At 35.0% G+C, this 144179-nt stretch overlaps 1 protein-coding gene across 6 annotated transcripts; it reads right to left on the bottom strand.

Annotated features, from left to right (window-relative positions):
- Positions 1–34426: 34426 nt before the first annotated feature.
- LOC149553056 (uncharacterized) lies at positions 34427–81051 on the bottom strand. Of its 6 annotated transcripts, none has more exons than XM_089788555.1 (3): positions 80890–81034; positions 79667–80408; positions 34427–34466 (listed from the first exon to the last, which is right to left on the bottom strand). In XM_089788555.1, the coding sequence occupies exons 1-3, from the start codon at positions 80932–80934 to the stop codon at positions 34447–34449; spliced, it is 807 nt and encodes a 268-aa protein (XP_089644681.1). In that variant the 5' UTR covers positions 80935–81034; the 3' UTR covers positions 34427–34446. The 6 variants fall into 6 exon arrangements, with proteins under 6 accessions (XP_089644681.1, XP_089644678.1, XP_089644679.1 ...); XM_089788552.1 differs by lacking the exon at positions 34427–34466 and adding an exon at positions 72235–73177 and having other exon boundaries at positions 80890–81051; XM_089788553.1 differs by lacking the exon at positions 34427–34466 and adding an exon at positions 72236–73169.
- Positions 81052–144179: the final 63128 nt, after the last annotated feature.

Below are 144179 nucleotides of genomic sequence, written 5' to 3'. Positions count from 1 at the left end.
TGGCCAAGAATCCTAGGCAAGATTCCTTTAATCAAAGGATTTCCACCATGGAAATTCTTGTCAGAGAAATTTCAACCCAGCTCTTGGATCTTCACCTTAGGATGCAATTTGAAGTTGTTTTAAGAGGAAGATGGGGGAAGAGGTATGTTAAACAATGAAGTGAAGTGGGAAATGCTTTTTTAAACAAGTTGAGTTGTATCCATAGTGGTGAAAATTCCTCTAATCAGAGGAATCCCGCCCACATATTTCCTCTAATTATCTAGTTTCCACCCTCTTTATAGTGGTCCAAATAGGATCAAAGATAATGATTAAGGTTGTGAAGAGGAAATTTGTCAAGTATGAAAAGAGAAGGCAAGTTTTTTGAGTCACAATATGAAGGAAGTGAAACCCATAGTGGCAGAATTCCTCTGATTTGAGGAATTTCAACCCCCAAATTCCACAATCAGAATTTCCACTAGCCCATGTGATGGTTGAAATTGGTTCTAATGAGCAAATAGAGGGTTGCACAGAGCCAATTAGGGAAAAATTTGTAAAGTATTGTCGAAGAGCAATTTTTTTTGGAGTTGTAATGAACGGGATGAGATTCATGTTTGCGAAATTCCTCTTATTTGAGGAATCTAGCCATCCAATTCTCTAGATCCCCGCCCTCTATGTAATGCCCAAAAATGGATGAGTTGAATTGAAAGGTGGTAAGCGTGAATAAAATGAAGAACAAATTGTAAAATCATGGCAAAGGTGAGTTTCTTTTGGGACTGGTAGCATCAGCAAAGTGAAGTCTATGTTGGCAGAATTCCTCCGATTTGAAGAATTTTGGCTCATAATTCCTCTAAGAATGAAATTTCCACCTCATAATTTCCCTAAAATCAAAAATTAACTTTTTTGCTAATTGATTGAATACAAGGGAAATTTGAGGGGTAAAAGGGTGATTGAGGTCCTCAATTAAGAAAAAGTTTAATCATGAAGGTAGATTATCTCTTGGCGCATATTCCACTAAAGGGGGCAATTCAATTTTTTTTTCTCCTTCAAGGTCAGTCTGTAGAAACCTAAAAGACAGTTAGATGATTAAATTTTATTGATAAGGCTAGGTCGGCCTTGCAATGGAGGTTGCACCCTTTCATTGCTCATTTAAGGGATGTGCTTCCAAGTCATTTAATATCAACATAAAGGCAGTTTAGCTCTGCACTGGAGCAACGAACTATAATCTTAATCAGGCAACGAATTAGCTCTTCAATTGACAACTATTCCCACCTTGGCTGGCAGAAGGTTTATTCTTGATTGGGTTGTGAATTACTCTAAGGTGTTGAGGCAGCTCGAGGTGAACAGATCAACATTTGAAAGTTAGTAGTAAGGACAAAATCTGGGCATGATGTATTGGAAAATGTAATGACCCCCAAGAATTAGCGTAAACAATTGTTTCAGAAAAATTAATGAAATGATGAGGACTCTTTATTCTAAATTTTAAAAGAATCAAATAATTCATCTTTAATAATTGGCAATTATTAGTCAATATAATTGACAATTATTATAAATAAAATAATTACAATGTATATTATTATAACAACTTATTATAAAACAAACATATATAATAATTCTCATCCATAATAATGAAATGAATTAAAAGGAAAGCAATAACTCCTGAAAATTCATGATATTTATAACATACAAAACAATAGAAAGGGCATCGAAAGGAAGGAGTGGAAGTAGGATCTTGAAGCGGCAAAGGCATTTCCAGTTATGGGAGAGTCTCCTAAGCACACACAGAGGTAGTCGATACCCTCTTAGCAGCAACGTGGACACTCAGGTTGCCAAGAGTGATAAGCAAACAAATGACTATACAAATGGGTATACACCTTGTCGAGTAGAGCAACAATCAAAAATTAATAAAAATCTTATAGAGAAAATACAAAGGCAATATACGCACGCTCATCCAGACATCTACCCGTGAGGGCAAAGACGCCCTTTAGTGAGAAGAGAGGGTAAGTTCGTTGGAAGTTGAGTTGGCATACACCTTCACTTAACTAGGAAAGAATCTTTCAGAAGTCATCCAAGGGACAACAGTGATTTACGACAATAGGGGAATAGAGGACCATTGCAATGTTTAATCCTGTAAAACCATTGATCCAAATCACACAAACAGAATAGATAGTTAACAGGATGCATCTCCTGTAGTGATTAAAACATCTTTAAAGTCCATTGTAGCAGTAGACACCAAAGAACAATAGGAAGAAATAAAGGTATATCCAATTTGGGTGCTCAGTAACTCAATAAAGGACCACCAGATCAAATTGCAAATAAAGGACACTCTATTGAACATCATAATTTATGTTGAGTTTTATAAGATCATTTTCTGCAAATGTAGTAACACTTTCATTGTTATCGATGTGTTCCAAATGTGTTCCAAATGCAGCTCCCAATCTCTTACAAATATAAAATGAGACATGTCTCTATGATTCAACAATATTAGTTTATATAAATTGACAATATAACATATATATATATATATATATATATATATATCTATCAACATTGTATCATACGATTAAATCAATCCGATTGTAGCTATAATCTTAACGCTCCCTCTTAGCTAGGGAGTATTTGTTATGGAACACATTATGCTCTCAAGCATATGGAGATATATCATCTCAATATCATATTCCTAGAATAACATATTTTAAGGATATCAACATAAATCCATCAACACACATATATATTGACATATATGGAATTGACTTCAATTCACTATAAGGCTAAATTTCTCAACACTCCCTCTTTAGCAAAAAGAATTGAAGCAATTTTAATACAAGACTTGAACACCACTTAAAGTGTGGTCTATAACGGATTTAAGTTATGGTGTTTGGCAAGATCCAACCCGAAGAACCATAACAATTGATTTTCATGGTGTCTGGCAAAATTCAGCCCAAAGAACCTTGATGAGTTGATTATTAAGGTGTCCGACAAAATCCGGCTTGAAGAACCATGATAAGTTGGTTATCAAGGTGTCTGGGAAAATCCAGCCCGAAGAACCATGATAACACTTGCTCCAACACATTTTGGTGTTAGGAGATAGATCAACTATTGATAAAGTCATCACCTTACAATAGTTACCTTCTGGTTATTACATTTGTTATCATGACTTCCAACACTCTAGGACAACAACTTAATGAAGTTTGTCATGATAACATGTCTACCATTTATAAGATCGTCACCTTACAATGGTTACCATCTATTTATATATGTCAATGAAAAATCATCACCTTTCATTACATATCATATGTGAAATAGTAACCACCATGAACCAGGTCACAGGGCAGTACAAAGGCTTTCACCTCAATCCTATCTCATAGAGAAGAATACATTACAATAAGTTTTACTTAGAACTTCTCCTTATAGAGAAGATATCATTTACAAGAATTGCACCTCAAAATTCTCCCTCTGAACATCGAACCTGGGAAGTCAGGTCCTCTAGTTACTTCCTCAGAAGCTCTCTTCACCTAAGTATGCCTGTCGAACTCACTCTGAATCTGATATCAATCTTTTGACTTCCTAGTGATAAGTCAATACTTCCTCATGATGCACACAAGAGTAGGCCCATCAAAATCATGTAGTCACACATGTATTTTTAAACTCCCTCTGAATATAAATCTTCCTACATTGCCTTTGAAGAAGTGCTAGACTCCCTCTTAATGTAGAAGGATACTCAAAATCTCAATCATCAAAGATATTCGCTTCAAGAACCTCACTTTATCCTGCCTGATCATTAGATGACTAGTCACAACTTCTTTGGAACTATTGTTACAAGATTGATTTTTGCACAATATGTCTAATGTACCATTATTCTTTTCCTGCAAAATCATCTTCAGATACAAAGAAAAAGATCAAGGAAAATAACTCATATAGTACATATAGAAATACACATAAAGAGAGACTATAAAGAGTAGAGAAATGTAATACTTAGAATGATAAATACTTATCTTGTACATCAACATCCTTGATTTTAATTGCTCCAATGAAGGTCCATATGCATCAAATCAAAATATGCCTTCAATGGGAATGAAACAATGGTTAAGGTAATTATTCACCCCCCTACAATCTAAAATTCCCAAATACTTCATTTTTTATAGAGTTTCCAGTATTTCAGGGATAGATCATCCAAAGAAGTTAATGTTTTCTTCATAAGTCTTTATCCCTTCTAGTAAAACACGGGACAAAGATTCATAGGGGTATGGCAAGGACTTTCCCTTTACTAGTCCCTCTTTTATGTCCTCCTTAAGACACTAAGACTTAGTAGGATGGTGTCACGACACTGCTAAACATCTCTATTAGTGACACTAATAATGCTCGTATAATGATTGTGTTGGGTGTTACATTGTTCCATACTAAGTTATACCATTGTTTTGCATATCATTTTTCAAAATTCACTTGAATTAGTGCTAAGAATTAGGAATACACAAAATTGGCAAGAGATAGTTTTAATGGAATGACTTCACCTAATGCTTCTTCCCCTAATTTCCCTTGCGTTTGAGATGTGTGTAGACAATGTGTGAGTGGGTGTCTTTCAAATTTTCAACACCGAGTGTAGTACTTGTGTCGCTATTTTCATATGAAATCAAGTCATTTGTGATTATTAATTCTATACCTGTCATTATATTCAACTCAAAAATCTTTATTTTCATCCTATTAGTTGCCCACGACATCAACTCTAGCTCTCAGTTTGATCAAGATTCATTAGATTTTCAAACTTCAACATTTTCTTACATCGGTTCAGTGTGGTCACTTTCTTGTTTGCTAAGCTCATTGCAAATTCATTTATGATGTGACAATCTGTTGTTGTGATTATTATTTTTCAAGGTCCCAACAAACTCACAACTTCTCATGCTTCATGGACTATCTCTAAGCACTAGATTGATTCACTTCCTTCCATGCAACTTTAAAAGTTTTGATTGATACTATCCTTAGTGAATCACTAGTTTCATTTTCTCCAAGACACTTCTAGATTCTCCTCTCCCATAATACCATAACAAATACCTATGAAGATAATATTCCAACTATATATATGGGTATCATTGCAATGTATTTAGGATCGTTGTAATGCACTGCAATTTTGACTACTGACAATACTGACATCTGTACTACCATATTCTATTCGAAATCATTTTAATATCCAGACTTCTTTTCATTCCACAATATGCATATGTTCATTGTCACTATCTCAACTATTAAATTCTAGGTACCAAGTGCTAATCATTATGCCCAATCCTCTTTGCTAGCCCCGATTCATTTCTTCTGGTTCATGGAAGACACTTATGTCAATTTGACCACCACAAATTTCGGTGCACTCCATATTTCTTCTCCTCAGGATGCACTCTTATTATTATTTTCGATCACCTATTTTTTAATTATAATGTTTTGTTATGTATTGATGATTAAAGTTAATTGTCATTTGTTGTTATAATGAAGTAGCTCGATTACCAGGGCAACTCATATGGAGACAGTTACTGTAAACACCGGTCGATATACAATTAGTCTGACTAAGAGAAATATTTATCGTTGAATGCACGCGTATTTAGTATGAACAAGGAGGGTGCTAGTAAGAGTAGTGGAGTGCGACTTTGTATCGGCATCCACATTTGCTCGAGATCTTTTCAAAACATTTTTTGTACCACTACATCATTCATGGGGTGCAAACTCGTTGAAGCATTTCCCTTGAATCAAATTGGGTTCTCTTAATAGGATTCAACTTCTTATATGCATATCAATTGGTTGCATTACCTTTTCTTTAATGTTTTCTTTTGAATAATCCAGGTGCTCTCATTGTATGCAATTTCAGACTATTTTGGGCTATATAAGTTGGCAAAAATTGTTTGAAGTGTATTCTAACGTTCTTAGATCGTGGGCAAGGGAGATAATGGAAAAGTATGATATGGATTTGTACCTACGAATTACCATGGCCCAAAAATAATGCATTTGGTGTGAGCAAGGAAGACAACTACCTATGATGCATTAGAGATTTCAATTTCTTCTACGTGCATGTCTTCCATGCATTTCAGAGTGGGAATTCTTGGTAAGAACTTGTCTTTTCTTTGAATGTTGTGACATCTTGTCAAACTACATCTTAGTTGGGCTATCAATGATTTAGTTTTGTTCTATACAAATAATGATGGTGGTTTGGAAAATTGAGAAACATCTATACAACACTGCTCCATAACCATTTTATTTCATTCCTTCAACCTATATTAATTCTTCGAAAGCCAAATTTCCCACAATACTCAGTATATATAACTGCAACTCTGTAATAATAATATATATCAATGCTTCCACAACAATATGGAATTTCCACCAAAAAGTCATTCTAAGATTCAATGGAATATATTGTTGGTGCTTATTTGATGAAAATATTCCAATTCTATATTATACAAATATATGTTGTTTTCATGCTCGTCCCCTAAATCCATTTAATGTATGTTGTCTTGAATCACTGTTGTTTTATATTAACAGGCCTTTCTCATCTCTCAAAATGCAAATGCTTAGTGTTTGTTCCTCCCTAAGTCACGAAATCCATGCCTAGTCCATTGATAGACTTTTTATTGTGATTTCAGTTGTCCATCCTCTGACTGTCTCTTCTCTTTTCTTTTTTTCAAGTTCCATGTCTTTTCCTTTATCTTACGTTTACAACCTTGCTCTGATACCATGATGAGTTTTATAAAATCATTTTTTGTAAATGTAGTAACACTGCCATTGTTATTGATGTGTTCCAAATGCAGATCCTAATCTCTTATAAATATAAGAGTATACATGTCTCTTCATGAGACATGTCTCTATGATTAAACAATATTAGTTAATATATATTGACAATATAAATCACAATATAACATATGTATTATATATAATATATATGTATAATATATTTATAATATTTATATATATATGATATATTATATCAACATTGTATCTTACAATTAAATCAATCCAACTGTAGCTATAATCTTAACAATTTCTACCTTAGAGTTAAGGCAGACAGTTAGTATATACTAAAATGATTGATCATATGCATATGTAAGGATGAACATATCCAAGTGATAGTTCATAAGGCTTAGGTTGAGAGAAGTCTCTCCTAAGAAGGATGGATGTATCTACCAAACATCCATAAGGCTTATTGAGAGGAAGTCTTGTGAGAAGACGTCACTTAGTGGAGAGCTGTTCTAGAATAGGAGCCACAGGAAGCACTCCCCCAAGAGCTAAGTGACAGATCACAACCTCTCCTCAAGAAGGAAAACTGATTAAGAAATAGAGTTTGTATTTATTCCAATAGGCATATGTAATGCTTTATTATAATTATTGGATAACTAACACATTTGCAGGATTTGTAGCTAGGAGATAGCAGAATTTTTCCAGCCTAGTGACAAGGAGCATTACAGAAAATCTGTTTTTTTTCCAGATTTCTATAAGAATTTATTAACCTCTTTAGATTTTGTGTCGACTATCATATGAACTTTCAGATTTTTTGCATTTTCATGAGCTTATTACACCACCTCTTGTTTGCAGAAAAATAGTTCAAGGAGATGTCAAGCAAGACAAGAAGCTTGAGACATTAAGGCTTCAAGTTGATGATTCAAGCTCAAGTTCGAAAGCTCAAATGAGAGGAGGATTCGAATCAAATTGTCCAAGACAAATTAGAAGGAAAAGATCAAGTTCACAAGTTGAAGATGTTAATTCAAAGGCCGTGAAGAAGATTTCCAAATGATGTAAGAAATTCAAGGGATCAAGCAGGTGGGAGGCATGAGTTGTCACATCTAATCCTCTGGAGGTTGATAGTTTCAGAAGAGTTAATCAAAGTTAGAAGGGTTGAGTGTCAATATATTCTCCATCCAAGTTACTTTCTAACAATCGAACAAGAAATATTTCCAGTTATAAAAAATACACTTCAGAAGCCAAGACTCCAAGCACATGATTAAGTAACTTTACAGGATAAGGATGATGAGGTGGCACTGAGCTGTCCTCTCCAATCAGAAATTTCCAGATTAAAGCTCAGCCAATCAAATCATGCCAAGGGTCTAATCATCTCATTAGCTATCTAAATTATTGTAATTTTCTTATTGGTCTATGAACTGATGCCTTCATGTAATTGGTTGTAAACTTGGCAATCCTAGTAGGGTTTGTGGGGATTAATTTTGGCCCTTGATCTTCAATCTATCTTGGCCCTTCATTGTAATTGAACATCTATAAAAGGCCAAGGCCATCTCATTTGTAAGGAGTGAGAAAGTTAGATTCATTAGATCAACTTGGAGATAGTAGAGAACTAGGAGATTAAAATGGGCTAGCTAAGGGAGAGACTTGATCAAATTGTTGCTAAGATGCTATCAAAGTAATGGATCATTGTTGGTTCTTCATGATGAATTACATAATTTTTCTTTTAAGTGTTGCATGGTTCCCTCAATCTTTCACTTGGAGTAGATTCATTTTGCATGTTGAAGTAGTTAGTTGGATGAAAGTAGTTGTGGATGTTGACTTGATTGACTCAACAAATCCAAGCCACTAGCCTCTTTCTGCTTGTAAGTGTGCCTTGTGTGGTTAGCCGACAAAAGCACTTAACTTCGATTGACATTTAATCTTTAGTTTGCATCCATTTGACAGCATTGAAGAGGAGATATTAGTTTGAAAACCATTTGAGTGTTCCTTAGAAGCTTGCACTAGGTGGCTGAAATCGTTGATTAAGCTACATCCAGAAGACTCCAATTCATCCATGTTTCCTTACATTCACAATTATAAATAAGTTTAAGTGGCAAATTTGAAGCTAAATCATTAGATATGCAAACAGTTGATATCCATTTAATGAAATAGCATAAGTCCCCTAAGTGAATAGACTGAGTGAGTATCCACAGTTTAAGAAACCTTAAAGTTATTTCATGATCTTACATTGCATGCTTAGCATGAGATGACCTTATATCAAGAGAGGACTGAGTGTTTGATGTCTCTCCCCAAAACATTGGGTATTTGATTTGGGCATGATGTAGTGGAACAAAACTCAAATCAACAGGTTTCTCAAGTTAAGTTTGTTTGTGCCAGCTTGTTTAGACTTGATTGCATGTATACAAGGTGCTGGAACATTGCTAAATGCCATATGATGTTCTTTGGTGGTTCCATGATGTTTCCAGACCATTCCAATAATCTTTGGTGATTGAATTAGATATTTGGGTGGATAAGTGGTTTCCCAGCTGACCTGGTTTGATTGCAGCATTGATTTTTGGTTTGCACCAACTTGGAGAAGACTTTCAATAAGTTTGGGATCGTGTTTATCCCTTGGCTTGGTCCACTTGCACTTTCCTTCCCACACTGGTGTTTGTGGCCAATCTGTGTGGTCATTGCACGTTTCATGTTCATACGTTTCATCATGGCCAACTTGGACAAGTTTGATTGACCTTGCAGAGGATATAAATGAAAGATCAAACCAAATGGAATAGTGTGCAAGTTGTGGAAGTGGGTTTAGGTGTATAGCATGTGAGGAAAATGCCTAATGATTAATTGAAGCACTGAGTTGAAGGTATCTGCATTCAAAAGTGCCTGAAGTTTTCCAGAAGCAGTGTGTTGAAGGTGGTTGATGGTCAATTTGAATTGCAGTAGACATTCATTTGTTTTTCACATCATTTTGAGGCCATACCCTCCTTTTCTAAATGTTATCATAATCAGGGAGTAGTGAACTCTATCTGGCATAGCCATAAAAGCATCATTTCAAAGAGCAGTCGCGTCATTGGGTTACAGCCCAAAAACAAGTTGTGTAAATTGTTCTATATTTTGAGATTTCTCACTGCGGTTTCACCCTCATGGGGTTTTCAACATAAATCTGCTCTTCACTTATGCAATTGTGAAGAATGCATTGTTCTTTCATTGTTATATTATTGCTGATGCATGAAGTAAATGGTTTAACACGAGGAGCAGTAAAAGGTTTAAGGTTTTATTACACAATTGATTCACCCAGGCCCCTCCAGTCTTGTGTGTTCAACACTATGTGCCATGTGCAAGTTGTCTTTGAGGATGCAAAGGGTAGAATCCACAACATGTACCTTTGAGCTGCCTAGTATGAATGTCTAGAGAGATGATGACAATAGACCATACACAGCTTCATAATGAGTCATCTTGGATGTTGTCTCTGTTGAAATTTGAACCAGAAATATTACAAGCTTAAAAATAAACAAAACCAAGGATGTTTATCCTGGGAAAAGCCTTCCTTGCTAAGGGAAACAACCCAGCCCACCAAACTCACTTTATTTGAATTGTTTTAAGAACAATTACAATACTCTGTAATCTTTAATGCCTTTCACATAAATGATTGAATGGAGATTAGAAAGATCTCATAGATCAGATATATAAAGACTCTAATGGAGCTCTACTGTTCATACTCCCAATACAAAGATAAAAGACTGACGTTCTTGAAAAAACATGATACAGAGACAATAATAAACAAACTGATTGAACACGATCAATGTCAGATAAACATGATACAGCAATAATAGTCTGCACAAGACAATCAAATGTCTGATAAACACAATACAGTAACTATAATAATAATAATCTGCACAATATGATCAATGCCTGATCGAATAAAGTCTCTTCTTCACAGCATGTGTATACAAAAGCATCTTCAATAAACTCTTCTACCCTTCACAATAAAGATTCAAGCCCACACAGGAAAAAACTCGATAATCAACAGGAACTGCAGAAAGACTTTTCGAAGAATGTTGGAAGAATAACGATTACACAAGAAGGTTAACCAATGAGACATCGCCGACTTTTATGAACCGAACATCATAATATTGAAGCTTCGAATAATAATAAAGCAGACTGCAAATATGAAACATCAAAAATGGCTCTGCCCACACTTCCACGTTCGCATATAAGCTCAAAGCACAAAACATAGGAGTCCAGTCACCATCAGAATACGCGAGTGGCAAGTCTGAGTCAGCATAGTGCTTAAAAGTGGTAGAGATAATATACACTGATAGATGTGAGAAACACCATACACTGACACTAAATAATATATGCTGAATAATACGAGAAACATGGAGCTGGAGATAATGGAGCTTGCTTTGAACAGAGAACACAATCAACCAGAAGAAGAATGATAATGGTATTCCCTGAACTGAACAGAAATCAGAGAACTAATGAGGTACAAACAAAACTTGTAATAGAAGAACTAATAACCAGCTGCATTAGGAGAAACCAAACTTGCAGAACTGAGATAGGAGAAGACTTGTCTCGCAGCTACATCAGATTTCAACAGTCTCCATGCTTTTATGGAAAAAAATGGTTCGGTCATTGATTTGTGGGTGACATGTAGGTTGGATAATTAATTGCCAGTAGTGAAAAATTAGATCACAATCATTGACAATGGAAGCAGCCAGGCAGGTATGCCATAGAGAGATTTTGTCAATGAAAATCTAGGCAACAATGGAAGCAGAATAGGGATGAGCTAAAGCATTAAAATGGGAATATTTGAGGCGATCTACCACCACTAGAATGACTAAGTTCCCTACAAATAGTGAAAGTCCTTCAGTTAAAGCCATGCAAATATGTGTGCACACTTGGACAGGAATAGACACTAGTGGCAGCTGGCTGGGGTGGCAACAATTTTAGCTTTATTATGTTGATAGATCTCACACTCTGCCACAAAATACTTTAAGTCATTTTTAATACCTCTCCCCCCCCCCCCCCAACGAAAAAAAAGTAGAACAAACTCTTTGATACATTTTCAGGAGCCCAAAAAATAGACCACTGGATAGGGCGCCATGAAATTCTACCAGATATTTCTGTCCCAAAGCCAATTGAAAGGGCAACACCGAACAACCTTTCTATAAGTGACGTTAGATTTCCACAATCCATTATATTGATCATTTTTTGTTTATGGCTTCAATTGTGTGAGAGTTCTTTGCACCAATGTTTCAAATCACACTTTGTGATCTATCATCAATATGAAAGAGTGCATAACGAGAAAGAGAATGGTGTTTGAATGAGATAAGTCGACACCTACTAGATGAGGTGTTGAATGCAACTATCTTGTTGTTACATCCCAATTTTTGCCTACTTTTAAAATTGCTTGTATAGTCATTGTGTTTCACGTGAAGTTAGTTGATAGTTAAAATAAGTTATGATCATGTGAAATGGTAAGATGGTTAATCGTTAGGATTTCATGTGAAGATGACATGTTTGTTATTCATTATGATGTTGTTATATTGTTATTTGGAACTATTGGAAAGATGGTTACTTGCTCATAAGAAGTGAAATGGTACTTAGCTGTTATGATGTTTTATGATCAATAACTTGTTATAGCGAATCATGATTATTTGAGGAATATGATATTATCATGGAGAAATTCTTCTTGCAAGAGCACGTGGAAGGGGGTAAGCATTGCCAAGAAAGGAATGAGGCAAGGACACCACTTCACCTATGAGTTGACAAGTATGAAATCCAACCACCAAGGCTAAGGCGTAAAACGGCTAGGCAAGCAAGAGTATATTAAGAACTACCATGAGCTACCCGGTTAATAAATATGCATCACTAAGAAAAATCACTAAACATTTAATTTAAACATATTACCTTGTGAAATTGATGATCTCAAAGCTTCATGTGATATTTGTCATGCCTTAGTACAATAGTACCACATCATCTATGTATACTTGTATACATATATATACACATGTATGTATATATGCGTCCACATAATATAAGACGTATATGTTAAATACGTTGTTAATACAACACGTATATATTGTTGACTCTAAAGGCAATCTAGTATTGTCAATTATTGCAAAATACTTAGTTATTTACAAGGTAGAGGTATTCGGTCAACGCTTCGACTGAGTGATTCTATACAAGGCAAGTTATGTAAAGGAGAAGTATATAAATAATCGGTTGTTGCCGAACAATAGTTGCTACCAAGCAATCCAAGTGTCGTTGAGTACTCTAGTGGTTGTCAAGTTGTTCAGGAGGCAACATAAGCCGAATGATACAGAGACCGAGCAAAACAGTTGAAGCCGAGTATAGTTAAGGCTAAGGGACAGCATGAAGAATTATTATGCACCAAGCATCAAGAAGGTATTAGTACCTATTGGTTCCCAACACTGCAGATTGGAAATCCAAGAGCTTGCCACTTCTTTGATAGGATTTCGCAATTAGTTCTGGCCGACAAACGAGAATCACCTTGATTACCCTATACTTCAGGCTCTGCTACATCTAGGTGGGTGGACCTTCTCTTTGAACCTGATCACTTGGTTCAAAGCTTTTCTAAAGCAAATTTAAGCTTTGGAGAGTTCTTTGGTTGGCAAAGTCCTTGAACTCAATTAAAATGAAACTGAATGTCGAGCGCTCAAATTGGATGAATTGTTATAAGGTTTTTAACAATGGATTTGAGGTTTGTAAGGAGGTTATAGATTTTCTGAATTCAAATATAAATCCAATACTTCAATGATAAAAAGGCCAGTGCTTTACCTTATCCGGGCAACAAAGTCAACTACAATGAAGATTATAAAGTACAACTTTATAATGTTCTATACACAAACTATAAATAGTTTAATAATGAAGACGCAACGGATCAAATATATATACGCAATTCCAAACTAGTCTAGATTGCACTTTAACTCTTTAGGTCGAGGAGACAGACTGGACACAGATTCAGAAACAATTAAATATTTCACAATATCTGCGATGATCGAGTTTAAAATGCCATAGATGACCTCGTCTACTTATCTAACATAAATTGTTTATAGAATTTTTTTAAAAGATTATACAAGACGAATCAAGTGTAGTTTAAATCTCCATGATTTTAATAAGAATACACAAAGGGCCTTTTATTTTATTATTAAAATTAAATAATTGAATTCATATTACAAAGCCATGTTGTAAGCAACTTATCCCTCCGTACAAGTGAAAGTGAAATACTTTTTCTTGTGAATGTCTTTTTTCGAATATATCCTGTTTACAAATAGCATACCCCTTATTTATATAATATAAGGGTAATGTGACCTTTCAAATGAAAAGTCTTTTCTTTTTGTTAATAATTTACATATTTTAATCAAAATGTTAACAAATAACATGAATTGCAACTTTTGAGGATAAAAACTTATTGGCTTTGCTAGCCAAGTACTATAGCAATTTAATAATTATTATTATATCCATTTTGGCAATGATGATATAAGGTATCGAATGGAATTTAGAAAATAGTTAACCCGGCTAAATATTGGACATTATGTATATGAACAAAAATCGTTTCAAATTTGCCCTTGTGTTCACGCTAAACTGGTGGATTTCTCAGGCTTTTCTGTGACTTTTGTCTTGTCTATGATATGTGATCTTTATTTAAGATAAAGACTACTGACTGTATGATCTGGAAGTCTTAAATCACTATTTCTAGAGGGAATTTTTATATCACCATCCTGCAGTAAAAGCCTTGTCCCTTTGTCATCCACGTACACCAAACTCTTGATTGTTTTTGGTTTTATATTTGTATCCATGGCTTGATAGGCTTATTTTCCTTCCAACGAACACACAAACATCTGAGATTGGCACAACAAAATACTTTAATATTTTTGGGTCTCCTTCGGCGATTTTTGTTTCTTTGTAGTTTGGTATTCAAACCTTGCATATTTGTTATATCGATGTAAGCTCACACAATAGATTGTGATATTCTTCACCTATGAATGCACAGGTACATTCTTTCATCATTGTTTTTTCTCATGTATAAGTCAGACTTCAAGACTCTCAACAACATTTCCTTAATTGCTGCTATCTCTGACCTGTTGGAATATGCTTTTACCAGAGTGGCAATTCAATATCTCTGCATACATACTAAACTCCATTGTGGCGCAGTGACATGGACCATTATGTTGTCTATTCTAATCTAGCATCTTTTCATTTATTGCCGTAAAAGCTTGGACCAAGCTAAGCATCCATGAAATGACATTGTGTTGAAATGTTTAGCCATCTGCTCAATTGGGGCATCTATGTTATTGTACTTGAGCATTTTATCCAACAATTTGACCAACAATCCCTGTGCATCTGCATTCTCCAAACATATCTACTGGAGTGATCACGTCTGCGAGCTAACATTATTTGATGAATGTTCATAAACTTATGTTAAAGCTTTCATTGTGGTGCTGATAGGTAGGATTTGGGAAAAAGTCATAAATATCTTTATATCTGATAGTTGCATGTGCATGAAAATTTTCTTCATATTTTTCATTTAGAACAATCCACATATACCCTGTGACAATAGGATACGACCCCTCCTTAGTACTGTTGGAATATTAATTGCAGTTGACGTTTGCCCCTAGAGCCAAACGCCCACCTACCATCCCTAACGACCTGCACAACAGACAGAAAACATGAATGTGGTAGATGAGTTTTTTGAAATTCTGAAAAGAGGGGGAAATTTTTTTGGCAAAGACAAAAAGCAATGTTCTGTTCCATTCGACCAGTAGAAGCAGTTGAAGTTGAAGAGATTAGAAGTTGCAGAGAGAAGAGAAGTGATCAGAAAATCCAGTCATCAGAGTGTAGAGACAGAAGGAAGTTCATTTCGTGCCTGCAAATGCACATGTTTCTTCTCTGGTCATTCTGTAAGTTTATTGTTTGTTGAGTTCGTCCTGTTGAAGCAGTGATTGCTTCAGGCATTATTGTATGCAGCCATTAGAGCTACAAGTTTAAAGTTTTTGAAGTTTGAAGTTTTAAAGTTTTAGGGTTATTTTAGGGTTTTCTAGTTGAAGCCGAATGCTCCGAGATTTTGTAATGGTTTAATCAAAGTTGAATAGAAAACAAAGAGGCATACTAGAATACATTGTTCTTCTTCTATTTATTGCATTTGAGAAGTTTGTTTGGAAGTTTCAAGTTTTGGTTCTCTGGTTTTAATGGTGGAAAAGTTCACGTTATAGTTATGTCACTCGGTATTGTCTTTGGTAGAATTCATTTTCTGCAGTGGCTACCGAGTTCACTCAGTACCTTCTTCTACCGAGCTCCACCCTCCAGTGGCTACCGAGTTCACTCGGCATCCACACTACCGAGCTCACTCGGCATCCATTGTTGCCGAGTTGTTTTTCCATCTACCGAGCTCACTCGGTACACTCCTGCCACTCGGTTTATTAAGGTGCCAAGTAAATCTGGCACTCGGCAATAGTTTTTGCCGAGCATTATTTAGGGTTGTGAAATTGATTTTTAGGGCTGGTAATATTGTGAATTTATTGGTAATATATTCCTTCACAAGTATATCTGGTCAATTTTTTCAAATCACTCGAAATCAGACCTCCAGAATGATTAATGCTGCCTATATGATGGTGAATTCTCTGTTTGCTGCTCAGTTACTTTTGTTTTTCAATTGATTCAAGATGTTTAAATTGATGTATTCCTTATATGTTGTTATGCTTACTGCTCTTTATCTAACTGCATTCAATAGAAGAGAAAATTAATTGTATTGACTAATGATCTCAACAAGGATTGAATTCTATTGCTGATACAATGTCAATGCTTCTTATTTACTGATCAATAAGACTTAATTACATAGTCATGTGACCAGTAGGACAAAGATATGATATATGCTTCTGGGTCTTTGTTGTAAAGTTTCCAGAATTGCCAATCTTGCAAAATAACCATTCCTTTAGTGCATATGCTTACTGCTGTTATTCAATCCTGTTTAAGCTTAACTTTCTCCATAGCCTCAACATATTGTTCAACTAATTTTCCAACTCTCTCCCCAAGATCAATGGTTATCTTGTGCATCTTAGTATTCAGAGCAATGGATCCTAACCCACAGGTTGTGCAATAAAACTTGTGGAACAATGAAGTTATCCAAGTCTTCTAGCAATTCATTATTTTGTTTTGCTTTGCAGATTTGCTTATGTAAAAAGTGTGTCTGATACCTCAAGCCTATTTGTTGGCAAATAATATTATTAAGTCTCTAAGATTATTTCAAATGGAAGCCCTTATTTTGTTAAAAATATGGTTCCATCAGTGCCAAGTAACACAGTTTTGTATAAATGTTTGGAATGGCACAAACATTGATGCAAACCGTTTTTATCAAGCTGGAAGCGTGTTTTTATGATCGAGGAGTTAATCAAGGAGTCAATTATGCGTATAATTGAGAATCATCAATCCCTATGAAAGGTGATTAACCAATCAGAAAATTAGAAGGATTGAACAGCAAAAAGGATGAATCTGGATCGTTGATTATGATCTAGAAACTTCATCAACCAGCTATTTAAGGAGGGTTTTTAGACCTAATCTTGATGGATGCGAGTCAAAAGTTTGGATGCAAAGCTGAAGGTGAATTCAGCAGAGTTAAGGATTGGTAAGGCACCCGAGCAGTGCAGACAGCAGCTATTGAAAATCCATCACAGAGAAGTGATATCAAATTATAAAGAGGAGATTTGTCATCAGCATTCAAAGCACATACTGAAAGATCAAGGTACTGATACATTTTAATAGGTGTCTCAGGGTGAATCTCTTAACAAAGTGGTCCTAATAAGCCTATGTAAATCTCCTAACAGAGTGCTCACTTAATTGTGTAGTTAAAATCCTTTAATCAAGGCAGACTGAATAAGTTTTGTAAGCTCTTAACAAGGGAAACCCCTCATAGGGTAGACCATTAGAAGTGATCAAACTTTGTAGTCCTAACAAGCACACTTTATTGTTGTAGTTGTGAAGATTTTGTGGGTGTCATCCCCACCGCAGTTTTACCTTCACCTTGGAGGGTTTCTGCATTACCAAATCTTTGTGTTATGTGTTAATCTATTGCTTATATGTTTTATTCATGCTAGTAGATACTAGATCTGATATTACACTGCAACGAATGTTTAATTTGATATAAAATTAAGTTGAGATAAGGGTTTATGGTGAAAATATCAAATATGGTTTATGTTTGGAGTTGTTATAAGTTTTATAGATCCTGATTCACCCCCCCCCCCCCCCTCAGCATCTTACTTTCTCTATTAGATTTCCAACAATTGGTATCAAAGCCTAGTTCTCTAAGCAAAAGTCTAACCACCTGAGAGTCAAAGATCTTGGAGATGGAAGCCTACAAGTTGGGAAAGGTTATTGAGAATCAAAAGATTGATTTGTAGCTTGCATTTGAGCAAGTCAAGGCTGCAAAGGAGGAATTGAAGAAATCCCTAAAGAGAAGGAAGGAGATGGCAAAATTCAACAAAATAACACCTAATACAAGGAAGAAAGCATTGCGGATTTTTGTGATGAAGGTAGATCCAGTAAAATTGATGCAACAATAGCAAATCTATTGGAAAAAGAACAACATTTTGAATGAAGAAGTAAGAGCACTAAAAAGAGAACATGAAATACAGTCAGTGAGGCTATGTGAAGTGACTGAACAAAAGAAAAAAGCTAAAGAAGACAAGGTAATGGCTAAAGAAGACAAAATGCAAATGGTTACAAGTCTTAATGAAAGAATCAATGAGGTACAGAGGCTGACTCACAATCAATTTGACATGGACAATCAGTTATTAAGTGTCGATCATAAGATTGCTAGGAAGGTGGAAGAGATTGTAAATCTGAGATCTGAGAACAATCAACTAACAATTGAATTGAGAACTCAGAAAGAAATCATGGAAAGAATGAATAGATCTGGAGAAGCTATGAGACAACTTGATAAATAGCTAAGAGCACAAAGAAGACCTCATGACACTACTGGACTAGGTTATACCAAGTTCACATCATCTACCAAGCAAGGAGAGTCATTAAAGCATGGAGAACAAAGGAAAGCTAAAACAAAAAGCCTACATGCTATCACTGTGGAAAACTAGGTCATACAGCAAATATTTGCAAGAGCAAAACTAGTAAGTCAAATCCTAAACCTAAATTCAATGGTAATTGTTTCAATTGTAACAAGCATGGACATCAAGCACATGAATGTAGATCAAAGACCAATAAGACACAAGATACATCTAGATTTGAAGGATATTGTCACACATGTCAAAAATATGGATATAAGGTACAAGATTGCAGATCTAAAGCAAAGAATAGTTGGACACCTAAAGGTCAAGGCAAAGCACCTAGGCAAGGTAATACCATAAATTGGGATTACAATACTCAGGTCAAATATCAATTCTATGAAAAGTATGGACACATTGAAACAAATTGTGCAAGGATACATCTTAGAGGAAGATCAGGAAACTAGAGAAATTTTGGACGAATATGTTTTAATTATCAAAAAGTCGTTCACCTAAGTAGATACTGCATGAACCGAGCACCAGTATCAAACAATGAAGAAACCAACAGAAAAGGCAAAGGTCAATACTAAAGAAGTGAGAACTCAGATGAATCAAACCTAGAAAAAGAAAATTAAAGGAGAAAATAGTTTAAATGGTGAAGTTGTGATCACCCAATCCAATGGATTAGGTGATTCCCCCACCTCAAACTAAGTAAAGAGGTATGTATGGAATTGAATTTGAAATTGCGAGATCATACATCAGTTCCTAAGATTGCTTGGATAAAGGTCCAAATCAACATGATGGTAGATGCATAAGGATAGTTATGAGATTTGGAATTGGTAATGTATTTTGGTGTGGAGCTGAAAATTTGGTAATGATCGAGCGTCAATTTTATAGTCCTAAAGACACTGAGCCAAAATGTCAGTTATGACCAAGCTGAGGCATTGACCGAGTAAATGGAGTTTGGAAGTGTGCTTGCCAAGTTTTACAGAGATGGCTGAGACAGTTGTAACTCACACACTGTGTATGGAGCATTGACAAGGCCCTAAATTTGAATTTCCAAGCTATATAGCAAGATTTATGAGTCATTTTGTGCACACAACATTTGAGTTTTTTGAAAGCATATTGAGTTAAAGAATCTGAGAGCATTTGAGCAAGGAATGTGAAGATTTGGTGCGTGTCGTCGACTATTGAAGTGAATCGTGAGCAGATTGTAAAGGCCAAGGTCTGCAGAATTTGCGAGCGAACCCTAAGTTTGAAGAAAAGGCATCAAGCGCATCAACTAGTGAGAAGAAGATGGAACTAAAGGTAGGTAAAGCTCAATTAGTTAAGAATGAAGCTTGTCCCCCAGCCAAATTTAAAGATTATCTTGAAATAGCGATGAAGGGTGATTCTTCAGGTGCCCTATTATCTATTCCACCAAGGGTAATCATGATTCACGATGTGAGATCATGTTACATGTGCAAGATTGGAGAAGTTGGAGACTGAGTTGAGGATGGCGTATGATAAGCTATGTGAGAATGGACAATTGAAGGAAGAACACAAGATTGTTGTCAAGAAAGGGTTAACAAATGCCCTAAACTTTCCAAGGAATTTCAAGGTTGAATAGATCAAAGTCATTTTGAGCCGTGTGCATGACATGAAGCTCTGGCTGGAAGATGGACTAGTTAGGATAACAAAGTAGATCATCCATCATGTCACAGGTTACCCTGTTTCTGATAGGGTAAAGACCATTCATTGCCAAGGACAAGATGCGATCAAGGCGAATTTGGAAAGTATAAGGAAAGTGTAATGTCCCCATTTTTAAAAATAGAATTTAATATTTAATCATAAAATATCTTTAAAAAAAATATACATAATAAATTATAACATAATAATGATGAAAGATATAAAATAGTAATAAATAGATATAATAATATAATGTACTAAATCAATATTATCATTATAATCCAAATTATATAATGATAATATTACTATGATAAATATTATAAAATATACTATAAAAAATGTGTTTATCTGAAATGTACTAATTATTATATATAAACATCTAATACAAAATATTAATTATAATAATATATTAAATGAAAGTGATATGTTAATCAAAAGCAAACTAACTTTTAAGATAAATAATTATAACAAAAATAATATTCAATTATTAGAACTATTAAATGAATATCAAATATATGCATAGATTCAGTTCTATATTCTTCTATATATATTTAATAATATAACTATTATATAGATGAATTGATATGTAATTATCTAAATTATACATTAAACATAATAATAATATAAATGAATAAATGAACAAAAATATCAAATGTAAGTAATAACTTAATTTGGTAATTAAAAGTCACAACTCAAAAAGGGCATGACCATTCGATCATATATATATATATATATATATATATATATATATATATATATGGGGTAATTCAGGAGCATATTTAGTTGATATAGATAGAGGATGAATGCAGAAGGAGGGAACATGGTAATAAGTGAAGAGCATATTAAAAATATGAAGGGACTTAAAATACCGAGAAACAAACTCACGCATATACAAGGAGACGACCATTCTCTAGGCTTAGAAGCAAGCAACAAAGAACCCATGCAACACAAGCAGATATAAATAATAATAAAACAAAGGAGAAAAGTGTATGACTTTGGAGGATAAGAAAGTAGATGGAGATTCACTCAACTTAGAAGGAACACATATAATTCAGTAACAGTGATATTACACAGCATATCAAAAATGGAGGTGGATTCAGTGCTATTACAAGGAAAACTTCCAACTCAGAAAATAGAGATAATTGCAGTCAGCAAGCAAGACGTACAAGGTAACACATTTTACAATCAACATAAAGGAACTCAATAGGCATCAAACATCAATCTCCAGTATGGAATGGAGAGATCAGATTTACCAAGTACCTCTAAGAAAGTAAATAGAACCTGACTTCAATAAGCAGACAATGACATTATGAATAATATGCAAATGGAGATAACTGATGCGATAATAATAAAATCACTCCCCAAAATATTATTGCCACCTCCAAGCATTTACTTCTACTGTATAAAGTTTAAACTTATATTCTGACTTATAATTGAACCTGATACAAATCACTCTATAATCAGTATATATATTTTGATCAAGGATTCGATATGCTAATATAGTGGATAGAAATGACATAAAGGCCCATTTCAGGATTATTCTTTGTTCATCTTCTTAGCAACGATGGGTTATTTTCCTGAGAGGCTCGAATAAAGACAAATAAATGGAAAAGGGTTTAGATAACAAGGAAACAAATGGAGTGATACAGGTTGAATGGAGCAAGGAGAACATACAGTCAGAAATCTACGGCAAAATACAATCTAAGAACTGGCACAACCAACATCACATAAATGGAATCACAGACTACATACAAGTGAGGTGCCTGAACTAGCGAGCAACTATCTGAGTCTTCACCTAAGCCCAAGTTATTTCAACAGCAGCAGATGAGAGGAATTAACAAAGTGAACAAATTAAAAGAGACTAATGTTTTATTTAATACACGAGAGATTTAATACTTTATATATGTCTTATAGATGCAGAAAACATGTGCACTAGAATTGATATGATACAACATATTCATATTATTAAAAGCATTAAGCGACAAGTCTCGGGCAGAAACATACAATTCATACGTGGAGGTTATAAAATGATGTGATCGACAATTAGTAATTTTGATCCAACCAAAAAGATCACAGCATTGATATATAGAACTTTATGAAGACTACAATTTGTAAATGCAAAGATGGACGAGGTTCATATCACTTAAGAGATTCCATACATCCAATCAGCAAACTGATCAAGATCATTCATTGAGGTTGTTCAACCATTAGGCATCAAAACATATTAGCAATCAGAGACTCTTTTAATTATCAAAGGGAAAATGGTATATCACAAATATATCTACAAGATCATATAAAGACCTTTGGGTAGAATTCGAAGAAAATTACAAACAGAAGTTGAAGGCAAACTCTATAGCAGACTTGTGAGAGAAACTATAAAGGATTTGAATATAGAGAACACCTGTATAAATGTATCAAACATTTATTCATTATAGGAGCTTTATTGTAAGATGATTCATGAGAATAATATAATCAGTTTTACAAAGATTTGATTTCAAGGATCACAATAGTTCGAAGAAAAGAGTGATAACCGGTGCGGAGTGCAGTCATATATACACTAGAGTGAGTTACTGCATTATTGAAAACTGTTATAGATTTATAGTGTGAGGCTATTCCAGAAGGGGACATTATAGAAAGCGAAGAACAATCTATGTAAGTTTGGATCCTTAATCGTTTGTATTTTCTTCTATGTACAGAATTCATTTCCTACTGTTGGCAATGTTGTTTGGGATAGGAGACCTGTAACCCAACAAATAACTGAGTTTGTTAGTCAGTTGGGCAAAAATTTTGAGACTATCATGGATAGCTACTTTGAAGAGTCCAAGAGAAAGATGAAGAATATGTCTAGGATACCACAATCCCTAGTAGCATTCTATGATGATGTATGTTTCTTGGTAGACACTGATTTTACCTATGCACAAGCAGTTTTACCTAGGGTTGCATGGTTGAGACCTCTACCTTATGTGGTTAATATTGATGAAGTAATTGCAGTCATTACTGCTTTGCTGGCCGAGGAAATAGACAAGGATGCCAAGCCATTCGGCAGATATGAGACAGCCAAACAAAAGATCATTGCACAACTTAATGCTCCAAAGATGGAAAAGAAAAGAAAGACTATGATTGAAAGCCTGGAAAAGACATTAGGAGTAGTGAAGGAAAAGCCACTGATGATTACAGAAGGCAAAGGTGAAGATGTGAGTAATGATGAAGATGAAGACAATGAAGAAAATGAAGCAGAGGGCAAAGGCAAAGAGTTAATGATTATCGAGCCACAGGCAAAGAGGGGCAAACAAATCGTTATTGTTGAGCCAAAGGTGAAGAAGGACTTGAAGAAAATTGTCACCAAGCCCACACCTACACCACCAAGGCTTACAAGACAAGGAACAAGGGAAACTACTACTGCAGTTGCCGAGCCTCAAAAGAAAGGTGTTGTAAAGATAATCAAGCTTGCTCAAATCAAGAGCTCAACAAAGAGAAAGACTATCACTGAGGAAACCAAGCCGAGAAAACATGAAAAGAAACCAAGGAGAAAGCTCATTGTGCAGAAGGATGATGAGGAGGATGAAGCATAGAAGACCGAGTCAAATGACTTAAGTCAATTTAGAGTGGCTACACACAAAAGGCCCTAAAACATTGATGAGGTATGTGAGAATCTTAGGAGTACTGCAGGATTATCTGTTTTCATTATATTAAATATAATAAATTGAGTAATGAAGATAAGAATAAAGTAGAAGAGGCAGTAATTGATATGATGGTGAATTTTAAATACACACCTATAAAGTTAGGCCAGATGATTCCTGATGAATTGTATAAAAAGATTGATGGACGGTGGAAGTTTGCATTAACCACTAAAAGATAAAAGTCAAATTTTCTTAGCTTTAAGAGATTATACTAATTGGTTTGTACCTAAGAGGAGAGCATTCTTGATTCTAAAGAATAAAATAGAAAATGTTGTTGAGGAAAGCAAAATAATGTGGAAGAAGATTTATGGTCTAATGCCTGATGATGAACAGCGGGATGAGATAGGTAAAGATTAACAGGAACATGAAGAACTTGATAACAGTGAAGATTTTGATGATAGGCAAGATAGCCTTGTTGATACATTCAACAATTTGCTACATCTAAGTGGAGGGCAGACTGAAACTGTGGAAATCAATGATGAACCTCAAATGAGCCTAGATAGAACGGTCACAGATGGGTCGAGGAAGGAGAGTGAAGACCCTGTAGACCAAGTCTGTGTAGTTGCCAGCTCATGCAAAGTTAATGGACCCTAACCCTGTGTTAGTGCAAGTAAAGGATTACCCAAAGATTAACACACAAGTGGCTACTCAACTGATTGAACTTTCATCTATTCTTGTTGCTACATTAAGTCCAGTTGATAGCCAAGGTAATGTACAAGTTGGTGATGCCGAGCAATAGAGTGTCTGTCAATACAGGAGTAATCACACAAGTGCCTACTCAGACAAATAAAGCCACTGAGGGCAAAGATGGAAATGAGAAAGAAGATAAGAGTCACGATGATCAAGCAGATCAGTTTGCTACAGGTGTAAGACCAAGTGCCTTAGGACTTAAGATTGAGGGAAGTAAGAGGCAGGTAAGCCGACTTCATTAGGTGAGCTCCAAACAATTGTTATCAAAGATAAGTCAAATATAGAGAAAGATAAAGAAGAGAAGAAAACAAGAGATGAATCCAAGCAAGATGAGGTGACTGTTGAGTCACAGAAATTGAATCTGGGAGTTCAAACTCAAGGTTTGCAACTGACTGTGCCGAGCTCCAGCACACCAAAATCCAAGAGCAAGAAATTAAAGAAGGTGAAACATTCACCTCAAGCCATAAGAGGTAAACCTATCATGCTAGATGAAGAAATGGTTATTCCTGATTGGGATAAATCTAACTTGAGTGAGGAGCAGATGATAGTATTAAGTGAACTATTTGCAAAGAAGGCTAAGTAAGCCGAGCTAAGAAGAGAATATCAAAAGAGGCAAGTGTTGTATGATATCAAAGACATTTTTCTTGATACAGTTAGTGTTGATGATTTGGATGAAAATGCTTCAATTATTGAGCAAGAGTTCAAATTTGTGGAAAAAGTCAATGATCCTGATATTGATATCCAAGAGAAATTGATGCAAAGAGAAGAGAGGAAGTATGACAACGGAGTGATGGAAAAAGTATCCAGTGAGATAGTGATTAAGCAAGTTGAGCTTTCCACTCTTGTCATTGAGCTAGAACAGTTAACCACAAATGCAAATGCATTGTTTGCAAAGTTGTGTGATGATATTCCCTCTTATTAGAAGTATTAGGGATAGAATGGATAAGATAGATGCAGATTTACAGAAAGATAGCAAAGAGTTGAGCATGGATCCCAACTCCAGCTCAATTTACTATTCACAGATCAAATTCTTACAAGGGAAGCAGTCAGGACTTTTACAAGCAGAGTGCCATATAAGAAATGAGGTGAATGAAATTCAAGCAAGGTTGCTAACTCATATGGAAGTCATGCAAAGGCACATACAAACTGCTAAGGATCTTGTGAAGGACCCGCACTTATCCATTGCAAACAATATGGTGAATCTAGCAGCCAAGATTGAAATAGAAAAACAAGTACTACATACTTTGAAGGCCAACTGGAACAACACAATGTCAATCATTATCAGAGTGCACCAACCATTTCTAAAGGCATTTGGAATCCTCCTAGAACCCCAATTGAAAATCCGTTCGAAGTGACAAAAACAAGGGGTAAATGAGGATGTGCATGATCAAGCAATCGTGTGTATAGAAATTTTTTCTGATCATGTATGTATGTTATTATATTTTGATTTGAAACTTTAATATATATTTTTGGAGTAATAAGGAGTTATTTTGATGCTCAAAATATGAGACATACACAGTTTTGAAAAAGATTTTGAAAATGCAAGAATAACAGTATATATGTATAGACCAAGCTATAGGTATAGATTATTATCCAAAGGGGGAGTACTTATTTTGAAGTTTTGGAATGTCAAGTTTTGATCATGAAAAAGTGTTTTTGCCACTAATGCCAAAGGGGGAGATTGTTGACCCTAAAGGCAATCTAGTATTAACAGTTAGTGCAAAACACTTAGTCATTTACAAGGCAAAGTTATTCGGTCAACACTGTTATTAAGAATTAGTATGCGTGGAGCATCAGGAAGGTATTAGTGTCAAGTAACATAGTTTTGTATAAATGCTTGGAATGGCACAAACATTGATGTAAACCGTTTTTATCGAGTTGGAAGCGTGTTCTATGATCAAGGAGTTAATCAAGGAGTCAATTACACGTATAATTGAGAATCATCAATCCCTATGAAAGGTGATTAACCAATCAGAAAATTAAGACTAAGCGGCAAAAAAGATGAATCTGGATCGTTGATTATGATCTTGAAGCTTCATCAAACAACTATTTAAGGAGGGTTTTTAGACCTAATTCTGATAGTTGCAAGTTAGAAGTTTGGATGCGACGCTGAAGGTGAATTCAGTAGAGTTATGTGTTAAGGAGTAGTAAGGCGACCAAGCAGTGCAGAGAGTGGTCATTGAAGATCTATCGCAAAGAGGTGATATCAGATTGTAAAGAGATTTGTCATCAGCATTCAAAGTGCATACGAAAAGATCAAGGTACTAATACATTTTAACAGGTGTCTCAGGGTGAATCTCTTAACAAAGTGGTCCTAACGGACCCGTGTAAATCCCCTAACAAAGCGCTCACTTAATTGTGTAGTTAAAATATTTTAATCAAGGTAGATTGAATAAGTCTTGTAAGCTCTTAACAGGACAAACCCCTCACACAGTAGATCTTCAAAAGTGATCAAACTTTGTAGCCCTAACAGGTACACTTTATTGCTGCAATAGTGATAATTTTGTGTGTCATCCTCACCGTAGTTTAACGTTCACCTTGGAGGATTTCTGCATTATCAAATCTTTGTGTTATGTGTTGACCTATTGCTTATATGTTTTATTCATGCAAGTAGATACTAGATCTTATATTAGATTGCAGTATATGTTTGATTTGATATAAGGTTAAGTTGAGATAAGGGTTTATTGTGAAAATATCAAATTTGGTTTATGTTTCGAGATGTTAAAAAATTTATAGATCCTAATTCACCCCGCCACCCCCCCTCTCAGCATCTTACTTTCCCTATTAGATTTCCAACAATATATATGTGTGTACATACGTACACAAATATAGGTAGGTGGCGAACGACACTATTATGCTAAGGTATTAAGCATGAGTTGATATTTCTTGGCAATAGTTTATCTTTCACCTTGAGCGGTCACATTTTTATATGTTCTCATCGGCCTTTTATTATTTTGTTGTGGGTGGTCATATTATTAATAATATTTTAATTGCCATTTTGAACCGATGGCCAAGAATCTTGTAACTCTTGTGAATGTGTATGGATCCCTGATAGAGACCAGTAGTATTGTATCTTCAAACAATAATAATAATTCTGATCTGTTATAGAAGTCTGAATATATTTCAGACTAATAAATTTGCTAACTTCAAATTTATTCTGAACAACTATGAATGTAATTGCAGATTGAATATGTGCTTGTCGCTGCTGAGAAAGGCACATTACCGTTTTAATTGATGACCTTATCTCAGCCAGCGATCAATACACACACACACAGTTCATGTCCCCATAGGAACATGACTCTAGGGTCATGCCCCTACGTGGACTATGACACATTGTTTCCTTTCATTAAATTGTCGTCAGTTCATTAATATATAACAAGCCCAATAGTTATCAAGGAATTTTGAAAGTCTTTTAATGATTATTATTATATATTATATATGCATATGTGTGTGTGTGTGTGTGTGTGTGTGTGTAGATGTGTGTGTATATTTATATATATAAATTTCTGAGATAAGATTAAGTATATGAATGACTTCAGAAATACATAACAGTGATTATGTATGTATATATATATGGATGTATGTATGTATGTGTATATATATATATATATATATATATATATATATATATATATATATATATATATATATATAATGAGATAGTCACAAATTCATATACTAAGCATAATGTATACCTCACTTCTACTGAAGCTACACTTTAACACTCCCTCTTAGCGAGGGAGAAGTGAGACACAAAAGTTTCTCATATTCTCTTGATATGTGCACTAGTATTATCTTCAATGATACCTATCAGGAGAATAGGTTATCTGATTTTCGATACTTAGAATCAGTGATTTGGAGTAGTCCATTAGATAACCGAAATCACAGTGTCATGAACTCTATCATGACAAGTATTATGATCTCCGGCACTTAGGGACAACAACTTAATGAAGTTTGATCATAATACGTCCGTTATCATGACTTCCGGTTATCCAAAACAACAACATAATCTTGTCATATAACGAGTCTAACACTTGTAAGATTATCACCTTACAATGGTTACCTTCTGTTTATACATGTCAATGAAAAATTGTCACCTTTCATTACATATCAGATGCAACTATAAGATAGTAGCATTTTAATCAAGAAAGAATATACATAAATATTTCAAAAGCTGAAACCTGATTTCAGTGTTTACAATCATAATTTAATCATACCAAATTTACCTCTGAAATATTCCAATTTGGGCTTGCAAAGAGGTTTAGTGAGTACATCAGTTGTTTGTTGATTTGTACTTATGTATTCTCGCTTGAGAACATCTCGATCTACCATATCTCTAATATAATGACAAGGTATTTCAATATGCTTAGATCGATTGTGAAAAACAAGATTCACTGATACCTTGATGCAACTTTGATTATCACAGTGGATGACTGTAGGCTTCAAGGGTTTCCCAAACAATCCAGCTAGCAATTTTCTTAACCATACTACTTCTCTGGCTCCCATGGTAGAGGCTATGTATTATGCCTAAGTAGAACTTAAAGCAACTGATGATTGTTTTCTGCTAAACCAAGAGATCATTGTTGAATCAAGACTGAAACAACATCTTGTAGTACTCTTACGATTAGTAGCACTGCCTACCCAATCAGAATCTAAATATCCATGAAGGTTAATCTCAACTTGATCATATTTGAGGCCCATACCAATTGTATCGCATAAGTATCGTAAAATGTGCTTGGTTGCCATGAGATGGATCTTCTTCGATTCACACATGAATTGACTAAGGTATTGATTGCATAACAAATATTAGGACGAGTGTTCACCAAGTACATCAGTAATCCGATAATTTGTTGGTAGTAAGTGGGACCATTGGATTCTGATTCAAATCTGTCATTCTTCAATTTATGTAGATTTACTTCCATATGAGTAGTTAAGATTTTGCAGTCCATCATCCCAAACTTAGTTAGAATGTCAATAGTATATTTTCCTTGATTTAGAAAGATGTAGTTCTTCTTTTGCCATACTTCTAGGCCTACAAAATAATGCAAAAGCCCTAGATCTTTCATGTCAAATTATGTTGTCAAATCCTGTTTGCATTTGTCAGATCCTTCATTTGTCTATAAGATGTAGTAAATCAACATACAGTACAAGAATAATCATATCACCATCAACTATTTTGAAATATATATTAGGATCAGCTTCATTTTTGGAATAGCTTAATTTTGAAAGGTTAATCCTTTCATACCATGCCCTGTGAGCTTGTTTAAGACCATATAGTTGTTTCTTTAGTTTACATACATAAGAATTTGTGTCATGGGTGATAAACCCTTCTGGTTATTCGATGTATAGTTCTTCAATTATACCGTTTACAATGCAGTTTTAACATCCAATTGATGTGTCTTCCACCCTTTGGATGCTGCAATGGCTATGATGGTTTTGACAGAAGTGTTACGAGCGACTAGAGCAAAAGTTTCTTCATAATCTATTCTTTTTTTTTGTGAAAATCCGCGAGCTACAAATCTGGCTTTGTATTTTTCAATATTACCATCTGGTGCATGCTTGATTTTGAATAACCATTTAGAAGAGACAACTGATTTATCTTTGGTTCTAGGTAAAACATCCCATATATCATTTTTTAGTATGGATTGATATTCTTCAATTATTGCATCTTTCAAGACTAACATGATAATGCTTCTTCAATATTTGCATTTTTTGTTTTGATGAGTTCAGAAATTTGTGCTACACAACATGAATGGTCCCTTGTTCTCTTGTTTTCTCTTACTACTTCATCAAGTTCTATTTGACTTTCTTCCATCATTTTTCTTGCCCAAAGTGGTCTCTTTTTATTGTTAGGGTTTTCAGTATTTTTTGTATTAGGACTTGGAGGTGCAAGACTTCCAGTATCAATCTTCCTCTCATTCTCTACTGGAGGATTCTCATCTAATTCAATAGTTGGTTCTGAGTATGATTCATCAATGTTCTTGGAGAGGTTAAAAGCAATGTCTTCTTCAAACTTTACATCTCTACTGAATTCAATAGTTCTTTGTCCAAAGACACAAATCTTGTAACCTTTCGTTGATTAACTGTATCCAACAAATATGCCCTTCTTTCCTGATGGTTCTAGTTTAGTTCTCTTTTCTTTAGGATTGTGAATATATACAGGGCACCCAAATATTCTTAGATGACTTAAGTTTGGTTTGTTGCTAGTAAATACCTCTTCAGGAGTTGTATTTTACAATATTGAATGAGGACATCTATTTTGGATGTAAACCGCAATGTTAGAAGCTTCAGCCCAGAAGGAGGTGTGAAGGTTTTGATCATACATCATAGCTTTGGCAGATTCAATAATAGATCTATTTTTTCTTTCTACGACACCATTTTGTTGGGGATTATATGGTATAGAAAACTCCCTCTTAATCCCTACAGAGATGCAAAAATCTTTAAAGTTTTCTGAAATGTATTCTCCCCCATTGTCTAATCTTAGGATTTTGATTTTCTTTCCACTTTGGTTTTCAACTAGTGCTTTAAATTCTTTGAATTTGGATGACACTTTGGTTGATTCTTTAAGGAAGTAAATCCAAGTTTTCCTAGAAAAGTCATCTATAAAAATTACATAGTATAGACATTCGCTTAGGGAAGGTACAAACATTGGACCACATAAGTCAGCATGAATGAGTTCTAGCACAGATTTGGATTTGTGTTCACTTTTGGGAAAGGACCCTTTTATGTTTTTACCTAAGGCACATCCTTTGCAAATACCAGAATGATAGGTTTTAAAATAGGTAACCCGGTTACTATTTTTTCTATGGATGATAAGGCACGAAAATGAAGGTGACCAAATCTTCTATGCCACATTTCATTAGTATTTGAGATTTCATGATTTAGGGCTAGATTTTGATGGTTACAAAATTTATACAAACTTCCATCTCTAAATCTGATGGATATAGCATTCTTAATGTTGGAGTTCTTTGGTCAGGATAGTACTTTATCCTCTTGGAATGTGATTTGATACCCTTGGTCTGCAAGGCCGGAGATGGAGACCAAATTTCTTTCTATACTAGGTACAAACAAAACATTCTTTAGTTGAAGAGTGATACCTGTTTTCAGTTGGATTGAACATGATCCAATACCTTTTACCGGATGTGTAAAATTATCCCCAATAGTCACTTCTTTAGAGTAGTATCCTTCAAAGCTTTCGAATTTGTCTCTAAAACTTGTGATATGACGAGATGCTCCACCGTCTATTATCCATGTATTTTTGCTGGAGTTGAGTTCATTTGAGAGGGCTAAATAAAATGCTAAGTTTCATCCTTTTCATTTTTTACTTCTGCTAGGCTGCTTGAATTTTTTTTCATTCCGAACAGACTTTATGAGTGTGACCAGATTTTTCACATTTGAAGCATTGTACTTTTGACTAATCTCCTTTCTTGTATGTTTTGTTAAATTTCTTTCTTTTTTTCTTGAATTGTCCTTTCTTTCCCTTATTGTTGGTATTTTCTTGAAGCGCTTGAATATCTCCCTTGTGATTTAAACCGATGCCTCCTGTAATTAATCTAGATTCTTCTTTACATTTATTTTTGAGTTGCTCAAATTTTGGAAGTTCAGGTCTAAAGCTTAATCCATGAATAAAAGATTCCCAAGATAAGGGTAATCCTTTTAGGGCTATGATACAAAGTTCTTTATCATCCACTTGATTTCCGATAGTCGCAAGTTGATCTTTGAACTCTGAAATTCTTAAGAAATAGGATGTAATAGATTCTCCGTTGTTCATTTTAATGAATAGTAGTTGTTTTAACATGAGCAGCCTACTGGTATTATTAATTTCAAATGTATTTTTGATGGTGGAGAACATCTCATATGTTGTTTGGTGACTTGTTATTGAAGGAAGTATGTGATCTTTGACAGAGTCTATGATGATTTTCATGGCTTTACTATAATGTCTTTTCCATGTTTTTCTATCTGGATCATTCTCAAGAATGGACTTGTTTTCCTCTATTTATCCTTCTAATCCCATTTTTCGAAGTACGATCATTATTCAAATCTTCCATGATGAAAAGTTGGAGGCCCCTTCAAGTTTGTCTTCTAGTCTTACGTGATTCACCATAGTTTCAGATTGAAGATATCAAGATGGTTTAATAGATTTAAATCTATATAGGACTGACTGAAATTCTCTACCAGTGTGGCTCTGATACCATGTGAATGTGTATGGATCCCTGATAGAAACCAGTAGTATTGTATCTTCAAACAATAATAATAATTCTGATCTGTTTTAGAAGTCTGAATATATTTCAGAGTGTAATAAATTTGCTAGCTTCAAATTTATTCTGAACAACTATGAATGTAACTGCAGATTGAATATGTGTTTGTCACTGCTGAGAAAGGCACATTACTGTTTTGATTGATGACCTTATCTCAGCCAGCGATTTATATATATATATAAGGGAGTTCATGTCCCCGTAGGGACATGACTCTACATGGCCACGTAGGGTCATGTCCCTATGTGGACTATGACACATTGTTTCCTTTCATTAAACTGTCGTCAGTTCATTAATATGTAACAAGCCCAATAGTTATCAAGGAATTTCAAAAGTCTTTTAATGATTATTATTATATATTATATATGCATGTGTGTGTGTGTGTGTGTGTGTGTGTGTGTAAATTTCTGAGATAAGATTAAGTATATGAATGACTTCAGAAATATATAACTGATTATATATACGTGTGTGTGTGTGTGTGTATAATAATGAATCACAAATTCATATACTAAGCATAATGTGTACTTCACTTCTACTAAAGCTACACTTTAACAACTCTTGCCACCTTTGCATCTTGCTCGTGACTGACCCAAGAAGTTTACGTTTTGTGCGATAGCTCTTTGAGCGACTAAAATATTTTCTCTTCTTGGCAAAGAAGGTTACTAACTCATTTCGATCTCTTCTTCATCTCTCAATATATACCTGCGACTTCATACACTTCTCTACAGGCATTTGCATTCAGCGCATTTATTTTTCTATGCATAGTTGATCATTTGTAGTTAAAGCCTTTTGGAGTTGGGCATTCCGTGCATTACCAAGTGCAGCTCATATCATGCAAGCCGACCAATAATCAGGTCATGTTGTTACCTCTATTTACATGTAAATATATTTTGCAAATAATATCATGAGACATGACAGAAGCCATTTGAAGATCTCCAAATGCTATTGTATTGATTTTGAATGAAACAATGTTCGTTCCTTATGTTTTGTATGAATGAGCTGAACTGTATTGTCACTCTTCTAAGGAAAGTTCTTTCTGAAATATAACCAACAAGGGTGCAACTTATACAGGAGTATTTGCAATATACTTCTTGTGACATTGTAGATCAAGAACTGTAAATGACTAAACCTTCTATACCAATGTGTAATGGCAAGCCAAAATAGCTGATTACTTAGATAACTAAAGGAAACTATCTTTATGTTGTCAGCACCAGAATAGCAGAATTTACTGGCTGTTATAAGAATGCTTAAACATCTTTCAGATATCTTTTGAAATGCCAACACCAAAATGGCAGAAGAATTAGCCATGCATATTATGATTTTAATTTAGAATTTTCTTTATTAAGCCAAAGCCAATTAGGCAGATTTATTGGTTGTGATTACAATCATTTATGCATCCACTCGATGAATCATCTAGGAAGACCAGCATGGTCGAGATGAAGGGTGTGAGGAAGAAAATTATTGAACAAAGGATACCCCTGCATGATAAAAAGAAGGAATCATCAGTAACTCAAACTAGAAAATAAGTTGTTAAAAGAAACCATGTCAGCTCATGATAGTCCTTAATGTAGTCTTGTTGTCAAGTCGAGCGATGGGTGATCAGGTACACAATGCCCTTGCAAATCCTTGGCCAAGCTAGGTTAGTGGCTTGCTTGCTGATGTGATCACTAGAGGTCAGAGTGCTGGCAGTTGGCAGATAGGTGTATGGAAGGTATCCTAAGCCTAGCTGGCTGATTAGCCAACACTCTAACAACAAGATGGTCAATGGCTGGACAGTGGTGCCCCAAGCCTAATTCCCAAGGTAGGGAGGGCCTTTCTCAGTAGAGATTGTGTGGGGATACTTAAGGGTCCACTATTGGGAGGTTAAGCCCAATGGCAATGCTTCTCCTCTCCTCCAATAGCCAATGCTTGTACAACTCAAGGTCAAAGTCATTTGCAATCATCTGTAAATCGGGTCCATTACTTTATATTTATGTCTTATAATTTTCAATTAAGAATTATGGTTAGATAAGATGATTATCTTCATTTTATATAGATTAAAGCAATTAGTTCAGTTAATCATTTACTGGTTTATGTTATTAGAAGGAAAAAAGAGATAAATGTATAAGTAGTTATAACTGTTTTTCATGTTACATTGAAAAAGAATGTTATTTTTAGATATTTTCAGTTTATTTAATAAGTATGAAATTTTAGCATGTTACACCTGTGCCATTCCAAGCACGCGCCACTAAGCCAAGTAGGTATGGGTAATGAGTAAACACTCAGCAGAATTATCTTATTCAAGGTTGCATGGGGATGGGGGTACTTAGGGTATCGGTACGAGTACGACTATTTTCCAAAATAGGGGAAAGGGGTACTTGGGTACGTCAAACTTGTTTTTTAATATTATTTAATACTTATAGAAAATCTGAAATTATCAGTCATGACAATGGTTTTCCAAAACAAGAACAGTGATAAAGTTTGCAAAGGTAATGTATTGTTTCAGATTTAGATTTGCAATATGTTTGTACTAATAATATTTGATAAATGTTTAGATGCATAACAGAGAAGGAAGACTTTAAACATGAACAAGAAGATCGTAATTCATATAACAATGCCATATTGCAAATGATAAACTTCTGACTGGAACAGTGATTAAGTTTACTGTTACTCAGTATTGTATCAGCAGTTTCAAATTGATTACGTATTGAATTAAGCTTGATAAACAACAAGCTGACATGCAAACAAAAATCACAAATCTTAATTAAGGTCCTTAGCTATGATGCTCTCCATTGAGTAGCCAATGCTTGGGGTAAATGTACCCGGTACTTGGGTATGTGGGTACGCATACCAGGGGTGTGGGTTCGCGTACCCATGTAACCTAGATCTTATTGTCTTGGCCTTTTCTATAGGTAATCTCATAGTTATAACCCAAAAACCTAGTGACCCAATTTTGAAGCTGAAGAGAAGAGGCTCATAGGTCTAGAAATGCTCGAGCCTATGATGGTCATTTTCTATGCAAAAGTGTCTTCCCATAAGATGTGGATGTCATTTGTGGACTGCATGAAAATGGCATGAATTTCCTTCTCATAGTGGAATAAATGAGATTTTTGCCAATTAGGGCTTTACTCGTGAAAATGAGGGGTTGCCCCTCTTGCATCAGAAAAATACCCAATCCATACCCTAAGGCATCACTTTCAAGGACAGTTTTTGGATGACCAAAGCATAGCATCAACTTGAGTCATGCATGTAGCTTGCTTTAGTATCAAAAGGCTTCTTTAGTAGTTAAGTTTACTGTTACTTAGTATTGTATCATCAGTTTCAAATTGATTACGTATTGAATTAAGCTTGATAAACAACAAGCTGACATGCAAACAAAAAATGAAACAAAAATCACAAATCTTAATTAAGGTCCTTAGCTATGATGCTTTCCATCGAGTAGCCAGTGCTTGGGGTACATGTATCCGGTACTTGGGTATGTGGGTACGCATACCAAGGGTGTGGGTTCGCGTACCCATGTAACCTAGATCTTATTGTCTTGGCCTTTTCTATAGGTAATCTCATAGTTATAACCCAAAAACTTAGTGACTCAATTTTGAAGCTAAAGAGAAGAGGCTTATAGGTCCAAAAATGCTCGAGCCTATGATGGTCATTTTCTATGCAAAAGTGTCTTCCCGAAAGATGTGGATGTCATTTGTGGACTGCATGAAAATGGCATGAATTTCCTTCTCATAGTGGAATAAATGAGATTTTTGCCAATTAGGGCTTTACTCATGAAAGTGAGGGGTTGCCCCTCTTGCATCAAAAAAATACCCAATCCATGCCCTAAGGCATCACTTTCAAGGACAAAGTTTCTAGATGAGCAAAGCATAGCAACGACTTGAGCCATGCATATAGCTTGCTTTAGTATCGAAAGGCTTCTTCAGTAGTTAAGTTTACTGTTACTCAGTATTGTATCATTAGTTTCAAATTGATTATGTATTGAATTAAGCTTGATAAACAACAAGCTGACATGCAAACAAAAAATGAAACAAAAATCACAAATCTTAATTAAGGTCCTTAGCTATGATGCTCTCCATTGAGTAGCCAATGCTTGGGGTATATGTACCCGGTACTTAGGTATGTGGGTACGCATACCAGGGGTGTGGGTTCGTGTACCCATGTAACCTAGATCTTATTGTCTTGGCCTTTTCTATAGGTAATCTCATAGTTATAACCCAAAAACTTAGTGGCCCAATTTTGAAGCTGAAGAGAAGAGGCTCATAGGTCCAAAAATGCTCGAGCCTATGATGGTCATTTTCTATGCAAAAGTGTCTTCCCATAAGAGGTGGATGTCATTTGTGGACTGCATGAAAATGGCATGAATTTCCTTCTCATAGTGGAATAAATGAGATTTTTGCCAATTAGGGCTTTACTCATGAAAGTGAGGGGTTGCCCCTCTTGCATCAGAAAAATACCCAATCCATACCCTAAGACATCACTTTCAAGGACAGTTTTTGGATGAGCAAAGCATAGCAACGACTTGAGTCATGAATGTAGCTTGCTTTAGCATCGAAAGGCTTCTTCTGTCATGTCCCCTTTTCAAATAATTAAAAATAATAATCTTTGCTAAGGCAGGCAGGCTCAAAAAGGTGAAGTTTCGGCAAAAGGGGCTAATCTTTGGAAACCAATGGACTAATAAATGAAAATTATTATTAAAATATTTTTTATTAACCCCTCTTGGTCGTGAGCGAGGTTTATGCCCTCTTTTAAAAGGATTTGGAGGCATTTTGGGCTCATTCCAGAACTTGATTTTTGCTCATTGCTTTGTTGTTCTTCAGAAGCTGCCAAACCTATAGAAAAGGAGACCTAAGGACAGGAGTTTGCAAGTTTCCAGGAAGGCCAAGGATGGGAGTTTAAAGCCATTCCATGTGCAAGCTCATGCAGAGTTTGCCCTTGTGCTGAACAATACAAATTTGTGGGTTTTCGGGTGTGTTTTTTGTAAGAGTTTGGTGTTTCCGGTTGAGTATTTCATATCAGTTTGGGTTGTTGCTATATTTCAGACATTTAGATGTTAAAATAGAGCTGAATATATGTATTTGGTCGTGGTTATACTTCTGTGATAGATTATTAGTGTTTTTGTGGTGTTTCCGGGTTATTTTGTGTTATTTTCGGGAGCCCGATGAGCATTGTTTTTTTCTTCCGTTTGGGAGTTGTTGTGTAAATGCTATACAGATCTAGAAATGTCATTGTGTAGGCCATTATGCTGGTGAAATTTCTGTAAGAATGTCTACTTTCAGATTTATTAATAATATGTGAAGCTGTGAAGTTTTTGGCACTATTTCGAGCATACCCGATTTGGGTTTTATTGAGAAATTGGTGGATCTTTGAAATATTGGTTGTTTGATTTTAAAAACCTGATTAGAGGCTTTAAATATCATATAAATTAGAAAAGAGACATTTTAGTGGTATCAAAGTTATGATCTTGCCAGCTTGAGGGTTTGTAGAAGTTTGCATGCAACTAAGTGAAAGAGAAAAGAGATATTCACAGCGAGAAAAGAATAAAGAAACTTTGATCAAACCTCTAGTTAAAAGTAAAAGTACAAAATCTAAGGAAGGAAAAAGTATGGCTGACCCAGATGAGATGGCAAAGAAATTCTTCCAAGACATCCAGAATACTCAAAAGCAAACAGTGGATAGTTTGGCAGAAACTAGAGAGGCTTTGCAAATATTGACAAAAAAACTGCAAGGAGTTGCATCTACTAATGAGAAAGGGAGCACTTTAGAGGAGCCAAGAAATCTGAAACCCACACCCTCTAAATCAACAAAAACTATTTTCCTGCTTGCAGATGAGCCACCAGTACCAAATTCAGCCCTTAATCCCATGGAAGAGGTTACAGGTAACTTGATTGCATTAAGAGCTACTTACAATGGCTTAGATGATGACTTTCACAATTCGGTTCCTTTTAGAAAATATGTGGATATGATGAACACTTTGATGCCTAAGAAAGAGTATAGGAGGGAGCATGACATAAGTGGAAGAGAGCTCAAAAATAAAATAAGCAAGTTTACAGCACCTACTTTTTATGTAACAAATAAAATTTCAGCTAGAGCATGGCTACAAAAATTACAGACCTTCTTCACACTTAACCCCATGAAAGAGAGTGATGCTATTCAATTTGCAAGTCTACACTTGGAAGATGTAGCCTATGATTGGTGGTATCATGAAATGACTACTCAAGGTCATGATCAGGTAACTACATTTGATGATTTCAGTCAAAGAGTGATAGATAGATTTGACCTCAAGGATGATGAAGAGTATTGTAAAGAATTGTCGAAGTTGAAAAAAACCAAATTAGTTAATAAGTATATAGAAGAGTTTCAAAAAGTGGCTGTTATGGTACTTGATATGAGTGAAAAGAGGGTTGTTTATCTTTTTCTTGATGATTTGGAAGATTCTGTTAAGGGTTTGGTTAAGGCTTTCTCACCCTCAACTTTACAGGAAGCTATCAAAAGAAGTTTGCAACTTGAAACTTGCGTGCCTATGAAACCAGTCACTAATCAAAAACTCCCAAATCTTTGGCAACATAAGGGGAATTTTCAGAAAAAGACTTTTCCAACACTACCACCAAAAGATGTGATAAATGTGGCAAAAAAGAAGGTAGATGAAAAGACTAGGAGTGAATTACGAAGGAAAAAGCTTTGTTTCACTTGTAGAGAACCATGGGTTCCAGGACACAGATGTTTGGGGAAAGGTCAAGTGCACTATATTAAAGTTGCTTCAGAATCCGATTCAGATGAGCATGAGGAATTTCATGACACTAAGGAGGAGGAAGAAGAAGAGAAAGAAAAAGAAATCAGCAAGGATGGCACTTTAGCAGCATTATCAGGAGTCCCAAGATACCATCCCTTTCGAATTCGAGGGGTACTAGCAGGGCAAAGGTTGACAGTTCTTCTTGATAGTGGGGCAACTCACAATTTTATTGATGAGGGATTTGTCATGAAAAGAGGGCTTAAAGAAAAAGATTTTGAGGGATTCAATGTTACTGTAGTTGATGGATTCACTATGCCTTGCACACGGGTGGTGAAACAACTCAAGATGACCTTAGGAGATTATGAGTTATGTGATGACTTCTATGTTGTTGGCATTAGAGAGACAGATCTTGTATTGGGTGTTCAATGGTTGCACTCTATTGGAAGCTATTACATGAACTATCAAACTATAGAGTTTAAATTTCATTCCAATGGGAAAGAAGTCTTATTGAGAGGCTTATCGAATGGAGCACCTAAGGTGGTCTCTACAAAGAGGATGGAGAGGACTTTTCGAAGAGGACAAGTAGCATGGGCAGCAAGAGTCATAATCCATCCAACAAGCTCTCCAAAGAATCAAAGTAATTTCCATTTTGAAATTCAAAATATTCTTGATAAGCATAGTATAGTTTTCAATGACTTGCCTCCAGGATTACCACCAGATAGAGGTTTTGAGCATGTTAAAGAGTTAGAACAGGGTGCCAAACCAGTTATAACAACCCCATACCGCCATCCAAGAGGTTATAAAGAATAAATTGAAAAAACTATTAAGGAACTCTTGGACATGGGATTCATAAGGCCTAGCTCTAGTCCATTTGCATCATCTGTGGTACTTGTCAAGAAAAAGGATGCTACAATGAGAATGTGTATAGACTACAGGGCTCTAAACAAGAAGACCATAAAAAATAGGTATCCCATACCACGCATAGATGAACTCATTGATGAGTTACATGGTGTTGTATACTTCTCAAAAATTGACTTAAGATCAACCATCAAATCCGAATGAGGAGTGAAGATGTGGAAAAGACTGCTTTCAAATGTCACTATGGGCACTTTGAATTTCTTGTTATGCCATTTGGCCTCACTAATGCACCCGCAACATTCCGATCTTGTATGAATAAGGTATTCAGCCAGCATCTTCGAAAATTTGTTTTGGTATTTTTTAATGATATCTTGATTTACAGTAAAACATGGGAAGAGCATCTAAAGCACAGACACTGTTTTGGGAATCTTGGAGCAGCAATCCTTCTATGCTAAGCTATCTAAATGTGAGTTTGGTTTGACAGAGATCCTATATTTGGGACATATTATAAGTTCTAAAGGAGTACAAGTTGATCAACAAAAAATCCAGGCAATTTTGGATTGGCCTCCACCCACTAATCTTACACAGTTGAGAGGTTTCTTCAGGTTGTGTAGCTACTATAGGAGATTTGCCAAGGGATTTTCTCAGCTTGCTGCCCCCTTGACTGATTTGACAAAGAAAGGAGCTTTTGTTTGGACAGAAGAGGCAAAAAAAACATTTGATAAACTTAAGGAGGTAATGAGTTCATGCCCTGTGCTTGCAATTCCAGATTACTCTTTACCTTTTCTTGTTGACTGTGATGCTTTTGGAAAAGGTATAGGGGCTGTCCTAACTCAAAGGGGACATCCAATAGCATTTGAGAGTAGAAAATTAAATCAATCAGAGAAAGGTTACTCCATCTATGATAAGGAAATGTTGGCAATCATGCATGCACTTCATAAGTTTAGACAATATTCCGTATGTGGGAGATTCATTGTAAAGACAGACCATAATAGCCTCAGGTTCTTCTTAAACCAAAGGGATTTGAGTGATCGTCAACAAAAATGGGTAAGCAAATTGCAAGCTTATGATTTTGATATTGAATACATGAAAGGAAAGTATAATGTGGTTGCTGATGCTCTCTCAAGAAAGCCCACTTTCTGTTCCTTAACATCTATCTCTGCTGATTGGAAAGTCTCCATAATTTCAGAGTATGCTAAAGATTCCTTTGCCACCAAGATTTTGGATGAGTTAGTGGATGATAACAGGTACAAGGTTGTTGATGAATTGATTTATTACAAGAACGGGATCTTCTTAGTGCCAGGATCAAAAACTAAGGAGAGGATATTGAGGGCCTTTCATGACACACCTTTGGCTGGTCATCAAGGATACTTCAAGACATACAGGAAAATTCAAGAGCGGTTTTCATGGAAGGGTATGAAGGAGGATGTCCTTAAACACATTAAAGAATGTATGGTATGCCAACAAAGCAAGAGTGAGCAAAATTTTCCTGCAGGGTGGTTGCAGCCACTTCCTATTCCTGAACAAAAATGGGAAAGTATTTCCATGGACTTCATCGCTGGGTTGCCCAAGGTTCAAGGTAAGGATTGCATATATGTTGTGGTAGATAGACTAACTAAGTATGCACATTTCTTTCCTATCACATCTTATTTCAAGGCATCACAAATGGCTGAATTGTTCTTCAAGGAAATTTTTAGATTACATGGCTTGCCTAGAAACATTGTCAGTGACTGGGACAGTAGATTCCTTAGCTCTTTTTGGAAGGAGCTCTTTCATTTGGTAGGAACTGAACTCACTCCCAGTACTAGCTATCACCCTCAAACAGATGGACAAACAAAGATAGTTAATAAATGGATAGAGGGATATTTGAAGAACTATGTTTCAAATCAACAACATGCTTGGGTGAAATGGTTGCACCTAGGGGAGTATTGTTACAATACATCTTATCACATGTCTATTGGTATGCCTCATTTTCGTGCTCTTTATGGTTATGATGCCCTTTCCTTTGTTGATCTAGTACTTTCGGATAGCAGAGTACCTACAGCAAGTGATTTCGTCAAGCAAAGCCAAGACATAATAAAGTCCCTCAAGGATAATCTACAACATGCACAGAACCAACAGAAGTTGTATGCTGATAGGAAAAAGACTGAAAGATCTTTTGAGGTGAGAGATTTGGTATTTGTTAGGTTGCGGCCATATAAGCAAAGCACCTTGAAGAGGAGTGGGGCAGAGAAGCTCAAGCCAAGGTTCTATGGGCCTTATAAGATCATCAAGAAAGTAGGAGAGGTAGCTTATGAATTGGAGCTCCCACCAAACAGCAAAATACATAATGTTTTCCATGTATCTTGCTTGAAGAAGGTTCTAGGCCAGCAAATCATAGTATCTACAGAATTACCACCTCTTGATGATGAAGGGAAATTAGTTTTGATACCAAAAGAGATTTTGGATACAAGAGAGAAAAGATTGAGAAATAGGAGCATCATAGAGCATTTGGTCAAATGGAAAGGATTACCATTGAAGGATGCAACTTGGGAATGAGCACATATTCTTGAGCATTCCAACCTTCATTGCTTGAGGACAAGCAATATTTGGGAGGGGAGGACTTGTCATGTCCCATTTTCAAATAATTAAAAAGAATAATCTTTGCTAAAGCAGGCAAGCTCAAAAAGGTAAAGTTTCGGCAAAAGGGGCTAATCTTTGAAAACCAATGGACTAATAAATGAAAATTATTATTAAAATATGTTTTATTAACCCCTCTTGGTCATGACTTAGGGTTATGCCCTCTTTTAAAGGGATTTGGAGGCATTTTGGGCTCATTCCAGAACTTCATTTTTGCTCATTGCTTTGTTGTTCTTTAGAAGCTGCCAAACCTGTGGAGAAGGAGACCCAAGGACGGGAGTTTGCAAGTTTCCAGGAAGGCTAAAGACGGGAGTTTAAAGCCATTCCATGTGCAAGCTCATGCAGAGTTTGCCCTTGTGCTGAACAGTACAAATTTGTGGATTTTCGGGTGTGTTTTTTTGTAAGAGTTCAGTGTTTCAGGTTGAGTATTTCATATCAATTTAGGTTGCTGCTATATTTCAGACATTTAGATGTTAAAATAGAGCTGAATATACGTATTTGGTCGTGGTTATACTTCTGTGATAGATTATTAGTGTTTTTGTGATGTTTCCAGGCTATTTTGTGTTATTTTCGAGAGCTCGATGAGCATTGTTTTTGTACTCCATTTGGGAGCTGTGTAAATGCTATACAGATCTGAAAATGTCATTTTGTAGGCCATTATGCTGGTGAAATTTCTGTAAAAATGTCCACTTTCAAATTTATTAATAATATGTGAAGCTGTGAAGTTTTTGGCACTATTTCGGGCATACCCGATTTGGATTTTATTGAGAAATTGGTGGATCTTTGAAATATTGGTTGTTTGATTTTAAAAACCTAATTAGAGGCTTTAAATATCATATAAAATTAGAAAGGGGACATTTTATCTTCAGTAGTAGGGGGCCAATGGAATGAATCTTTCTTCAGCCTGGCTAACAAGGAGGCAGCAATTTTTTAATGATCCTTAAATACTTTGTGGCAATATCCTATGAGATCAGGAAATCCATGAAGAGTATTTAAGTTTGTGTGTTTTGGCCAGTTCATGGTTTCATAAAGTGTCATCCAAAACATTGATGCAAAAAAGTAACGCACAACCGATTCCAGAAAAACAGAATATGATACGATTCATGGTTTCAATCTTTTGGCATCCACCTTAGCTCCTTCATAAATGACATGCTCAAGGTACTGAATCACAGTCTTACCAAAGGAATATTTAGAGTTTGTGGCATGTGATTGGTTAAAAAACAGAGATTTAAGGGCATGATCCAAGAGCAATAGATGATTTTTCAAGGTTTGATTGTAAACAAGGATATCATCAAAGAAGTCTAGATTGAATTGCCAAAGGAATGAGTAGAAAAACTTATTCAACATGATCTAAAATGTGAGCAGCGCATCGGTGAGGTCAAATGGTAAGCCGATAAATTTGTAAAGTCCGTGGATGGAATTTTCCGGAATGTCCTCTTCTTTGATGCTAATATGATGATAGCTAGAACATAAATTCAGCTTGGAAAAAAAAAACAAGCCCTGTGGAGTTCATGTTAGAGCTCATCAACCAACAATCGATTCTTAAATGTGATTTTGTTTAGCTGTATAAAATTGATGCAGAGGCATCAAGAGCCATCATTTTTTGTGCGCCAATAGGTCTGGGGAGGAGTAAGGACTGATGCAGGCAAATAACCCCTTGCTGCTGGAGTTCCTGATTAATTTCATGATCTCAATTGTTAGCAAAAATATGGACCGATATAGGAGGATATTAAGATCGGGTAGATGCTAAATTGCATGATCTTCAAGGCAAAATGGCAGTAAACCAGTTGGTTGGAAACTACAGGTGCATGGCAAAAAAAAAAGTTCCTATAGATCCTTGGGTAGGTTGGACACAAAAGACTCCTTGTGCTGAAAACCAAAAAGTTGGAGCAGTAATCACTTGAGACCTCTTTTTGAGTAGCTTTTATTTGTGATGAGAGTTAATAAAACTAATAAAGCCAGGTGTTAGTCCTCATAACATGTACTGTTGGTCATTATCAATGAATTCCATCCAGAGTTTTTAAAAGTCCCACAAGACAGGACCAAAGTGCGGGGCCATTGTGTTTCCAAAACAATCTCACAGCCTTCCATGGGAAGGGAAAGCATGCAAGACTTGAGAGAGCACTCCGTAGTGGAGATGCAAACTTTCGACACCTACCCTTACACGATAAGATTCCACCATTTGCAAAGATTGTTTCAAAGCTAGAAGGGTGGATAAAACAGTTTCCTTTTCTGGCTAATCTGAGGTCAATAAAGTTGAGTGTTGTCAAAATAAATCAGAATTAGGAGAGAATGTTTCTTACAAACCCTTTGACCTCCATGTTCTAGGAAGTGGAGATTCCATCCAATGCATGCACAGAGATTTTAGGAGAATCATCAATAGTTTGAATCCTCAACCAAAGGCTTTTCTCTTCCTAGGCTTCTTTGGCATCTTTTCATTCATCTGCCTTAGATGCAGATCCAACATCAAGCAAATACAAGCAAATACAGCTTTTGTGCAACACAATGATGGCTGGAGGCTAAATCACAAGGTTCGAATTTGAATTCAGGTTCGTCGATCATAAAATTTCAATGAAATTAGGTAAGGGTAAAAAATCGGGAAATAAATTCGACTTATATATATATATATATATAATGTATTTTTAAATATTAGTAATATAATCACAAAATTGTCAAAATAGTTTTAACACTGCTAAACAATTTAACTAAATAACTCAATATAAGTTTAAAATAAAATACTATTATATTAAATAACAATATTATATTAGATATCATAAACTTCGGAAGAAGTTTGGAAAGAGTAAAAATTCACTGAAATCCGAATCTCATGGATGAAATTCGACGAATCCTGTGACTTAGGCTTGAGGTAAGTTTTAATGACAATTGTAACACAACCCGTCTTGACAAGCTTGTATTTCTACTTTCATGATGCAGTGTCCCCTTTCTGAAATAGGATTTAATATTAAATAATAATAATAGAATTACACAAATAAATAAACAATGACGTGACACAATATAATATGATTACAAATTAATTCAGTTTAACGAATGGTTAAGAGGCATACAGTGAAGAGTTGTGACTACCTGAACATAAGATGTAGAAGGGAGGAGAGTACATTTGAGAGTAGCTGAGGAGGAGGGAAGAAAGAGGGTAGCATAGTAATTACAGAAGATAAAATATAAGGAAGTGACTCTGTCAAAGGCAGCAATGATGAAGGGTTGTGACTCTTTCAAAGAGTTTTAATTATGAAAGGTTGGGACTCTCTTAAAGGTTATAAATGATGAAGAGTTGTGACTCTCTCAAAAGGTGGTAAATGAAAAGTTGTGACTCCCTCAAACGGCAGAAAGGTAAGGTGGTGACTCAAGCCCTATGAAAGGTGGTGACCCTTTCACCAATGAAGTATAAAAGAGATCATTCCAATCGTCAAGGGTGACTTATGAATCTTCACTCATGAGTCCATCAAAACAAATCCTTCATTCATTCATCAATCATTATTCTCTCAAGAAATCAAACAAACAATCAGTCAGCAAGATCAAACAAACAATTATCAAATCCACATCAATCATCACTTCATCTTGGGACCAAGAAAACAAACAATTCAGTAACCAAATCAGCAATCATTCAATCATCAAATCAACAGCCATTCAATCATCATTCACTAATGTACTACAAGATCAATCAAGGAAAAATCTGATATAAGGAAATCAATCTAAGAGAGTATTCTGGCATAAGGGAATCAGATTCAAATATACCATAGCCTATGGCAGAAATTCTGATTTAAGACTGGTATGCATGGAAGGGTATAATTATGCTTGTTGTATTCAATGCTATGAAGTTTGGGTGAAATGGCTATGCATTTATTATGCTTGATATATGTGATAATTTGGATGATATGATTATGCATTTATTGTGCTGACATATATGATATGAGTTGGAGGAAATAAGATAAGGGGTTGTGGTTTACCAGCTCCCTTGAACTAAGTACGACAACCCCAAGGGGGAATTGGTCCATACTTGGACATTCCTGCCTCTTGTGGGCCAAGAAGCAATTCGGTTGACCAAGGGGGAAATTGGTCCATAGTTAGATATTCCTGCTGCTTGTGGGATACCCCAAGGGTAAAAATTGGTCCACAGTTGGATATTCATACTGCTTGTGGGATACCCCAAGGGTAAAAATTGGTCCACAGTTGGATATTCATACTGCTTGTGGGATACCCCCAGGGTAAAAATTGGTCCATAGTTGGATATTCCTACTGCTTGTGGGATAAGGGCAAGTTGCCATAAAGTGAAAGTTACATTCTCTTGGATATTCCTACTGCTTGTGGGATAAGGGCAAGTTGCCATAATGTGAAAGTTACATTCTCTTTGACTTAGTTGGACTAAGTACACCACCTTAAGAAATGGAAATGGTCCATAGTTGGAGATTCCTGCCTCTTGTGGGCTGAGAGGCGATTTGGTTGACCCAAGGGGTGAATTGGTCTGTAGTTGGATATTCCTGCCGCTTGTGTGATGTGGGAAAGTTTTCCAGAATATGATTGTGACGTGCTCTCAGGCTTATTTAGGCTAGGCAGTTACTAACGCCCTCTTGAAGATCCTACCAAGATTACTTTGTGATTGGTTATGGAATAGTCATCATACTTATCTTAAGAAATCCTTATGCTCTAGCTAATGTATATGCACATTATTTTCTGAAATCATTGATGGCTAACAAAGTAAATTTTGGCACTTTATTATTGGAATCATTGTTTGTGTTTCTAGGTGAAACTCCTAATTGGGAACATTACACATGAGGCACTTGGCAAGAGTAGAAAGCAGGTTAGGAGAAGCAATGCTAAGCTATGGCCTTATCTTTTGCAAGTTTTTCCAAACTTGTAACCGCTATCATATCCTTGGGTTTGAAGATTTTGACCTCAATTCAAATTCCTCCTTGAGGCCACTTCTAAAAGAGTTAAAGAAGAAGTATTCTGCAAGCCTTCAATTCCGTTGGTAAGTTTCTTAAATTCAATTTGGTAATAGCACACAAAACAAAGTTGTCACAATTTGGTTAAAGCTCTTGTAAAATCTATGTAGACAATACAGCCAAAGTGAACCAAAAAAGCTCTATGATTCAGTCCAACTAGACTTGGGATTGGCTTTCCTAAACCATTCTTACCATTAGGATGGTTCTTATTTCCAGGTTGAATGACGCACTAGGGACAATGTCCCACCAAGGAGTATTGTGGAAGTACAATATTCTCAAACCAGCAAGGTATATACTATCAAAAATGGGTAAATCAAAATTTTAACCCCTAGGCATTTTGATGGAATGAAAGCTAGGCTTGGAATTATCAAAGCAGTCATGGGATAATTCAAGACTGGTCAGGCAACTGAAAAATTCCAATATCTAGGTTTGTTCATCACTGAGGGAGAAATGTGAGACTCAAATTCTTCCAATTTAACAATTTATGATTTACTGTAGCATCAATGTCCTTGGAGCAAGAGTTCATTGGGGGGAGGGCAAAGTGGATGAAAAATGTTTGCTGAATTATATACCAAACAATCAGCTTGAAGAGAGGACTGTAATAGGACAACCAATCAGATGGAGGATTTTCAAAAATACCCACTTTTTTAAATTTTAGATCCTTATGGACTGGAAATGTGGTCAATTTTTGTAATTTGTAGCCTAGTGGAGAGTTGTAAGTTGTGAACCATGTGTTTGATTGACTATAATGGTGTAGATTCTGTTTATGATTTTCTAGCTGCGAGTTCATTTGCCTATGATGATATGCTGTGAGCTTCTTTGGAATTCATCTGAAATGATGGACTGTGATTTTCATTGTCTGGTTTGTTCGTTTATCTGGTTGCTCTTCCTGGTTCCTGTTTCTCTACCTAGTTTGAGAACTACTTCTTTTGCAGATGTGATACTATTCCTCTTTTATTGGTTCTGCTAAATATTTGGTTGGGCTCAAGCTAGTGAAGTTTCGTATTGCCGTTGAGTGAGTATTATATTGAATTCGAGCGTTGAGTTAATTATCATGGTTGTCCCATGTTTTTATTGTGACCAGCTGCCTCTATTGTGTTCTGACAGTATCCTTTCACCATGGTTGGACAGCTTTGAAGAGAATCACATTTAATGTGGCTCGCCACCGTGCATGTAATGATTATCATGTTGCCGATATATATCTGCTGATGATTTGTAGCTTCGGTTGGACAAGTCCAATCGATGAAATTAAAAACTTGAGTAAACTACTGCTATTTATCCTTTCCTTATTATTCTTATGTGAAATATTAATATATATTTAAAAGATAATCAATATATATATATAATCTAATAGATATATAATAATAAACACTTATTGTTTATTGCAGATTATTGAACTACAAAATCGATAATGTTAATCAACTGTATGAAGTCGATACAATACAAATGAACATGAGTATTGAACCCAATACTATATAAGTATATATGAATCAAGTCACTGTGATTCCTTGCTGGCACTGTCAGTACCGATGGCGATTGGGATTAATTAATTATCATATCAGAAATCATAATACATGTTATGAATTGTGGGCACCAATTGGTGAGGGAACATGCCTCGTGTAGAGAATGTCCCTACGTGAACCATGTTCAAGTAGAGACATGTCTCTACGAGAGTCATGTCCCCATAGGAATGGTATATATATTGATCATAATTGCATCTAGGAAAATACAGAAATTGATAAGTATTATTACAAGTTATATGCAGAGATTAATATATATCATCCCCTACTTACAAACAGCAATATCATACTTACTGATTGGCAGCCTTGTTCTTATATACAGTTCTGCAAAAGAACAATCACATTAGTTCGAAAGAAGAAATAAACTTAAAATTTCTGTATCTCTAATCTGATCGCTATTTTTTAACATGGTATCAGAGCTGGGATAAAGAAAAGATAGGGACACAAAAATTGAAAAAGAAATCTAATCAAGATTTAAAAGATTCATATAAGCAAAAATGGTGAGTGGAACTAGATTTGAAGATAGACTTGGGGGAGCCTCTTATTTCATCTCCTGGAAACTCAGAGTAGTGATGGCACTAAGGGCCCGTTTGGTTGCAAGCATAGGAATGGAGAATAGGAATGCAATATTGGGAATAGGAATGGCTATTCCAATAACAGCTATTTTTTGGAATGGGTATAAGCTCATTTTAGAGACAAAATGAGAATATGTATTCTTATTCCCTATTCCAATTGACGAACCAAACGGAAAATAGAGAACGTATTCCAAATTTTCTATTCCTATTCCAACAACCAAACGGGCCCTAAGAGAATAGGAATTAAACTCTTTTGTGGAGAAACCTATACCTATACCAAATGATGATAATTAGAAACTTCTATGGACAAAGAACAGCAATAAGGCCATGAAGATTCTAGTGGATGCAGTAAAGGACCATATAGTTCTAGTTATATCAAAATTAGATACTGCATATGAAATGTTTACAATTTTAAAGAACATGTATGAGATAAATAATACTAGAGAGACCTTGCCCTGAAACAACAACTGCATCATGTCAAGATGAACATATGTGAAACTATGATATATCATACTTCATGAGAATAACAGAGTTAAGGGACCGACTATCCACCATTGGTCATATAATTGACAACAAGGAATTAACAATGCTAGCCCTCAACGGACTCCCTACATCTTGGGACCAAACTTTCAGAATTCGGTCGATTAAAGACTGACTATATTCAGGGAGTCAAGACTAATCCCCAAAGGGGCAGGTTAAACAATTCCAATGTAGAGATACAAGTATTGAACACAAATTCTCACAAGAAAGGGAAGAAAGGAAACTTCAAACGAAAGAAAGGGAAGGACATCAATAGTAAACAATCATTCAAAAGGACATGTCTAAAGTACAATGTTATAGATATGATAAACATAGACACCTTGTTGTGAAATACCTGGATAGACTCAAACACCAAGCCTCAATAGCAGGAGTGGCCAAGGATAAGGATACAAAAAGAATGGTATTCTTTTCAGCTTTATCAAGTAAAATATCCACCAGTAGGAATACTTGGGTCATTGACAATGGAGCATCTTGACATATAACAGGATTAAGAGAAGAACTGGATAGTCTAGAAGAAAACTCAGATGAAGAAGTGATCACTGGAGATAATTCTACCTACCATGTGAAAGGTATTGGGACCTGTACAACTCAACTAAAATCTAGAGTTTCTATTCAACTGACAAGAGTAATGTCTGTACCAAGTATCAAACGAAATCTGATCTCCATCTCAGCCCTTGAAGACAAAGGATATTGGATCACCTTTCTGGATGGGAAAGTTCTAACATGGCCTAAGAAGTCAAACATAAAAAAGGCATACACCATAGGGACTCGAGATGTTTGCTTATACAAACTTTGCACTACTCAATCTCAAGCCTAGTCCATGATGTCTCTACTACAAATAAAATATGGAATAGAAGGTTATGACATCTTCATTTTCGTGCTCTACCTTCTATAGAGAAACTTGTTACAGGTTTGCCTGAATTAAATCAAGATCATAAAAGAATATGCAGGGTTGTGCTCTAAGTAAGAACACTAAGGGAACTTTTCATAGAAGTGAGAGTAAACCAAATAATGTACTTGAATGTATCCATACGGATTTATGTGGACCAAGGTCAGTAACCTCCTTGGGGAGATTCCTGTACTATGTTATTTTTTGTTGATGACTACTCAAAGAAAACTTCAATTTATTTCTTGAAACTTAAAGAATCTAATGAAGTTCTATCAAGATTTGAAGAATTGAAGGCCTTAGTTGAAAACATGTCAAGGAAAAGAATCAAAACCCTCGGATTAGATAATGGGGGGGAATATATCTTTGAAAAGTTTTAAAGAATTTTGTAATACAGTTGGGATTAAGAGGGAGTACATTGTTCCTTACAACCCACAACGTAATAGGGTAGCCAAAAGAAAAAAAAATGGAACCATAGTATAAGCAGCTAGAGCTATGATGCATGATCAAAACCTACACACCTCATTTTTGGCCGAAGCTTCTAGCACCACTATTTAAATACAGATTAGGTGTCCTCACTCTCTTCTAGACAACATAACCCCTAAAGAAGAATGTGCTAGAACTAAACTTGAAATAAGCCACTTTAGGATATTTAGATGTCCTGCCTATATCCACATTCCTAAAGAGAACAGGTCCAAACTAGAACTGTCAGGGAAGAAGGGGATATTTATCGGATATAGTGAATCATCTAAAGCCTACAAAATATACATTCCTAGTCATAAATTTATTGAGCTTAGCAGAGCTGTAACTTGCAAAGAAGACATTGCATTCGAAAGATCCAAAGACATCAATGAAACAAATGAGTCTCCTCAAAGTATGGAAGAGGATCTTGGTCCTGTGCTTCAAAGGGAGATACTTGTAGAAAATAATGAACCCATAAACTTTACTCCTAAACTAGTGATACTATTGTTACTTTAAAAAGGCCTCTCTAGGCAAGTAGAATAATTGAAGAGGTAAAAAACTATGCAACTCCAAGGGGTACCTTTAGAGAAAGCAAGAAACCAAGAGGTTACTCAAACTATGTTGCCCTCATGAGTGAACTTATGAAGTCTTAACCTTTTAATGTTGAGGAAGCACTACAACATCAAGTTTGGAAGGATGCCATGATCGAAGAATATCAATCTATTCCTAAGAATGATGTCTAGGACATTGTGCCTAGACCTAAAGGCAAGTCAATTGTCTCATCCAAATTGTAACATACGAATTTTCTAACCAATTTAAAACTGTATTCAACTAACAACTAATCCCTTTCATATGACAATGACTTCCTTTAACTAATTATAACTAGAAAGGAGTAAGTGCTATCTAATTAAATAATGAATGCGAAGGAAATAAACAATACCATTTAAATCAACCCAACATGTTCAACTGAAAAATAAAGTAACAACTACCATTTTAAACATCTAATATATTCTCGCATATATTCTACATTATCTAATTCTGCTTCCATGAATCCAATGGTAAAGTGCAAAAGAATATACAAATATGATGGAGAATTTCCTGTCTTGTTTTTGATCAAGTCTCGTCATTGGTGAGAGGAGAAGCATTGACATAGAATTAACCTCCCAACCATGGACCATACTTATCCCCACACATCCTAACTTAATAGAACGGCCCTCCCTACCTTGGGATCGGGCTTGAGATGTTCTTAGGTCCAGCGATCTAAGTAATCTAGTGGTTTGAGTGTCCCATCAGTTATTCTTGAATAACTGAAGCATTTGGACAAACAAAAGAGATCTCATGTTCGGCACCTCTACCTTTATCTACCCTAGCCAAGGATTTCAAAGTTGGGTTCGTAAACCCGATCTCCACCACTTGACTTGACAACTAGTTTCATCATTAGGACATGCATGAGCTATTATATATGTTTGTTACTTAGTTATCTGATTCCAAACTTGATTCTTGCGGGTTATCTTCACCTCATCACCATTAATGGCATCCTTGCCAATGATTTCCTCGGTGTTTGGTCTCCATGATATTAGTTGCATGATGTATAAAAAGATCAAAAGTGAATTCGGATAGGTTCATTTGTTCATGGTTATCAATATAATTTTCCATCTTCCATATATATGGCTGAGTCAATCTCAAATGAACAACATATGACATGATATCTGACCCAATGAATTCCGTCTAGGAAGCTATGATTATGTAAATATGCATTCACCATACAGACTGTCTATAATTTCGGCATCAAAATTTACTTAAACATGGAAAGAGGATTAAAAGAGGACACCGCATAGCTTGGCATAAAGATTGAAAAGGAAGTAATGGATTGAAAACATTTTCAACTAAACACAGCATATCTTACGTGACTAATATCAGTCTGCTCCTCCCGCAGCTAGAAGAATTGGACTCCACACTCCCTAGCTCTGTCCTCAATGATAGGTAATGACGAGAATATAAAAGGAAACAGGAGGGCAAGTTCTTGAGGCCGATAATAGTCTCAGATTCTCTACTCTTGCCTTAACGTAAAAACAGATGAGAATAGAATCACGGAATTGCAAAGAGGAAAATGTTATATCAAATACAATCAAGGAGACTTTATTAAAAAGGTTGCTTGGCTCTTTGGCTACCTTCAGTTATAAAGAAACCCATTTGAATGTCTCTCAATTTGAATTTTTAAAAGAAAGAAATAAAGAGGGAAAGAATAAGAAGTTGAAGAGTTTTAATTTATTATTTTATTATTATTATGCATTCTTATAAACATTCATGTGTGTGTATTGATGAAGTGACATCATTAGATTATAAACCTATAATTTATTGGTGTCACCTCATTTTTATATACATGTGTTCGTATTTGGGGTGTATAATAATGATTAAATAATAAATTGAAATAATAAATCTTCAAAGGTACGAATTTTATATTTTTAATTTAAGTTATTTAAGTTTTATTATATTGTTTTTTTCTTAATAGTTCATGCGGTCCCATAATGCAACATGTTGTCAAGTCTCTGTATCCTTTCCAAGGTAGTCTTAGGTCAAACCTGTTGATTCTAATGACTGGACCAATCGACCATCCTCTTCTGATGATCCTGTTTAGCAATGCTTCCCCTCTCTTCAGTCTTCTTCTTGCAATCACCCAAACAAAGCATTCTCACCAAGACATCAATTCAAAGATATATAAATTGTTAATTCCAATCAAACAATTGTCGATCAACTAATGACAGTTATAGATTTCACCAACGTCTAAAATAACTAACTCATTTTACATGATCATGAATGAAATAACTCATTATCAATTGGTACAACGTTTATATTTAACTGACTCTCTTCACATGATCAGGAAAGAATAAATTGATACATCTATAATTAACTAACTTGTTTCACATGATCAAGAAGGAAATAAATTGATACAACGTCTATAATTAACTAACTTGTTTCACATGATCAAGAAAGAAATAATTTGTTAAACCAACGGCTATGATCAATTTATAACTTAGGGCAAAATTTGGGATGTAACACAAATGGCTCTTCAAAATCAAGCATTCAGCAAATGGAAGCATTGAAAAGCATAAGGAAAGATTTGTCGCCAAAGGGTTCTCACAGAAGGAAGGAATTGATTATGAAGAGAAATTTGCCCCGATTTCTCATTACACTTCAATCAAAGTAGTAATTGCTATTGTTGTATCAAAAGGGTAGAAACTTCACCAAATGAATGTGAAAACCGTATTTCTTAATGGCATCACAAAAGAGGAAATATACTTAGAACAACCAAAAGGATTTTTTGTTCATCCTAGACTTTTCATGTTTGCAAATTAAAAAAGGCTCTCAAATAGGCCCCTTGAGCCTGGTATGAGATAATATACAATTAACTCTCCAGATTAGGATTCTCCAAGAATGATGTAGATCTAAACCTCTAATTCAAGGTAATAAATGGTGATATGCTAATTCTCATTCTTTATGTTAATAATTTACTAATCACAAGAGAAGATCATATTATCATCAAGTGCAAACAAGACCTTGCTTCTGGATTTGACATGAAGGATTTGGGTATCCTACACTACTTCCTTGGCTTAGAAGTATAGCAGAAAGATAATTGTATTATCCTAAATTAAGGGTAAATATACTATTTGATATTTTAAACAAATTTGAAATGATGGACAACAAGCCCATGTCAACACCGATGGACACAAATCTACATAAAACTAAAAGAAGCAACTTCAGAATCAAAATTAGCAGATCCTACTCTCTACTGATAGATAATTGGGTCCTTGATGTACTTGGTATACACCAGACCAGACATTTGTTATGCAACAAATGCACTCGGCAAATTTATGTGTGAACCTAGAAAAATACACCTTGTTGCAATAAAACACATTATGAGATATTTGTGTGGGGCTATTGGATATGGATTAAAATATGATAATGTAGACCTAAATCTACATTGATATTCAGACTCAGATTGGACTGGAAGTATTGTTGATTGGAAAAGTACCTCAATTTGAGATCCACCATGATCTCCTACTTTAGCAAAAAGCAATCCTCAGTTGAACAAAGCTCCACCAAAGTTGAGTAGAAGCAGTTTGGTTGAGAAAACTATGGGTAAGGTTGTTTATACAAACCATGGATTCCACAATTATACAGTGTGATAACCAAAGTTGCATAAAGCTTTCTAAAAATGTTATATTTCATGATAGGTCTAAGCACGTTGAGATTCCCTTCCATTATAGTACAGACATGGAGAGAAATGTTATATAGCTGAGATACATTATCACAAATGAGCAGACTGTTGATATTCTAACCAAGCCTCTCTCTAAGATAAAATTGGATCACTTTATAGGTAAAATCAGTATGGTAAAAATGTAAAACATTGTTTGAGGTTGAGTCTCAATAAATTCATTACACTAATATTAAAATGATTTATATATAAACTCTTTTATCATGTGAGTTATTAAATGATTTTGTAGAAACATCATGAAAGGTGATGATCTTTCAATAATGTTTGTTTGTGGTTGCTATCGTAAAGTGACGACTTTAACATTAGATTAACCTACTATCATGATGGATATCATATGGCTGATATCTTTGGTTGTATCATGATAGTCCATATCTCTTACATAATGTTAACTAAGTAGTGTGCAACTAAAATGATTTTATTGAGATATGTTATGGTGGATGTTATGAGATGTAACATCCGTGGATATGCCATGAGCAGATATCTTCTCTGGTAGGCATTATGAGACTTGATGTTAGTGCACATACTAGAAACAATATTAGTATGGTGAATGTCATATGGTTAATATTCGTGAACATACCCTACTCCTGATGTCGTGAGGTAACATAAATTTCCTTGATGTCATTGTGATGATATTCTTCTCTCATAGTACTTTGTTTATCTCGATAGAAACTATCCTCCCTAGCTAAGAGGGAGTGTTGATGATTGTAGATTTGGTGGGACAAGTCCAATCGATGAAATTCAATACTTCAGTAAACTATTGTTATCTATCGTTTCCTTATTATTCTTATGTGAAATATTAATCTAATAAATATATATATATATGTAATACTTGCATTATTTCTTATAAAATTAATATATAATAATAATCACTTATTGTTTGTTGCAGATTATCAAATTGCAAAATCAATGATGTTAATCGACTGTATGAAGTTGATACAATACAAATAAACATGACTATCAAACCCGATACTATATAGGTAAATATGAATAAGTCATTGTGCTTCCTTGCTGGCACCGTCAGCATCGACGGTGATTGGGATTAATCAATTAACATATCATTTATCATTATACGTGTTGTTATGAATCATGGGCATAGATTGGTGAGGGAACATGCCTCACATAGGGACATGTCCCTTTAAGTGTCATGTCCCCATAGGAATGGTTTTATGTAGAGATTAATATATATCATTCCCTACCTACAAACAGCAATATCATACTTATTGATTGGCAGCCTCGATCTTATCTACAGTTCTGCAAAAAGGACAATCACATAAGTTTAAAAGAAGAAATAAAATTAAAATTCCTTTCTCTAATTTGATCACTATTTTTCAACAATATCATTGGATGATGTTTTGAAGGTGTTGTTGATCCAAGGGAAGCAAATGTCAGTTCATGCTTGAAGGATGTTGTTTGGGCTTCGTAACTAATTGTCCCTTGACCTTCTGTGAAAAACTCTATAGTCTCATCATGATTCATGTAATGCAGATGAAAACAAGTCACCGTAACAATACCTTCATTCTCCTTTGTGGTTTTTCCATGATTCTGGATTGTGCATTTTGTTGATGTGATTTTTGTTCGACTACAACATGCAAAATCAAATACTTAATGTTTCAAGGAGAAACACCAAACACTCAATCCTCTCTTGATATAAGGTCATCTTGTTGGCAATTTGGCTAAGGTATATATTGAATGTTGTCATGTATGGCAACATATCTACAGTATGAAGAAGGCAGACCTTGAAGATCAAGTTATGGCATTCATACTTTGAAATTTGTCTAAGTATCAGTTCATTTATCTGGCAGAACAGATACAATTTTGATATGCGCAATTGACAGAGACACTTTTGGCACATGCACCTAGTTCTTCTAGGATACCCCTTACACTAGCAGGCCTAACAAGATTAGATGATGATAATCAAACTGAGTTGATCTCATCACTCAGTAAAATAATAGAAAAGAATAGAAAAGTTAAGAGTCTGCAGAGTTCACTGATGGAAGTAATTGATAGACTATAAAATACCATTTCAGTAAAGATGACTGAACCAGACCCCCAAGACAGAGCAAAAGTTGTAATCCAAGCTTTCAATTCAGAATTCACAAATTTATCAGGCACTGTAGCAGTCAAGGCGCAAACTCTGCATGATGCAGAGATATTCAGAAAAGTTTGTGAAAACATCAGGGAAGATCTAAAGAACCTTGATGTGAAAATTAAGGATTTAAGATTTTGTATGAATAAGGGAAAGACAATTTATGAGAAGTGTGTTGGAGCGCACACACTAATTAGGGATGTGACAGATGAATTGAATAGCAAGCTCAAAGAGCTTGAAACAATAATGAAAGAAGTTCAAGATCCCTTAGTGAAGATAACAGATCTTGAAACAGAACAAGCAAAATAAATGATAACATTAGGCTTTTAGAGCTACAAAAGGAGATGAAGTTGAAAAGATTTTCATTGCTAAGGGAACACCTTGCATTGAAAATTGATCTAGTACAGAGACAGCTGGAAGAATGCCTAGCAGTAAGGGCATCTTATGATAAATTTGATTACACAAACTTAGATGCAATGGAGATAGCATCATATGCTTTGTGCGTAGTCTCGAGTGTAGCAGATGTGGTAAAAGACAAATGGGACATGGAGTTCACCACGTTAAAATAGAACTTTGGTGACTGCATTGTACAAATCTCCAACCAGCAGCAACCATGTGAGTAAAACAGTATATTTTGATTTGTACATATGTTTTTGACACCTTTGTTATTGATGTCAAAGGGGGAGAGATAAGAAAATTTGTACACAGGTAAATTGTATATAAGTATATGTTAGGAGGAGTAATGTAATAGCCATTACTATACTCAAAGGGGGAGTTATAATGTAAGTAGGAGATATAAGGAGAGATGGTAAAAATGTAATGATCCACAAGTTTTGAATTTTGGAAATTTTCATAAGGCCAATTTTGTAAAGTTTTGATAATATAAGTTTTTGGGATTTAGCCAATTTTCCCATATGTTGCCATCAATGCCAAAGGGGGAGATTGTTGGCAATTTGGCTAAGGTAGATATTGAATGTTGTCATTTATGGCAACATATCTTCAGTATGAAGAAGGCAGACCTTGAAGATCAAGTTATGACATTCATACTTTGAAATTTGTCTAAGTATCAGTTAATTTATCTGGCAGGATAGATACAGTTTTGATATGTGCAGTTGACAGAGACACTTTTGGCACATGCGCAATTAGGTACGAAAAGGACAAGGTGTCAGGATGACGTATGTGAGTGCGCAAGTCAGTACAGAATAAGTTATGGATAAAATACTAGTCACAGCAGAGCACAGGCAAAACAGAGCATGACAGGAAAGAGATAATTACAAATTAAGGAAAAATTTTGTTTACAAAATAATTACTTAATTAATTAGGGACAACATCGTAGATGTTACCCCTAAGTTAGCAAGTTATAATTATATATTTTGTAAGTGTGTGAAAGCTTGAAGGCCAATTGGACAATATTGTGTAAATTGTAAAGGTATATAAGAAGATTACACTATGCAAAGTTATGTGTGCTTGTAAGGAAGACTATGCGAACTATATGTGATGCGAATTCTGACGTATGGTCAAAGGAATGCGAATTTTGTGACGAGCAGTTAGAGCTATATCAAATATTGAAGATATCAGCAACAAGCAAAGAGGTTTTTGTATCTATCTTTTTGTATCAAGGAACTACATTGTTTATTGCATGTTTGGGCAGTGAGCTCTTCTTTCATTTTGTATCTGTATATAACAACTCCTAACAGAGTTGAGGCTTCTAACAAGGACCGAGACACTATACGCATGTAATAGACTCCTAACAAGGTCAATATCTTTAACCAAATACTTTCGATTAGTGGATCATTTTGTGGGTACCATCCCCACTAAAGTTTTCCCTTGGCCAAGGTTTCCCTACTTAACAAAATATGGTGTTATGAGTTCTCTTATGCATGGTTATGTTTATTGTTCAACATAATTAGTTTACTTTCATATGCAAGTTACAAAGTAATTAATAATATTCAATTTTGGATTACAGTTTGTAGAATACCGATTCACCACCCCCTCCCCGACCACCTCCCCCTCCCCCGCCCCCCTTAGTATTCCCTATTTCTAACACATCTCTCATGGTAAGCTTGCAAAGTAAGATCATGAAATGACTTCAAGGTTCCTTCTTAATTGTGGATTTCACTAAGTTTTATGATGTGATATGTTGGTTATCACAAAGGCACTTACGCTATTCATTCAATGGATATCAACTCTTGCACTTCTAATGATGTTGCTTCACAATGTGCAATGAAAATACAATTCAATTTTTTCACTTCAACTCCAACTCCAACTTAAAAATCCTATTTCTACTTCTACTTCTAATTGTGAATGCCAAGAATCATGGATGACTTGGACTCTACTAGATGTAATCTCACCAACGACTCTACCCACCTAGAGCAAGCTTCTAAGGAAACACTCGAATGGTTTCCAAATCAATATCTCATCTCCAATCCCGTCAAATGGATGCATACTAAAATTTGAATATCAATTGAAGTTAGGTGCATTCAATCATGGGCTTACCACACAAGCCACCCTTACCATCAACAAGAGGCTAGAGGCCCAAATTTTTTCAAATCAAACAAGTAAACATCCACAGCTACTTTCATTCAATCTAAACTAATTCAAAATGAAAATAAATCTACTCCAGGTGAAAGATTGAGGAAACCATGCAACACTCCAAAGCAATAAGGAGTTATTCACCACGAAGAACCAACAATGAATTATCAATTACTTTGAAAGCATCATAGCAATAATTTAATCAAGTCTCTCCCTTAGCTATCCTACTCTACTCTAGCTCTCTAATCTCACCTCCTAAACTAATTTCCTAAGCTCCTTTCAATCCAACTATTAGCTAATAAAATGAATTACAAATGAGAAGGCCTTGGCCTTTTATAGTAGTTCCATTATAATGAAGGACCAAGATCGATTGAAGAGCAAGGGTCGAGATTTCTTCCCACAAACCCTAATTAGGGTTGCTAAATTTACAACCAACTACATGAAGGTACCAATCCATGGGGCCAATAAGAAAATAACAATGATTTTCCAACCAATGAGAAAATGGGACGCTTGGCATGATGTGATTGATTGTGCTTGAAACTGAAATTTTCTAATTGGAGGAGGCAAACAATTGCCACGTCATCATCCTTATCTTGTGCTTGGAGTCTTGGCTTGTAGAAGATGTTTATCAAAATTGCAAGAGTATCTCTCAACATTTCAAATTTTCTCCATCCCTTGAAATTTCCTCGTGGAATTGACTTGAATCACTTGCATCTTCGCAAACCCGTAAATTCGATCTTTCCTGATTCTTCTTGAATATGTCCTCATGTAGTTGGATCCTCTGTGCTTTCCAAAATTTCTTCTTGATTTCAATATGAATTTGCAAGTTGATAACTTGAACATGGATCTGTCCTTCTCCCTTGAGTCCTCGAGCTTCAGCTATCTTCTTGTAGTATCCGCTTGAAGTCTTGAGGCCTTGATCATCCCCTTTCCCTCTAACGTCTCCTTATTGAATTCACCTTGCCAATTTTTGCTGGCATGACGATGGAGGGTATGTGCACCAACTATGCTCTTATTTTCTAAGATGTCCCAAGAATGAATTTCAATTCAGCCTTCTCCTTCTCGAACTCACCTTGCAAAACAAAGGAGGAGCATTAAGCTTGTGAAAAAAATTTGAAAATAAAATCACATCAATAATAAACAAAATTCATCCCAATTTAAAACCAACCATTTTGCAAAGTCGAGGCAAATTTTAATCTCGTGTCAATCCAAAACCACTTATTATTATTATTTTATTTTTACTTCTAATTTTCGTCACTCTCTCATTTTTTTTATTTTTTTGAGAGGTAAGGTGGTTTTGGCTATTTAATAAAGGATGAAAATTGGCTGGGGAAAATCCTAAGCAAAACATGGTGCTCTCAAAAACAATTATCAATTCAACATTCCTTGGTGGTTCCATGTTCTATTCTTGCTCATGATGTTGTCCTCGTGCCATAAATCAATCTTCTAATGCCTTTGTAGAACTTGGGAGACTCAATGTAGGGAGGAAAATACCTGAAAGATATGAAATTTCCCTCGAACTTGGTTTGCTCACAAATTGTCCCATTTCTCAAGCATGCAAACCCCTCTCACCGGACTAAAATTCTACCTGCCAACTTAGGCTTAGGGTGTGAAATTTCCTCAAAATGACACCAACATGCTTGCACAAAACCTAGACAAAAAAAATAATTGCTTCCTAGAGGGCCAAAATAGCTCAAACTCACCCTCGGACTTAGAGACTCGAAAAAGAATGTTGCCAACTAAAACCACCTAAGACAAAGGCTCCTACTTACTAAAGCAAATAGAGGGCATCCCCATTTGTAATGGGGCGATGGTGTGAAAACCACACAATGCGTTTCTTTAGCCTTGAGCATGTAATTGCTAAGTGACATATATATTGTATGTGCATATGTGATATTTTGATGATCGTTATGCTTATTTTGTGAGATTCATTCATTTGTAATCAAATCTCTGTGAGATATTAGAGATTGTCACTTATTCTGTTATCTACAGTCAAAGTGTTCAATTTGTTAAGAAAGTAAATCAGGCTTATTGGTTGATTGTTTGAAGTCATAAATCATAAGCGAGAATTTAGTGTATTTGTTTTGAGAATATATAAAGGGATCATCATTTTGTGGGCTGGGATTTTCACCCTCAGGTGGAGAGTTTTCCCAGGATAAGTCTTTTGTGTCTACATTTGCGTTTTGAATTTCAATTCATATATATATATCTATATATATATATATATATATATACGAACCCATGTTAAATTTTGAACCATAGTGTATATATATATATACAATATGGTTCAAAATTTAACATGGTATCAAAGCCAAGTTAAAGAAACGATCTAGAACCAAAATCTTTAAATTATATATTACTCCTTGTTCTACTTTCAGATTGTTTGTTTCAGCTCTCTACAATGGTGAACGGATTGAAAGTCGAAGATAGGTTGGATGGAGCATCCAATTTCACTTCATGGAAACTTAAGGACTAATTGCACTGGAAGAAAATGAACTCAGCAATTATGTAAAGTCTGATGTAGTTGAGCCTACTGATGACATTGAAAAAGTACAATGGAGAAAGAACATCATAATGGCAAGAAAGATCCTCATTGATTCAGATGTGATAAATATGGTCACTTTGCTAAAGATTGTTCTTCATGGCCCAAGCATCAAGTTGCTGACACAAATGTTGAAAATGCTTCTCCTCGTAGAGAATCAGGTTAAAATTCAGAGGGGTTCTTATTTATTTCTGCTCTTTCTAGAAATGTTCCTATTGACAATGATACATGGTTTATTGATAGCAGAGCCTCTTGCCACATTACAAGTTATGGCCTCAAGAAAGTTCCATGTGCATGGTACGAGAGAATTGATCAGTATTTATTGAGCTTGGGCTTTCTAAAGAATGATGCTGATCCAAATCTATATTTCAAGGTAATTGATGATAAAGCCTTAATCTTAGTACTTTAAGTCAGTGGTGAAAATGATTTCATTATTATATGTAAGCAATTAGCTCTGAATTTGATATGAAGGATCTTGGTTTTATGCACTACTTCCTTGGACTTGAGGTACGGCAACAACCAAATGAGATTATCTTAAACCAAAAGAAATATGTCACTGATATTTTGAAAAGGTTCGGTGTGTTAGATTATAAGTCCATGGTAACTCCTATAAAAGAAAATCAGAAAAAGTTGCATGACGTTGGAGCCACTTCAGAATTAGTTGATCTGATCCCACTACATATAGGTAATTGGTTCATTAATATCTTTGGTTGATACAAGGCCTGATATATGTTATGTTGTTAACACTCTCAGTCACTTCATGTGTGAACCAAGACATATTCATCTTGTTGCAGCCAAACACATTTTGAGATATGCACATGGTACAATGGGATATTGTCTTAAGTATTCTTGTGAAGAGTTGAACTTGCAGGATTTTTCTGATTTAGATTGGGCAGGTTGTATGTCTCATTGGAAAAGCACTTTAGGATGTTATTTCAACCTAGGTCCAGCTATGATTTCCTCGTGCAGCAGAAAATAATCATGTGTTGCTCAGAGAACAATTGAAACAGAATATATTGCAGCTTGTGTGGCTGCAAAAGAAGCAGTGTGTATTCGCAAACTACTTGCTTAATCGTTTGGGCAGCCCTAGGAGCCTACAGTGATTCTTTGTGATAACCAAAGTTGTTTGAAGCTTTCGGTTAATTATGTTTTTCATGATAGAACCAAGCATGTGTAAATAAGTACCATTACTTAAGAGATATGGTTCAAAGGAAAGTAGTTGAGCTGAAGTACATTTGAATAAAAGAGCAAACAAAAGACATTCTCACCATGCCACTTCCTAGAGTGAAGTTTTGTTATTTTTGAGATAAGATTGGTATTATGGAGAATGATTCTCTTGCTAAGAGACTCTCAGCTTTAATGATTCTTATAGATGTTAATGTATTCTTCTCTATGAGAGAAGTTTGAGGTACAAGCCCTTGTTAATGCATTCTTTTGTGTGAGAGAAGTTTGAGGTGCAAGCCATTTTTAATGCATTCTTCTGTGTGAGAGAAGTTTGAAGTGCAAGCCATTGTTAATGCATTCTTCTCCATGAGAGAAGTTTGAGGTGTAAGCACTTGTTAATGCATTCTTCTCTATGAGAAATGTTTGAGATGAAAGCCCTTATTCCACCCTCTAGGAGTAGCTATGGCAGATCCACCCTCTAAGAGCAGCCATGGTGGATGTCATGCGAGAGATTCCCTGACTTAACTCGTGTTTCTTCACCCTCTTGGAGTAGCCATGGTGAATGTCATGCTCAGATGACAATATCATGTTGAAGGAAATTTTGAGAAGTTTTGTTATTTACACTTTTTGGTTGAAGCTCTTTGTACTTGTCATGTTGTGTGACACCCTAACTCATTAATGATTTCCCTCTTGCTAAGAGGGAGTGTTAACGATTTTGTAGCCGTGAGAGAATTCGTTTACCTATGATGATCTACCACGAGATTCTCTGGAATTCATCTGAATTAAGGGACTGTGATTTCCATTGCCCGGTTTGTTCATTTATCTAATTGCTCTTCCTAGTTCTTGTTTCTCTACCTGGTTCAAGAACTACTTCATTTGCAAATATGATACTATTCCTCTTTTATTGGTTCCGGCTAAGTATTTGGTTGGGCTCGAGCTATAGAAGTTTTCAAATTGTTGTTGAGTGGCTCTTGTATTGAATTCAAATGTTGAGTTAGTCTTCATATTATGGTTGTGCCGTGTTTTTATTGTGACCAGCTAGCAACTAGCTGACTCTATCATGTTCGGGCTGTATCTTTTCACTGTGGTTGGAAAGCTTTCAAGAGAATCGCATATAATGTGACCTGGTACCATGTGTGGTGACTTGCCACCGTACATGTTAACTATGGTCATGTTGTTGGCTTATATCGTCGGTTCATGATTTAGAGTTATCGTCAATTCAAGGGCAGCAGACGTCAGTTCATGCTTGGAGGTTTCTATTTAGGCTTCGTAACTGATTGTCCCTTGACGTTCCATGAGAAACTCTACAAGTCTCATCATGATTCATGTAATGCAAATGAAAACAAATCACCATGATGATACCTTCATTTTGTTCTGTGGATTTTCAGTGATTTTGGGTTGTGTGTTTCTTCAGCCTTGAGTGTGAAATTGTTGAGTGACATATATATTGTATCTACATATGTGATCTGTTGATAATCACTATGCTTATTTCGTGAGATCATTTGTAATTAGTTCTCCGTTAGATGTTAGAGATTGCCAGTTTTCCTGTTACGTACTGTAAAAGTGTTCAATTTCTTAAGGACGTTAATCAAGCTTATTGATTGACTTTTTGAAGTCATCAATCATGAGCGAGAAATTAGTGTATTTTTTTTGAGAATTAAATAAAGGGATCATCATCTTGTGGGCTGGGTTTTTCACCCTCAAGTAGAGGGTTTTCTCAGGATATGTCTTTTGTGTTGAGTTAGCTACAATAGAGATCTTTATCTTGGGGCGCTAATACCGTTATGGTCACCTTCAGCTGAAAAGACATTTATGATAATTGCAATATTAAACATAAAGACATGTGTCATATTTCATGCGTTAAGGCATGGAAATACGAAGAGTTATATTTGAAAATAAAGAGCTAATTTTGGAAATTGAAGTGACCTTCGGTGAGGATGTGAAGAGTCTCTGCTTATGTTATATATATATCGTATCAAGCGAAAAACACTATACGCTTGAATTTCATTATCAATAAAATGATCTTTTGTTGTGTGTGGCTGGATTTTTCTCTTCATTCTCTAAGGGTTTTCCCAGGATATTTTTGTGTGTCTCTTGCATCTTTTCTAGTTATCCGTTATTGTTGTTTATCTGATTTCTGGGTTAAAATCCAACATGGTATCAGAGCAAGGTTTAGATATCAGCAATAAAGGAATTTCCAGTCTAGTTTCTTTATATCTGTGTATTTGTTTTAGATTGCTATTTTGTAAACAATCATCAAGCTTTGCAGTGGTGATGCTATGATAACTTCAATTTATGTATTCATGTCTCTTCTTATATATCAATGATCATTTCTTCCTCCCGTGCTCAAGGTAGGTCGATTATTCTATCTGTTTTAAAGTGTATAATTAAATCTTACCGTATATATATATATATATGTTTATGATATGTTACCGTGTGGAGGCAAGTTATTTTGATGTCTGTCATGTTTTTTTTCCGAAGATTCCTTCTTTGACTTTTGATAAAGTCCTTTGTGTCTATCCGCCTTGGCTCCTTGTTGGCATTCATGCTGTAGTCTCCTTGAGAATTTTTTGTTTTTGGTATTTGTCTAAACGTGGCCTTGTTGAGTTGTCTTGGGACTCTGGTATCCCTTTCTCTTGCAGAGGAGTTGTGTGGTGTTAGGGAAGGAGTTATCAATAAGTGATATCCGCATACCTGATATAAATCTTCACATTCAGGTTGTGTGGATATGATGCCGCTGGAGATCTCATCTCATGTAGCATCTTTGATTTTACTGTGCTTTCATATTTTCATTTCTCTTTCTGTAGTATTAATATGAAGTGTATTTATTCTCTATTTGCATATGTGGTATCCTTATCAATGATCAGTTGGTATTCTATTTTAGCATCAATTTTTTCTCTCTCCAACTTGTATTAAGGGAAGATAAGATAATGATATTAATGTCCAACAAAAGACCAACAAAAGGTCTATGGGATTGCAAGATTACAACAATGAGACTGTCAACAGCAGGAGCACACAAAGGTGTCCGAAAAATAAATACAAACAACAAGAGAAAGCAAATAGAGAACCAGAGAGAAGGCCAAGAGAGAGACTAAGAGTCCTTTCTAGGTGAAAAGAAATCAATAACTGAATGATAAGCATGCCGAAGAGTAAAGGCCCTGCTCTGTCTATGACCACTCATAGAGGAGTGTCGCTGGTGCAAATATCCAGTCCGGGATCTAACACATCTGGAATGCTTGGTAGATCTAGTGGAGCTAGAAGGACTTTTCACACCATGCAAAGGGGATAATGGCGTGAAGAAGGCAGTAATGAGCTGAGTAGATGAGTGTCGATGCGGAAGTAGTGACTAGATCATGCCATCACGAAGCATAGTGGCCTCCCAAAGATAAAGTGCAAGACAGTGCTGATCATAATAGCTAAAGAAATCATAGAGCGAGAAGCATTCCTGGAACAGACAAAAAAATCTCCCTCTGATCTCATAATAAATGGGGCAACAAAAAATGAAGTGTCTCAGACTCCACCTCACCCAAAGTACAAAGCCTACAGATACGCTCTCCACTGTCAATATGATGGTCAGTCTAGACCCGAAGACGGTGAGAACCAACTCTGAAAGACCCCAAAGAGATACGCAAAGCATGAGACCACCTTCAAGACAGATAGCTAGGACGAACAATAATACTATTAGATATCTCCAAAAAAATGCTTCGCGTAAAAGACCATCTATGGGTGTAGTCCACCAGGAGGATTAACCCAGGTAGTGGCAATGTACTGTCTATAGATGTCAAGTCTGACATGCTCATTCAACTCCTATCTAGAAGGAAGAAGATGAATCGGAGCATCCAACGAGAATTGAAAAGGGGGGAGGCAGTCAATATTAATCCCAAGCGAACCAAGCAGAGAAGAGGCCTGTGTATACCAACAACGTGCACGAGAACCAGTCTCAGCACTCGCAGTAGACACAAATGAATAGTAAGCTAAATAGGAGTAACGATCACAATCACCAGCATGATCCACAAAACCATGAAGACGGTGTAGGAACCAAACCAAATCAAAAATTGCCGCAAGACTAACAGGATGAGTGCCGAACTCCGCAAGAATAACACTATGAGGAGTGAACCTGTGACATCTAATAATGCACCTCAAAAATAAAGTCCGAACCTGCTTGATCGAGGCCCAATCAAAACCAAGAAGAGATGGGCCCCAAATCACAGAACCATATAGAACAGTAGACCTCACAAGGGAGTCCAAGAGAGATAACTTAGATGAGGTATCCTGAAAGTGATGTCTGAAACATTGTTTCTCAAGCAAAGCAAGAGAACCCATGCCCTTATTAACTCTGGGCTGAATAGTTGGCCTCATACTAAATCGTGGTCCAGAAACTTAAACCCCCAAATAAGTATAGGATGTAATGATCTCGATATCCTGGCCCTGAAAAAAGAAATGGGGATGGGAAGTCTTTAAACAATTAAAGATCATGACCTGAGTCTTACTTAACCACAAGCTGTCGCAGATCACAGAAGGAAGCCAAGCCATCAAGAAGCCTCTGTACACTGTCTGGAGAGGAAGCAAGGAGAACCACATCATCAGCAAAAAGAAGGATGGAGATCATAACTTGGTGAAGATAGCAGCCATCACTAGGGAGCGAGGATCTCCATAGGAAATCCTTGAGCTTATCAATATATAACCCGAACAAAGTAGAAGAGAGAGGACAACCTTGCTTAACCCCAATGGTGCTATGGATTAGATCCGAGAAACCCTCAGGAGTCCTGAATCTGCCAATCACAGTCTCGTATAGTCTCATGATAGCGGTACGTAACATCTCAGATATGCCAATCTCCATAAGCCTCTCAAACAAAGCCACCCTGGGAACAGAATCAAACACTTTGTGAAAATCAACAAAGCAACAATAAATCTTCTCCGATCTATGTCTAGCCTCCTCAATAATAGCCCGTAAACTAAAGATGTGATCCATAGTCTAATAGTCTGCTTTGAAACCAACCTATCCTCTAGCCCTGCAACCAATCCTGTCAAGCTCACCAGATAACATAGTATTAAGGGTTGTCGCATATAGTTTGGCAAACGTGTGCCCGATCATGATGGTTCTGTAGTTTCCCAAATCAGAGACTAAGCCAGTCTTGTGAATAGGATAAATCAAATGCCTGGACCAGGAAGTCGGAAAACCAGTGTGGATCACTCTATTAAAGAGAATAGAGAGATAGGGTCCCAGAACTAAGGCACCAAACTTAAAAAATTCAGCCTGAAAACCTTCCTCATTAGTAGCTCTACTACACTTCATGGATCTGATGGCCTCAAAAAAGTGGGAAGGGGTGAAGGCTGCCCCGGAATGTCATAAAGAGTCGTGGTGTGCAAAGTAAGGGAGCGAAAGTCGAGGGCGAAGGAAGGAGGAGAATTGCGAGGGAAAAGAGTGTGCCAGAAAGAGCTGGGGATTGCGGATTGGCGTGGGGCAAAGGGATTTGCACTTGGAAACGGCAAAAGAACGTTTCTTACCGCAAAGAAAGCAAAGGTAAGAAGAGCGAATGTGGACAGTCAGTGGAGGAAGCCTCAAAAGCAAAACGCATAAAACAATGGAAAGATTCATAGTCAATATCAAACCATTGGTTCATAGGGCAAGTATTACGATGTTTGCTCCGAAGGGGCAAAGGAGGGCGATGAGGACTGGAAAGAATGGCAGATTTCTAAATAGCCGATGCAAGTAGGTCAAACATGGAAGCGGCCTCGCATGAGTCAGAAAAGCACAAAGGTTTGAGGAGCTTCGAAAGATGAGCAGAAAAGAGCTCACAATCACCATCAATAAAATGGAAACGAATGGGTGAGCGAGCAATGATAGAAGAGAGATGAGGGGCCGAAATAGTGAGTGGAAGATGAGGGGAGAGGCGAAGGTGAATACTGAGGAGAGCATGATCCGCAAGAGGAAGGCGCATAATGGTGACATTACGAATGTAAGAAATGAAAGAGGGACAGGCAAGGACATAATTGACAACACTAGCTCCACCACCATGAGGCCAACAAGTAAAGAGCTCAGATCCAAGAAAGCAGGAGAGACCATTCAAGATCACCAGACTTGAAGACTCAGAAAGCTGCAGCAGACGTCTATAATATATAGATAAAGGTTCAATGGCATCCTGAGAATGTCACTAAAGCCCCAAGGAAGTTAGATCCATTTTAGTGGAGCAAATGGGATCCGAGCTACGATCAAAAAGTGGAGTTTGGAGTTCCTTGGTTCTCGCATTAAAATCCCCGAGAATAATAATATCACCAAGAGCTGCAAACTGAGAAATAGTCTCGTGAAGGTCAACAAATGGGTCTCCGTCCTCGGTACCATGAATAGCATAGTGGGAGGAAGCTGGTGGGAAATAGCATGTTGCCAAATAAAGATCCCTCTGACAGTGACACTTACGGTCAATACGGAACCACATAAATCTGGCAAACATATCCAAGTGAACAAAAGAAGTGCCACTGAAAATATCTTCCTTGATCAAACAAGCCATGCCCCCCGAGCCACGAACCCCTCCAGAAGCACGAACCTCCTCTCTACATATAGATAACCACTAATAACCAGAAACACTTGAAAGAGGACGAACAAGACTCTCATGTGTCTCAGTAATGATAAGAATATCTGCGGATCCCATAGCATCACATAAAAGACTAGGCATTGACCAAAGAGACCCATTGCCATTCCAGCAGTTAACAAGAAGGGAGCAAGTGGGGCTCTCCCTCTTGTCTGAATGCTAGTGGGACCATCATTTGGCCTTAGGGGCCTGTCTCTCTTCCCAACAACTGGGAAGAGAATCTCTAATAACTACTTTCAAATTCCTGATAACTGCCCATTTACCAGCTTTTTTAGCCTCCGCAACTATCCCATGAGCATGTTTCAGCTCCACTACCTGAGCTTTCGTGAGATCTTCATCTAAGAAAATCTTGGAAGGAAGAGAAAAAAGTTTCCTCTTAGCTCAAAGAGCCTGAAGCCTATCAGCAAGTGAGAAAAATCTGATAAATAGGATGTCCACATGTCCAAAGTCTTTCTTATTGTTTCTTTATGGTCGGCAGTTAGTGGCTCCTCTTTTTTTCTTGTTGAGCATCTTCCCGTCGGCTCATATCTTATTCTCATGTTTGAGTTTGAGTAGTCATGCTCAATGTAATTTTGTATTGTTAACATTATTTTATGCTATCAGCTGTTTTGATTACGATTGTCCTTATGGTTGTTTGCACCTTAGTATTGAAGAAATGTGATGTCTGGTTTTACTATCTAGCACGTGTTTCCCACGTAACGTCACCTCATTCTTGTTTAAAGTGTGCCATTTTTAAGTTCTCGGTATGCTTGGCATGGATTGTGTGAATCGAGCGGTGATAGTAACTGTCGTCCTTTCACCTTCTTTGTTACAAGTCCCATCTTAGTTACCGTTTTTTAAGTAAAGACGATGGTCACCAGATGGCAGCAACTTGGTCATGAGCTGGATTTTATTATAATTCTTCTGTTTTCTGTATCTCGTGTCATTATTTTCCCTCTGGAATTTTCCATTTTCTGTAATCAGCTTCTTTGTACTGTTAATTATTTTTCGTGTTTAGTGGTATAAGTGGAGTGTAGACATAGTTTGTAATCCAGTTTTCTCTCAGTGAGTTGTATTTTTCTGAGCATAAGGTTACTACATGCCAGCATTTTCTTATTGGGAAAATAATTGTCTCTATCATATGGATAGTGCGAGACTTTCAGCATTTTTTAGAATGATCAGTGTCTGTGTATGATCAGTTTGTGTTTTTTATTTCTGGTCTTCCAGTCTATAGCGACATCAAATAATATATTTGTACTACAAATCAGCTTTTAGGTTTTTGCATCATTGTGGTGGTTTAAACATCTCAACCCGTGTGTGGGTATTTAGAAATCATCGGGTTTCAAATTATCTGTAGTACTGTATGAGATTTGTATAAGTTCTGGAATTATGTTTTGATTGTTTTAAGAGTCCATATATATTTTATGACATCTTTCAGAGACATTGGTTCTTGTGAGACTCGTGTGTTTTTAGAAGCTAAGGCTGTGTATTTATGTGTTGTAATAACCCAACTAGCTCACACTACTGTAATGTTGGATAAGATTATTTTTGTTTTGAAATGTCTTGCAATCTTGTGTTTTTCCAGAATATATGAATGTTTTGGTGCATATCAGATACTATAATATGCAAGTAAATAACTCACAATTAATAATGCCAAATATCAAATTCTAGACAATCTTGCAATTAATGACTTGCTAATTTATTGCTTCACAAATTGAAAATAACAATTAAATATAAAGGGAACCTGAAATGTTTGATATAATTCCAATTTGCAGCAGACCGAACACATTCCACCTTGAGCTTTAAATGACACCAATCACAGCATGTATAGGAAAGGCCCACATCCTTCAATAGTCACCAACAATGCCAACCTCCAATACTGCAGTCCTTTAAATGCACAGTTAATGGCATTAAAACCAGACCCCCAATCAATTTCTAGACGCCCAGATTTCTAATTGCAGCAGCTTGGGAAAGCACCAATAATGGCATCTAAAAGCTACAGCCAAGTGGGAATAAACAGGACATAAAATGCTATTCAACGCTGCCCAATATATATCACCAGCAATTAAAAAACCCAATGCCAATATGCAGCGAAAATTGGTGCTAGAAAACAGAGATGTGAAATGCCCAAAATGTGTCTCTATATAGCAGATGCAATTATCAATAATACCTCCAATTTCCTTCACAAATTCAGCCAGCTAAAACCCTCTCCTTAGAAACTGTAGCAACAATCAGGAGGAATGACAAATTGTATACCTCAGCACAATTTGCCAAGCAATCTCAGAATTGAATCCACAATACTTCAGCTGTATATCCCAAACCCTTATACTTCAGCAAGGGCACAAAAATTCAAAACTTCAAAAGTGCCACAAAGACAACAAAGAAAGAAAGATAATCAAATAATTGGATGCTTTACTCATCAAATGGGCTCATATTTATAATCTCCAAAAGGCACAAAGTTTCCCAAATGCAACTTCACTTAAGAAGCTTCCTCAACACAATATTAAAACATAACAAAGTGCCATATAATATAATTCTTAAATACTTTTGGCTCCCAAAAATGACCTTTTCCACCATAACTTAATATTTTGACACACGAGCATTGTTTCTTGTGCCCACGTTTTAAAACTTTTTGTCCCAGTTACAACGAGCTATGGTACTGATGTGACCAACATTAAACACCAACAAAAATAGCAACCTCAGCATATTTAGATGAATAATAATAATAATTCACCCATCTTGTGAAAACAACTGAGGAAGCATCAGAATCGAAATCTGACAACACTAGAGTGATCCTGATGATGAAAGATGATGAATGAACCTGAAGAGGTGACTTACTATAAATAAACTCTCCCTCCAAGATTTTTGGAGCCCAAAATAAAAACTGAGAGCATCATCCAACTCCTCTAACTCAACTGAGCTCATCGGAACAAACAATTTGACTTACTATAAATACTAAGTACCTCAAACAGAGCCAAAACACACCATAGGCTACTGGAAAGCCTATAACAACAACTGAAACCCTCAAATCCCACTGTCAGCTCATGAGGGTCACAATGGTGAACTGACCAAGCCAAATGCAGAAACCTTGCTAAAAATGGGGACATTACATGTGTTCAAGTATTCTCCTTATTAGAGTCATTTTGTATTAGCGTGTGCTGCAGAGCATATGCACAATCTATGGTTGATTGATTCTTGTGAATGTTTTTCATATGTTTTGTATGCAGTTTTGTTATTAAGAGACTCTAAGACATTTGCGGTATGGCTTTTGATTTACTGGGAGTAGATGTCAATCATAAAGGATATTCTTCGAGTGTTTATGATTATTGCATGCTATGCTCAACAAAATAGATAAGTATTTTACTCAGAGCGTTGATCATGAATCTGTGTCATACATTGTATGGTTATTAATTTCCATTATGGTTGATGTTATCAGCTTTTAATATCTCTTTTGGTTGTAAAGTGCAACAAGAAGTAATGAGATGAGGGATGTTGTTGTTACATAATCAGAGGGAGATGTTTAGCTTTAGAGGGAGGATACTACCACGACCCTGTTATGGTGATCAAAGTAACTCTTAATTATAAGAGGGATCATTTATGGAACCCCTTTCAATAATTGTATGCATTTTGTTAATTAGACTCCTTATCTACCTTATCTATGATAAGTTATTGATATTGTAGATTTTGAGACTCTTAATGTAAATGAGTTTCAACTATGATTTTATGGGGTTATTATGCATGAGAAATTAATAAATTGTAAGAATCAGCTATGATAACTCTTTTACTCTGGGAATTGAACATCATTTTGAGAGGGTCCATGATGACATGAAGTTGAGAGATCTCGAGATGGGAGTTGGATGTCATGTTGAGAGATTCCATGACAATTCATGTTGAGAAAGTTTGTGATTAAAGGACTAGCTGTGATTCTTACAAGTCTATCATGTTGAGTGATTCCATGATTATTAGTTATGAATATATATTTCCATCTATCATGTTGAGTGATTCCATGATTATGAGTAATTGTTATAGATCTATCATGTTGAGCGAGTCCATGATTATTAATAATGAGTAAATTGTTCTCTTAGTATCATGTTGAGAGATTCCATTAAAGTTGGTTGTGCTTCTTGCAAGGTTTTCATGTTGAGTGATTCTATGAATTTTATAGGATCTATGTGATTAGATTTTATCGTTGACATTTTGGTTGCAGCCCTGTGCGACTGTTCAACTAAAGATCTCTATCTCTCTCGCTAAGAGGGAGTGTTGGAGTTAGCTGCGACAGAGATATTTATCTCTAGGCAATAATACCACTATGGTCACCTTCAGCTGAAAATGACATTTATGATAAATTGTAATATTAAACATAAAGACATGTGTCATTTCATGCGTTAAGGCATGGAAATATGAAGAGTTGTATTTGAATAAAAAGAGTTATGTTTTGAAAATTGAAGAGACCTTCGGTTCGGATGTGAATGGTCTCTCCTTATGTTTATATATATATATCGTATGAAGTGAAAGACATTGTACACTTGAATTTCATTGTCAATAAAATGATCTTTTGTTCTGTGTGGCTGGGTTTTTCCCTTCATTCTTGAACGGTTTTCCCAGGATATTTCTGAGTGTCTCTTGCATCTTTTCCAGTTATTCATTATTGCTGTTTATCTTATTTCTGGGTTAAAATCCAACATTTTGTGTTTACTGCTTTTGTGTTTTTAATTTCTGTTCATTGCTATATATATTCTGGTTCAAAATTTAACAATCAGGGGACAATTCATTACCAGTCAAGCAACTGAAAGATTCCAATATCTAGGTTTGTCCATCACTAAGGGAGAAAATACTCAAATTCTTCCAATTTAACTTTTCTGTAGCATCAAATTCCCTGGAACAAGAGTTCATTGGGGGAGGAGAGAAGTGGGTGAAAAATGTTTGCTAGAATTATATACCTAAACAATCAGCTGAAGAGAGGACTGTAATAGGACAACCACTCAGATGAGAAGATTTCAAAAATACCCACTTATTAAAATTTTAGATCCTTATAGATTGGAAATGTGGTCAATTTCTGTAATTTGTAGCCAAATGGAGAGTCCTATATATATTCTGGTTCAAAATTTAACAATTGTGGGACTTTTTATGACTGGTCAGGCAACTGAAAGATTCCAATATCTAGGTTTGTCCATCACTAAGGGATGGAAATGTGAGACTTAAATTCTTCCAATTTAACATTTACTGTAGCAACAAATTCCCTGGAGCAAGAGTTCATTTGGGGGAGAGGAGTGGATGAAAAATGTTTGCTAGAAAACAATCAGCTGAAGAGAGGACTGTAATAGGACAACCACTCAGATGGAAGATTTTCAAAAATACCCACTTATTAAAATTTTAGATCCTTACGGATTGCAAATGTGGTCAATTTCTGTAATTTGTAGCCTAATGGAGAGTTCTATGCGGTTAACCATGTGTTTGATTGGACTATAATGGCGTAGATTCGTTGACAGGTCCTATTGATCACAATACAGCTAGAAGTTGTAACAAACCCCACAAAAAAGGATATAGCTAGAAATTATATTCTATCAAAGCTAAGCACAATAGTCATTAGTGGTGGCATTCTCTAATGCCAAACAGGCCAAGGTGGGAAAATAAAATGAAAAGAAGGAAGGCCACTAAAGGGAGTGTCTAGTCTATGAACCTACAAATATGCTAATTCAAATGAATCGAATATAAAGCAACTTTCCAGGGCTAACTACTTTCTAGTGCATCACAAGCTATAGATGGTCAAAGGCTTCCTAGGGCTAGGTTTAGAAAACACCTATGGGGTCTTCCAATTTAGCAAAGGATACATGAAAGCACAAAACCATAAACACAAGTTGTTTGATGGTGGCATTCTCTAATGCCAAACAGGCCAAGGTGGGAGGATAAAATGGAAAAAAAGAACGTCTCTAAAGGGAATGTCTAGTCCATTAACCTACAAATATACTAAATCAAATGAATCAAATATAAAGCAACTACCCAAGGCTAACTACTTACTAGTGCATCAAAAGGTATAGATGGTTAATGGTTTCTCAAGGCTAGGTTTAGAAAACACCCATGGGGTCTTCCAATTTAGTGAAGGATACATGGAAGCACAAAATCATATGCACCTTCCCAAGGCTAACTACTTACTAGTGCATCAGAAGGTATAGATGGTTAATGGTTTCTCAAGGCTAGGTTTAGAAAACACCCATGGGGTCTTCCAATTAAGCGAAGGATACATGGAAGCACAAAATCATATGCACGTTCCCAAGGCTAACTACTTACTAGTGCATCAGAAGGTATAGATTGTTAATGGTTTCTCAAGGCTAGGTTTAGAAAACACCCATGGGGCCTTTCAATTTAGCGAAGGATACATGGAAGCACAAAATCATATGCACCTTCCCAAGGCTAACTACTTACTAGTGCATCAGAAGGTATAGATGGTTAATGGTTTCTCAAGGCTAGGTTTAGAAAACACCCATAGGGTCTTCCAATTTAGCTAAGGATAAATGGAAGCACAAAATCATATGCACAGGTTGTTTGATGGTAGCATTCTTTAATGCCAAACAAGCCATGGTGGAGGATAAAATAGAAAAGGAAGGTCTCTAAAGGGAGAGTCTAGTTTGAGAACCTATGAATATATTAATTTGAACAAATCAAATATGAAGCGAGTTACTTCCCAAGGCTAACTACATACTAGTGCATCACAACTTATACATGGTCAATAGCTTCTTGGGGCTAGGTTTAGAATATACCAATGGGATCTTCCGATTTAGCAAAGGATACACAAAAGCACAAAACTATATGCACGAATTGTGTGATGGTGGCATTCTCTAAGCCAAACAAGCAAAGGTGGTAGGAAAAAATGGAACAAAGGAAGGTCTTTAAAGGGAGTGTCTAGTCTATGAACCTATGGAGATAATAATTCAAAAAGATCAAATATAAAGAAAATTACCAAGGTTAACTATTTTCTAGTGCATTACAAGTTATAGATGGTTAGTTGCTTCTCAAAACAAGGTTTAGAAAACATCTATGGGGGCTTCCAATTTCGCAGAGGATACATGGAAGCACAAAACCATATACAGGGGTCATTTAATGGTGTGGGTTGGGAGGGCGATCCCTTCAACCATCACCAAAACCTATATGGAAAATCCAACTAAGTTTATAACAATAGCTCTTTTTTTGTGATATTTAAAAACCATTGGTACATGGTTTCTATGCTAAAAAGGAAAAAAGAACGAGGAGCGAGGAAAAAGGGGAAAAAAACTTAGTGCCACTACTTTTCCAATCACCAAGATCCCACAAGGTCAAGGTGGATATCATACAATGAACAAAGTATAAGGCCCTAAAAAGACTAGGCTGCAGCAGATGATGACACTGAAAAGAGTTTTGATACCGAATGGTAAGGTCCTTGCAAGAGATTAGTCAAATAACAAAAATACAAAAAGATATATGCTACATATGGAAACACAAGACTGATAGAATCATATTGCATTGAAATTACAGATTGACATTGCAATATATCACCAGCCTTCAAGGGGGCAACCTCCTCAAGCAATAGAATGTGATCCATGGATGATGCAATCCACTATAAAACCTTTTATTTATACTAGTTCAATTACAAATGATCTACTACTTCCCATGCATGTGTGATATACCAATTTAGCAAAAGGGATGACTTACAGAGCATACACATCAGTTTCTTGCATTAACATAGCTCAATACAAAAGATTTAAAGCAATAAATTAGGAAGAAATAGTCAGAATGCAAGTCCTGACAGTTTCCTTAGCCTGTAAACCAAAATTGAATGAGCATTTTGTTATCACCGTTGAGAATGTTTACCTTGGGCGAGACTCATAATGTATGTCAAACTATATTTTAAGTCACAATGTTCAAGTTCAGCTTCAATCCATACAATTTCAGTGAAGTCGTGGAGTCAACTTATCCAAGATCAACTGCCCTCCGTTCGATAAATACAGTTCAACAAGTGAAAAATATATATTATATGCCGATGTTTGAGGGAAATTAATTAATTTTACTATTAATATTTGTAGGTTTAGGTGAATCTATTAATTTATGCTGAAGTCTGTCTAAGGAAAAACTTTGCAAAATGACCAATTTTATTTTTGAAAACTCAGCCAAATGGGAAAAAATAGTAGGCCATAAATTTACCACATACATTTTAATGATTAGTGTCCACCTTTGTACATTTAGCACTGAAATAATGGGTGATGATAAAGCTCTACACTGAACAGTACACGGAATTTTCACCATGAATTGAACATGGTCATCTGCAACATTCTAAATGCTTACAGCAAGCTGAAGGCCAACTAGCCAAGAACTCCTGCGAAGATTCTGGGAAATCTATCTCACCTAATAAATGTTGCGAAGCGGCCTTGGCAAGGAGAAGGTGAACTAGCCTAAACGGTTCCTTCTTCCGATCTACAAAATGATGGATCCATGCATCCAAAGCTTTAACTTCCTTCTCTGATTTCGGCCCCTTCACCTGTGCAACTTTAGAATAGAATGTAGAGATTTGATACTCCGCGGAGTTGGGTTCATCCATTTCAAGGGACTGATGAGATCTTTGGGGTGCCAGAAAACAGTCCCCATCAAGCTTCAAATGCTTACATAGGTCAACTATGTCGTCAAAACCTCCAGATTCTCTCTCTGTATAATCTTTACTGTCATCAATATCAAGGCACTCGTCCCAAGTTTCAGTCTCTGGTTCTCCTGATGGAGTCGTCCACACTTGAGAAGGATGAGAAAGAAATTCTGCAGCTGCACCACTCTCACCTGAAGAGGATGAGGCGTCCACGAAGACCTGTGCCCTATAGCCCAGAATTGGCGACCCAAAACTGAATTGTGTATTTGGCGATGCCATGCTCGACTGAATTTCCTTGCTATCATTTTCAAATTTTGAAGAATTTGGTACAGGTTTGTCTTCTGAGTTTGTAAGCATTTTTTGCCTTTTGGGAGGAGATACATCAGAGTTGCTTGGAAGACTCTCGTTGGAGGTTCTACCAAAACCCTCATCTGTGTTTCCCAAATTCAGTTTATCCTTGTTTGGTGATCCTTTTTTTGATGGGCATTCCGATATAATCCTGCGCTCTACCTGCGACAAAAAATAGTTCGAAATTTGTTTAAGACGATTCTCACAAATGAAGTAAAAGAAGAACTTCAATATTTTAATTGAAGAAAACAAGTTTCAACAAGTAAAGGGCAAAATGGTTGTGGGCGTATGAAAGCATGTTTACTCGATTAGGATATGTCTCGAAATTGGATGTTCACAACATTGTGACCTCGGCGAGTTACAGGGAATGTATTCGATCTTCTATTTTAATTTGTCCATCACAGTTTATCAATCTTATGCAGAGGTGAAGAAAATTGAAGGTTTCTGAGTGCGGAGAAAAAACGAACATGTTCCGAATAAACCAATCCGTCCCCAACAATAAAAATTAGTGGGAGGTGAAAAAACACAAGCAGGAAGCCATGGATTAGGCGGAAAACTCCATTGAACTTGTGGATTAGAAAGCTCGTTTTAATCTGAACACCCTGCATTGCGAGAATATATGAGAAATGGTACATCATGTTACCTGTCTTAAAGAAGAGAGAAAATGGTGTCGTCGGAAGGGCTTCATTAAGGATAGTAGTGATTATTTACTGCGCTTTCTGAACGCTCAAGCCTGCTGCTCCTTCGTAATGAAGAGACTGCGGTACGGTACTGTTATATCGTATGAGACCATTCGAACAGAGTCGTTTCGTACGTCTGCATGGTTAACATTTTATAAAAGCTTAATTTTTTTTAAAGATGAATAGTCATTTTCAATTAATAAATAATACACTAGTTATAATTCAGAGAAAAGGGATACAAGATAATCCTGGGAGAGTTCACATAGCCGAAGTCGAAATCAACAACTATTCATAATAAAAAAACATTAAGCAATCCCTCAGACTGTCAAAGTAGTGATAGCTAAGGGAGGTGGTTCATCGCGATCATGGAAACCCAGTCATCTTTGGGATTGGCAGTCATCAGTAGCATCATCAAGGGTCTGGTCTTCATCTTTTGTATCAGCTCGCGGGGGTGAAATAGCCAACTCCAGGCGAAAAGGTCATTTTCCAGAAACCACACAAGGAGCACCAGGAGGGGAGCCACCAAACCTGGGGACCAACTTGAGCCACGGTGAGGCAAAAAAGTCAAGTGGCATTGCCAACCACCATCGCCACCACTACCAGAGTGGTGGCGGAAAACCTGCGAGCATGGTGTGTGAGAGCGGCAAGCAGAAGAGTTGCCCCCCCCGACAGCAGCCCCTAGGTGGAGTGTGATCTATCGAGGCATCAAGAGGCACTCTAGCAACCATATAGGAAGCATTACCCCAATGATTGAGTAGCTCCTGAAGGTGGGCCACCTCCAGAGGCACCTTATTGACTTGGACTTGAATCTACATAATTACATTGTTACAAATGCATGCTTTAGTGTACATAACAACATTTATGTCAAGAAAACTGTGAGTGAAAAGAACAACATTCTTATCTTTCCACAAAGTAAACAAAATCTTCATCATTGAAGGTATGCCAAATCTGGGTAAACTACCTAGGGAACTTGGGGGAGTCACCCAATAGAACTATATGCCAGGAAAAAGGTTATGGTTGAAATGGCTTAAAGAAATCACAAATCCAGTGCCAATAGTTTTGGGCACATCTACAGAACTAAAAAAATATGCAAAAACGACTCTGGTTGCACATAGAATGGACATTGAGGATCTGAAATCCCAATATGCTTGAGTCGAGACCCAAGGGGAAGACCTTGAAACACCAAGCACCAAGCAAAATGGGCAATCTTAGGCTCAGCAATGGCACTCCATATAGTGTCAAAACACTTTCTCCATTGAGAAAGGGAAGACCGCAGATGCTAGCGCCAGTTGAGGGTATCCACAATCGGTAGATGGGGAGAAAGTCATTGATACCCCAAACTTGGTTTGTAGCTGGTGAAGGGAGTGGCAGGATACCACTTCCAATCTATCCACCAAAGTCGAACAGACTGAATACCCACCTTGTGAAGTAAGTGATCTAGAATTGCAGAAAGCAACAAATCAAAAGTCTGTCGATTTGGACGGGCAAGACAAAACTGAACTTGCATATCTTCCCAAGATTTGAGACTCATAGAGACCCTGGAAAAGAGGTCCTTAGGTGTCTTGATGCCACGTTTGAAAAAATCCATAGCACTAGCTCCTTGAGTCTTGGCCAGAGGAATACCCTAGATAGCAAACAGTGGAGACCACCAAATGTTCTACTGGTTCGAAGAGAGCCCATCATAGAACCCATCACTAGACTAGCGAAGCCAAGGTTTGACAACTTCCCAAGCTTTCCATATGCTCTTGATAACAAAAGAGCCCTGAATGTGCACAGGTTCCCACATGATGAGAAGGGTTTGAAAGTCAATCCCCTTCCATGCAAGCCTATTAACAGGAAACCCAGAGGCAATGCAGTGCCAAACCAAAACTTTCCAAGCTTCATCTCTACTAATGGCACATACAATCCACTTGGCACAAAGTGTAAGGCCTTGCTTATGCATGGAAAGAAGGCCAAGGCCTCCAAACTCTTTGGGGAGACAACAAAAATCGCAGGCCACTTTGTGAAATCCATGATGGTCAGAACCAGAAGCCCAAAGAAAGTCACAAAGCAATCGCTTTAATTTCATATATGAGGCTTTGGAAGGAGCCCAACAAGAAGAATAATAAACATGTGTGGCCACCAAGACCTTTGAACAAATCTAAAATCTCCTCGCAAGAGAAAGGGGTTTAGTAAGCAAATAGTCAAGCTTCTTTTCAATTTTAACAAGCACAATGTTCCACAAATCTATTGGTGAAGCTTGAAAGGCAAAGGGAATGCCTAGAAAGCGAAAAATCTTCCCTTGAGTGACCCATTTCCATTCAAACTAGTCAAGCCATGGCAGAGCTTAAAGAAAAGATTGCCTATAGTAGAGCATTTTGTGTCATTAAATAGTAGAACCAGAGGCTTGACAAAAGGTGTCCAGGCATTGCAAGACATTAGTGATGTTCTCCTCATCCTCCAAAAGAGTGAGAAATGAATCATTATCAAAGTGCCCATTGACCAACTAAGATGAGGAATCTGGCAAGGAGATGTCACGAACCAAACCAAAAGAAATGGAGTGGGCTAGCAAGTAACCAAACCCTTCAACAACAAGAACATATAAAGTTGAAGCCAGAGGGCAACCCTGTCGGATAGAGAAAAAGAGCCCAAAGGCTTTAGATTGAGAGCTATTGATAGTAATACAAGCATTAGCATCTCCACAGGCTGAAGAAAATTGGGACTGAAACCTAAAGCTTGAAGCATAGCTAAGATGAAAGGCCATTCAATTTGATTATAAGCTTTAGCAAAATCAATTTTTAAAAACACAGACAGTTGATTGGATTTGCGAGCCCATTCTATGCCTTCCTAGACAGCAATGACGTTGTCAAGAATATACCTAGACTTGATAAAGCTAGTTTGTTATGGTCACACAATTAAAGGCAGGAGATGGCGAATTTTAAGAGATATTGCTTTAGCAATAATCTTATAAGACACATTAAGTAAAGTGATGGACCGTTAGTTATAGATATCCTCAGGATTATCAGCTTTAGGTATGAATTTGATGTTTCCTTTGTTGATAATAGCTCCTAGACTCTTAGAATAATAGGCTTCAAGATAAACTATGTGCAGGTCTGGACCAATAGACTCCTAGAGGTGCTTGTAAAATTCACAAGGAAACCCATCACACCTGGGGGATTTGTCATCAGCCATGGAAAAGACTACCTCCTTAAGGTCTCAGATGGTGAGAAGTTGCTCACAGGAAGCACGTTGCTTGACCGTTGAGCGGTTTGGAGTAACAGAAATACACTTTATGAGGGCTTCCTCTCCAGCAACCAAATTTCCTTGCAAAGCAAAAATATTTTCATAGTGGTGAACAAAAGCTTGCAGGATGTCAGGGAGATTGGAGAGAACAGAATTGCCCTATTTGATCTTCTTAATCCCAAAATTGGTATGACGAGCTCTAAGAGCCTAGAAGAATTCTTTAGAAGCCTTATCGCCAACCTCTAGCCAATGGAGGCGAGCTTTGATTTGGGCCCCTCGAGAAGCATAATTATCCACAATTTGTTTGTCATGATGAAGCTTGGCAAGCTAGATTTGCAGATCAACATCAAAAGGGTTAAGGGTGAGAGCTTCAAAAGCTTTCTTGAGAGTCGTGGTAGTGGATTCATAAGATTGTCACTTGAAAATTGTCAATTGTCGCCCATAGATGCACGGAAATCTAGCAATTTGGTTAACAACATCATTCCACCATTGAATCCAACCTATCTGAGAAAGCAAACATGGCTCCAAATTCCAGACACATAGTATATGAGCAATAGCGGAAGCTCGCTGGACAACTATGTGCCAAGAAATGGTAAAATAAATGGGATAGTGGTCGAATAATGTCACATCTGGTAGAGGAATAACAGGTAAATCTCAATCCTCAGAAAAGGAGAAAAAAGATTGTGCAGTAATCATGGCACGATCGAGACATTTTAAAATGTGGTCAGAGCTAGCTCGTAAATTAGACCAAGTGTACCAGACTCCACTATGCTAGTGGTGGTTAGTATTGGGATCATAAAGGCCCAATTTATTATGCTTGTAGTACCAGGCTTCCCTTTCCCCAGTTGTCCAGCGAAAAGGAAAAATGTCATCTTTGTCAGAGATCAACTCAACCATTTTAAAATCACCATACATAACCCAAGTAGGTGGAGGCAAGTTGTCAGCCATTTAACCCCACAATTGAGATCTTTCCACAACATTATTGGAAGCATAAACATTAACTACTCCAAAGGAATTATTGTTGATAGAAAGCAAAAGCCAAATTATTCTGTGCATGGGGTTAGAACCATGTGAAATATTAGCAGAATGAAGACGAGGTGACAGAAGAGTAACTACACCACCTCTACCAGTTTCATGTTGAGAGGAAAACATAATGCTATCTGACCAAATGACGCAACATGCAGAAGAAAGCATGAAACCAAAAAACTTAACCTCTTGCATACAAAGAAAATCTAAATTACCAAGTCTATGATGGGTGTCCCTGACATAGTACTTTCTGGAGAGATCTATAAGACCTTCCACATTCCATGATAAAAAAAAATCATGAAAACTCTTCCATATCTTCCTCGTCCTCAAGAGAGGAGTAACTATTTTGCAAGAAAGTTCTTGGTTGAAGCCAGAAGGAAACTCCTTTGGACTAATAGTCTGTCATTTCTCCTCTGGCTTCTCAACACGTCCAGAGGACTACAAGAATGTTGCACATTCTAAGTCACAATGAATGATGCAGCAAATGAAGTGTGAACCACAATAGGAGTGGTAACCCTTGCGGCCACCTTGATCCCCTATGAACTACTAGGGTTTGAAACCTGAGAAACAACAAGATTTGATTTCGAAAAAACTATCGTCGACCCTATAATGGCTGAGGTTTGTGCTCTTGTTGAAATAGGAGGAACTGAAATAACAGCAGCATATGACTATTTAGGAGTCAAGGGAGTCTTGCCCTTACGCCCAATAGTAGTCTATTCCTCCTTTTGTTTTCCTTCTGCTGGTTTGGCAAGGGCCTCCTTAGGCGGGGGTTTAACCCTGGGCACTACCAAAGAGCAATCCCTAATCTTGTGTTTCATTGACTAACACTATAACAGGTGTTGGGCAGGTTCAAATAGAGCACCTTCTAAGAGAAGGTTTGAGAACCAATTTGTATCTCCATAGAATCCTTGAGATCCTTGGAGAGATCAACCTCGACACAAACACATTTTTGAGGATGAGCATTGAAAAAAAAATTGTGTTCCTTGGTAATAACTTTGCCAGGAGTATTGGCAATATACTCAATAAAAGGCCAACACGGCAAGGGTAAACCTGGGAACTCAACCCACATAGAAACCCTAAGATTTTTGTCATCAGAGATAGTGAAGTCTCGAGATCATCTTTGAAAAACTAGCAGGGAGGAACACACTGACCAAGGGCCATTGTTAAAAACTGTATCTGCCTGAGATGAGTTGGCAAATGAAATAAAAAAAACCTTTGGTAAAGTTTTCCATAGCGTCAAGGCAGACTCCATGAGGAGTCCAGCTCTTGTTAACTCATTCTCGGAGCATAGCTTCAGGAGGAGTCCTACTCACAAAATACCTTATCAAGGTATATTGTTCTAACCAATCACAAGCAGCATCAAATTCTTGCAAAGGAAGGATAATATCAATATTACCTCATAAAAGACCTTTGGGATGAATTTGCGAGGATATTTGTTCAATGGAGGCACCATGGCTATCTGAAGCAGCAGCGTGAACACCAGTATCAACAACTGGGTCACCGTTGGCCAGGGTCATTATAAACTAGCCTAAAAACACCTACACTAAATGTGGTCTAACAAGTGGTAAACACATATGAGAGCTCAAACAGAGTCGTATGCAAGGAAACTCAAAAATTAGAAGAGTGAAAAACTCTACCCCCATATGCTCCACCTTTACCCTCTTGTATCCAATAGGAATTAAATTGAAGGTCCACTCATAAATGAAGAAAAAAGAACATAGTTTTATTAATTGCTCAAGGCAACTAGTAATAGTTTGTGATTAATTTATATTGATCAATTATACAAAATTCATATAAATTTACAATTGTAGATTAAGGAAAAAAAGCAATTGATAAACTCTAGAACAATTCAATATTTGTATCAATCAAAAGATTTCCATTCTTATTTGTCATTGCTAGTATTTAGATGTAATCACAATTTTCACAATAACTATAAATAATTAACTACATGTTATCTCTTAATTTTACTTATTTACAAAATTTACAAATAATGGATAAGGTTGAAAATACATAAGCTACATTAAACTCTTATCAGCTAATCATTAACTAGGCAAATCTCATTAATAGTCTTCAAACTCTCTTCAAAAAAATATCTCAAAATTATCAAAGTATTCTTTTGGAATGGTGGAAAACCTTAGAAAGACTTGGACTATTGCTTGTACTTTTTATATTTTTATTTGCATCCTTTGTGACCAACAATGTATGTGAAAGATCTTGTTGATTCAATTAGTATAACTAGTCATAAGTGACATGAATAATGCAAGTAGAATTGTATGTAGTTGGATTGTATCTCAGTGCCATTACTTCTTTGTTTGAAGTAGTATAACAATTTTTTACCCACATTGTGATATAACTCGGCGATTGTAATTAAAGAGCGATAATTTTTGTAGCTTGTGACATTTTTCTTATGTGCCTATATCTCTTTCCACAATTAGCTTGAACATAAAATTTTGGTATAATTTTATGGAATGGTCTTCTAGCTTTGTATTTGAACATATTAATAACAAAATATTAATACAATTATCTGATTTTTTTTTTGGCTATCGATGCATCCTTGCAATTTACTTTGAGGACAAGAAGTTGAGAAGGAACATGTTGTTGACCCTAAAGGTAATCAAGTATTGTCAATTAGTGCAAAACACTTAATCATTTACTAGGCAGAGTTGGTCAATCAACACTGTGATCAAGTCATTCTATATAGGCTGAGTGATGTTATGGAGAAGATGTATATAATAAGTCGTTGCCAAGAAAATCAAGAGTCTCCATGTATATAGTGGTTGTTGACTTAACACATGAGTCAAGTATAGTTGAAGTCAAGTGACATCATGAAGAACCAGCATGCGTCAAGCATCAGAAAGGTATATGTGTCGAGTAACATAGTTTTGTATAAATGTTTGGAATGGCAGAAACATTGATGTAAACCATTTTGCCAAGTAAAGAAACATATTTTTATGATCTAGAAGAGAGTCAAAGATGTAATTATGTTTGTAATTACAGATCTTTAATCCCTATGTAATGAGATCAACCAATCAGAAAATTAGAAGGACAAAGTGGCAAAAAGGATGAATCTAGGTCGTTGGTTGAGATCTAGAAGCTTCATCAAATGGCTATTTAAGGAGGGTTTTAGACCTAATTTTGTTGGGTTGCAAGTTAGAAGTTTGGATGTGAAGCTAAAGGTAAGTTCAATGGAGTTAAGTATTAAGGATTAGTAAGGCGACTGAGTAGTGCAGTAAGGATTTATTGAAGATCTATCACAGAGAGGTGATATTAGATTGTATAGAGGAGATTTGTTATCAACATTCAAAGTGTAAACCAAAGGATCAAGGTACTAATACATTTTGATATGTGTTTAAGGACAAATCTCTTAACAAAGTGCTTCTAACAGGCCCATGTAACATCTCCTAACAAAGTGACAGAGTGCTCACTTGATTGTGTAAGTAAAATCCTTTGATCAAGGCATTCTTAACAGTCTTGTAAGCTCTTAACAAGACAAATCCCTCACATTGTAGATCATCATAAGTGATCAAACTCTATAGCCCTAACATGCACACTTTATTGCTATAGTAATGAAGATTTTGTGGGTGTCATCCTCACCGCAGTTTTACCTTCACCTTGGAGGGCTTCTGTGTTACCATATATGTTGTCATGTGTTGATCTATTGCTTATATGTGGTATTCATGTTATTAGATGTTAGATCTGATATTGCATGTTGAAATATGATGTTGCATGTTAAGTATTCAAGGTTAGGGCATAGATGTGTGTGATGAATTAAGTATGAATGCGATTTATGATTGAAGTAATAAAAGTCTTGAAGATCTTGATTCACCCTCTCCCTCACCCCACTTAGCATCTTACTTTCCCAAATAAATTTCCAATAATTGGTATCAAAGCTTAGCTCTCTAAGAAAAAGTCTAACCACTTGAGAATCAAAGATCTTGGAGATGGAAGCCTACAAGTTGGGAAATGTTATTGAGAATCAAAAGATTGATTTGCACCTTGCACTTAAGCAAGTCAAGGCTGCAAAGGAGGAATTAAAGAAATCCCTGAAAAGGAGGAGATGACAATTCAACAAAATGACACACAATACAAAGAAGAAAGCATTGAAGACCTGTGTGATGAAGTTAGTTCTATTGAAACTAATGCAACAATAGAAAATATACTAGAGAGGAAAAACATCTTGAATGAAGAGGTAAGAGCATTGAAAAGAGAACATGAAATATAATCGGTGAGGCTATGTGAACTTATTGAACAAAAGAAAAAGGCTAAAGAAGACAAGGTAATGGTTGAAGAAGACAAAAGGTAGATGGCTACAAGTCTTGATGAAAGGATCAATGAAGTACAAATGCTGACTCACAATCAATTTGACATGGTCAATTAGTTACTAAGTGCAAATCATGAGATTGTTAGGAAGGTGGAAGAGATTGAAAATCTAAGATCTAAGAACAATCAACTAAAAGCTGAGTTGAGAGCTGAAAAAGGAATCATGGAGAGAATGAACAGATCTGGATAGGCTATGAGACAACTTGATAAACAATTGAAATCACAAAGAATACCTCATGACACTACTAGGCTAGGTTATATTGAGTTCATATCATCTACCGAGCAAGGAGAATCTATTGGAAATTACAATAAGAAAGTGATGCAAGGATGGAGGTGATAATAACTATGTTTCACTTACAATTCTGATTACTAGGCTTCTTCCAAGCCTACCAAGCATATCATATGCTATCCCTTAGGATTCTCCAAGGTTAGAGAATGGGTGATTGACCCATTCCTTATGCCACCTCATCTATTCCAAATGTCTCTACCTATACCTTCACCAAAACCCCAACAACTAACTCTCACACCTCCACCACCTTACACCCTCCGGGATCTTTATCAACACCATATCCTTATAAGCTTCCAAAAGACTTAACCCATTGCCAACTAAGTGATTTCAAAACATTCACAAGGTTCTACACACCTTGGTGGGCTTCAAAACACCAACTCTCACAAAATCTTCCTACGTAGATTCTTCCTTCTAGCCCTACCTTGGGATTAGGGTAAGAAGTCCAACTATTCTAAAAATATACCAAAACTAAAGGTAGATACAAACACACATTATTGTGAATGACTTAATTCCAAAATTATAGATTCCAACTTGTTCATTCAAACATATAACTCGAAGGTCCTATTCTAGGCTACTCACCAAAACTCTCAAACAACAATAAAAAATGAACTTATTTATAGTTTTACCTTATCAAAAACTATCCAAGTGCTAATTTTCGAGCTCCTAGTCTTTGAGGAGATAACCAACTCACAAACCCGTGCCATTATGAGGGTTTCCTACTACATAAGACAACTGTCTCTCCAACTCCCATATCTCATCAATTCCACTCTTCAAAATGGTTCTTCAACATCTTAAGAATATAGACAACCTTCGTAACATTTGTGCAGATCATACACAAACTTCTACCACTTCCTCAATTGCTAATAAACTGTGTTTTCATTTACAACAACATTTACTTGTTGATTTATGATTCATATCTTTAATACTAAACAAAGGTATAGTTTCACTCATTATATGGAAAACTAAAACAACCAAAAGTAACCTGTAACTCTTCCTCTAATAGATATAAAGATAACATGTAGCTACTATAACCACTCAACCCAAAAATACACATTTACTGCTCAAACTGTGAATACAGGGAACTGTACCTGTAACTAGTGATGTTAGATATATCTGTTGCATTTATATTGATCCTTTCCTTCATTACAGTTGATAAGGAAGTTCAAAATTCACTGAAACCAAAAGATAGTAGAGAAGAACATAAGGTTGTAATCAAATACCCAAATATGCAAATTTTATTATCCAAGCAGCAAATAATGAATTCTAGTTACTAACACAATGATACCAGACAAATGTTCAATCAGCCATAAAAGTACTATGTTCATCACCATAAATTGGAAGCTTTAACTAATCACAATCATGAATTCAAGGAGAAGATGTTAGGGCAACATTCAAATACCAATCTATATGCAGATTTTTCACCAAAATGCTGATTTATTATACAAAAACCATACACATGCTCTTCACCTTTCTTCACCGCATATTCTCTCCATCTCTCCACATGAGATTACATTGTTTAAAAAAAAGAATGACCTTTCACCTCCTCTAAGAGGTCAACCAATATGGACGACTATCCATCTTCCTAAAACTTGTCATTTTTGCACAAAGTGTTCATTGCAACTTTTTGCCAATTTTACATTTTTTTTTGCATATTTTGCATTTTATGCTCTAATAAATTTCCTAGGCACCCTAAATAGGTCCAACATCACAATATGACATCTTAACACTATATTATATTCCATTTATGCCCTTGCATGGCATTTTCCCACTTTTGACTCACTTTGACCCATAATGCTTAAAACATGAAATTGGTCAACATGACCTTAATTGCACACTTAGTAACATGATATAAAATGTCTATTACCCTAATCTAACATGACTCAACAATATACTAACTAGGACTCAAAATTTCATGGGAGATGGATAGGGTGCTCTGCACTAGAAAGTAAACTTTCGGGGGGTGGGGGGGGTGAATCGGTACTTCAAAACTTTAACCATAAAACATTCACCACACATCCATCTCACACTTTATCATGTAAATTGAAATAGCTAACCACACATGTTAATACATAACATGAAACAAATAAAACATAACACAATAAATTTGTTACTAGAAACCCTCCAATGAGAAGGTAAAACTAGGGTGGGGATGACACCCACAAATCTTCACTATTGCAGCTGCAAAGTGTAGCCAATTAAGGTTACAAGAAGTTTGACCATAAGCTATGATCTACCATGTGAAAGGTCTGCCCTATTAAAGGCTTACAAAGACTATTAGGTCTCACCTTGTTAAAGGATTTAAACACCTTGCTAAAAGTGTGCCTTGTTAGAGGACTTTAACTTGCAATAAAATAAGAACTTGGTTAAGGGATTTATGCAAGCTTGTTATGACTACTTTGTTAGGAGATTTGTTCTGCATCACTTGTTAGAATGATTCAACACCATGATCCTTCAATTAGCACTCTTTTTCTAGATGTTAGATCTTCTCTTTTCTGATGTGAACTTGATCCTTCTAATCAAATATGTCTCCTCTATCCTCTCTCTATTTTCCTCTATGTTAGAGAAAAAGGTTAATTTAATTTAATTTATTAAATTACCTTTTCTCCCTTCTTAAGATTTCACTTTATGCACCTTGTATTCACATTTAATAATTAATTAGTAATTATTTTACCTTTTAGGTTACCCTTTTTCGAGTTTCGATTTCCTTCTATAAGGATTGATCTTTTCTAATTATCTCTTATCCTTTTCATTTATGAGAATACGATTTGCATATTTTCAGAGCAAAACCCTTGCCTCTTCTTGTCTTTTTCTTCTTTGAGATAGGTTTTTACATGCAGGTATTCTTTGGATTTTGTGGATTTGTGATTTGTTGTAGCTTGTTTGATATTTGGAGAAAAATGAGAACAAGGGTTTGACAAAACACATCTAACATTTTTTGGGCTTTTTTCTTTTATTTTTTGAGGTGCAACGATGGTGATTCAAAAAAAAAAATTATAGAGATGATTTTCAAACAACGATATCTCACTCATACGAACTCCTTTTTCTGAGCAATATTTTTTGTTTTGGGGTAGAATTTCATGATCTACACATTGTTGCAAGTTGTTTGTAATCTATTTTCCTGAATTTTTTTTGAAAATTGCAAATCCCAATTTTTGCAACTTCAAAGGCTTCACTTCGGCTCATGTGGACACATGTTTAGGTGTTTTTTTTTAAGTGCATAATTTTTTGTCTACTTTCCAGACCTAGTATCAATTTGGACTAATATTGAGTGGACATAATACTTTAAGCATTTGGTCATTTTTTTGCCTGCAAAAACAATCCAACACCTTCTAAAACAATGACTGAGACCTCTTCTTGTCTATAACTTCTAACCCCTCATAACTATCACACATGGAAGACCTTGATGGCATCGCTTCTCCAATCAAAAGGGTTGTGGTCTTGTTTAGATGTCATGCAACCAATTTTATAGAGGCCTTTTGAGGTCATGCAACATAGGAACAAGATGGATGAGGCAATGGGGTTGATTGCTTTATAGGTATCTAATAGTCTATAGTTTCATCTTGATGGGTGCAATACCCCTCTAGCTATGTGGACCAAGCTTGAAGGCTTGTTTGGTATAGTGAATGAGTTTAGGGCACTTTATATTGAGGCATAGCTTACCTCTCTTGTACCAGATTATTTTCCTTCCATGGAGGACTTCTTGATGAAGTTCAATCAACATAGATCTTTATTGCAGGGTTGTGGGAAGACCAAGATTGACATTGAGTGCATTTATCTTATTCTTTCTAAGCTTCGTAGAAACTTTTAGATTTTTGCTTCTACCTTCTATTCCACCAAAGATGCTTTGGGTAATAGATTTACCATGCCATCCTTTGAGGTTTTTTGTGATCATTTTACTCGAGAGCAAGCTAAGCTCTCTTACTTGGATTCTCTCATAGGCTCACATACTCATGCATTGGTAGCTCAACCATCTTTAGGGATGAAGGAGACGACACATAAATCTCATTCGATAGAGTCTCAGATTGATTCTAGCACTCACAGTTCATCAAGGCCACCTCTTCCTAAGGGGGGTAAATCAAAGCCAGAAAGACCAAAGTGTACTTATTGTAATAAGCCTAATCATGATTAATCACATTACTATGAGAAGAAGTTAGATGGCTATGCCAAATAAAGATTTTATAACTCTCCTTTAAAAGAGAAACATTGATATTCCTTCTACTTCTCAGAGATCTTTTTCATCATCATCATTTCAATCAGATGGTAAAGATATAGGAAAGGGTCATGCACTATGTGTAACTACTATTCCTCATTCTTCTAGATGGTTACTTGGTTTAGGTGCTTCACACCATATGGCATCTTCGTAGGATTTGTTCTCTTCTTTTGAGGCTTCTACTCCACACATTTTGATGGGGAACAATATTGTTATGACTGTATGTGGGAAATGTTCTATTGACATTGATGATGGTACATTTCATGATGTACTTTGTATTCTATTTTTTTCCTCTAACATTCTCTCTATTTATCATATTACACACAGTGGGATAGGAAAGACATTTGAGTTTGCACAAGATTTAGTACACATCAAAGATAGTGAGATAGGCAATATTATTGCTACAGGGACTGTTGATCATGCTTCCCACCTATATTCCTTCTCACATTTTGGTCCACCATCTCCACTATCGGATACTCACTCTCCTTTTTCACGAGAGTCTACTAAGGTGAAGTCAGGTCGCTTGAACTTATATGTTGTTCTTGAGACTAGTGTTGTGACTTCTACACCTCCACCTCTTGTTTAGATTCCATCTCTTGCACATGATTACTCTTCAAGATTGCCTATTATTGGAGCTCTAGTCATCAATCCACCTACTACAATTGTTGAGGATATATCAAAGGACACACATCTCCTATCAGATGACAGATTCAATACACCTGTTATCCCACCTCCATTGGAGATTCCATTTCAGGATTCTCATATTTTCTCCTTTAAGCATCAGCTAGGGCTTCCAATTGCACCTTACATACATGGGTTTTATCATCCTTGTTCACTACCTTTGTTTCCTTTAGATTGGAGCCACATTGGTATGTTCATCGACACAAGAGTTATGCCTTCCTAGGGGGGGGGGTGCTATGGAGTCTCAAGCTTCTAGCATGGAGGCTTTCATTGTACTTATGGTCTTGAGAGATTCTCTTGAGATGTTACATTTGTGCATCCTTTTCTATCTCTTTTGGAGTAGGGTTTTTCCCACTAGGTTTTCTCTATTTCATAGAGATTTGATTGTGATTGGGTAACTCATCAGGCCTTGTTGCCAGGACCCAAGTTTTCTTTCAACATTGCATTGTATTTTTCTTGCTCTTTCTACATTGTTTGTAGCTGCATTATTGCCATCTGAAGGGGGGGTGTTAAAGAAAAATGTTAATTTCATTTCATTTATTAAATTAACTTTTCTACCTTCTTAAGATTTCACTTTATGCACCTTGCATTCACATTTAATAATTAATTAGTAATTATTAAATGACTTTTACCTTTTAGGTTACCCTTTCTTTGGGTTTTGATCTCCTTTGATAAGGATTGATCTTTTGTAATTATCTCTAATCTCTTATCTTTTTCATTTCTGAGAATAAAATTTTCATATTTTTAGAGCAAAACCCTTGCCTCTTCTTGTCTTTTTCTTCTCTGTGACAGGTTTTTATGTCCAGGTATTCTTTGGGCTTTGTGGATTTGTATTGCTCAAATCCTTCACTATGTTCTCTCTAACTAATTTTGCAATTCATAACATTATCACAACCTCCATAGCCATTATGAATGCAATCTCTGCACTTAACATTTGTCTCTCTTGCATCTCATTCTCTTCCTTCATGCATACAAACTATTTAGGATTTGTCTCCTTAAGTAAACACAAGTGGGCTAGGGTTAGGTTAGAATCAACGGTTGAGGTTGATCTATTTTTTCGCTTAGAACATCCATCAATTTGATTGGTTGCATGTACTGCATAGGGATTTGTATATATACATCCATCCTTATCTTCTAGAATCATAAAACAATCATTAAGTCAGCCTAAAAATGGTTTACATAGAAGTTTGTGTCATTAGAAATAACTATGTCCAAAACTATTCACTTGACAATTGAAGTCTCTGATGCTCAACATCTACTATATCTTCAATGATGTGACCCATCTTTTGAATGACTCAACATACTCTATTTACTCAGCTCTTGAGTGACTCGACACTAACTATCTGCTTGGCACATACTAGTGCTTGACGCTAACTAATTATATTACTTGGCATGTATTGTCTAGCAACTGATGCTCGACATGCTTTGATCACTCGGCTTGCATTGATTGCTCAGCTTGCACTGTAATTATGTTGAATATGACTAAGTGTTTTGTCACTGCCTTGTCAAAACCAATATGAGATTAACAATCTCCCCCTTTGACATGAGTGGAAAAAACACATTATCATGCAATACAATCTTTATTATGAGCATAACTTAGACAATATATATCTGTGACTCGATTCTTATACAAAATTTCAAAACTTCAAAATTTTGCAAAATGGATGACTAACAGTCATACCTCATTTCTCCATTACTCCTCCTAAGTAAATGTTTCCTTACTGTATTTGAATCTGATACTCCTGTTGAGTATATTTGTTGTACCTTGTTTCTACATAATTACTCCCCTTTATCAACAAAAACTTTATAATCCCCTTCACTTCAATATCCCCCTTTTTTGACACTTATGTCATGGGTGGTACACTAATAGTGTGTTTATCCAAAAATGATTTATGGATCTCCATTATGATTTTCAATGCTGCATCCCAATTGTTGCATGCTACCTCTAGAGATTGATATTGAATTGGTAGCAAGGTTAACTAAGCTATCATGAGTGGAAAGATGAGAATCTTTCTTCATCAATGTCTCATCATAGGCTAATTCCTTATGCAATACTTCCATGTGTGGGGTCAACATGGATTGGATGTTGATCAAGGTAGCTCAAATGTTAGCATCTTGTGCTTTTAGCTTTGCAAGCCTACCTTGAGTGGATACCAGTGTTTGAAAATGTGGCTGACTTTGACCAGGAGATAGTTTTAAGGTATTACCTATAGTCTTTAGATCTCCCTCCAATTGGTCAAGATTCCTCTGAATCTCATGTGTGAAAAGATTCACATCACATAGCTTGTTGTAAAGAGAGAAAATGTTCTCTAATACTTTCTTCACACTCTCCATCTTGGTTGCTAAATCAACCTATCATAGTGCAATGAAACTAGATATCTTTTCAAGTACCTTAGTGTGAAATTTTATTTCAAACCATTCTAAGAATTTAGAATTAGAATCCATGTCTTCATCACTAGTCTTATCAACAATATATACCAGTTGCTCAATAATTGATTTGTCTTTATTAGTAGTTGGAAGACTGAAAGCATCCAGAAAGATATCTTTAATGTCATGAAGCACTTAATTTTGCTTATGCTCCCTTCTTAGCAACTCTTGTTGTTTCTTCCTTTGTAGAGCTTCCTATAGAATTCTCATCTGCTCAATGGTGATTGTGTTAAGATCAAACTTTGGCAGTTCAATCAACTCATCTAGGCTTTCATCTCCATAAGATATGCCTTCTGAACTCCTTGATGTTTATGCACTTGGCCTTGATATCTACAAGGGTGTGGCATGAGTGCTCGACCTTTGAAGAACTTGACTACTAGTAGGAGTAATAGAAACTGGTAAGGTAACTAGAGTCTATATGGCAATTTGTTCCTCTGGGGCAGAAGTCACCTTCAATTCTTCAGACTTGTCATCTTTTCTCACTTCCTATTATGCTTCACCTTGAGTTTGTGGAGTAGGTGCAGAGCTAGATTCTTGACCTAGTTTAACTTTAGTTCCATCTTTATCAACTGTAACTAAGGCTTGCTTAGTTGCAATGATTGGCACAAGAGGCAATGCAACTTTTGTTGTAGTAATAACACTTAGCTAATTAGTGCTTGCACTTTGGTCTTCTATCTCTTTTACCTTTGCAGTTTGAGGGGGCACATTGGATGTGTCAATTTGTTTCTCCCTTGTTGATGCCATTGCTGCCTTTTTAATTTCATTTGTTCTCACCAATACAAGATTTGCACATAATTGTGTTGCCATGGTGGAATCCTTCATGATTTTCTTCAAATCATCATCGGTCAAAGGATTTATGTTCTAAGCAAAATTATTAGGAACATCCTTGATTTTTATTGAGTCCTTTTGACTCACTTGGTCTACATGTGGGGGAGTGTCATTCAACACTTGTACATCTTGTATATTCTATTCATATTGTTGCTCTTCTTCATTAGTGACCTCTTTTGTTGATGTTACTTCCTCAGTGCCTCCCACACTACCATCCTTGATTGATACCACATCCTCAATATTCTTGTTCAAGATATGGAAAGCTCTATATTTAGGGGAAAATTTAGGCTTGTGTTTTTCCATAGCCTTGGTAATCTTTCTTTTATCCAATTCTGGCATTACTTGGGCTAGAGTGGATTCCCTAATTTGTCTCTCTGTTTGCAAGTTGTATTTCCATTTTTGCTCAACTCGGTCATACAAACTCTTTGGTAGGGAGTTGGAAATCAAAATAGGGGTTGATTTGAATGTAGCCATCATCACATATATGGCTTCCTCAACAATATTTTGTTCAACTTTTCCTAACTTATCAAAATCAATGTTTGCAAAACTAGATAAATCTGCATTTGATTTTACATTGTCACACAAATTATCTAAGTTAGAGGAGGGATTGCGGCTTACCACCTTGAATTGACTCATGTCATTTGACTATGTTTTCTCATCATTTGACTTGGGTGCTGAAGTGTATTTCCTTCTCACATATGTCTTCTTTGTAGACTAGCTTGGCTTTGCCGAGGCAATAGTCCTTTTTCCTTTTGGTTTCTCAGCAACCTTAACTTGCTTAGTGGTTGTCCTTGTGCTAGACCTAGTAGTAGGTACTGCTGGCTTCTGTTGTGAAACTTTCATAAGTTTCTTAGGTTTCTCCACTTCAGACTCCTTTTCCTTTCTCTTCTTCTTCTTAGTTGGTTTGGGTGCTTCCTTGACTTCTTCTTCCTTGACATCTTCTTCATTAACTTCATCATCTTCTCCTTGTCCTTGAGTGAGTGCCAATGGGGCTTGGACTTGTTCATTCTCTTCATCATCTTCATCTTCCTCTTCTTCTCCCCCTTCGCCAGATCTCTCCTTCATCTTTTTCACAAGTTTGTTCTTCTTCCTAAGAACAGTAGTTGTTTTCAAGTCAAGTGTAATTCTAGACTTGACTTCCTTATAGTTCCCAAATGAGGTGGTACTTTTATCAATTTCTTCTACTAGTAGAGTTGTGATAGCTGCAAATGCCTCATCTACATTAATCTCATATGGTAAGGGCTTAATCCACCTAACCCTAGGAATAATTGTTTGCGCATATGCATAATCTGCATCAACTAAGAAGCAAACATCATTGTGATGTTTCTCCACTAGTGACATAGAAATCCTTAGTCTTTATTTCATGGATTTCTTAAAATCCTCAAAATAACTAGTCATAATTGACTCAAAATTATCTCCAAGTTGCTCTATGAACTTTGCAATCTGAACTGTAATAGACTTATTGGTTTTCCAAGCAACTTTTCCAAAAGTAGGAAATCTGTTCTGCACATAAAATAATATACAAACCCATAAAGAGCCAAATTTGCAAGATGCACTCTTTGTTTTCCTTATGACTTCCAAGTTTTTAGATAGTTGCTGAAGTTTTATCTTAGCAAGGTCATAGGTGTGGTCTCTCTTCACTATTTTGTATCCCAAATCCACTACCATACATGATACACTATTCAGTTTGCTAGACTGAAATAACTTATGTGCAATCACTCTCATTGCAAAGGCAATTAGGGGGTCTGAGATAGAATCTATAGACATCCCTCATTTGTTCGATACTGCACCTGTATTCTTTTCAATTATCTCCTTTGAATCACTTCGCATGCTCTTAGGTTTATCTAGGGCAAGATACCCTATCACTCAGTTGATGATCCTTTTGGTGATCTTAATTGGTCCATTTTCTAACCATATGAAGTCGTCATGTATTCTATTGAGCACAATCTTTATCCATTCAATCTTGAATACATTAGGGAAATCTAGGGTACGAGTCAACCCTTTCTTTTCTATAATTTTGTTTTCTTCCCTTAAGACTCCATCCACACAAAGCTGGTTGTACAAATCCCTTATCTCCAGGTCTCTTACACTTCCAACTTTACAAGTATAACAATACCTGACATCTTGAATCATAAGTACTTTTGGTGGTATCATTGACAATGCATCAAATGGGTCTCATTTGTATGTAATTTTAGGTATTTCTCTGAAAGGTGGTTGTCTCACATCATTTCTAATTAATTGAACATTAAACACTTCCTTTCCTTCCTTCCTAACATTCATAGAAGAGTTAGCTGCCATACCAATTGTTGGTGAATGCAAATGAGTCGAGAAATTACTATATAACCCTTGGAATTCTGCAATAAATTATTAATGCTTACACAATTGTAAGCTTAGCTACCTTAGGGTTTCCAACTCACTCAACTTATACATGATTTCCACTACTCTTTGCAAACATAGAAAACTTGGCCAATACTACCATACTTCCATTACTCGATAACAATTGAAATTTCATTCAGTAGTAACTGTGAAACCTTTCATGCTCGACAATAACATGAAAACTAACATAACTATCAATTTCTTCTAGGTTCTAACCAATACATTACATCTTAATTCATGCATATATAATCTTCTTAGAACTTAGATTCTTGGAACTGATATATAATATAACTTTGAAATACTAGTCCCACACATACCTTTTGATATCCTAGTTAGAGGTGATGTGATCGCCTGATCCATTGGATGAAGTGACCTCATCTTAAATTGATGTGTTGTAATCTTCCTTCTTCTATTTCTTTCTCATATGCACTTTTACCTTCTCAACATTGATCTTTTATTTTCCTTTATTGTTTCCATTACTTGGTGTTGGTGATCTAGTTGGACAATTTCTGTTGATATGACCAATCTTCAAACAGCTAAAGCATGTAGTCTCACTCAACCATCTATTGTAGTTGCCTCTGAAATGTGTTCTAATGCAATTCTCAGGAACATGTCCATACTCTTGACAATAATGACAACTATACCTTGTGTTGTAATCCTAATTGTACGATTTTTGTTGTACCTTTGTCTACTTGTTTGATGTCCAATTGGCATTAGATCTGCATTCATATGCTTTATGTCTATACTTCTGACAATTGTGGAAATATCCTTCAAATCTCTATGTGCTTAAGGTCTTGGTCCTACATTAATGTGTTTGATGTCCTTGCTTGTTACACTTATGATAGTAACCCTTGAATTTCTACTTAGGGTTCGTATTTGTATTGTTGCTCCTACAAACATTTGTTGTATGACCTAGCTTTCCACAATTATGACATGTGGGTTTGTAGTTCTTACCTTTGTTGTTTCTTTGTTCACCACTTTTAGATGACTCTCCTTTCTCAGTACTGGTGTATCCTAATCTAGTAGTATCATTATCAAATCTAGGAGATCTCATCAGTTTCTCGAATTATTTGATGGCTTCACTAGGTTTATTGAAACTTTTAGCAAATTCCTTTTCTTTTCTCAGTTCATTCCTCAATTGTTCATTTTGTAATTTTATGGTTGTGATCTCAATGTCCTTTCCATTCAATTCATTGTTTGCAATCATTAATTGATTCATTGTATCCGGTTGCATGTTAGCAATCTTTTGCACATTTGATGTATTCTCTTCCAATTTGTTTGCCAGTGTTCTTTTGTCATCTTCAATCATGACTTTGTCTTCTTCAACTTTCTTTTTTCGCTTGGTTACCTCACATAGCAATGATGATTGGACTTATTGTTCTATCTTAAGGTTTTTGACCTCTCCAGTTAGGGCACCATTCTTTTCCATAAGATCTATAACTGTTGCATCAAACTAACTTGAGTTTCCATTCTTAAATAATTCAGCAGTGTCTTCCTCTTGGTAATGAGTGTCATTTTTCTGAATAGCTATCTCTTTCCTTCTCCTTAATGAACGCTACAGTTCTTCTCTTGTTTCCATGAGTTGGTGTAGGGCAAGTTCGATTTCAATCTTTTGGTTCTCAATAGTCTTTCCCAACTTGTAGACTTTCATTTTCAAGATCTTTCCTCAAAGCTATAAAGCTTATATTTCCAAAGAACAAAACTCTGATACCAATAGTTGGAAATTACAATAGGGGGAATCAATACTTCAAAACTTTAACCATAAAAAAACATTCACCACACATCCATCTCACAATTTAGCATGTAAATTGAAATAGCTAACTACACATGTTCATCCATAGCATGAAACAAATAACACATAACACAATAAATTTTTTACCCAAAAACCCTCCAATGAGAAGGTAAAACTAGGGTGGGGATGAAACCCACAAATCTTCACTACTACAGCTATAAAGCATAGCTAATTAAGGTTACAAGAAGTTTGACCATAAACTACGATCTACCCTGTGAAAGGTTTTCCCTGTTAAAGGCTTACAAAGATTGATAGGTCTCACCCTATTAAAGGATTTAAACACCTTGCTAAAATTGTGCCTTGTTAGAGGAATTTAACTTGCAATAAAATAAGCACTCAGTTAAGAGATTTACACAAGCCTATCAAGACTAATTTGTTAGGAAATTTTCTCTACATCACTTGTTAGAATGATTCAACACCATGATCCTTTGGTTATCACTCTATTGCTAGATGTTAGATCTTCTCTTTTAGATATGTCTTTTCTATCCTCTCTTTGGTTTCCTCTATTCTCTCTAATTGAATCTACAATTCATAAAATTATCACAACCTCCATAGCCATTATGAATGTCATCTCTATGCTTAACATTTATCTATCTTGCATCTTCTTCTCTTCCTTCATGCATACAAACTATTTAGGGTTTTTCTCCTTAAGTAAACACAAGTGGGCTAGGGTTAGGTTAGAATCAACGACCGAGGTTGATCCATTTTGCCACTTAGAACATCCCTTAATTTGATTGGTTGCATGTACTGCATAGGGATTTATATATATACACATCTATCCTTATCTTCTAGAATCATAAAACAATCGTTAAGTCAACCTAAAAATGGTTTACATAGAAGTTTGTGCCATTATAAACAACTATGTCCAAAACTGTTCACTCGGTAATTGAAGTCTATGATGCTTGACATCCACTATATCTTAAATGTTGTAACTCATCTTCTAAATGACTTGACATACTCTGTTTACTCGGCTCCTGAGTGACTTGACACAAACTATCTGTTCGGCACATACTAGTGCTTGACACTGACTAAGTATATTACTTGACATGTATTGTCTAGCAAGTGATGCTCGACATGCTTTGATCACTCGACTCGCACTGATTGCTCAGCTTACTCTGATCACTCGTCTTGCACTATAATTCTATTGAATAATGACTAAGTTTTTTGTCACTGTGTTGGAAAAGCCAAAAAATAAGAATTCTACATGCTCTCACTATGGAAAACTAGGCCATACAAAAAATATTTGTAGGAGAAAAACTGGTAAGTCAAATTGTAAACCTAAATTCAATGGTAAGTATTTCAATTGTAACAAGAATGAAAATCAAGCACATGAATGTAGAAAGGCCAATAAGGCACAAGCTACATCTAGCTTTGAAGGCTACTATTACACATGTCAGACATATGGACATAAGACACAAGATTGTAGATCTAAAGCAAAGAATAGTTGGACACCTAAAGGTAAAGGAAAAGAAACTAGGCAATGCAACACTATAAATTGGGATTAGAATACTTGGGCCAATTGTCAGTTATGTGAAAAGTATGGACACATTGTAGAAAATTATGCAAGGATACATCTTAGAGGAAGATCAGGTAACTAGAGGAATTTGGACCAGTATGTTTTAATTGCAAGAAGGTCAATCACCTAAGAAAAGACTGTATGAACCAAGCACCAACACCTAATGTTGAAGAGAAAAATGGCAAAGCAAAGGTCAACACTTAAGAAGTGAGAACCCAAATGAATCAAACCTAGAGAAAGAAAATTAATGAAAGCTATAGTTCAAATGGTGAGATTCTGGTCACCCAATCCAATGGATTAGGTGATACCTCCACCCCAAACTAATCAAAGGTATGTATAGAACTGTATTTTAAATTGCTAAATCATACATCAGTTCCTAAGATTATATACATGAAAGTCCAAATCAACATGTTAATGGATGCACAAGGACAAAACTGGAGTTTGAGTTGAGTAATGTATTTTGATGTTGAGTTGAGAAATTAATGATGGTTGAGTGCTAGTATTGGAGTCATGAAAGTGTTAAGTGGTTGAGCATAATTGTTGGTATTGGCCGAGTAAATTAAATAGAGGTGAGATTGTCGAGCTTCCTTGTATTAGTCGAGATAGTTATATTACACCCACTAAATGTACAAAGCATTGATGAGGCCCTAAAATTGAAATTTCCAAGCTATATAGTAAATTTTTTTGAAGCATTCGAGTGAGTTTTCACATATCAAATTAGGTTGAATAATTTTTTGAGCATTTGAGTGAGTTTGAGTTGGATCCTGGTACATGTCGTCAGCATTGGAAGTAAAGTGTGAATAGTTATATTAAGGCTAAGTTACATAAGAGTGTGTATTCAAAACCCTAAATTGAAGAAATGACATCAAACTCATCCACAATTGAGAAGAAAATGGAGTTAGAGGTTAGTAATGCTCAATTGGTAAAAAATGATGCTTGTCCCCCACCTAAATTTAGAGTGTGTTCTAAAATTGAGATGAAGGGTGATTCCTCAGGTGCTCTATCATCAATCCCACCTAGCGTAATCATGATTCACGATGTGAGATCATGTTGTATGTGCAAGATAGGAGAAGTTGGAGACTTTAAGTTGAGAGCGACATATGATAAGTTATGTGAGAACATACAACTAAAGGAAGAACACAAGAAGGTTACCAAGAAAGGGTTGACTCATGCCCTAAATTTCCCAAGGAACTTCAAGGTAGAATGGATTAAGGTTGTTTTGAGCATAATTCATGACATAAAACTATGGTTGGAGAATGGATTGGTAAACATTACAAAGCATATTATTCATCATGTTATAGGTTACCCTATCATGGAAAGGGTAAAACCATTTGCTTCTAAGGAAGAGATGTGATTGAGGCCAACACATTAGAAAAGCAGAACAATAGAGGAATGAAAATATCTACCATCAAGGATGTAGAGATTGAATTCATTATCAAAGTGGTCACACACAAATTTTATCAGTCAAGACAACTTGATTGCATGTCATGTGTTGTAGTAGATTTGGGATGGAAGATTGTTAAGAAAGATCACAGTTATGACTTTGCAGATCTCTAGCTTACACATCTATCAAAGAATTTGGGAAGTATAAGAAAAGCAAAGAATAGTCTATGTAAGTTTGGATCTTTGATTGTTTATATTTTCTTTTATGTGCAAAACTCATTTCCTATCATTGGTAATGTAGTTTGGGATAAGAAAAACCAGTGATCCAACAGATTAATAAATTCATAAGTCAAATGGGCGATAGTGTTGAGATCATTATGGATGGTTACTTTGAAGAACTTAAAAGGAAAATGAAGAATAGGTCTAGGATACCACAATCCCTTGTAGATAAATATTATAATGATATATGTTTCATTGTAGACATTGATTTCACTTATGCACAAGAAGTTTTACCTAGGGTTGCATGGTTTAGACCTCTACCTCACGAAATTAACATTGATGAAGTCATAATAAAAATCACTGCATTGTTGGTTGAAGAAGTTGATAAAAATGTCAAGCCATTGACATATATGAATCAACAAAGGTGAAGATCATAGTTTAAATTAATGCTCCTAAATTGAATAAGAAAAAGAAGGCTATGATTGAGAACTTGGAGAAATTTTGGGAGCAGGAGCCGAACAAGATATGCCTTTACATATTTCTGAAGATAAAGGTGAAGACTTATCTAGTGAAGATGACAAAGAACATTGAGATGAAGAAGCGAAGGCTGAGAAAAAGGACAAAGAGGTTGTTATTGCCAAGCCTTGGGGAAGCAAGGGAAAGAAGAAGGAAGCTAAGCCTTCACCTACCACATAGATTGTGACTAGGCAAAGAACAAGGGTAACAATAGTTTCTCTTGTCAAGACAAAACCAATTCAAGGAAAAAGCCTAACAAAAACAAAGACCACCTTTGATGAGGCAAAGCCTAGAAAATAAGTCAAGAAACCAAGGAGATAGCTCATCATGCCTAAGGAAGATGAATAAGATGAGGAGAAGACTAATTCAAATGATTTAACTCAATACAAGGTGGCAGTGCATAAGAAGCCCCAATCTATTGACAAGATATGTGAAAACATAAGGGGAAGTATCAAGTTGTTTGGATTCCAATTTGTAAAATTTGGTAAATTAAGTGAAGAAGATAAGAATAGAGTAGAGCAAGAAATGTTAGAAATGATGGCAAATTTTAAGTACACACCATTAAAGTCAGAGAATATGATACCCAGTGAGCTTTATGGTAGAGTTGATGGAAAACAGAAATATGCACTAACAACTAAGAGGCAAATCAGAGATGGCACACTTGCCCAAATCAAGCATGAGTTAAATAAGAAGTGAATTACAAAATCAATGAAAGGGTTCAACAATAGATTTGTACCTAAGAAGAGAGATTTCCCAAATTTTGAAGAACAAGATTGAACCTATTGTTGAGGAAAGAAAATCAATCTGGAAGAAAATATATGGTTTAACTCTTGATGATGAATGAAAGAATGAGGAGGAAAAAGATGAACATGTAAATGTGGAACTAGACAACACTAAAGATATTGATGATAGTTAAGATAACATTGTTGATACATTTAACAATTTGGTGTAACTAAGGGAAGACTTAGACTATGGTCACTGATGATGAACTAGAGAAGAGCCCTAATAAAAATGCACTAAGTGAAGGGAATGTCATAACTGAGTCAAGGAAGGAAAGTGAAGACCCTATACAGATCGAGTTTGTACACATGCCAACTCAGGATAAGTTGTTGGATCACAATCTTGTGATTGTGCAAATAAGAGACTCATCAAGTACCCTAAGATTAGTGCATTGAAGTCCACTTAACTGTCTAATATGACACCGACTATTTTAGTAACTTTACATGTCAGAGATGGTGAAAGTAATATACCTAAGCCTAAATAGTAACAAGATGCCACATAGGGCAATGTTGGTATGAGTGAAGAAGGTGAGAAGAAAGATGAGAGACAAAATGATAGAGTAGATGAGTCTACTAAAGGTCACGAACCAATTGCCTTAGGACCTCAAATTGAGGGAATGAAGGAGGTAGGACAACTGAGTTCCATCAGTGAACTCCAAACTAATTAAGGAGAGGTTAAACAATATAAGTTTGTACAATATATGGGTACAAATATGAGCACAAAAGAGAAGAAGACAAAAAATGCATCTCATAGAACTGAGGAGAAAAGGGCTGAGTCATAGAGACTGAGTCAGGTTGTACAAACCCAAGGTTTACAATTACACATTATGTTGAGCCCCAACAAATCTGACTCTAAAGGGAAGAGAATGAAAAATAAGGTGAAGTAGTCCAAGCAGTCAAAGGTAAACCCATTACTCTAGATAAGGAGATTGTAAAACCTGATTGGCAGCCCTTAAATCTTAATGAAGAGAAGATGGTAATTCTGAGTGAGTTATTGGAAAGGAAGGCCAAGCAAGCTGAGATAAGAAGAGAAAATCAAAATAAATAGGTATTGTATGACATTAAAGAAATATTTCTTGATACAAATGCTGTTGATGATTTGGATGAAAGAGCTCCAATTATTGAACAATTGATCAAAATTGTGGAGAAAGTTAATGATCCTGATATAGATATTCAAGAGAAGTTGATGCAAAGAGAAGAAAGGAAGTAAGAGAATAGAGTGATGGAGAAAGTCTTTAGTGAGATAGAAATCAAGCAAGTTGAACTTTCCACTCTTGTCATTGAGCTAGCACAATTAGCCACAAATGCAAATACATTGTTTGCAAAGTTGTGTGATGATATTCCCTCTTACTGCAAGACTATAAGGTAGAAGATGGATAAGATAGATGAAGATCTACAAAAAGGAAGAAAAGAGTTGAGAATGGATCCTAACACCACTTCACTTTATTTATATAAAATCATATTTTTACAAGGGAAGTAGTCAGAACTTTTATAGGAAGAGTGTCATATAATAAATTAGGTGAATTCAATTCAAGAAAGGTTGCTACCTCATATGGAAGTAATGCAAAGATACATACAAACTGCAAAGGATTTTGTAAAGGACCAACACCTATCTATTGTAGACAATATGGTGAATTTGGTGACCAAGATAGAAATAGAAACACTAGTACTTTACACTTTGAAGGCCAAATGGGACAACACAATGTTTATCATTATCATATTACAACAGCCATTTATGAAGGAATTTAGGATTCTCCCAGAACCACAATTGAAAATCACTTCAAAGTCATAAGTGACAAAAGCAAGGGAGAATGATGCATGATCAAGTAAGTAAGCAAGTGTATGTGTAAGACAAAGGGGAATTATATGATCATGCATGCATGTTATCAAATTTTGAAACTATGTTATATATATATATATATATATATATATATATATATATATATATATATATATATATATATATATATATATATATATATATATATATATATATATATATATATATATATATATATATATATATATATATATATATATATATATATATATATATATATATATATATATATATATATAATCTGATGCTTAGATGTGCTAAATCAAATAATTTTGGCAATGATTTTGAAAATGCAAGTACAATAGTATATATGTATAGATCGAGCTACAGGTATGGATTACATCCTAAAGGGGAGTACATATTTTGAAGTTTTAGAATGTCAAGTTTTAATCATGACAAAGTGTTTTTGCCACTAATGCCAAAGGGGGAGATTTTTAACCCTAAAGGAAATCCAATATTGTTAGTTAGTGCAAAACACTTAGTCATTTACTGGGCAGAGTTGGTCTCTCAACATTGTGACCGAGTCATTCTATATAGCCCGAGTGATGTTATGGATATGTATATAATCAATTGTTGTTGATTAGTAGTTACTACCAAGTAAATCAAGAGTCATCAAGTATACAGTGGTTGTCGAGTCAACACATGAGTTGAGCATAGTTGAAACTGAGTGACAACATGATGAACCAGTATGTGTCGAGCATCAAAAATGTATATGTGTCGAGTAACATAGTTTTGTATAAATGTTTGGAATGGCACAAACATTGATGTAAACTATTTTACCGAGTAAATAAATTTTTTTTTATGATCTAAAAGAGAGTCCAACATGTAATTATGCATGTAATTACAAATCATTAATCCCTATATAATGAGATCAACCAATCAAAAAATTAGAAGGACTAAGCTAAGAAAAGAATGAATCTGGATCATTGATTCAAATCTAGAAGCTTCATCAGATGGCTATTTAAGGTGGGTTTTAGACTTAATTTTGTTGGGTTGCAAGTTAGAAGTTTGGATGTGAGGGTGAAGGTAAGTTCAGTAGAGTTAAGTGTTAAGGAGTAGTAAGGTGACCAAGCAGTGCGGTAAGGATTTATTGAAGATCTATTACAGAGAACTGATATTAGATTGTATAGAGGAGATTTTTGTGAGCATTCAAAGTGAAAACCAAAGGATCAAGGTACTCATACAGTTTAACAAGTGTTTCCGGGTAAATCTCTTAACTGAGTGGTTTTAACATGCCTATGTAAAATCTCCTAACAAAGTGCTCACTTAATTGTGTAGTTAAAATTGTTTAATCAAGGCACTCTTAACAATTTTATAAGATCTTAAAATGGTAGGCTCCTCATAGGGTAGATCATCATAAGTGATCAAACTTTTTAGCCCTAACATGCACACTTTATTGTTGTAGTAATGAAGATTTTGTGGGTGTCACCCCCACTATAGTTTTACCTTCACCTTGGAGGGTTTCTGTGTTACCATATCTCTAGTGTCATGTGTTGATGTATTTATTATATGTTTTATTCATGTTATTAGATTTTAGATCTAATATTACATGTTGATATATGATGTTGCATGTTAAGGATTCAAAATCAAGGCAGAGATGTGTGTAGTGAATTAAGTATGAATGTGATTTATGATTGAAGTAGTAATTTTTTGAAGATCTTGATTCACCCCCTTCTTAGCATCTTACTTTCCCAAATAAGTTTCCATTACATGTTGGAAATCTATACAAGTTCTACATATGGAAAGCACCTCTAAGATACTTGGATACTGATGTTCAACCCATCATCATCTCTATATGGTGCATAGGATTTGTGTTGGTTCATTGCCCATGTGGTTCTACAAATTCTTTCTAGGGAGAAATATATCTACATTCTACATGCTTCCATTTCTTATGTAGGCAAGTTCTCTTAGTACACTTGGTGTATCTTTGCACATAATTCCATTCTTCGCAATCAACATAAGGATTGGTAGTAGGTATTTCACGTATTTAGTAGGCATGAATCATCTATTGATGTTTGTGTATTATATTTCCTATTTCAAATTTAGAGTGAGGGTTCTAAGAAGTGATGTATTTATTACAAAATGCTTTGATAAAATTTTCAAACTAAAACTTTAATCTATTTTAATATTATATAATATTAATAATCCAAATTTATAAGCATTTTGATAATTCAACTTTGTGTAAAATATATGTTAATAAGAATTATTGATGGAATTTGAAGTTGGTAATATTGATTATTATACATCGTGATAACATAACTTTTATTCATTTTCTATATTTGTAGTATAGATTGTAATGATTTGAAGCTACCTAGATTGCAAACAAAAAAGCCTTCTGTCAAAAATTATGGACAAGAGACTTGAAAATATGAAACTCAAAATATGACTATCCCATAATATTCCATCCTAAGATATTTCTTATATTATCTACACTTTTAGACAAAAGTAACATGAGTTATGTTTATTGATAAAGAGTTTTGATACCACACCAAAATCCACTCATTGAAATTCCAAAATTATATTGAAAATACTCCAAAGATTCAAGAAATATTAACCAAAGTATTCATGGAAAACACATGTAACTTGAAACAACATTGCATGTAAAGGAATATTTGAATCCAAAATGAAAATCAAACAACATGAATACTTTCTAAAATTGGAAATTAAGGATGTCTCACTTTACCAATGTTGACCAAATATTTTTTTAAAATAAACTAAACAAAATACATCGCAAGTATTAATTTGATTTGCAATCTAATTCAAAAGCTAGTTATGAAGATACCAAGAATAATTGTATACACTAAAAGTAAACTATATAGTAAACAATATAATGAAGACTAAAAACCAAAGTGTACTATGAGATATTATTTTACCTTATATTTAACAATTATATATAGGATAATATCTAAAGATAAATACTTTTATGTTTTAAACCTCTAATTAAAGATGAAGATGATGACCTAGTCTCCATATAACATCTGTTGCTACTTAAAATCACAATTATAAGAATATTAATGACAATATCTTTTCTCAAAAGGTATAACACAAAAAGTAATAATGCATGAATTATAAATACACATTAAAAATAAAAATATGAAAAAAAGTCATGTACAATAAATATTGTAAATACTTTTAATAGAAAACTATATAAAAATACATAATATATTTATATACTATGAAAATTATATGAAGTAAATAAAATAATAATGACATAATCCTTGATAACAATTTTTTTTTATTAATACATAGATCACTAAGTAAATTTAGATGTTAATATTTAATTTAAAAAAGAAAGCAATTGAAATCTATGCCTTAATTATTCTCTCTTTTAGAAAAAAACTAAATTAATAAATTTGGAAGAAAGTTCGATGGAAAAATTATTGAATGAATAAGTTAATGGAAAAACAAAGTTCTATTAGTTAATTTGATTAAAAAAGGGAGTAAAAAATATTATTTAAAGTATAGTTTACTTGAAAGAAATGGGGTGGCAAGAAAAGTGGGCTTAATTATAGATGCAACTTGTAGTTAAGCATGCTTGATCTGTAGTATTGAGATGGGTGGCCTCCTAGTTGTTAGCATCACCTAGATGTAGTGAGTTCTAAGTGCTCCATTCACTCTCATAAATAATGGGTTTTCATGAACTACTACTCATAAAAGAAGGGTCAATAAATTTGACTTGAAAACTATACTATTGAAACTTGATATAAATATCATAGTACACATGTCATTAAAAAAAGTTCCTATTGTCATGTCTCCTTATGTGTCTTACACATTTACAATGGAATATCTAAAATAAAATCATAGAAATAGGGGTATATTTCATTGCATGTTAAGCAATCCAAGTTTAAAGAGGATTTTATTTGCAGTGAAAATTCTTTTAAGAAAAATATTGTAAAAAAGTGCACTCTACACTATGTTGGTTGTAGTCTTTTAAAAGGGTATGAAGGATAGAGGCATATAGAGCTATTGTTTTTTCAAGTTACAAATTAGGCTTCCTTCTACTCACTTGTTGGCTATCTCAACCTTAATGCCATAATAGTTTGATGGAGATCAGTAGCATAATGGCTTCAACTACTTCCACGAAGAAGAAACACGAGAGATGAAAAATAAAAAATAAACAAGCATTACTTTAAATAATGAGAAATAAAACTGAAATGAAAGGGAAAACAAAGAATTAGCAGAAGCCCCATTCATACACTTGTATTTTTGGTGAAGGTATATTAGTACAAAGAAATATTTCTAGACATTTTCCACCATAGAAATGGGTAATTCCTCCAAGATTTTTCCCAATGTCAACTCTAGATAGTTTGAAATAAGTTGCTACTCATGATTAATGGAAAAATCATAGAAACCTATAAATAAATATAGTGATTACATGATCATATATCTCAAGTAAAAGGAATTAAATGATTAATGATTCAAATTTTCATAGAAGCAATCCCAATATGATGAATTTGACCATATCAATAAGCTTTTCCAAGCATTTGAAAGTTTGAAGCAAATGTTATTGATAGATGCAACATAGAATCATGACAGGAAACCATGATGTTTTTTACCATGTTTAAGAAACTTTCAAGCAAATGAAATGACAAGGTAAAGCCATATTCAATAACCTTTCCAACCTCATCCTTGTTGTGATCAAATGGGAGCTTTGGAACATCATATGTACATCCATTGATGGATAACAAAGAAGGGGTTTTGATCCTCATGAGCCAAACCATAATCAATAAACATGCTCAAGTAGATATTTTTCTTTTCTTTCTTAGTCTTATTCATGTCATCCTTTACACCACAACTCTAAGGATAGAGAGGAAGGGTCTACCTATGATAACAATGCAAAGGATGAAGATGAGAAATGCTTGAGAAAAGGGTCTTGTTTATAGGTTTGAGGGAGACCTTGAGGAGGTGGCATCTAAGTTTCATCTACATAGGTACCACAAGGGAGACACATAGTCAAAAGGACAAACCATACAAAAGTCAAACCAAGCCTTTAAGGTTTGATTGGCTCAAGGTGCATACACATGTGTGAGCAACCTTGGAGAAAGGAGTGAGGGACAAAGGTGTAAGAATCCTTTTGGATAATTTAAGGAAGGTGGGTGGCTCCTTGAGATTGAGTTTCTCACACATGTAATGCCCCTTTAACCCTGAAAAATAATTAGTAAAGTTTAGAGTCATAATTAACACACTTGAACTATTTTGGAAGATAGGATTACTTCTTGATTGCCTTGTCCCAACTGTGATACTTTATGATTCACCTTGAAAAATATTTACACAGAACTAAATGAATATGGAACTGTAATGTTATCTTTGATTATATGTTTACTATTTAGGACCTTTAAATATTCTTCACATGAGATAGTGATATTGATCTACTTGGAAACCTTCTATAAGTATTGTTAGGGTCCTATGGTTAGGGTTGAGAAAATAAATATCAATTGGATAAATGATAAATTATTACCTTCATATTGTTATGATATAACATAGTAAAGGCTAAGCATATCCATAATGTCATCCTCATAAGTACATGATTGGAAATCTGCATATCATGTTTGGATTCCTCTTTTGTATCATGCTTTATACAATGCTTATTTGATGCTTTAATGATCTCTTATGAGATTGAACATATTATTGAGATTCTTGTTATAAAATCATGATTTACATGTTTTTTAGATTTATATTTTAATATTATTTTATTTATGTTAGATAACTGGGGGGGAATCAATTATGTCCAGTTATCTCACAGTCCCTTCAAACTTTTTTAACACCATCAAAGCATCATAAACATTAACAATAATATCCTCAATTCATTAAATCACTTGGTACAAACTTTAATAAACTAGGTATACACTTTAATCTAAACTTTTAACAAATTGTTCCTTGCATTACCAAATGTTGCTAAAATATCCAGTAATTACCTAGTGATATCTTAGTTATTACTGAGTTGCAGTAAATTGTTAAAATATGTAAAACAACTTAAAACACAAATAACATTCACATAATTTTGACACCAATATTTAATGTGGAAACACTACTAAGGGAAAACTCACCTGGGATCGATAATCCAAAAATTTCACTCTTTTGAAGTGATCTCTTCTAGGAGACAACCTTATTATAGGTTACAAGTACATTTTGTTAAAGTGACATTGTTAGAGGATTTCGCCAAAAGATCATCTAGACCTTATCACTCCCTGTCATTGACTAAAAAGAGTGGCTTGATTTAAAGGACTTACAAACACCACTACTCAATGTCACCATATAGGATTTCATAGACTTGTTAGGTCCACTCAATACGCTTGAGATTTTCTGCTACAATGGGTTAAATAGTAAAAATATAAAGTGATCTACTAAGAATATCAATTACCTTTGCTTGTTTGGATCTTTGTTCTTGCCCTTTCTTTATTTTTCACTCAGTCTTGAATCTTCTTTCACTTTGTACTCAAACTTGGCCAAATAACGCTTTCTCTTTTTTCCTTCATTTTCTTGGTTCACCTAGCTCAACCTTATCTTATTTCACCTTCTTCAACTTTTCATTTTAATTTTCACCTTACATCACCTTTTCCATATTTGATAGCAACCTAAAATGAACTCCAACATATCCTTAAATAAATTTCTCAATGCTTCCGGATCCTTCCATCTTTTGTTGCTTAGTCAACATTGTCGATCTTAGGTTTACAACATAATTCTTTAATACAATGAATTTATACACATAGAAGATAGAACTTTACATAAAAATTTGTGTCCATCATTATCCTTCTTAAACTTTCTTCATCAGATCCTTGATTTTTCTCAAACTTTAACTCTTTCTTTAGACCTCTAAATTTCCAAATCTTCATCAAAAGTCAGCCTCAGATTCCAACTTCCTAAACTTATTCATCTGATTGTCACACTCAGTAAACATAACATTTTCTCAGGAAACATATAACTTAGTTAATACCGACTTTCTCCAGCAAAACTATGTTTTTCTTCATCCTTTAACAATTTTTTAGGCAATACTATAGTCACTCGATGAATATAGTCTCCCTTCATTAACCTTGTGACTTGGTTAACCTTGTAATCTTCAATTAATTTGTAACAATTCATGATTGTAAAACAATCAAACCAATATTACATAATCATTGTTCAGCTCATTCAAGTACCCATTGTATATCTTTCATATCAACTTTGTCTTCATCGTACTTTCTTCAAATCCTCTTCATTAATCTAATGATATGGTACTTTTGTGAGTTAACATAATGTATAGCCAACTAGGACTTTGACATTAATAAAAATATAACAATTGATATGACTCTTTTACATACATTCATATCATCATCACCTAACAATTTCCCACAATCAATTACAATATTAGTTGGGGCTAATAATCTCCCCCTTAGGCATTGATGGAAACACATAACATTAGATTTTACATTAAAGAACAATACATAAGATAATCAAATGTATGCATTTTCAACAATACAACTTTGTAATTTTGGGTTTTCATACTCTTACTTGGTATGTATCTTCAGCAACAACAAACTCTTCAACATCTTCAACATTACTCCTCCTTTAATTGTGATCTCTCAGTTCAGGTTCAATCTTCTATCATCTTCATCTATAGCTTCATCTCTACAATACCCCCCCTTTAAGTAATCTCCCCCTTTGACACAATTCTCTTTCACAATGCAATTCTCACTCTTTTTGTTACACTTCTCTCTTTAGATATTCTCCCTTTAGTATATCTTCTCCCCCTTTGACAACAATGCCAAAGGCCATCAAATTTTTTGATATGAAACTTATAAAACCTTATAGTTCCTTGTACCTTGCATGTATAGATTATATCATTTTCATTATAGTTAACTTCACAACTTTAGAAATGTTGCTAAAGTGTGAACACTTCTACATCAACTCCATAAATATAATTGCAACATACAACTTCACCTAGTGGGTTTTGGATAGGGGAATAACCCCCAGTTTACCTCTTAGATACTCAAAAGCATCCTTAGGAATTGGCTTGGTAAATATATCAGTAATTTTTTCCTTAGACTTTACATACTCAAGCTTTACTTACTTCTCTTAAACTTGTTCCCTCAAGCAATGATACTTGATTGATATGTGGTTTGTCTTTGCATGCATCACTAGGTTTTTTGATATATTTATAGCTTTTATGTTATCATAGTAAATAGTAACATGCTTGGTTAATTATTCTTTCATTCCTTCCAATGGTTGTTTGATCCATTAAATATTTGAAAAATTGATTGCATTAGCAACATATTTAGCTTCATTAGTAGATTGTGAAATACAACTTGTTTTCTTACTTATCTATATGATCAAACTTTCTCCTAAAAAGAAATCCCCTTCACTTGTTCTTTTCTATCATCAACATTTCCAGCCCAATCAACATCAGTATAGAATTTAAGAATAAATTTATCTTCATGTTATACCATAGGCCATAATCTTTAGTTCCTTTGAGATATCTAAATATTATTTTTATAGCAGTCATATGAGTTTCCCTTAGATTAGATGAAAACCTTGCAACAATTCCAATAGCTAGGGCAATATTTGGTCTACTATGTGCAATATATTGTAACTTCCTAATCATAGATATGTATTGTGTATGATCAACTTCACTGGTAGTATCTTCTTTTGACAGTTTTACTTAATACACCATAGATGTACCAACTAGTTTAGACTTATCAATCCCAAAAGTTAATAGGATTTCCTTCACACACTTAGATTGAGTGACATAGATACCTTTTTGTGGTTGATAGAATTGTAGACCAATATAAATTTTAATATCTCCAAACATTGATATTTCAAATTCAACACTCATTTGATCAACAAATGTCTTACTCAACATTTCATTTCCTCCAAATATCATATCATCAATAAATATTTCAACAATCAACAACATATCTTGAGATTCATTCTTCAAATATAGATTGATATTTTCACTTATTCTAGTGAATCTAGTCTTAATCAAATAAGAGTTTAATCTTTCATACCATGCTCTAGGGGCTTTCTTTAGTCCATATAGTGCTTTGTTCAACTTGTGGACCATGCCCTTCTTTTGATGTTCAATAAATCCTTCAGGCTATTCAATGTAGACTTCCTCTTCAAGTATTCCATTCAGAAATATAGATTTAACATCCATTTAATATGCCTTGAATTTCTTGCATGTAGCATAAGCCAATAAAGTCCTTACACCTTCCAATCTTTCCACAGGTGTGAAAGTTTCACCACAGTAAATATCTTCTTCTTGTGCATAACCTTTATAAACCAATCTAGCCTTGTTTTTAACCACTTCTCCATTCTCATTTAGTTTATTTCTAAAAATCCACTTTGTTCCAATCATATTCTAATCAACAGGTCTTAAGCGTAAGTTTCTAGGTATTGTTCTTCTCATTTTGATTGATCTCCTCATTCATAGAAATAATCCAACATTCATCATCTAATGCAAATTTTACTAATCTAGCTCAAAATTAGCTATTAAACATGCACCTTCTCTAAATTTGCTTCTTGTTTGTACTACAACACTTCTATCTCCAATTATTTGTTCAAGTGAATGATTTTTCCTCACATAGTTGGCTAATCCAGGATCAATTCTCTAATTCTCAGTATTTTCTCCACTTGGTAGAAGTTTAGTTTTTTGCTCAGGTTGTATTATCTGGTGCTCAGGTATGGTTATCTACTATTTAGTAGCAACTATCTGGTACTCGATGGCTCTGTGTTGTAACTCGGGTAGAGTATTAGGTACCTCATCATATCATAAATATTTTTTTTGTAATCTTCAGATTCCTTCTTACTTTTCAGATCATTTCTTTTTGTAACTCATCAAATCTTACATTTGCACTTTTAATTATCTTTTTAGTAGCCTTATTCAAACATTTGTAAGCTTTTCTCTTAGATGAATATCCTAGGAATATACCTTCATCTCCTTCAACATAAAGTTTTCCACTCCTAGCATTCTTATGAATGTAACATCTACTTCCAAATATTTTGAAATAACTTACATTCGGTGTATGACTATACCATAGCTCATAGGGTGTCTTGTTTGTTCCTTTCTTCAATTGAACTTAGTCGAGAGTGTGTACAAAAGTATTGATTGCTTCTCTCCAGAAAATCTGAGAGACTTCCTTCTCAATCATTAATGTCCTTGTACAATCTATGATAGATTTATTTCTCCTTCCAACAATCCCATTCTATTGTGTTGTCCTCGGTGCAAATAATTGTCTTTTGATACCATTCTTAGCACAAAAGTCAATGAATTTAGTAGACATAAATTCACCACCTATATCAGATCTCAAACATTTCAATGATTTACCAATTTCCTTTTCAATTCTTCCTTTGTAAAATTTAAACATGTCAAAAGCATGTGATTTTACTTTCATGAACATTAGAATCATCATCCTTGAATAATTATCCACAAAAAAATGAAGTATCTATCACCATAGTAACTATCAATTTCATTTAGACCACATAAATAAGTATGCACTAATTCTAGAATATCTTTTGAAGTGTGTTCCTTTCTAGAAAAACTTGAATTTTTCATCTTACTGAGCTGACATTATTTGTGCATAACATTTTTCAATTTTTTTACAGTTTCAGTAAACCTCTTACTCTTTTCTTTCTACTAATTTTCACTGTATTTTAAAAGTTTACATAACACAACCCTTTATTCCATAACTACACATCCTCAACTCTAGAAAATAAACATGTCTCAATTATAGTATCAAGGTAGAATATGTTACCTTTTTGTTTGCATTCCTGTTCTAATTGGATTACCTTCACCATCAAAGATCATTACCTTCCTTTTCTCTCAAATTATAGCTTGTGACCTAAGTTATTCAACTAAGCAATACTCAAAAGATTATGTTTAAGTCCTTGAACCCAATATGCATGATCACATTTGATCATTATCATTCAACATTAATGATCCTTTACCATTCATTGAGTATGGAACACCACTACCAAACTTAATAGTTCCAACATCATCAATTTCTTCAAATTTGTCAAACTTACTTAGATCACCAGTCATATAATGTGAACAATCACTTTGAATAATCCATGAATCAATCTTAGTAACACGTAAAATAAGGGAAGTTTCATTTTCATGCCTTTCACCATTTGGATCTTCTTTGATTGCAACATAGACCATCTCAACTAATTCCTTTTCATAATAAGAACTTGTCTTGGTGTGCTCTTCTTCATAATGTAACATGACTTATTTCCTTTGTCTTTGTAATCTATGTTCTTCCTGTACTTGTCATCTTTCTTGTCGTATCTATCATTTCTATCAAACTTTATTTTGTTAGAACATTTAGCAACAAAATGAAAAACCTCATTACATTTGAAACATATCAAGGGAAGTTTCCCTTTGTATTTACCTTTACCTATTGATAACCTTCTTGCAAGGAATGCTTTGATCTAATATAGATCGTCTTTAGTTTTAGAATCTTTTTCTTCTTTTCTTTTCTTTTCTTTCTTTGAATTACCAATGGTTAGAGAAGACTTTAAAGGATTTCCCATTGTAACCATACTATTGTCATAATTTCTAAACTCAAAAGAAGTCAACCGACCAACTAGAGCATCATGTGTCAGATCATTACTAGGTACAACTTTTACTTCTTAAATAATAGAAACTTTGATACCATAAATAAGCAAGAGAGTTCTCAAGACCTTGTTTACAATTTGAAAATCCTAGATGACTCCACCAACAACTCTAATTATACTCACAACATCTTTGATTTGGTTTACATATTGTGCAATATTCTCACCTTCTTTCATTCTCATGTCATCATACTTACGTTTGAGACTTTCAACTTTGGATCTATTTACATTGTCATCTCCTCCATGTACTAGCTTTAGTTTATCCCAAATTTTCTTACCATTAGCATAGTTCTTGATATCATCAAATTCAACATCAGTTAGAGAAGATGTAATATCAAATGTCATACTATTATGAATCCTCTTCTCATTCATTTTCTCCATAGTTAGGGGACCAACGGGTATGACTTATTCATTATCTAACCAATGTGTAATATTATCACCAATACCTAAGGGATGTAGCTTAATTCAATATTTTTACGAGGAAAATTTCTCATTCAACTTTGGTGGCTCTCTCTTATACATTTTTTATCTTTAGCTCAAGAACCTTATATTCTTTCTCCAAGGACTTAACTTTGATACCAAATTATTAGATAACTAGGAAGGGGGAGTGAATCAATTATGTCCAGCTATCTCATAGTCCCTTCAAATTTTTCAACACCATTAAAGCATCATAAACATTAATAACAATATGCTTAATGTAATACCTATCCTTTTCTACCATTGTAGACTTAGTTGTTAAAGTTCTATATGACTCTTCTATAGATGTGTTAGGCCTTATTTGATATTTGAAATGCAATACTTTGATATGTTGAGTAATTACTTATTTCAGGTTGTAATAATTTCCTACTTGTAGTGATGATGATTCAATTGCTCTTAATTAATTAATGAAATTACTTTTATGATGATGCCATATGGTGTGTGTTACAAAAATGTTTATTATGCCCTCACGATGATGAGATATTCATGTTAGAATATGACGTTATTTATATTTAGGATTTACTATTATACTTACCCCATACTTGTATGTGTATGGTGTGTATGTCTATTTTACGTTTATGTTTAACATGCTTGATATGGTTGAGGGAGGGACTCGTAGTTACTTGCTAGTTAGGATCTACACGATGTTGCCTGTCATTATTTGTTTATCTTAGATATATATACACATACACATGTTCATCTTTTATACAAATTTGCAAGTATCAGACATTGACTTCCTTGAATTGCTAAGATGAGCATTCCCTATCACAATAACTCAATGGTAAGAATGAGGAGATAATGTTCAGGTCCAATCCCAACCATAACCTAATTACTTGTCTCGAGAAGGAGGACCTATATTTGACTTTCCACCCTTTTTAAACCCATGAATTTATCTTTGCTTGCATTGTTTAATTTTGAGTTTTGGCTAGTTTTGGTAATGTTATTTTTATGTGGATTTGGCTATGTGATTTATTTGATAAATGATTTAATTATAATATTTGGGTTAATCATATAATATTGAGAATAATTAAATATTATTTGATTAAAAAGAAAATATCAAAATATGAGAATATTTAATTAATTAAAAAGTAATTAAATATGTGCTTTAATTTAAAAGACTTAATTTAGAAGTTTAATTTGAAAAATTGGTTAAAGAGAAATTAAAATATAATAATGTTTAATTAATTAAATATGTGCTTCAGTTTAAAAGATTTAATTTAAAAGTCTAATTTAAGAAGTTGGATAAAAAGAGAATTAAAATATTAAAAGATTAACAATTTAATATTATTTTATTATAATTATTTAATAAATAATAATTAAATTAGAGTTGCATTTAAATAACAAGTTTTAATTATTATTATTTTAAATAATAAACTAAACTTTAAATAGTGCTTGCACTAATTAATAAAGTGGAGGAAAAGAAAAAAAAGAATATTTTAATAAAAAAGTTTTTTTTAGTGTGCATAAAAGGATTAAACAATTAAAATATTACTATTTTTAATAAAGTTAGTGGTTTTTGAAATATGAGGGAATAGAGACCCCGGTTAGAGTTATGGTTTTTTATTAGTGGATTTGTAGTTCATTTGAGAGACACAAAGATTTTGGGGAGCAAAATTCGGAATTAGAGCAAAATAATTGTTGAAAGTTTTGGAGGGTTTGGGTTTGCATGCGTTCAGAGATTGTCTCAGATTTTAGCTGTGATTTTGAAGTAGGGTTTGAAAACCCATTACAGAATTTTATAGAAAGATTTGTCTACTTCGTGTCTTCTTGTGTGCTTGCATAATGCTTGATAATTTATTAAATTGATTCAGAATAAAGAATTATGTTGTAAATTTTGAGAAAAAGAACTTATTGATCAAGGAAACTAGATTGAGGAAAATTGTAGAAAAATCTAAAAAATTATTATGACAATATTCTTTTAAAACCCTTTCTAATATAGGAAAAAATCAATTATAAAAAATTGGAAAAAATCAACAAATTGAACAGTTAGGGTTTCAACTCTAAATTTGTCATTAGAACCATGTGATTATCATAGATTTTCTAAATAAAGGTAAATATTTTTCTTATATCTAAAATAATTTGGTTGCAAAATTTATTGGAAAAACAAAAGATTAATTGAGAGAAAAGTATGTTGTAACTAAACTTATACATGCACGTGAAAATAAATATACTAAAGATATAAAACTAAGTATATTATGCTTGCATAATTTGAGATATCAAAGGCATATGAAAATATTAATTGTATGTTTATTTTTATTTTATAAAAATATAATATAATTTTCATATATAAAAACAAAATATATATTAAAAAATATCAAAATTTTAATGATTAATTATTAATTTCAGAATTAAAAAATTATTAAAAAGAAATTAAATTAAAAAAAATATTATTTATTTATTTTGAAAATTAAATAAATAATAATTATTTATTTTCTTATAAGTTGATCTTTAATATTAATTACTTTTAAAGCTCTTAGTGGGATATAACTTATTATATATTTATTAATGAAGTGGAGTTACAAATTAATAAATATATAATTGTGATTTAGTTATATTTTAAGAGAATGTATAGTGGAGTTCACTATATAATTATCTAATTATGAAATTTTAATATTATGAGAAAAATTGTAAATAACTTAATTAAAATTATAATTTCAAATTTGAGTTATCTCTAGTTGCATTATGAATTAAAAGAAAAGTAAATATTAATATTGGACTTAAATAGAAGTCAAATTAATATTTTAAAAATGATTTCGATATTAATATTTAATTTAATAATAAACTTTTATGTTATTAATTAAATCATTATAATTTAAGATTATTTAAATTAATAAATTAATAACATGATAATATTGCATGATATCTTATATGCACAAAGAGATTTGAAATCTAAATACTTATTGATTTAAATAAGTATATTACCATAACAATTTATATTAACATGTATATTCTTACTTTATTTCTAAACACATTCTTATGACCCAAACTAAATAAGATAAATTAATGGAATTAAATCATATCGCTAAAAAATATGTGTTTTCTTATATTCTATTTATAATCTCATGATGTTTATTTTCGTGATAGTTTTCTTTGTGGGTTGTTTAGTTGGCCAAGTTACGATGTGCACCAGAAACGTTTTTGAGATTTCTTTTATAATTATTTGACTAGATGTCATGATGTATTTTATGATTCAATTTGAGATTTATTTTATGAGATATCTTTTGATGAGAATTTATGAGAACTTGGGTTTTGGGAACCAATGTTATTTTCAGGTTGCCTATTAAAGAACCGAATTTGATCAATATTAATTTTGTCATATGAGACACAATTGTGGTTTATGAGTTTTCATAAGGTAGTCTAGATGCATGTCTATGAGAGTTTCTTGCAACAGGGGCTAGAGCTCAAAGTGGTTGCCAAGCTAACTTATTGTAAGTTATGTAATAAGTGATAATCTAGTAATTAATATTTGGAGAAAGACACTAAACATATAAGTTAGAGATATAGCCTTGCCCATGCCTTGAGTGCTTGTATAGGCTAAGGATGGGAATGTGATGATACCTAGTGAGAGGTATCATTGGTTGTTCCTTGTCTTCATGAGAGGATATTCTGGTTTTGTATGGGTCACATTGAGGGTTCGGGATCTAAAGTGACCAATCTAGGGTAACTCAATGCATGAGGGTGCAAGGTCTAATGAGAGACCAATCCAGGGTAACTCAAATAGTTTGACCATGTGATGACACTCCCGAGTATGTAGCTTGAGTCTCCTCTTTAGATTTTGTTTTAACTCTGGTGGTGTAGTTATTGGCAGTGTACATATTGTTGGTGATTTAATTTTATTGATGATGGTTATTATTTGTTGATTATTTTTCTTGGACATCTGGATTTTGACTTAAGGTGGATATCTTTCATTGAATTTATCTTTATTTTGATACTTTATTGTATTCGGTATCTAGATGTTGGCTTGGTATGTGATGTTGGTATTGGAATGAGTGTCTTTTTTATGTTGTCATCTTTTCTTTGGTAGTTTAATACCCTTGAGGTAGATTTGGCTATTAGGATTCTTTTCCTTGGAATGTTTTATGTTTAATTAGCCATATGTGGATCGTTCATTATCTTCCCTGCAAGGTGGGAGTGGAAGCCTGACTAGGTGACCACATGGTTGGGAAGTAGTGACTTCTTACCATTTGCCCCCCCCCTCAGATTGTCAGTTCATTGGATGTTCATGGATGTAGTTGTACCATTATTATTCTTATTCCTATCTTAGAGACTTTGTATTTAGTTGATGTATGTACGTTATCATGTATCTTATATTCTGATGTGCTTGTATCTATTCTCGCATACCTTGCGACATGTGCAGTGGATGTTATTCATTGCATGTATTTTCATTGTATTAGTTGTGCTTATGCATTTTCTTATGAGATAATGTATCTGTTATTTCCTTATGATTTACAAACATGTATGAAATACTTAAACTAATTATTATAAATTTCTTAAACACGACTCAATGTGAAGGAACCCTCGAGGAATGGAAAATTGTATTTGTAATTGCTTATGTGTACTTGATGTGCATGTGTATATTGCTTCCACATAATTATCTTGTGTTGATTAAACTTTAAAAAAAAAAAGTTCAGTAAACATTAAATCATGTTAGGTTATTTCTCTTAGGTTCCTTAGTGGGATGTTACACTCAATACATTCATTCATTTGGTACAAACTTTAATCAACTTGTTACACACTTTAATCCAAACTTTTAACAAATTGTTCCTTGCATTACCGACTATTAGTAAAATATCCAATAATTACCTAGTGATATCTTCGTTATTACTGAGTTGTAGTAAATTGTTAAAATATGTAAAACATGTAAAACAACTTGCAACACAAATAACATTTAGACAATATTGACACCAATATTTAATGTGGAAACCCTATTAAGGGAAAAGCCACTCAGGACTGGCAACCCAAAAATTTCACTCTTCTAAAGTGATCTTTGCTAGGAGATAACCTTGTTATAGTTTACATATACTTTGTTAAAGTGGCCTTGTTAGAGGATTTCACCAAAAGATCATCTAGACCTTATCACTCCCTTTCCTTGACTAAAAAGAGTGGTCCAATTTAAAGGATTTACAAACAACACTAATCAATGTTACCCTTTAGAATTTCATAGTCTTGTCAGGTCCACTTAGTACTTCCAATATTTTCTACTACGATGAATAAACAATTCAGTACAAAGTGATTAGTTAAAAATAGAAACTACCTTTATTATTTAGATCTTTGTTCTTGCTCCTTCTCTATTTTCACTCACTTTTGAATCTTCTTTCACTTTGTATTCAGACTTGGATGGATAACATTTTCTCTTTTTTCCTTCCTTTTCTTAGTTCACATGGCTCAACCTTATCTTATTCACCTACTCCAACTTCACATTTCGATGTTTTATCTTAGATCACCTTTTCCACATTTAACTAGCAACCTAAAACTATCTCCAACATCTCCTTAAATAGATTCCTCAATGCTTCTAGACCCTTCCATCTTTTTTTGCTTAATCAACATCATCGATCTTAGGTTTACAACATAATTCCTTCATACAATGAATTTAGACACATAGAAAATACTAATTTACATAGAAGTTTGTGTCCATCCTTACCCTTCAATTTACTTCATCAAATCCTTCTTGATTTTTCTCAGTCATAGATCTTGTAACAAACTTTGGCTCTCGCTTTAGACCTTCTCAAAATTTCCAAATTTTCATCAAAAGCTGGCCTCATATTCCAAATTCCTAAAATTGTTCACTTGGGTGTCACTTAGTAAATATAAGATTTACTCGGGAAACATATAACTCAGTTAATCCTAACTTGCTCGAAAAACACTATCTTCTTCTTCATCATTTACCAATCATTTGGGCAATACTGTAGTCACTTGGTGAATACAATCACCTTTCATTAACCTTGTGACTTGATTAACCTTGTAATCTTCAATTCATTGCAACAATCCATGATTGTAAAATAATCAAACTGATATTACACAATCCTTGTCTAGATCATTCAAGTACCCATTATGTACCTCACATATCAACTCTATCTTCATCACACTTTCTTGAAATCCTTTTCATCAATCTAATGATATGGTACTTTACCGAGTTAGCATAATGTTTAGCCAGCTAAGACTTTGACATCAATGATAATATAACAACTGATATGACTCTTGTACATACATTCATTGCATCATCACCTAACAATTTCTCACTATCAATTACAATATCAGTTAGGCTAAAAATTTGTACTATACTTAGTACATCTTGGTTGGACATATTTGGATGTTATCTTTTTAGATATGATTTACTTATGGATTAAATCCGATCCCGCTAATACATCATAGATTATTGTATGTATATTTCTTGTTCAACATATCTTCTGGATGAGGGGATGTATGTGTATTATATGTTGTCGGTTGGTGATGTAGGTGTGTGCAAGTACTAGACATCAACTCCACCAAGATATAAATGTATGAGTGCTCCTTAAAATCCTCAAAAAAGTTGTTGTTGATAAGGATTTGACATCATGATTCACATAGGCATCCTTATATCCTTAGAAATATGATTAGAGGTCAGCCATCTAGTCTAGGAATTATGTTTTTATCATTTCTTTTGATGGTTTGATTAGTGGATGCTAGTGTTTAGAAATATTTGTTCATGATATGGATATTTGTATTTTTATGTAATTTATCTGCGATATTTATTTGGTTTATTTATATGAGCATATATGGGTACACACACACATATACCTATATAAATATACATGGTTATATAGTTAATGTATTTAATTATTTATGTATGTTATAAATTGTATGTGAGTAAATTATTAATACACTTAGATATAAAGATACATTTAATATAATATAAAAGTAAAGAAATTAAAAGAGGTAAAATAAAAAGCTCAAGTATTTAAAAGAGAATTAAATTCCCTAACATACAATGGATTGTTATAACATCCATTCATGAGAAAAAGGGAATATGTGTTACCCATGTGGACGAGTATGAGACCAGATCATAAATATAGTGACATGCATAAAACAATGGGTTATAAAGTACTAGAGAGGGTATTTATATTATTTTTGGACCATTTATTTAGTATATACCCCTAAAATATCCTTTATTTATCCCTAATATTCCTAACCAATTTGTAAAGTGGTAATTAATTATATACACTAAGGAAATTTCAGATTTTGGAATTATTTTTATTTAAAAGGGTGGTGTCTTTTCACCTAAAGAGGTATGAAAGCTATTCAAGAACATATATATGTGGTGTAAAATGTAAATATTAATGAGAGGATGGTTGAAATGTAGATAAGAGATTGGTTGTACTTTTCATGAATATTTTCATGTAGAAAATTTAATGTTATATGAGTGAGGGTTGTGAGTATAATTCTTTAAGGATTTGTAAGTTTCTTTACCTTTTAGGGAGAGATTTATATGTGAGTGTTTTAAGGGCTGGGGGGTGGGGGGTTATGTTTGTAAAATTTATTTTTCTTCCATATAAATTTGTGAAAGTGGAGAGGATTTGAATGATGCATCTCAAGTTGGATTTAATTTCCACTCTTTGTCTCCTTGCTCCTGCTTTCGTTGAATCTTCATAGGAATTGAGGTATGGATTGAACTTATTGATTGTTTTATTTATTTGATTAAATATAGATATATTTATATATTCTTGCGATGTATTTTATTTGTACATTTAGTTCATAGAGTTGTTTAAAAGTTTGAGTTGCTTTCTGTAAAAATTGCTATCTTTTCCGAAGGTAATTAGCCACCACTTTTTAGAGATAAGTTATTTTTTGATAGAGGGTTGCAGGTAATTAGAAGCATAGAATATTGTATTATTATATCTTATATATTTTTTCTCCATTAGTTATTTTACACACTACATGTTTTGGAATTATACATGCTTAATTTAGGGGTTTTAAACCAATTTGACCTCCTACTTAAGTTATTTTCTCAATTATTGTTTTAAGACACTAGAGGCATCCCAAATTGTTATGGGATGTATACCATGTGTATTCAACATCTAAGTGTTTGTGAAGACATATGCTTATGATTCTTGTGCCTTGTGATGGCTTATGTATTTTGAGCATTGTGATGCTCATATTTTAAGTTAGGGTTAGATACTCCTAGGAGTGTGGCTCACCATAGGTGCTGTGACCCATAAGTGGTCACTAGAGGATCCTATGTGTTACAAAGTAGAGCCCTATGTATGTTGGCTCTACATGTGAGTTTGGTAATCAAGTGGAAAGATTAATAAAATGAATGGGTTATGGGGGTTTGGGTTAAAACATTAATCAAGATAAAATATATTTGAACCACACTTTTCCTTTTGGAGTAGTGGGACCATATATCATTATGTATAAGGCCTAGATGCATCACGGTGAAAATGGATAAGAAGGTTGATGCCAACATTAAGGAAAGTGCAATAAGGCCGCATATGCCCTATTGGAGTATTAAAACCCTATGTCATTTTGTATAAGGTCTAGATGTGGTAAGGTGACAATAGTTTAGGAGGTTGATCCTAATATTTATGGGGTATGCGATGGGACTCACCTAGTTGTAGTTTAAGACCTTATCTCACTTTTCCTTAGGTTGCATTTATGTTGTGTTTTTCATGTTTTTCATACCTTCATGTTTGTTAAGATGTGTTCTTATAATATTGATGTAGTTTTCTCATGTTTATTATGCTTCTTTTATGTTTATTGTGATGTTTGCAAAGGGAAAACCCTAGCCTTATATTTCCTTAGAACCTATGTGGATCATGGTCTTATCTCCCAGCTTGGGGAAGTGGGTCATTTATGGTTCTATATGGTTGGGTGGTAAAATATTTTTGAGGTACTATTATTGTCTTATGGATGAATCTATGTGGATCCTTTCTAACTAATTGTTGAGGATTATTTCTTGATTCTTGGAGTCTTTATCATATATTAATTTGGAGTAAATCTATAATGTGAACTCTTGAAAGAGGTTTAAAAACTATATGTATATAAATCATTAATTGAAAAGCTATGTAAAAGAGAGAAATGGTATCTCTTGGAGAAATAAAGGGAAATAAGAAGTTATTGTCTTCTTTCAAGAATTAATGAAGTAGTAATGATGTTGTTGCATTGTACATTCCTTGATGTTAAATAATAATAATGTGTTTCCTTGTACTTTTACAAAAAATATTAACATGTTATCAAAATAATGTTAGAATAAAATCAATTGGTAAATGATAGTGAAAGGCTTAAATTTAGTTAATATACTCTTAGAATAGTTCACTGCATATCAAGCAAATACAATTGCTCTATAAGACCTTGAACATTAGTTTCTAAATTAGAAATGGTAAAAGTATTAATTTGGAGTTGTATATATCACTTGGAAATTAGTAATAAATGTTAATAAGAAAGTCCATCTAAATGTTTGTTCTCTTATCCTAACTCCTATAGTGATGAATACGTGGGTTAAGATAATCAAGAGTGACTAGGTCCTATTTTAGATGAAATATTAGTAAGTGGTGGAATAAATTCTAATGGATATTGCAAGGAATAATGTACCAAGTATGAAACTCAAAGTAGATACTAACTGATAGATGATTTACCTTATGTAGTGAAAATGAAATATTTAAAGGGAAATTAAGCGAGTAATAATTAAGTCATTTACAAGTAGGATATACCTAATAGTTAGGTTGGGTGTATAAATATAACCTTGAATTTGAAAAGTAAGACATGTGTTATAGGGCACTGGTAGAGTACCTATTGGGACTCTTGCATGTAGAGTTAGGTAAACAAAGAAAGCAAAAGAAATTCAATTTTTTTTTTATTCACTCAACTTATTATTAATTAGTCCTATCCTTTTGGATTCCTTGGCAAGGTGTTACAACATGTGTGAGCAACCTATTAAGAACTAAAAGGGGATTAAAGGTACTTAGGCTAAATACGTTGGATTAACTAGTGGGTAGGCTTAGGAGGATGAAAGGGATGGACATTAGACTAGGCTTTAGGTAGGATTTTAGGATTAAATAAAATAGGATTTAGCTTAATGACATGTTTAAGAAATTTATTCATGTAGAGGGATTTAAATAAATAGAATTTATTTTAAAAGGGGGTTTATGGAGCACTATTCATTAAATAAAATTAATACAGTAGGGGGTGTATTTAAATTTAATTCAAATACCTTAGGGATATGAGCATTATTAATTTTTTTAATTAAATAAGTAGATGTATAAAAAATATAATTAATTATTAAATAATAAATTATAGTGTCATAGGAAATATTAAATAAATTAATATAGTGCTTTGGGATATTTTTAAGCATCTACATTTGCCCCTCTTTGATGCAGTGTAAGAGAGACATTACATCAAAAAAGAGGAAAATATAGGTTTCCCCAGATAGAAGAGAAGGAGAGAAGTCCTTAGAGTCATACTATAGCAATGACATGGGAGAAGGTTGCCTCCTTGAGAAAATAGGGCAAAAGTGACCTATTTTGCACAATTTTCTTGAAAAGAGCACTAGGAGGAAAGATAAGGAAAAATATGAGGTTTGGAACATTTGCATGACTTGTGGGTTAGATGGGGCCAAACATGATGAAAAATGAGCACTGATATGAAAAATGGGGGCCAAGATGAAAGGGGTCCTGAGGGGCCTATATAAGGCCTTAAAATGCCCAAGGAAGGTTCATTTTCACACATAGAGAGAAAATAACTAGAGAAGAGGATAAATCCTATAGAGTGATTGAAGATAGAAGAGCACCAAAGATAGGGCGACATGAGACCACCAATGAGTATCCCATTGGAGCTTGTCAAATTCTACTATTGCTTCCAAAATTTTCTAGTCAAGAGGGCTAGAATAGGAAAAAAAATTGGGCCAGGGTGCAAATGAGAGTTAGTAGACTATTGTCTACATAGACGATAGTCCACATTTGCACATGTGACAATCTACCAATTATCATATGAAAAGACAACAATCCTCAAACTATCATCTTTGTAAATGGCAATCGTAGGATTACTATTTATGGGGGAAACAAAACTAGCAACCGAAGAAAGTGCAGTTTGCACAAACAATAGTCATTGATTAGTATCTCCATGGATTTGCATCCCCATCGATCCACAAAAAATAACTACTAAAAATTGACAACTAGGGAAATGACTAGGTGTAGAGGGGCTATGATGGCCTAAAGTGGGAGATGAGGGGATTTGATGCCCCAGATTGGGAGTCTTAAACTTGAAGTAGGGATTGACACTTGGCTTGACTGCTTGTAGGAGGTGATGGCAATTTTTAGATCATAGGAGCATTATCTTATGATGATAACATTACCAAATAGTTTGATATACATGGAGTGGGGCTATGTTTAGCTCTATAGACTAGAGCATGTCTATGAGTGGCCACATGTAATGGCTTATATGGCATAACTTACTATATTAGTGGAGAGGTGACATAGTCCAACCTCAAAATTTTACTTACCTATAGGGGAGGCCATAGTGACATTGTACGATGTTTGGTATATTATGAAGATCCCAATTAGAGGGTTTCTTCTTGAGTAAATTTTAGAGGGATTTAACCCATGCCTAGAGGAGAGATTCTACAGGCGGATTCATAGGATCCCTATACGGTGATAGTGATTGCCATAGTAGGCTATAATGGATGAGAGGTTGAGATTGCCTTGACTGGCTCTATACTTAGTAGGATTAATCTGGTGGATGGTGCTAGATCATGTAGGGAGTAGTTTTCGATTGACTAGGCCCAAGTATTGAGAACTCTATTGTAGGACGATAGATATATTTTATGTTGGGGTTAAACTATCCTAGCCCACTTATACTATGATGTACATATGTGTTCCTATTAGAGGTAGTAGAAACTAGGACCAAGGATGACACTACTATTGGTTTGGTCATGAGAGCATATAGGTGTGATGAGGCCTATCACATGGTAGGAGAGATGATGTCCTAACAAGCCCTTCACCTATAAATATAGGCTACCTATCTAGTTCACCTCAACTAAGTCAATGGGTTTTTGGTGGTATCTTGATGAGATTATCATGTTTGATTGGACTCCATTTAGTAGATGTGAGTGTTAGGATTTTACAAGCCCATCTTGTGGTAATACTGACAAAGAGAACTAGTATTATCTCTAATTCATATAGATAGACTATTGGTTGATTGGCTAGATGACTCGCACAGTGACATACTACATTCCCTCCAAGGTATAAAGGTAGTTTGGGCATATACAGAATGTTGTGCCCAAAATATTTTTATATCTAGTGGTGTCTTGTGAGGTGGAAAAATTGTGGGGATGGGGCATGATGATTTGACTTTCCAAAGCATCATGGCTAGGCATAGTGATAATTTCCTAGGTTAGAAGATAGGATTAGGGGGATGGAGGGGTCACTCCTACCTCTGATAGTGGTGGACAACACATTAGCCAGTGAGATTGATGATACCAGGGCCATCACCACTAGCTAAGTAGGCCCCAACTTAGATATAGGCCAGACTTCATAATAATAGAATATAGGGCTCAATTGAGAGATAAATATGGAGGAGGTGATGGAGGAGATGGGGGTTATAGTGGAGGAGATAGAGGAGGAGGAGGAGGTAGGAGATAGGGGTGATGAGTTTTCTAGAGACATTGACTATTCCACCTCCACTAGAAATAGGGTGATAATAACATGCTCCTTAAGCACTAGCACATGTACCACCACAAGTACCTACACCACTCACACCCTATTAGGGAACATAGGTGATGCAATGGAGCCTAGTGTATGGATCCTTAAAAGAATCAACTATCCCTTAGATCCTCTTCACTGAAGGTATGCCAAACAAAAGTGTCTCTGATCCTGTAAAATGTGCTCAAGCACCAATCAAACGTGCTTAAAATAGGATATTAAGGTTATCATAACCTAACCCTAGCCAAGGAAATCTTAATCTTAAGGAAAACCCCTTAAAACAAGACAACTTATCACAAATTGCCTTATAAGCACACATTGACAATATTTGACATAAGACCCCAAAAATATACAAAAGGAATAGGGGTGACTCAAGGTTGAACTTGTGGTATATTTAGGTCCATTGTGGAGTGGATTGAAGGTTAAAATGATCCTGTGCAACATTTACCCTATGGTTGCTTCACAAATCCACTATCCTAGGTTTGTAGCCCCATTTCATGACATTTTGACTTAATTTCAGAAATATTCACATAACCCTATGAAAAAATCACATATTCTAATACCCTTTTGGGTTTTACTAAACATTCCAAAGCACTAGGACTGGAAGGTATGAACAAATTAGGTTTTACCTAGTTTCCTCTCTAGGCAATTAACCCTATTAGGTCTCCAAATACAAAGGATGTATACTTTCCAAAGGCCCAAACTTCAAAATAACAATTGGAACATGAAGGGGCATGAATAAAATTTTTGTAAACCTTATTTCAAGGTCTAATGACTCTTCTAGAGAAAGTTATGGGAGATGTTGATCAATGCTATAAGCATGCACATGGGTCTTGCATGCCCAGGGCATCAAATTTCTCTTTTCCACCTACACATACAAGCTTAATACCAAATGAATCTTAAAGTAAATAATAAATTTTTGGATTTCACCAGAGGCCATTAAATTCCCATATTGAAATCCATAGATATGACAAATTCTTACTAAAACCCTAGATATGCCAACTTTTTAGAGCAACTTTTACAAAAACCTCAATATCTTGAGTTAGGAGATTTATCAAGACTTGAAACCAAAAATAATTGTAAAGTTAATTCATCAACCTATATGGAAATGTAGATTGATCACCCTGGTGTGTTCTTACACATCTATACATGCCGCTACAACATGAAAATGATAGTAAATCTGAGTTATTTTATTGATTTGAATCCAAAACTATATCATGTTATCCTACCACCCACTTGAAAGGGCTTATTTAGGCATCCCTCACACTCAAAAAATATTTTCAAACCATTTGTGGCCATTGGGAATCAAATTACAAGATTATGCAACTTTTTAGCAATTTTTGTATTTTATGCAACTTTTGCAAATTGTGATCAAAACATGATCAAACCTATTCTAAATGAATCAAATAGGATGAAAACATGCTAAAAACATGAAAATATGAAATATTCTAAGATTTTAAGTCATTTTACCATAGTTGACCAAGGGCTTATAATTATGCCAATCTTGGAACTAGGCCTTACAAATAGGTCCAAATGCTTAGATGATATTTCTAACCTATTCTATAGGTTCTTAGAATGTATAAGATGTCTTTGAATGAATCAAGACTCTTCATTTGTTATGGGTGCCCCTGCACCATACTCCCCTTGACTTTTTGAACTCAAGTTCCCTCTTGATGTTAATTGCTCAACAAAGGTGCCATGTTGCTTGATACAATCCTTTGTCATCCAAGTTGTATCAATGTTAGGGATTCCTTTCCATTTCACTAGATGCTGCATGTATTTTTTATGCCTTGTTTGTTTCAGCAACTTGGTGTCTAGTATTGCCTCCAACTTAATTGGTCTACTTTGAGGGAGGTTAGTGACATATTCCTCATCCACTTCAGCATGTTGCTCTTGCTCACTTGTTGAACATGTCAAAGCTTTGTAAGGAGTGATGTCTGCAACATTGAAAATTGAAGAGATTTGTAAGGTAGGGGGAAGAGATATCTCATAGGCATTCTCACCTATTTTGTTGAGTATAGTGCATGGTCCAACCTTCTTCATGTGAAGTTTTGTATACTTACCCTTAGGTAGTCTCTCTTTCCTCATGAATGCCCATACCTTGTCTCCAATTTTGAAATGGACTTCTCCTCTCTTATCTACTTGTTCCTTGTATTTCATAGTGGATTTTTTTAATGCTTCCTTCACTTCATTTTGCACCTTGGTGATTAGCTCTGCAAGTTCCTCTCCCTGAGCACTGACTTTGAAATTTGATGGTTACTCTACCAAATCCAAAGGACCTTTTGTTAGAAACTATAGTCCACCAAGATAAATGAGAGCCGGGTTGGGGGGGGGGGGGGGGGGTTGGGGGGGTGAATCAATTATCCAATTAAACCATTTATCAACCTTAAATAATCTCAACCATTCAATCAACAACCATAACAAGATGCACATACACAATTACACCTGATATGTTAACTAGGGAAACCCTTAATCAGAGGGAAAACCTTGGTGGGAATGATGCCCACAAGATGATGTACTAATATAAATATTCCTTGTTAGAGGATGGACCCTATTAGGAGTCTATTACAACATTTAGTACATATGAGTCCTTGTTAGGAGACTTTGAATCCTAGTAGGAGATTCCAACCTTGTTAGGAGTTGTGCCAAACCTATTAGGAGTTGTAGAAGGCAAAAGGACTCAATGTCCAAAAAAATTCTGGGGCAACACCACTGAACTCACTGTCCAACTAATCTTTCAACTATTCCTTGCAAAATAATTGTCTATACTATACTATAACTTCTTTCCTCTATCCTGTCAACTAGACCAATCACTGTTAGACCTTGTAAACTAGGTCATGAACCTTAGATCCAAATAAAAAACTTTGGATCAAAAAATAAAACCTTGGCAATGAAGTTTTCTCCAACTTCGCTCTACTCTTCTTATCTTCGCATTCCACTCTTCATGTTACTTATAATATTTCACTTTTTTTCCTTACATAATAAAGGAAAATGTCCTTCCTTTATACCAAATCCATAAAAAAATTCCTTGAGTTGGTTGTTACACCTTCTCAATTAATTATTATAGGACCACATTAAGAACATGTTACACTTAGTGATAACATTAATCTTTTGCCTTGTAACTTGAATAACTGTACGTGTAACATTATGATGAGTGAGCTTAGCTATGTAATCTCCAACAAGTCTTCTACACATCTTTAACTTCGGCTTCTTAGAATAACAACTCTGCTAAGAGATATGAAAAGTTTACAAGAACATGCTTATGTAAACTCTATCTTAGAATAATCTTCATTGAAACTTGCATAACTTCTTTGAGACTTAATATCTTATGCTTCCTAGGTTAGTTGTATATACTAGAAACTTTGTATTATCTCCCTTTAACCTTGCTAGTGAAAATATTCAATGATCTGTCTGTACCAACCTGATACTACTATGTTGACATCAATGACAAACATAATCATGAATGTAACATATCATCATGATATTAATCTAATCATGTTTCTACAATACTCCCCCATAGAAGTATCATCAACATTCATGCTTCCAACACCTTTAGGATGAAGTCCATAGAGAGTTTGGAAAGGAGTTTTGTTAGTTGACCTATTCATGGAGTCATTGAAGGAAAATTCTGCTTGGGTTAAGAGAAAATCCCAACTTTGAGAATATTGCTTGGTTAGGCATCTTAGGAGGTTTCTTAATGACCTATTTACCACCTTAGTCTACCCATTAGTTTGTCGGTGATAAGCAGAGCTATAGGTCAAATTAGTTCCTAGCTTTTTGAGAAGAGCCCTCCAAAAATGCCCTTGAAACTTTACATCCACGTCTGATAATATAGTTTGGGGTAGGCCATGGATTATGACCACTTCTTTGAAGAAGATATGTGCAATATGAGATGCATCATTAGTGCTCTTGCAGGGTATAAAGTGGACCATCTTGTTGAATCTATCCACTACGACAAACACATTGTCAAATCCTTATTTTGTTCTAGGCAGACCCATTACAAAATCCATTGAAATTGATTCCCAAGGCCTTGTGGGAATCGGTAAAGGTCGATAAAATCCCTGATTTGTGGATACTCCTTTGGCTTGTTGGCAAATTGTACAATTTTCATTAAAATTCTTGACATAATTTACCATCTTTAGCAAAAAATAACTCCTCTTTACCATGTCTACTATCTTGTCTATTCCAAAGTAACCTCCTAAGCTGCCACAATGCTTCTCCCTAATAATGTTTGTCCTCATAGAACATTTAGGGATGCATAGTTGAGCCCCCTTGAATAGGAGTCCATTCTAAATCAAATATTCAGAAAAATTCGTATGGTACTTGCCTACCATTTTTGTGCAAACTTCAAAAGCTTCTCCAAAATATGGATTATTTGCATACAAGTGCTTTAGTGAGTCCATGCCCACACTCTAGAGTTGAACCTCTTCAATCAATCCAACTCTTCTACTAAGGGCATCTGCCACCTTGTTTGCTACTCCCTTCTTATGCTTGATATTGAATGTGTATGCTTGTAGTTGCTCCATCCATTTGAGATGTTTGACTAATAACTTTTCCTGAGAATTAAGGAAACTTAATGCATGATTATTAGTATAAACTACAAATTCCTTAGGGATTAGGTAGTGTCTCCATTTCTTTAGGGCTTGTACCATGACATATAACTCTAGATCATATGTAGAGTGCTTCTTCTTTGCCTCATTAAGTTTTTTTTCTAAAAAGAGTACTACTAGTTTGTCTTCTTGGCTTAGGACTACACCTATTGCCAAGTTACTTGCATCTGTCTCCATAGTGAATACCTTGTTAAAGTCATGGAGTACCAAGATTGGATATTGAGAAACTCTATTCTTCAAAAATTGGAAAGCATCACTAGCCTCTTTTGTCCAAGCAAACTTGTTCTTCCTTCCTCCTTTAATGGTGTCTAGCATAGGAGCACATAAATGACTGAAATGATTGAAAAATTTCTTATAGAAAGTGGCAAGGCCATGGAAGCTTCATACATCACCTTAGTTCTTTGGTGGAGGCCAATTGAAAATGGCTTCAACCTTCTCAGGGTCCATCTTGAGGGTGGCTTGTGAGATGACAAAGCCTAGGAACACAAGGTCCTTCTTCATGAATATGCATTTTTCTAAGTTGATCACCAACTTGTGTTGATGAAGTCTCCTCAAAATCTATTCCACATGATCAAGGTATTCTTCTCTTTTATGACTAAATATTAGTATATCATCAAGGTATACAACAATAAATTTTCCAATGAAATCAATGAATATCTCATTCATAAGCCTCACAAATGTACTAGGTGCATTACTTAACCCAAAAGGAATTACCAACCATTCAAAAAGGCCTTCAATAGTTTTAAATGTTGTCTTCCATTCATCTCCTAGATTTAAATTTAATTTGATGGTAGCTTGACTTCAAGTCAATTTTTTTAAAAAGTAACAAGCACCTCCTAGTTGATCTAACAAGTCTTCAATCCTTGGCATGGGAAATCTGTGTCTGATAGTGATCTTGTTTATAGCCATTGCTACATTTGGGATCTAATTGCAATGGTCACCCATTGGATGAGTGATAGTAACTAGAGTTGGGCCCCGTTGGATGGGCGTTGAACTTTTGCTATTGCAAATTGTGATGGAGAATGCAGTCACAATTTTGAAAAAAAGAAAGGTGAAGAGTTCCTCTTAATGCTATCAAAGGTTAAACTTTATACCATCACAACTACAATAGCCTAAAGTTTCAGCCAACTGTTGTAGGTCCAACGACATTGGTGTAGGCTTAACAGGCATTCGACCAAAGTGATGCCAAAATGATGACGGGTGTGCGGTGACAATGTTGTTGGAGTGACACCTAGCCATCAATGGTTTCCGTCGTAGTGGCAATGGTAATTTTGTTAGAGTAATGACTGCCCATCGAACAAGTCATCACAATTGTGATAGATTGTTGCATACTAAAAATATATAATTATTTGCAAAGCTCTTAATAGATTAGTTGTCATGCAATCATAGGTTAATATTGAGCTTCACTTGGTTTTGAGAATAATTTAATATTCTCTACTAATTAGGGCCAACCACATGAAGGTGGAAGCTCATTTGCCCCCCGCCACCCCCCCAACTCCCAACATCTAAATTCCCCATCAAAATCTAAAATCTTTAAGAAATGATCAATCTTTAAAGTACAAAAAAAGGTTCCAAACTTGCAAAATTGACATCATTTTCCCATCTTCTAATGCATGTCATTTTTCTATCATATACAGAATAAGATTCTACCACTCTAAATTGAGAATGCACATGCAGTTGCATTTTGTATGCATGGACAATAGAAGGAGCTGAAAAAACCTAGCATGTTTACATTTATTTAATAGGTCTATGCAAACCTCTAATAAAAATGCAAACTTGTTAGGTTTTTTCAGCTCCACTTGATGTCGTATGCATATGAATTAAGATTGCATATTGAACTATGTCATTCTTCTACATTGCCTAAAACTAATAGATTCACATAGTTAGTTGTCATACAATCATAGGTTAATGTTGAGCTTCACTTGGTTTCAAGAATAGTTTAATATTCGCTACTAAGTAGGGCCAACCATGTGAAGGTGGAAGCTCATTTGCACACCCCCCCAACATCTAAATTCCCTATTAACATCTAAAATATTTAAGAAATGATCAATCTTTAAAGTACAAAAAGGGTTCTAGACCTGCAAAAGTGACATCATTTTCCTATCTTCTAGTGCATGTCATTTTTCCATCGCATCCAAAATAAGAATATGCCACTCTAAATCGAGAATGCATATGTGCAGCTGCATTCTATATGCATGGACAATAGGCACAACTTGAAAAACATAGCACGATTACATTTATTTAATAGGTCTATTAAGTTTTTAAAATTATAGACCATCATGAACATTATAACTCTAGTTTCTATGGCCAAGATAATGTTTGTGATGGTCTATAACTTAAAATACCTAATTAAAGACTTCTAAGAAAAAATGTAAACCTGTTGCATTTTTTAGCTTCACCTGATGTCGTATGCATATGAATTGAGATTGCTTATTGAACTATGGCCTCCTTTTGCATTGCCTAAAACCAAGAGATTCACATAGTTAGTTGCCATGCAATCATATAAGGTTAATGTTGAGCTTCACTTGGTTTCAAGAATAGTTTAATATTCTCTACTAAGTAGGGCCAACCACATGACGATGGAAGTTCATTTGCACCCCCCCTAAAACATATAAATTCCTTGTTAACATCTAAAATATTTAACAAAAGATTAATCTTTAAAGTACCTGGAATGTTCTCATCGCCTCTTGTGGCTCTTAGGGGAAGTCCATCTTCATTGCTCTTAAGAAATTCATCACAATTCTTTATTGATTCCCATACATCTAACATAGGTACATCCAAGAATGTCCTCATTGCCTCCTGCATAAAATGAATCCAATATTACAAAATGTGCCTTGAGAAATAATAGTTCAAGTGAGATAAACACATGAAAAAAGAGAGAGAAAAAGAGGAATATACTTACCAATATGCATTGCCATCACATTTGTGGCCATGCTACGTGTTGAGTGAGTTTTATTGTTTTTCTATTGTGCCAAGATCGCTTTGTTTATATACATACATACATATACAAAGATCACAAGGACATGACAACGAGATGCAAAGATCACAAGGGCACAACAATGAAATGCAACGATCACAAGGTCACATAAATACATACATACATACACATTTATAGAGAGATATTTTTTAAGGTGCTAAGTTACTTACCTCAAGATACTCCACCAAAATAATGCAGACTAGGAAAAATTGGCAGAGTTCATAAGAAATTTGACAAAAACATATCATAGCAAATATTTTTAGAAAGAAAAAAATCATAACCCAGTTAAATGGGTCTAGTTGCTGATTAACTAGGTTGATTAAATACATACATACATACATACATACATACATTTGCATCCCTTGAATAGTTTAGAGGTAATGTCATTGTCATAGAGGCTTCTACAAGGGAATGAGCCTCATGATTATGGCATTTACACAAAATAAACGGGGAATGATTAATGTCATGTTTTATTTTCTTTTTTGTTTATTTTATGCAATCCTCCATATGACCTATAATAATATATGTATTTCATCTGCATTTTCTTTGCCATTGCAGCAACAACAGTAGATACTTGGGATCCTTGCAGGGAGAGCATGTCAATACATGCATGTTACATCCTTGGGCTTCCATTGTTGGGCCAACATATGGAGCCTTTATATCAAACCATTTGCTATAAATTGGGGAATGCACTTCATGCATGGCATTCAAGTGATGTATTTGGATATGCAATTTTATCACCTTCAAAAACTATATTCGATCCTGATAGGTGGGAACAATTGATTTTTCATTCTATTGTACCTAATCTGATGATAGTTCTATAGGAATTTGTAATCAACCTAGCTAATCAACATCTAGACCCATTTAATAGAGTTGTCACTTGTGTGTGTGTGTGTATATATATATATATATATATATATAAACTGGGTTATGGCTTCTGCAAGGGAATGAACCTCATGATTATGGCATTTACACAGAAGTAGAACTTGCTTCTTCAACTCCTTACACTCAACTCTTCATTGAAGTTATTCTTCTAGTAGTGAGAATAACTGTTATGAATTCCTGGGAGCCCAGGGACCTTGAACCTATGCTATGTTTTCTAGAGACATGGGAGAAGTTACTACTGACTTCAGTACTTCATAACACTCTCGATCATATAGTGATGCCCAAATTAACAACATCAGTAGATACTTGGGATCCTCATAGGGAGACCATGCCAATACATGCATGGTTACATCCTTGGCTTCCATTGTTGGGCCAATGTATGGAGCCTTTATATCCAACCATTCATTATAAGTTGGGGAATGCGTTTCATGCATGGTATTCAAGTGATGCATCTACATATGCAATTTTATCACCTTGGAAAATTATATTTGATCTTGCTAGCAAGGAACAACTGATTGTTCATTTTATTGTACCTAATCTAATGACAGTTCTACAAGAATTTTTAATCAACCTAGCTAATCAACAAGTAGACCAATTTAACTAGGTTATGGCTTGGGCATCTGCTATTCCCATTTATCATATGGTTTCAATGTTGGAGGCAACATTTTTTTCCAAAGTGGCAACATATTCTGTAAAATAATAAATGCTTGCACAATTTGGAGATAGATGGGTGATTGCATCATTGGAACAACTAGTTGAGATGCACCATAATCAAACTAGACAAAATCAATGATAAACCAAACATATAATGAAGAGAAAACTTGAAAATTTGAATGCTAAAATGCTAAAATGAAAGCTATCAAGGATCAAACACCTATGCTAGAGTTACAACACAATGTGAAGTTGATTTTAGATATCGTAGAGGCAAGTATTCAAAAGTTTGATCAGAATTTAAGGCACAAGAGAGAGTCTATGACAATATATCTAGGAAAGTGTTGTGGTAGGTACTCTAACATTGGAGTCACTTGCAAGTGTCTTTGAGAATTTACAGTTCAAATATTGGGAGGACTACAAGTTGTGTAATTTGTCATGTATTGCATTTGCATTTAGAGGAATAACAATTTTTTTCTCATCTTTGCCTCATTGTTGGACACAAAGTGTGCTTGAAATAACAAAGTTTAATCATCTTCCATTAGTGGACAGATTTAATCCTCTCATTGAATACTCTTCATTCATAGAGCACATGAAAAAAGTCTCTCATCAGTTTTACTGCATTTCTATCCACATGCTGGTCGGTTGTAGAAGGGAGAATCTCTGGTAGAACACAAGTTGGTTGCAATGATGGATGGGTATGTATATGGAACTAATGCAGTAAGCTCTCTAGGATTTCCATTGTACGAGGTTGATTTTGGATGGGGAAAGCCATCGGATGTGCAGATCGTAGTAATGAATGAAATTGGATTAATGTTTTTGTCATGTGGAAAGGACAAAGGAAAAAGCATTTTGGTCTCCATGTACCTTCCTCAACACTAGATGTAAGTCTTACATAATCTTCTCTCAGTTTAACTACAATGACTTGCAATATTCCCTTGTAGGATGCAAACTATGGGTGATGACTAGTAATAATAAAGTTTATTACTAGAGGAAGCTTGTAGAAATAATACCAAAATATCTATATTTAAGTCTACAGATGATTTCTAGTAGCAATCCAACATATATGAAAGTTAGACCTATAAGAATTTGGTATATCTCTGATACCATATAAGAATTTTCCTTAGGGCAAGATTCACCCATGATCATAGAACTCAAACACAAGCACAACTGTAGACCAAAAAAGGAGTATGATCAATATATTAGAGTATTTGACTCAATATTCATGAAAGTACACTAGGAGTGCATGTATATAAAGGCCTCTGAGATGCATCTAGAATGCCTTAGAATCAACATCATGATAAGTCATACAACCAAGCACATGTCCACTAGATATGGGTTATCCTCCATTAAGCACAAAAGTAAGTGTGATGATGAGAGGATAAGCTTACAATGGTGTAGCATGCAAATTTATGTTGTAGGCAACATGTGCTAAAAAGGGAGTGTGAATAACTATGTTTTCTACATGACAACTCAATGAATGATGCAAACTCCAATGTTGCTGATACCATGTGCTAAATTAGAGTTGTGTACTTCTGTGTTGTCAACATGACAACTCATAAAGGTGCACAAACTCCTAAGTGTCTCACAAAATAAATAATAAAATAATGCAAAATAATAAAATAATGCATTAACCTAAGTAAACTTAAGTAAGTGTAAATAGTAAATACGTATTTACACCAACACCCCCCCTTAAGTGTAACTTAAGGGAATGCCCTTAAGCTTACAAAAACTAGGATGAAATGTAGAATGGGTCCCAACTTATAGGCCATGTTAGGTACCCATGTACATAATGCAATCTCTCATAAAGTGGAGAAAGAGGGAAAACCTCATGGGAAAAACCCTCCCCCAAAAAGAGAGATGAAAATAGGATGCATGGATGGATGGAGTAATCAAGACCCTCCCATTACACCATACATCAAGTACATACAAAAGAGAAGTGGAAGGACAAAACCACTAAGAGGAAAAAGTC

Source organism: Cupressus sempervirens, chromosome 6, assembly GCF_028749045.1.
Source record: "Cupressus sempervirens isolate cs-2001-9-10 chromosome 6, ASM2874904v1, whole genome shotgun sequence".
Taxonomy (NCBI): Eukaryota; Viridiplantae; Streptophyta; class Pinopsida; order Cupressales; family Cupressaceae; genus Cupressus; species Cupressus sempervirens.
The sequence above is the reverse complement of the archived record's forward strand: the minus strand, read 5'-3'. Positions and strand labels throughout refer to the sequence as shown.

Coding starts and splice junctions, on each gene's coding strand:
- LOC149553056 (XM_089788551.1), bottom strand. CDS start 80,934: ATGAAGCCCTTCCGACGACACCATTTTCTCTCTTCTTTAAGACAG. Junction 80,409..80,889: donor TTCTCTCTTCTTTAAGACAG/GTAACATGATGT, acceptor TTTTTGTCGCAG/GTAGAGCGCAGGATTATATC.